Source organism: Leuciscus leuciscus (genome assembly GCF_965113295.1).
Source record: "Leuciscus leuciscus genome assembly, chromosome: 23".
Taxonomy (NCBI): Eukaryota; Metazoa; Chordata; class Actinopteri; order Cypriniformes; family Leuciscidae; genus Leuciscus; species Leuciscus leuciscus.
Genome location: NC_138747.1, coordinates 24110496 through 24232391, shown reverse-complemented (window position 1 = coordinate 24232391; position 121896 = coordinate 24110496). Strand labels below are relative to the sequence as shown.

General features: G+C 37.0%; 7 protein-coding genes and 2 long non-coding RNA genes across 13 annotated transcripts in view; 4 read left to right on the top strand and 5 right to left on the bottom strand.

The window, feature by feature from the left end:
* Positions 1–292: 292 nt before the first annotated feature.
* On the bottom strand, positions 293–4516 carry LOC309487781 (uncharacterized protein). Of its 3 annotated transcripts, none has more exons than XM_082155605.1 (3): positions 4270–4516; positions 3153–3692; positions 293–1270 (listed from the first exon to the last, which is right to left on the bottom strand). In XM_082155605.1, exons 1-3 carry the CDS (start codon positions 4442–4444, stop codon positions 840–842), a joined length of 1146 nt encoding a protein of 381 aa, XP_082011731.1. In that variant the 5' UTR covers positions 4445–4516; the 3' UTR covers positions 293–839. The 3 variants fall into 3 exon arrangements, with proteins under 3 accessions (XP_082011731.1, XP_082011732.1, XP_082011733.1); XM_082155606.1 differs by having other exon boundaries at positions 293–1267; XM_082155607.1 differs by lacking the exon at positions 293–1270 and having other exon boundaries at positions 2730–3692; positions 4270–4514.
* An 11452-nt stretch (positions 4517–15968) lies between these two features.
* On the bottom strand, positions 15969–30155 carry cdh27 (cadherin 27). Of its 2 annotated transcripts, none has more exons than XM_082155636.1 (17): positions 30005–30155; positions 25741–25857; positions 24281–24430; positions 24043–24187; positions 22747–22910; positions 22056–22187; positions 21612–21794; positions 20632–20927; positions 20057–20199; positions 19597–19824; positions 19226–19447; positions 18869–18990; positions 18637–18732; positions 18445–18531; positions 18262–18303; positions 18066–18152; positions 15969–17948 (listed from the first exon to the last, which is right to left on the bottom strand). In XM_082155636.1, the coding sequence occupies exons 1-17, from the start codon at positions 30035–30037 to the stop codon at positions 17730–17732; spliced, it is 2466 nt and encodes an 821-aa protein (XP_082011762.1). In that variant the 5' UTR covers positions 30038–30155; the 3' UTR covers positions 15969–17729. The 2 variants fall into 2 exon arrangements, with proteins under 2 accessions (XP_082011762.1, XP_082011763.1); XM_082155637.1 differs by having other exon boundaries at positions 18262–18297.
* A 6300-nt stretch (positions 30156–36455) lies between these two features.
* Positions 36456–62319, bottom strand: LOC309488448 (dysbindin). The gene is made up of 4 exons (XM_082156684.1): positions 62046–62319; positions 41318–41467; positions 40292–40435; positions 36456–37772 (listed from the first exon to the last, which is right to left on the bottom strand). The coding sequence occupies exons 1-4, from the start codon at positions 62086–62088 to the stop codon at positions 37510–37512; spliced, it is 600 nt and encodes a 199-aa protein (XP_082012810.1). The 5' UTR covers positions 62089–62319; the 3' UTR covers positions 36456–37509.
* A 7762-nt stretch (positions 62320–70081) lies between these two features.
* Positions 70082–75479, top strand: LOC309487797. Its single transcript, XR_014201932.1, has 3 exons — positions 70082–70265; positions 72377–73779; positions 73977–75479. It is a non-coding gene; the product is annotated as an uncharacterized lncRNA (long non-coding RNA).
* Positions 75480–78701: 3222 nt separating this feature from the next.
* bmp7a (bone morphogenetic protein 7a) lies at positions 78702–90891 on the bottom strand. Its single transcript, XM_082155604.1, has 7 exons — positions 90317–90891; positions 85452–85644; positions 82689–82831; positions 81765–81980; positions 81497–81573; positions 81298–81408; positions 78702–80198 (listed from the first exon to the last, which is right to left on the bottom strand). The coding sequence occupies exons 1-7, from the start codon at positions 90711–90713 to the stop codon at positions 80049–80051; spliced, it is 1287 nt and encodes a 428-aa protein (XP_082011730.1). The 5' UTR covers positions 90714–90891; the 3' UTR covers positions 78702–80048.
* A 4111-nt stretch (positions 90892–95002) lies between these two features.
* LOC309488459 lies at positions 95003–96842 on the top strand. The gene is made up of 6 exons (XR_014202130.1): positions 95003–95072; positions 95467–95518; positions 95717–95789; positions 95989–96050; positions 96263–96333; positions 96547–96842. It is a non-coding gene; the product is annotated as an uncharacterized lncRNA (long non-coding RNA).
* Positions 96843–97658: 816 nt separating this feature from the next.
* On the bottom strand, positions 97659–99099 carry smim7 (small integral membrane protein 7; the record flags this gene model as incomplete). Of its 2 annotated transcripts, XM_082156691.1 has the most annotated exons (5): positions 98993–99099; positions 98805–98846; positions 98666–98724; positions 98205–98295; positions 97659–98100 (listed from the first exon to the last, which is right to left on the bottom strand). In XM_082156691.1, the coding sequence occupies exons 1-5, from the start codon at positions 99016–99018 to the stop codon at positions 98085–98087; spliced, it is 234 nt and encodes a 77-aa protein (XP_082012817.1). In that variant the 5' UTR covers positions 99019–99099. The 2 variants fall into 2 exon arrangements, with proteins under 2 accessions (XP_082012817.1, XP_082012818.1); XM_082156692.1 differs by lacking the exon at positions 97659–98100 and having other exon boundaries at positions 98201–98295.
* A 1642-nt stretch (positions 99100–100741) lies between these two features.
* Positions 100742–113557, top strand: tmem38a (transmembrane protein 38A). Its single transcript, XM_082156681.1, has 6 exons — positions 100742–100955; positions 105761–105917; positions 106883–107067; positions 107195–107282; positions 107557–107674; positions 112862–113557. The coding sequence occupies exons 1-6, from the start codon at positions 100832–100834 to the stop codon at positions 113072–113074; spliced, it is 885 nt and encodes a 294-aa protein (XP_082012807.1). The 5' UTR covers positions 100742–100831; the 3' UTR covers positions 113075–113557.
* Positions 113558–115757: 2200 nt separating this feature from the next.
* The window catches only part of thop1 (thimet oligopeptidase 1), a 12109-nt gene continuing 5970 nt past the window's right edge, over positions 115758–121896 (top strand). The window contains exons 1-7 of the mRNA XM_082155282.1: positions 115758–115893; positions 116878–117084; positions 119206–119354; positions 119649–119756; positions 119852–119954; positions 120550–120710; positions 120836–120971. Of these exons, the coding sequence (XP_082011408.1) occupies positions 115881–115893; positions 116878–117084; positions 119206–119354; positions 119649–119756; positions 119852–119954; positions 120550–120710; positions 120836–120971 (877 nt within the window). The 5' untranslated portion in view covers positions 115758–115880. The remainder of the gene's footprint in view (positions 115894–116877; positions 117085–119205; positions 119355–119648; positions 119757–119851; positions 119955–120549; positions 120711–120835; positions 120972–121896) is intronic.

Here is a 121896-nt window from a genome sequence, read left to right as displayed (position 1 = left end):
TTGCATTTAAAGGGACAGACACAAAAACGGTGCATTTTTGCTCACCTTTAAAAAGTCTATGGGGTATTTTGAGCTAAAACTTCACATTCACACTCTGGGGACATCAAAGACTTATTTTACATCTGGTGAAAAGGGCATTATACCACCCCTTTAAAAATCTTTTTTAATAATAATTCTGTATAATTTATAAGCTTGTTCCCTCATGAGGACCTAAATTTGCCAAAACACTAGTCCCCATGAGTCAGTGTGTGTAACACAGTTCGTTGTTGTGGGAAGGAGGAGGCGGGAACCGTTGAGCATTCAAAGACTTTTAATAATAAATAAACAAATACAAAAACGAAAGTAAAGACGGCAGCCCCTTACGGTCGACTGCATTCACACACAATAAAACAAAACAACAAATAAAATAGTCCAGGCCTGGTCCTCTCTCGTCCTTCACGATCGTCGCTCCTCCTTTTATGCTTCCGCTCCTCCGTGAGAGATACGAGACCGGTGGGTCGCACAGGTGTCGCTCATCAGCAATCACGCCACCGGCCTCTCTCACGGCCCTCTGCCTCGTCCTGCTCGCCACAGTGTGCATTCAGATTGAAGTCCCCACGGGGATAGAAAAACAACCACAAGCGCAGGCGCAGACACACACACACGTATATGTAGTGCAGATGTTAGCAACTTTTTAAAAATCACTTTGAAATCTCCTTTAATGACAGAAATGATGTATGGAAACAGTATGTGAATTCCATTTCCTTTCCACAAATTAGATGAAAGTCTCAGTAGAACATAAAATATTACTAACAACAAAAATTATTCTAAATTCTTTTGAGGTGATGGCAAAACCGGTTTTACAAATTTAGGCTTTTTTTCTTTGATATCTGTGACATATCTCCTTCATGATGCTTAGTTATATGTGCCTTTACCTGATTCCATTGTACAAACCACTTTCCACATTTATTGCACCCAAATGGTTTTTCACCAGTGTGAATTCTTAAATGCTCTATGAGATGACATCTCTTATAGAAACTCCTGCCACAAAATGAACAGGGGTGTTTTCGATCACTTTGTGGCAAACGTAAGTAGTTTTTCATGCTCTGATGAAGCTTGATTGGCCTTTCACATTTCCTGTGAAATTTTCCAGGGCCCTGATCAGAAATACTTAATTTAGTAGAGTGCTGTGGGTTTGTGTCCACATTTACACTGTCTGGTTGTAGAATTATTTCCACATGGGAGAGCTGTGAGTCCAGTGGTTCTACTGACCGATCTTCTGCTTGTCCTTCTGTAGGAAAAGAAATGTGATTGTAATGAAGTCTACAAATATGATGACCAGTTAAAAACACAATGTTGGCAAATTACTTGTATTTTTTGGACTAAAGCTCTCATTCATGAAATACTTTTTATCTTTCATTCAATACCTCAGGGATTGATTACATTCTGCTGAATCTACCCTGACAGCGTGTCACCTTTGTAGAAGTTCTGTTTCTTTCACACAAGATGGAGACACCAATATTAGCATATTGCCGCCATCTAGTGGTTCACAGAGAGAGAACTGGAATTGATTGTTTCACCATGATATCTCCATGATAAAGATGCTCAAAGAATTGCTTGGAAATCCATCCATACTACACATATTTACATTTCAGGTAGGATGCTGCCTTAAATAACTACGGCAGCTTGCTAGGTTTTCAACAAAGCCAGTTTGCACTTCACCCATTGTGGTACAGAATGCAATTGACCATTAATCCGACAAAGAAGTGTTTAATTAATATAAATTGTGTGTTGAAATTAAGATTAAATTAAAATGAGGCAAACTTGTGTGATTTTTCAAGGTTTATGTGAACAAGTCATTAGACTAGTTAAGAACACAGATGTTTTAAAACAAAGTTGTTGTGTCTATTACATTGAAAGTACTGAAACTACCAGAACACCTAATATATTTTAGTTTTGGAATCAACTTATTTTCAGGACATTAGCATTTCCATGACAATAGTTCCTGTCCAGTCTTGTTGACATAGGCAGATCTGCTGTGGTAGATCATATAATATAGAGAGCTGCATTGGGATAGGGATCCCGCGAGTCCCAAGTCCCAACGCAAATCTGGTGGGAGAGGGCAGTTTTACCTTTGCTGCGGTGGGAGTGGACGGTCAAAAAATACAGCACGGGTCCCACAGTACCGTGTAACAAGAAAGGAGTCAACAAATGAAGTTCACCGTAGTCAATCATTAACATTCTCTTGCTCCATAGCAGGCTAGGCCAAATGATTCATTATTTAGTTCATTCGTAAAGTACGTTTAATGTTTTTTAGTATTTATTTACTTTTTGCTATATGTTAATTACATAGTCTACATAAACACCAGTGATATCATATATATATATATATATATATTTATAAGTGATTCAATTAAATAGTGTGCCTGTTACTGTTATTCTGAACGTTTAGCATAGCCCTAATTTTGGTGTAATTTTTTAACAATTTCTACAAGCTGTGACAGAATGTTTGCAGGTGCAGGCGGTAATGGTTCGAAATTCAGAAAGGAGCAGGATTAAGAAAACAGTCTGCGCAGGGCTCTAATATAATATAAACTGCCACTGGTTATAAGAGATTATGCACTAGAATCACTGCTATCATCAACTAAAACTACAAAATTCATATTATTATTGCTTTTTAAGTGATGTAGAATAAATAAAGGGATTGTTGACCTTTGTTTTGTTGGATAAGAAAAACTAGCAGCATCATGCCATGTGACCCACATTTGCTTTTTAATCTTTAAAAATGTGTAGAATATAATATACGCAAATAGCCAGACTGAGAACCTCGTATGGCTGGGACTGTACTAGGGCCTTAAATATGGACACATCAAAAGGGAATCTAAAAGTATATTACTTAAATTGTCTGGAGTTACAGCCGCTACATGAAGCAATCAAAATATTTTAAATAATATTTCATTTAATAACATTACATCATCAGAAGAAAAGCAGAGTTCTCTCTCAGATATTTGTTTTGATATTTTAATTTGCAATACAGTATATCTAATAAAACATTAAAATTTAAATTCATTTTTTTTAAGGCGTATCGCAGTAAGCTGCCTTAAGGTGCTTTCTGACATGATTTGATCGAGAAAAACCCCTTCCACATCTTGGGCAGCTGTAGCGATAATCACCTGCATGAAGTCTCTCATGTTCTTTCAAGCTGGATTTCGTTTTAAAACGTCTCACACATGAACCACAGCAGAAAGGTCTCTCTTTTTGGTGTACTAACATGTGTTTCCGCAAATGTCCATTGTTCCTGAAAGACTTGCTGCAAATCTTGCATAATGCACTCTGGTGTTTTCGCCTTGCTTTTTGTAACACCTCATCAAAGGTTTCAAGCTCAAGTTGTAGAGACGACGGTTCTTGTTCAGCTAGTTTAAGTTCAACATGACAATTGCTGCCAGACTGCACTGCAGATGAGTTCGATTCACTGGTCTGATTATCACACAGCTCTGACTTAACTGTGATTGATGACTGTGTATCTTCATTCTTCGGCATCACCTCTGGCAGAAGTGAGAGGCACTCATGGTGTTCCTGTCCTGTGACTGCTTCAGAAAGAGGAGCTTGACTCAAAGGCTCATGAGACATCACATTGGCAACCTCCAACTTTACTCGTATTTCTGACAGTTCTGAACCCATCTGACCTTGCAGACATCCATCTCTCTGAGTATCTGTGTGACATGAGGCATAAGATTAGTTTTCAACTGTAAAAACAGGGAAACAATAAACAGCAGTGTTCAAGTTATTGTGAAATGCAGATCACAACCCAGTTTACTTCAGTAATATTAGGCTATGTATTTTATTCTTAACAAGAGGTATTTGTATAGTTTTCGAAAAATCATAAATAAATGTACTTTAAAGAACATTAAAATGAGAAACTGATTAACGAGTCCGTCTTTTCTCACAATATTGATTTATTCACATTTACATTAAAAACAATTTAATAATAGCCAATTAAAAATGTTAGTGTTGATAAATATCTTTACAGCATATTTATGACCGTTATTTGGAAACCTTCGCGTAACTAACAGTTAAGGTTCTTCAAATAATGGCATTACCATTTTTCATGAACAAACATTGTAAAACCATGGTAATTTTTGTTCGTGTATAACGTTATTTTTTCTCTATAGGAATATGACTTCAATATTGTTAGCCTAATACATTGGATACCTCTCTTTAAGAAGGTAATTATAGAGGGAATACAGTTCTTGTTTATTATTGGTTTATAATAGTGAATGTGATACTGACCATGGCATGTTTCTGCACAGCTGCAGTTTCGGCTCCTCAGAGAACAGTTCTCCTGCTTTAGACGCTCTATCTCCTTCTCATATTCAATTATACTGTCTTTTACAGAATCGAATATTTCATCGGCTACTGCCATCATGCGCTTTATCATAAATGAATAAATAGACTCTAGTCCCATCGTGGACACTTTTGTTTTTCAAGCTATTACGTATTACTCTTCTTCCGTCTCGCAACTACTTCTGTGTGTAACGACGATTAACTAACACCGTTGGGAACATTAGCGCCACCTTTCGAAACGGAGCACTGAGTCGAGTAAGTAGTTTCTGCTTGTCTGTAGGGTTCTTGCTTTGCATGTAGGACTCGATGATGGTGAGATTGATCTCTGAGTGAAGCATACCAGGGGTGTGCAACAACGGAGCCAATGTGTGTAGGCTATCTATCAGATTTTTTGTTTGTTTGTTTTTTGTATGCTGTATTCGGATAAATCCAAAAGTGTGCGGGGCTTTAACAGGAAGTTCGTGAAATTATATGAGAAACTCGTTTAAAATGTAAGTCAGTTCCCTTCATTTAACAAATAGCCTTGGATAACTCATAAAATAATGAGTTTTTAAATTATAATTATAACATTTTATTGAAATATCTTCTAATCAAAATAATAATACTAAATGTTAAATGTAATTCCTGTACATTTAGCTGTAGCTGGGGCTATTCTAAAAGTCCAACAACACATCTGGTCAGTTGTGCTTATATAAAATCCAGTCTTTTTGATGCTGATTCATAACCTGCACATCTAGTCTAAATCTCATCTAACCCCTTAAGAAAAAGAAGTATACTTCAAGTTAATTTATGAAGTATACTTAAGTAATGTTCAAGTATATTTTTAAGTATAGGCCTACTTTATGTAGTAAGTATACTAATTTCAATATTGTAGTAAACCTGTAAGTGTACTATTTCAAAACTGCTTGGAATGAAATTGGCCCACTTTTAGTATATAAAAATATACGTTTAAGTGTACTATAAGTGTAACAGTAGCAAACTTTAAGTACACAACTAGGTTTCTCATTTGTAATGCATCTACTCTGTACTCTAAAAACTGCTGGGTTAAAAAATAACCCAACCTTAACCACACCGCTGGGTCACTATTGGAGAACACGCTGTTGGTTGTTGGTTTGACCCAAACATGTTGGTTTGACCCAAGGGCTGGGTTTTTCCATTTAACCCATATTTATGGGTCATTCATTTGACCCAACCAGTGGGTGGAATTAACCATCTTTGCTGGGTTAAGTCCTATGCTGGGTTATTTCGTGTCTCATTGCCTTAATAAAATTAGTAACAAATATTTGTTATATTACGAATGTAAAATAATTATTGTCTCTGTAAACCAGAGAGGCCACTGTAAATTTGATTTAAATCTCGTTTAATTGTTTTGTTTTTTTTACATTTTTAATACATGTCTTTAATATTTTTTTGTATACAATTATACAATGTATACTTCTAAGGTAATAAAAACTTAACGTTCATTAAGTAAGGTCTTTATACACCACTGAAAACATAGTTAGAATATGATATTGCATTTCTGTCAACAGATTCTCGTAAATATTACACAATGCACCTTTAAAAGTCATTAAGCAACTCATTTGAACTTATACGATTACAATTTCATTTATTAAGAAGTGTTAATTTATTAAGAACAGCAACAAACATTTAAAATGCGACTAAATATCACGTGGGCCTGAAACAACTGTTGTCCTGAAATTTTACAGAGGAGGACTGTAATTTTCCATTAATTTGATACAAGGCATGCTGGAGAAACTCCCAGGTGGGGAAACACTGCTTTGTGTATTTAACATAAAAAAATTAAATAAAAAACACTTTGAAACAAAGATGAACAGCCTTCAGCAGAGACTCGGTCTCGATGGTGTGGCTTGGAACAATGGCAAAGGTCTGATATGTACGGTGGCCGAGAAGGGTCACAACACAAACAAACGCCACAACAACTACATATGCAGAAAACACCTCCAAATTCAGAAAACACATACAAACGCCGCCACAACAACTACATATTCAGAAAACACCTCCAAATTCAGAAAACACATACAAACGCCACAACAACTATATATTCAGAAAACACCTCCAAATTCAGAAAACACATACAAACGCCACAACAACTACATATTCAGAAAACAACTTCGTCGATTTCACATCACGTACGCTGCAAATATTCACAGCACAAGCAAATAGGGAAACGAACTGCAAACTGCAAAGACACAACGGAAATGTTTCCAGGGGGGCCATAATCAGTGTCGGCTACAAGAGGTAAGTGTTTCTCTTTTATTATTACAGACTTGTCGATGTGCTCTGATACCGAAGTGGTTTTGTGTGTTTTCAACATATTAAGTTATTGTCCCCATAACGTATTAGTCCACGGCTCCACGCAGATAATTGTTAAACATTCTGCCAACGTTGTTAGCTGGAAACTAGCTGGCTAGCTCGCTTCTGGTCACTAAATAGATGCATTACCGGCGTTTTACATTGTTGTCCTGATATCTGAACTATTTATTTATTTTTTAGATTGAAATGTTCTGTCCGTTTTGTGCTGCAAACCACTTCGGTATCAGAGCACATCGACAAGTCTGTCATAATAAAAGAGAAACACCAGAGAATGTCTAATAAGGCCGTAGACAGGCTCTGGAAACACTTGTAGCCGTCACTGATTATGGCCCCCCTGGAAACATTTCCGTTGTGTCTTTGCAGTTTGCAGTTCGTTTCCCTATTTGCTCGTGCTGTGAATATTTGCAGCGTACGTGATGTGAAATCGACTTGTGAAAAAGTTGTTTTCTGAATATGTAGTTGTTGTGGCGTTTGTATGTGTTTTCTGAATTTGGAGGTGTTTTCTGAATATGTAGTTGTTGTGGCGTTTGTATGTGTTTTCTGAATTTGGAGGTGTTTTCTGAATATGTAGTTGTTGTGGCGTTTGTATGTGTTTTCTGAATATGTAGTTGTTGTGGCGTTTGCATGTGTTTTCTGAATTTGGAGGTGTTTTCTGAATATGTAGTTGTTGTGGTTTTTGTTTGTGTTGTGACCCTTCTCGGCCACCGTAGATGTGTCCCCCTCGTCTCATCCTTGAGCAGCAATGCTCCAGTCATCTCATTTTGTGAATATTCAACCATGTTGGTCCCCACCGGTTGATTACACACAATCACTAGAGTGTTGCAATATAACTAACATGCAAGTTAAGCTTTTTTTGTGGAAGTATATATAAAAAAAAAATTATTGCAAACATTACCAAAGATGACTAAATGTGGCAAACAAACAAAATGTCTATTTAAATTCAGTATTTGCAAACTGAATTCAAGTAATAAAAGAGTACTTTGGACTAATATTGTCAACATTTAGGCAATAAAAGTCAAAATATTACTGTAATGTTGATAGTGTCTTTAACATTAAAACTCACGCTGTTCGTTAATCTCCTGATGGCAGAAGTTCCAGTGTTGGGCCGAATTTCGACCCCCTGCCAAATTATTACCCCCCTCGTTGAAGTCAGTACCTGATTGCCTAATCCTAACCCCACCCCTAATCCTAACCCCTCCCCCACAACTAATCCTAAACCTACCAATACTAGGGGGGTAATAATTTGGCGGGGGTCGAAATTCGGCACAACACCGGCAGCGCTGATGATCGCCACGCTTAGATAATGTTACACAATAAAATGAAAGATGACATGCATGGTAGGGTCTCATGTAAGTCTACATTTTTAAAGTTTTAAATATTGACGATCATTCTTAATAATTTTATTCTCAAAACTGGCGCCTGTCCATTGACAATAATCCAGGCGGAAATTCCTTTACACTACTAACCAGATCACAATGTGACGGCGCGTATCGTGATGTTATTCCTCAATAATAAAAACAATTCTGACATTACAGAAGACACGCAGGAGGAGACTATGCTGGAACTTACCTCAGTCGCTTCTTCTGACGAGTATTTCTACAATATGCCAGCAGACTTTCACACACAACCCACTAGCTACATTAGCCTCGAGACTTTTGTAATTTCCCGCAGATTTTACGTGCGAGCCCTGTGACTCTGTGAGGGACTAAAAACACACTGCGCCGTATGGATTTCACTCAAAACGCTTTCCTCACGTTTAAAATACACAACGTCCACAATGAATACTTTAATTACGTGATGAATTTACAATTTAAACTGCATATTTCAAAAAGGCGGCTGATATAGGCCTAGCTGCTTTACAATTAATGTTAAGGATTTAACGATGCGGCATTTTGTCAAAAAATCTAACCGGCTAGCTGTGGCTATTTAGGTTTCACAGAATAAATACGTTACCCCTCACACTTCCATATCAAAGACTGTAGGCTACGTTGAACAGTGAAATGAGCTTGCTGTTACCACAACTTTTTTTTAAATATAGGTACATTATTAGGCTATTCGGTTGTTAAGTCGTGACGTAACCACTCTCCGATAATACTCTTTCCGGGTCCAAAGTCCAGGTCCTCTCTACCTACCTACCGCTTTCGCTAGTGTTTTGGTTATTATTGAGTGTTTTTACAATGCCGCAGTGCTGTGTCCCGTGTCCCGAGCTAACTCACTTCAACCTCGTAAATCTTCTTTTTCATTGATGCCTGGACTCTACCCTTAATTATGCCACCTGAGTGATGAGCTACACTAACCACTCTGTTGGTGTTAAAGGAATTTAAACCCTTTTTGACCGCCAAGGGTGCCTCACTAAGAAGGACGTGATCGTAAATAAATTTACAGGTTCCACCATTGTTATGGACGAGAGGAGCGCTTGGACCCAGAAAAGGCTAAACGTCACGCGTGACGTCAGACTTAACAATCGGATAGCTTAGGCTACCATAAAACACTGCCTGCTCCCATGTGGCGTGCTCCTCGAGTCTGAAGTGAAGATCCAGAAAGTTCCTCTAAGAATAAACCAGTTGCTGAGTCAAAATAACCCAACCAGCTGTTTATTTGTGAATAACCCCCTTACAACTCATTTGACCCAGCATGAGTAACCCAATAATGGGTTTACAGTACCCCAAACAACCCAGCATTTTGACCCAGCACAATCAACCCAACAATTTGCTTACAGAAACAATCCAGCATTTTTTTTGTGTATTTTTGCACTTGCAGTATATAGCCTACTACTGTTCAAAATATTTTTTATACTTGAAAAATACATTTACAGGTTAGCCTATATACAGGAATCATGGAGTTAAATGTAATACCTTTTAAGACCTTTTTTAAGACCCCTTCCATACATTTTAAGACCTCATCACCCCTTCAAGTTTTAACCGTTACATCGGTGACACCTTACATTTACTATATTGATTGTAAGATAGCACAACTAAACAGTCTTGTTTATACAATATAGCCTAACAGTTTGCGATAGCTCCTTATCAATGCAACAAAATTCAGAAAAGTGGGAATGAAGCACAAGAGAATTAATTGAGTGACTAACCCAAATGTAAGGTTTGTTAGAAAGAAAAACCAGAAACCAGATTAGACCAATAAACAAAACAATTGAAAAAAAAAAAAACTTATGGAAGTGGGAAAATAAACCTTGAGTTCACAGAGTATATTCAAAAGATGCATTTGTAACATCAACTCTTATAACTGTATGCAAACCATATCTCTTTTGTGGAACTTCTCATGACAAACACCTGACTGGCCATACAGTTGATTTGATGCACCAGAGCAAGTGTCAGTACTAGGGGTGTGCACGAATATTCGATCTTTAATTATTATTCGAAAATGAAAATACTTTTTGAATTTTACTACGTTGCTTTGCTGGCAGTAAATGCAGTGAATCCATGATAAATCCAAGGACTAATTTGCAGTTATATAAATGCACTGGGTGGCGCTGTGGAGCGTGTTGATTGTATTTGATCACATAATGGCGAAGTTTGGAATTACTTGGATGAAAATGACCTAACTAAATGATATTACAAAATGGAATTACTTTTAATCAAATTAATTAATGATACTGAGCTATCATAATATCATCACCACAATGAGAAATCACATGAAATCCAAACACCTGTCGAATGTGATGACAGCTGTCCACCACTGCATTCACGACAGGTAAGAGCAGCTGTAGCCTACCCCGAGTGAGCGAGATGATAACTTATCTGATAACAAAATGATGTTGAGACATACGCGTCCTTTAAGTTCCGTTAAAGGTTGTATCAGCGATTTCAGGCCCAAAAAAGACCGACAGGGGGTGGGTGTTGTGGGTGTTCGCAAAACCTCACAACACCCACCCCCTGTTGGTGATTGGTTGGAACACTATTTATTTTGGTTTTGAGTGGATGGTGAAACCAATTGTTTTTGTGTGCAGATCTCAGAGCCTAGGCTGTCTACAGAGACACGTTTTTTTGACGGCCTGCTAATGGAGCGGGCAGCTAGCGGATCGTTAGGAAAGATTAGATGAATGTGATCATTTTTGTTTGGGCCTGAAATTGCTGATACAACCTTTAAGGGAGACAGGTTTAATATTTTTAATACTTTTGTAAGACCCCGTGGACACTCTTAACTGTAGGCTACTTTAATTTTAAAAACATTTATTAGCTTCATGCATCCCTTTTTATCAACACTTGAATGTCGGTAAGTTTGATAAAGAAAGGCAGCATTTTAAACTAAAAAGTTGAGAAAATCACATTTTTGTCAAAGACTACGCCTTGATCAGATTCTGAACGATGATCAAAACACAGATGGAGTGGATCGAGTCCAATACCCCCAAAGCTTCACAGTCGTTTTCTCTTCATGGATTCGACATTTCATTTGGTAACATTAAACAGTTTTGATTTACATGCTGTTTGATGATCACGTTATTTTACATTTGCGTGAGCAATCTTCTATCACTTGTTTCAGCTCCTTCTCCAGTGTTTTTTGATCTGGAGATTCTGTACTAGATGTGTCATAGCGCCCCCTACCATATAACAGTGAAAACATAGATAGCTGAAACATTCAGTCAATGGTGGGGAAAGAGTAAAGTAGAATTAAAGTAAATTCCTATGTACACTGCCAGTGGACTAGCTTACACAAAAATTCAGATACGCGGAATTAAAACATATCTGTTTTATATCAATATTCTAATCAATATTTTCAAACAATGTAAGTTTCATACGACTGTATGTGAAAAACAATGTAAAAGAAGTATATTTAATAGCTACTCGATCAAAAGAGTTCACACAATTACAAGCCAAGTATACTTTGAATACTTAATTATACTTTTAAGTCTTAATCAAAAGATTGAGTACAAGTACAGGCCAATATATACTTGGACTTTTCTCAGTAGGCTACAAGTCAAGTACACTTAAGTGTAATTTTAAGTATATTTCTGAGAAGTACATAAAGTATATTTCTTAGAAGTATATAAAATGTAGACTGAAAGTATACTTTCTTGTTTTTAGTTTAAAAGAAGCATACTAATAGAACACTTGAATAAACTTATTTTTCATAAGGGACCGCACATACACTGTTTTACAGTTTTTTCCAATTGCTAACACACAATTTTGCAAACTAGGCTGGTTTTATCAAAATACTTAAAACAATTCACAAAACCACACACCCAAACTGCAAAGTACCTAATATATCCTGCAAAATGAAGTACTGCAACCAAAACTACATAGCATTATCAAAATCAGACTTTTGCACGAAATGGCACACAGTTCATTCATATTACCAGATTTTTGTCTAACCAACTACACACTGTTGGGCATAATGGAAAGCACTCTCATCTTTAGTGTGCTTTTCAATAATACTAAAATAGTTCAAATTGTAGAAATTTTTCAGAGTGTTCACATGCACAGAAATATTTGCAGATACACACACATGCTGTTGAAACATTTATTATTTTATTTTTCACCATACAAGTCAGTGCAACATATTCACAGCAGAAGATTGAAGTGTTAACAATTAACCATTGAGGTGTTTGGCCAGGTGGCACATGTATTGACCAATTAGCTCATGTAGTGTCATTTTGAATGGCAGTGTCTTGAAATGACAAACATGTGACTTTATGTTAGATTGTTGTGTCTTATGCAGAGAACTGTGTTCAGTGCGTTTAAAAAGTGGCATTTTGAATTGCAAAATGTGCGTAAAGCAGAAAATGTGTTTATGCTTTTGGAGAGTTGAGAAGAGGTTTTGCTCTCTGTATGTCAGTTTAAATAATTGTGCTATGCATGTCATTTTAGTGTGTTAGCAATTGGAAAAAACTGCAATGGAATTTCTGTCTACACCCTGCTACTCTATTCCTGTCAGGCAACATTACATGTGGCCCACGTAAAAAAAAAGTTTACTTAAAAACAGAACACCCATATTGTTCCCCCTACATTCCCATATAACTTTAAGTTCAGGTCATCTACCCTTTTTATTGTTAACAAAGAATCTGAATCCCCATTTCCAGGACCAACATTCAATTGACCTCTCGCCGGCCCCTCCCCCAAAACGGCCATTGTCCAATCACATCATAGCAACCGTTACTATGTGAGCAGGTCCGACAAACATTGACTCATTGAAACATTGATTGATACCCCGAGAGATTGTCTGGAGGAGTTGTGTTCTTTCCATTCCCAAAGCCGAAAACACAACGTGAGCGGTGCCTACAATGGATAAAACAGTGTGGACGGCCCCACTCCCAGTTAACCGATTGTTAAGTCTGACGTCACGCGTGACGTTTAGCCTTTTCCGGGTCCAAGCGCTCCTCTCGTCCAGAAATAACAATGGTGGAACCAGTCAATTTATTTACGATCACGTCCTTCTTAGTGAGGCACCCTTGGCGGTCAAAAAGGGTTTAAATTCCTTTAACACCAACAGAGTGGTTAGTGTAGCTCATCACTCAGGTGGCATAATTAAGGGTAGAGTCCAGGCATCAATGAAAAAGAAGATTTACGAGGTTGAAGTGAGTTAGCTCGGGACACGGGACACAGCACTGCGGCATTGTAAAAACACTCAATAATAACCAAAACACTAGCGAAAGCGGTAGGTAGGTAGAGAGGACCTGGACTTTGGACCCGGAAAGAGTATTATCGGAGAGTGGTTACGTCACGACTTAACAACCGAAAATGTGTCGAACATTACGAGGCATAAATACGTCTGCACAATATGAGAGCAAAACCCTGGTGAACTAAATTAAGAAGAATTACAGAAGTAGCATTAGTTATTAATGTTATTAGTTATGTTATTAGTATTAGCTGTTTTCAGAATCAGAATGTTTTATATCCATTGTTGAACAGAATTCACAAATAGGAAATAGCTTTGGCTTAGTTAAAGGTGCATAACAGATAATATAATAAAATAAAATGGATATCTGAATGCCTTATATTTTGTTTTATCTATTTCATTTTATTATATTATCTGTTATGCACCTTTTAAGCCAAAGCAATTTCCTATTTGTGAATTCTGTTCATCAACAATGGAAATAAAACATTCTGATTCTGTTAATCTCTTGTTGCTTGGGATGCGCCGCATACCTGGTAAACAGTAATTTCTAACAACATAGGGCTATTTAGATAAACAATCTGGCGAGCGTGTTGTTTTAGGCTAATACACCAACAGCAAATTTCTGTATAATAAAGGGCTACATTTTGCATCCAAGTCTATCATTTGCAATCTTTACATTGTATTGTAGCTCAGAATTCGAGTAGCCGTATATATCGAAACACCGATCAGTCCTTTGACCGATGAGATTGGCTAATCCTGTAACCCCTTTTGCCTCGATCTGGAGGATATCGCGGAGGTATTGCTCCAAAAAAAGTCACTGACACGCACGGGTATACCTCTTCCCGTCATGGAAATCTGTCGTGCTGGTCGTGTTTGACCATTTGTTTGTCGGACGTAGCAACAGTAACTAAGGGGGGCGGGGCTCGACGAAAGATCAATTGCATCCTGCATTTTTCCTAGTATTATGTAAAATGTAAAATAGTGTATATATATACTGTATGTATGTATATATATATATATATATATATATATATATATATATATATATATATATATATATATATGTATATATATGTATATATATATATATATATATATATATATATATATATATATATATATATAGTATATTATCCGTATGAGTTGAGTGCAGGTTTAGTCCAAATGTATTGTTTAGTAAAAACAGAGTCACGATCGCTTTATTTGATGAACAGATTTAGTTTAGGCTATTATGCACATACAATCATTGATCAGCAAACTTAAACAGAAGCTCAACCGAACCTTCTTGACACGTGAGAACAAACCTCATTGGTTCTTGCTGAAGCTCAAACGTGCTGCGTAACTCATTGGTTCTCGCACGTCAAGCAAACATGCTTGAGCTTCCGTTTATCATAATTTATGTGTGCATTGATGAATGTTTATAAGTGAATAAAAACCTAAATTAAATCTTGTCAGCTTATAAAGCGATCGAGTCTCTTCAGAATATTTGGACTAAACCACTCAATTCATATGGATTAGTTTTACAATCTCTATATAACCTTTTTTTAAGTGTCAGATTGGTAGTTGCGTAGCTGTCAATGAAGGCACAGCAATTGCTCAGATTTTATTACAAATATCTTCGTTTGTGTTCTGAAGATGAACGAAATGAAATAAAATGAACAACAGAATTAAAATTTTGGGGTGAACTATCCCTTTAAGTAAGAAAAGGTACAATTTGTTCCCCACTTAAGCACAAGGTCAAAGACAACAATAAAATGTTACAGGTAAGTCACTATTTTTGACAATTTCATGATTTCGTATATATTTTTGTAGATTTTTTGTCTTTCCACTTTTTGATGTGTACATATAAAAAAAGACATTTAAATAGTCCAATCATCTTACAAAACAGTACAGCTAGGAAAATATGCACTCAGCATTCTTTTATAAAATTGAAAACCCTAGGCAAGTGTCTGAATGCTTGCAGAATATTATATACTATTTCATTGTGGAAAATAATAATAATAATCCCAATCCCAATCAAATTGTCCAGTTTACCTATGAGGGACCCCATCTATTTATTTATTTTTGTTCCTTTTGAAACAAGTAGCCCTTCTGTTTAAAATAACCAGTCTTGTATAAGAATGTAAACCTCCTGAGGCTGGATTCACGAAAATCTTCTTAAGAAAGAACTTTAGAATTTTTTAAAAGTCACCATGAAATCAAAATAGACAATTCTTATTTTCCACTATTTTCTTATATTCCGCTATATTATTATCCGTGCACATCAACATTTTTTTAATATTCAAGTTCCCTCGTAATCTTTCATAGAAAAAAAATTCCCCTCTTTCAACGACATTTCTTCTCTATGACATGTTTACTGGCACGAGCACATGCCAACATGTCAATCACATAGGATCACAGCAATAGCAACAACAAAGGTCCAATCAATCTAATCAAGTCCCGCCCTACATTTGATCTTGTTTGAGAATCTGAGAAGATGTTTAACCTGGATATATGTCACAATAGGGAATGAAGGACTATCAAAACTTCCATTTTATGCCAACTTCAGGATAAATTCCATGAAGTTCATAAGAATATTCCTCAGGGCACTGCTTAAAAAGATCTTAAGAAGTTGTCAAATATTTTCTTAAAGGATTAATGTTTAAGAAAATATACATTATTTGTGAGTTCACGACAGCGCCACGACATATGCACGAGAACTGAGAAGAAGACGCTCACAATCATTTGATGGGAAAGTGTGAATTAAGCCATTCATTTTGCAGCATTGGTAAGGCACTTTTACGTTTTCTCGTTGGTTTCTCACGATTCAGACATCCAGGAAATGCACACTTTAGAACCATTTTAAACACTACATCGAGACCCATCTTCTCAGTTCTCGCGCATGCGTCGTGTCGCTCTTGTGAACTCAAGTCAGAGTTCTGAACATTGGAAAATTAATAGTTGAATAAAGTCGTTATTTTTGTTTGTTTTTTTGCGCTCTAAAAGTATTCTATCACTTGATAAACTTATGATTGAGCCACTAGTCACTTGGACTATTTTAACAATGTTTTTACTAACTTTTCTGGACCGGCAGAATGAAATTGCCTAGAAGCCTATGAAGGAGTCAGACAGCTCTCAGATTTCATCCAAAATATCAAAATTTGTGTTCTGAAGATGAACGAAAGTCTTACAGGGTTGGAACAACATGAGGGTGAGTAATTACTGACAGAATTTTCATTTTTGGGTGAACTAACCCTTTAAGAACTTCTTTTTCATGAGAAGAAAATTACAGACTTTGGTGTTATCATATTGAATGGCGGTTCTTGTTGAAGACTTGCTGATCAACTTGATGAAAATAAAAGGCCATGGTTTTTGCTGTTCTTGCAGATTACTGTAATAATCATAATAAAGTGCACAACAACTCGATAAGCACTCGATAAGTCACATTTTTAATGTGATGTGTATTTTAAATAGTAATTTTTTTAAAGAGCCTGTCTCAAGATGGATTGGTCTGTTGCATTCATGATTTGACCTTTTTGCGATCTCTATGCACCCTGTAGCCTATCTGTGTGTGTGTCTAGCGTTGTGATTGCGTATATGTATATGTATATGACCGCTCTAATGTATGCTGAATGCTGTCGAAAATGGTTCAAATTAATAACATTATTTGACTAATTTTTGTAACGTTGTTGTTACTGAATTGTGCCAAATTTCACATGCCAAAAAACACATTTTGAACACATGTGAAACTCATACTTTGCATATGTGAAACGTGGTTTTGGAACAGTTCCCATGTGAAATTTGTGATCCCATTGAAACGTGGCGGCGTGAAATTCATGTGGTTTTTCTGTAATCACGATTGATCATTGTTCATATTATCGATTATTGGTGTCACTTCAGAGAACTCATACACATCCCTGGTAATATGTATTATATTTCTCTTGTGTTATGTTTTAATGCTTAATTACAACAATTAATTTGAAACAACCCAATAAATTCATAATACATATTGCCTTTGGGGATTTAAGACAAGCTGGATGTTATTCTTATTTTAAATGGATAGTTCCCCCAAAAATTTAAATTGTGTGTTTATTTAGACATTTTAATGAATGTTGGTATCCACACAGTTGACGGGAGTCATTGACTTCCACAGTATTTTTTCCTACTATGGAAGTCAACAGGTACCATAAACTGTCTGGTTACCAAAATTCTTCAAAATATTTTCTTTGCTGTTCAACAGATAAAAGAAAGTCATACAGGTTTGGAACCACTTTCGGGTGAATAAATGAACACAACATTTTCGTTTTTGGGTGAACTATCACTTTAAGAAGTTATTTACAATGCTTTTAAAGAAGATTATTAAGAATTTAAAGTTTTGTCTTAAGAATCTCAAGAAGAAAGATTGGGAATTCAAAATATTCTTTTTACTTAAGAAAAGAAAATAACAAGAAAATAGCGATTACAAATAATTGTATTCTTAAAGAATGTTTTGTGAATCCAGCCCCTGATCTGTAGACTATCTAGTCCCATTCTTCATCACTGTTTATTCCTGTGTTACAGATAGAAGCCAGATGTTTAAATGCTGGTCCAAGATCAGAGAACTGCTCAGGATCAAACTCATTAATGGGCAGGTCTATGGGGTCAAGGTCTGCAACGTTCTCAGAGTTGTCCTCAAAGGCGTAAAGCTGAGGCTCGTAATCAAGCAACTCATTTTCTAGGGACTGTATTGTATGCAGCCTCTGAAAGTTGAGAAAGAAATTTGTTCAATGAATGAATGAATGAATCAGTGTTGAATTTATCTGTTCCTTGTCTGTGGAATACTGAAGCTGAATCGGCTACTTTGGAACTTACAGTACCTGAGAAAGCAAGCTTTGAAGAGTCGATCGCCTGGTGAAATAGGCACTCTGTCTTCTATGTGAGATCCTCCTGATAAGTGTTGAACCCTAAGGCGTGTAAGGAAAGCCCTGTATATTACTGACTTTAAGATTTCACAAGAGAACCATTTTACTGAACAATAACAAGTTTAGACGTGTTACAATGATTAAGATTTACCTGGTAGCGGTTTTCACTCTGTATTTGTTTCCACATCTGTTTCTTTGGTACAGAAGACAATACAGTAAATATTGAACTTCCACTTTTACTTTTGAAAGGATGTAAAACATTACATTAATTATTTTGAAATTAGTCATTTTTAAATGATTATGACAATTTCGTAAACGAACACTGCTGTATTACCTCAAAATAATACCGTGATCTCTCTCTCGACCAACACTCATCCACTTGAACTGGGAGACTTCGAGTGGGTATAACGTTGCTAGATTTCTGTGGCCAAGAAAAAAAAATTCTATGTAGTGTAAAGAAGGACAGTGGCCATATGAACTTAGTGTTTCCAAGACCTTATTATGCAACAAATAGAAATTTTTATACCGGCTGAATGTCAGATGTCTTTTGAACCCCATTATTGACAAGAGTTGCTTCCTTTGACTGACTAACAGATGGTTTCTTCAGTAGAATAGTCGGGACCTTTATGAATGTAAATAACAGATGAACAGTCATTAGTTATATTTAAACAATTGACTTGAAACCAAAATCCAAATCAAAAAAAGGAAAGGAAAGCTTAATTTAGCTTTTCATAAGAAATCTTAATGTCAGATATTACCATACAATCACTGCCAGGTTTCTCAATGTTAGAAGGCAGAAGGGCATCTTCAATGACATTGTCTACCTCGACTAGGGACTTCACAGTCCCACAAGAGCAAGTGAGGGACAGCAACAGGCATGCTAATAGGAAAAATGGCTTTTAGATTCAAGATTTAACTTTCTTACAAACAACATCAAATATTAGAAATCTTAGTGCACTCCCACAAGTACTACCAAATCCTCGTTGTGCCAGAGGCTAAAAGGCTGTTAAAAAGGTTTTCAATATGTCCTGCCCCAATAATAATAGGACAACACGGGATAAGAATTGTGTTTATTCATCACTTTTATGGGGAATTTAACAGAATCCAGTGCTTACCCAAAATCATCAGCGCGGCAAAGATGGTAATTCCCATCGCACCACTTCCTACTTTTTGCTGTGTATTGCGCTGCAGCAGACAGTTTGGTGAGACAGCACAATCACATGCAGCAACAGAGAGATTCTGGAGGACAAACTTGCCCTGCTTATCAGAGATTTTCACAATCAGTATGTACAGACTGGCATGAACGCTTTTATCCTTCACCAAATGCACTGTGATACCTAAAAGACAAAGTAAACACAAGACGAAAGGTGATGGATAAGGGTTTTGCATCAGAGCTTAGTAAAAGACTAACCAAATGTTGAGAACACTATATGATAATAATCATCACCTAGTGAGTTGACAGTGGAAATGGAAAGATTTTACTTACCATGGCTGGGGTCAAAGCTCCATTCACCCTTATGATCTCCTATTACTTCAAAATTGAATGGTCCGCTGTACGGATCTCCATCAGGGTCATAGGCTGTGATCTCTGTACTTGACACGTCATCAGACTGACAGACAGAAACCATGTTCTCCTTTAACAAGGGGATATTATCGTTCTTGTCTTCGATGTAGATCTGAATTGTTGCAGTGCTTGACATTGGAGGATGGTCATCTGGTGTGGAAAATCAGTAATTTGAAAGAGAAAAAAAAGAAATAATACTTATATAGAGTGGCTAACAGTTTTAGTAAACTATGAAGGTGTTGTCTGTGCATTCGGCCTAAGACACTATGATATGCTCCAGTGTAAAAAAGACCCTACATAGGACAAGCGGTGTGGAAAATAGATGGATGTAGGTTTTCACAGTTTTTTGCAAGCCAAATACAAAACAACCATATTGTATTACCCATCTCTGTCACAAGAACAGTGACTGTATAAGTCCCGTTGGTCACATGACTTGACTCTCTGTCCAATGTCTCTTTTACAAAGATTTCCCCGGATGTTTTGTCTACTCTGAACCAACCTGCAGGATCTTGTTCAATAGAATACCTGATGGGAGGAAACAATAATTTTAACAAGCATACAGTATATCTGGATCCCCCAGAGTGGCATCAAAAGGTTTTTGGACACTTTTAGACAGTTAAGTCACAGTCAAAATGTATATCTGTCATTATATTAGATAGAAAATAATGAACAGAATTTTTATTTTTAATGACTTATAAGCAACTGGTGTCAAGGTGATTTTTAAGAGAGGAACTGATTTCAGACACAAACATTTCAAACAGGTGTAGTTCATTACATTAATACTAATATCTATTGTTTTATCATTTCAGACCTAACAAACTTCTTTGTACTATTTTTCTTTTAAATAAATACCATATTGATACTTTGTAATAGACTGCAACAACATCCACACATTTTTAACTGTGGCTTTAGAGTCCAGATGGAGTTAAATGATTTTGATGAAATTGAGAAACATACTCTAGTTTGTGAGGACGTCCGGTGTCAGGATCGACTGCTGTCACTTTGTCCACAAAAGCTCCAATAACACAATTTTCTTCCATAACTATTTTTCTTTTTGGATCTGGGAAGTACGGAGGGTCATTTGCATCTTCCACTGTTATGGTAATATTAATAAAGGATGGTTTTGATGGATTTGTGATGACAGTCCAGAGGCCATCTATAGGTTTAGCCTTCACCTCACAAGAGAAATAAGGCTCTTCATTCTCTACAGAGATGGTGAGTTTATGTTCTTTTTGTTCTTCAAAGTCTAGGGGCTGCATGCAGAGAATTAAAATAAATAAGTAAATAATGTACATAATATCAATATAGCAGGTATGTGCTTGCTGCGTGCTAAGAAATAAACTTATCAAGACAACACCGCAACAAAATAATTTACAGTATTTTGATTTATGAATATTTCCATTTTCAAAATTAATACATCTCAAAAGCAAGACTAAAAGGCTTAACCCTAAACCTCTAAAATGAATAGTGTTATTAAGATAAATAATTTTACATTTATATTTTATACATTTATATATACACAAAATGAAATATGAATTCAAATATAACTTTTTCTTTCAATTAGCCTATAGATTAATGAATAGCGAAGATCTAAACACAAAAACTAAAAAAAAAAACACTGGTAACAGCATGCCACTTCTGCCCCAATTTATAATTTGTCATTTTATTTTTATACTTCAAAATAAAAACAATATTGTGTACTCCAAAAATCTAAAAACAGTAATGTGTCTACAAATCCCTCATTAACAAATAGACACAAAATGCAATGTCATAATCACAATTTTCCAGAGACACAAATCTTACAAATGTTGATCATCTTACCCTACTAATGACCTCTAAATGACTCAGTATCCCTGAATAATAATTTGTTTTTGTGATGATGAGATCGTGAACACTAGAATGACATTTACAGAATAACTAACAGTGTGTAAACATACCTTAATCACTGTGAGGATTCCATCATTGGTGTCTGGATCAGTGTGGATGGAGAAGTAACCACCTTTGTCCCCTTGTATGGAGTATCTGACTCTCCATGCAGCAGTGAGACGCGTGTCAGTATCAGTTGTGTGTATTTTGAGAGGGGAGGTACCTTTTGTCCCCTCCATTACATTCCCTGAACCCTGAATGAGTTTGAAAATAAATAAGTGAATAAATACATTTTTAAAAATCCCCAATTTGATTTGGCCCATATGAAAGTTGCTTGAGTCCAATGTTTACTGCCATTGTACAGACAACAAATATTTTTGTGTCCTGCAGCACTGGAACAGGGTGAGGGTTATTTTTTGACTGTACTATTTAAAAGTGACTTTCTTCTGAGTAACTATTTGTAATACCATATGCAATTATTTGAAATATTATATATTGGACAGATTAACACTAACCGTTTGCCCTGTAATAACTGGTATATGGTTGTTGCCATCCAGAAGATTGATAATTATTGTCGCTGTGCTTGACAACTTTACAGCTTCTCCACGGTCCTTTGCTTCAACTGTTATAGTGTATTTATTAGCCACCTGAAAAATAAAAGCATTTAGGCTTCACAATTTATTAAAGTTGTTCATCTGTGAAAATTATCTTGATGTATCATAAACTTTTATTGATCACAGAGCTTGTTTTTTAGCAATAATCCAAAATCTTATGGGAAAATCCTACTGGGTTTTTGTAGAGGGAACCAATGTGATGCTAACTGCCGGTTGGCCTACAAAGTGGCGTCATACCTGCACCACTCTATACTCTCATATACATACTCAAAAAGTTCACACGCTAACTTTAAATCACCTAGTAAATGTCAAGATATTTTAAAGACATGTTTTCACATGTTACTTTAAAACTGTGACTGGACTGTGATGCATGTTGGTTTGTCAGGCACTAACATGATGGCTCATGTCTTGTTACAGCAATATTCCAATGTTCAATGTTAGCCTGACACACAAGTTTTACAGGCCTGCATATGCCATAGGCCATAGTATGTTATGGCCTGAATGCACTGTGCAAGTAACAAGAAAGTAATAATATATGCAAGTAATCATCCCAGTACTTGCAAATTATGCTTTCTTTGTATGTGCTTTTTACCTCATAATCAAAGCATCCTTTAAACGATATTGCACCACTGTCGTGGATATAGAATTCAGTATTTTTAGTGGCTGGAGTGACGGAAATGATTTTGTAGTCAATGGTGGAATTCAGACTTCCCGGTGCATCCTTATCAACTGCTAATACACCTACAACAAAACTACCTGCAAACAGATAATATAAAGAAAATTTCATTCCTTCATTCCTTTGTTTATGGAATAGATCTCCCTGAAAATGAAAATGTTATTACAACTTGTTTCATCCAAACAATTACAATTAAAATGGACTGATTACGCTTTAAAAATGATGCAAAAGAACTTAGTGTTCATGTAGTTCAAACAGTAGAGAATGGTGCAACACATGGATTTGATTTGAATACAGTGAAATAAACATCTGCAAGTTTCACAAATGTAAGTTTACGGTGAAAAATATAAACGTATAAGCTGTAAATTGTTGTGACTAGATCATTGAATTAGTCATTGGAACTTGAGAACCGAAGTAGAATGTATTATGCAGAAATGTGGATCAAGCGATTCATTGAAAATATGTGACTCACAAGAAGCATTTGTTCACAAATTGGACCCCCTTACTTCTCTTAGGGTGGATGTCAAGATTTGTTAATGTTAGTTAATAAAAATGTTCATGTTCATGTTAGTTCACAGAGCATTGACTAAAGTTAACAGATATAACTTTTGACATTAAAAATGAATTAGTAAATGTTGAAATTAGCATTAACTAAGTTCATTGTTAGTTCATGTTAACTAATGTAGTTAATAAATGATATCTTATTGTAAAGTGTTTCCTTTTAAAATCTTTTAAGATAAATATTTTTAAGAGCTTATAAATAATAACTTTATGTGTTTCTTCAAAAAATGTGAGTAGGCTAATTCATTAAAGTTAGTATAATTACAATAAATTTTTTATATATATATATTTTTATCACTATACTAGTTTTCAAATTTCAAATGCCTTTTTGACCTTTTTGTCTCAGACATTCAGGCTTAAAATATGAAAATTAATACATTGTAATAAATGTATTTTCTTTTTTTAACAATTCTAACAATATAGAGTAAAATAAATATATTTCAAGAATCATTGTGTGAAATTTACATCAAACCTTCTAACTCATGTCACTCTTCTCTCTTAAGTATATCTTCTAAAAGTCAACAAGACCAAACATGTCTTTAGTTGAAAAAAACGCCATCTAGGATTTGCAAATTAAGGTGCAGTAAATCAAACCTAAAATACTCATGATTACAGTTGATGAAAATGCTACAGTTAAGCAATGATACTGACCTTGTTTTGCTGCTTCATTTATAGTGACATCATAAACTTTCCTCGGGAATATCGGCGGGTTGTCATTGATGTCCAGTATGTTGACCTCCATGCCTAGTTGTGTGTCTATGGCCAAGTTGGACATGTTTCTTGCTTGAAAGGTCAGCTTTGAAATGGTAATGAAATTAATTTTAAACCTTCTGTATGCCCTTCATATACCATCTGATAAAAAAAATTAAATAAATCTGACTCCTCTTACCATCAGAACACTGTACTGCTCAAAGTCGACTTTACGGTGGACTTTAATGAATCCTGTTTTCGAATCAATAGACAGGACACCCTTTGGGTCTTCATCCACACCTCTGCCTTTAAGCATGAACTCCACTATATAGGTACGGTCCAGTTTAATCTAGAATTTGAGTAAAGGAAATTTCTCAGGAAGGCAAGTTTTATAACATTATGTTTGTGGCAAAAGGGAAACTAATTATGTCATTTAACATAATTAAGTTGTCGATTAAGAATTTTAGTTTTCATTTTTCATTTTTATTTAATTTAGCAACTGAATATTTATTTCCAATTATATTCCTTCATTTTGTAATTGAATTTGAATTGAGGTAGCAAAGTAAAATAGAATAAAATTCAAATAAATTCATGTCGTTTTTAACAATACATGTAATGTTTCAGTGTGAATTACCCAACATCATACACAACAACACTGATTAGGCTAGATATTAATATTTAATGCCACTAATGTACAATGCCACCTATAAAACTTTGCCTTAAAAATTCTTTAATAATTTTTCTTTTGGTGGTATTTGATTGTATGGCGGTTCTTGCTGAAGACTCGCTGATCAACTCAAAAAAAAAAAAAAAAACATGCAGACAATGGGGGCTATGCGCACCAAACTTCTGTATTCTGTAAAACAGGTCACATAACTTCCGGTTAAGTTCTTTTATGTGCTTTATTGAATATTGTGCTATTTTATTCAAGATGGTTCATTCATTAACGCTCTGTCTTTTTTGCTCTCTCTCTCTCTAGTGTGAATGCGTTCTGTCGGCTATGTGAGTTTGTGCGCACTGCTAGAGTGAACTTGTCCTGTGTATGACCGCTCTCACATGTGCTTCATGCTGCCGAAAATTAGCCTATGTCGTAATTAAATAAAAATGGGGTCCCAATTTGACTCATTTGCAGGTTTGTTGAATTTCGAATTAAGCAAAAAGTCACGTCACACATAATCATGAGCAATCATTTTATATTATCGACCACTGGTGTCAAGAATTCGGATAACTTGTGTGTGCACATCCCTATTAGGCTAAATAATCATGTTGTAATAATTAACTACAACAATTAATTTGAAACAATCCAGTAAATTCATAAAATATCTTACCAATTTAAAACCTAAATTCAATTCAATTCACATTTATTTGTATAGACCTTTTCTAGCAGGTTTCAAAGCAACTTTACAGAAAATACATGCAAGAACCTATTTACGATGATTTCTTTTCAAGAATTTGAGTTTAAGTTTTGTCTTCAGATCAATCTTAAGAAATAACTTTCTTACTGAAGAAAACTTTTCTTCAGCATATGAAAATAAAAAATTAAATAGCAGTTTGTCTGGACTCTGCAACCAAAAGGCTATACCATCCCAAATCTAAATGTTTTGTATTATTTTATGATTTAAAACCCGCAGTACATTATTTGCGAGGATTGATGCTTACCTGCCCCAATTCATAAGGGAAAGGCCCCGGGTGTTCTTCCACAATGTCAAAGGAGTCTATAATCCATGATCTTTTATGGCGTCTGAGAGGCTCTGTGCTACACAGACAGATAATTCCCTTTCAACAGAAACAGTGTGTGTTATATACAGTATTGCTTTAAACAAGTTATATGCATTAGAAGCAGAAAAAAAAAAAAGAAAAAGATTGGTCAAGAGCAGATCATATGATCAAATCACAGACAAAATCTGTATGGGTAGCAATATTCAATTTGAAATCTAATATGCAAAAATGATAATGCAATATGTAAAATGGCAATACAATATGTAAAATGGCAATGCATTTCTGTATTTAAATTTACATTTTCCATTACATTTGTGCAACGTTTGGTGCAAATTGAAAATGATAATTCAATGATATAATTTACATTTGCCATTTCATACGTTTTAATATGTAAATTGAATACACACTTTAACGCTTTATAAGTCGCAAAATTAAAATGAAAATGTATTAAAGAAATGATTAGATCTGTTTAACATGTTCAAGCAAAAACTGTAGGAAAAAAAGCTAATTTAAATGTTATTTTTCTTAATTGCATTTACACTCACAGTTAAGACACTTGCAATTGCATTTTCATTAAATGTCCCGCAATGAATGTAGCTAAATTCAATGTGCAATTTGAAAATGCATTCTGAGCCGATCACGTCTCCGCCCCATCCCACTCTTGTCAATCACTGCGTGAAGTTTATTTTGTGCTGCTTTGGTTTCTTAGATATTAAAATAATAATATTTATTGGTCATTCTGAGGTCACTCAGCCCCCCACATGCTCCAAATCCACACAAAAATAGTCTTGTTTGTTTGTGCTTCGTTTGTGCTGTTTTGCTGCTTCGGTTTTTAAAATATTAGACATTGAATTATAGACAATGATGTCACCAGGCCCCGACCTGCTCCACATTCACCCAAAAAAGGCTAGTCTTCTATGAATTTGACCCGTCAGATTCCGTGACCCTATATATTTATTAATATCTGATCAATATGCTTTATAAAATAGAAAGGGGAGATGGTTACACATCAAATGAGTCACTTTCATTACATTCAGTTATGGTGAAATAAAGAGCGGTCACATTTTTCAGTATGAATTTGACCCGTCAGATTCCGTGACCCTACTCTAGCTACCAATAGATTTATCAATATCTGATCAATATGCTTAATAAAATATAAATGGGAGATGGTCATACATCACATGCGTCACTTTATTGAACATTACAGTCAGTTATGAAGAAATAAAGAACGGTCACATTTTTCGGTAGCTATGAATTTGACCAGTCATATTCTGTAATCTCAGAGTAGGCCTAATAGGCCTATGCATGTGTAAGGTAAAACTGTAGGATCTCCAACATTATTTAGTTAATAGTAATAAGAATAAAGATAAGCATATGTGTATCAGACAATGAAAATATTTTATTCAAAACGTAAAAAAAAATGTTGTTCAGACAACAACAGTGCAACATAGCACCGTGTCCTAACTACACGCGACGCGCGATAAAAGGTATATTTTACATATTACATGTAAAAACATATTATCTGTAAAAACAGAGTTTTTGTCCTAACCAGCCGCGACGGCGACTGTGCGACACGCATCGATTCTATTTTAGAAACGGTTTCTATTTTTCTTCGACGTCGCGCTGGAACAACAAACACAAAGTGTGGCAATGATCATCTCAGGTAATGTTTATGTGCTTTATTTAATGTTAAAAGCGTGTAATGTGACTTTGAATATCATTTAGTGCTCCAGCTTTGTAGCTGTAAAAGCAACAATAGATAGGCCTAATTCACTTCAGATCTTGAAATTAAACAAATGGAAACAAGAACGTTCAAACTGTGAACAAACAAGTGTATTATTTGACAAAGATTGTTTTAGCAACTCAGTAGCCTATGTATTTTCAATAATGTTTAAATGGTGTAATATTTATAAATTTGATTATGTAGCTACTTATCCATTTTCTTGCGAGTGCCGTCAAGATCATAGATATAATAGAGAATAGACGGCGCATCGACCGCTACTGCCTACTGGCGCTGACGAGCCATGGGGCCGCCATCTTGGATCGGTCACCCGCTCCACTCAGTGTAATCTGTTTGGCAGGTGCAATGAGCTGTCAGCGCATTTAATTAATCATACCTCACAGAATACCGAACTGATGTTTTATATAAATATATATATATACATATAAAAAAAAAAATATATATATATATATGGGATGTCAAAAGATTAATCGCGATTAATCGCATCCAAAATAAAAGTTTGTGTTTAAATAATATATGTGTGTGTACTGTGTATAATTAAATTTGTATATATAAATACACACACATGCTTGTATATATTTAAGAAAAATGTGTAATTTAAATTTAAATTTTATTTATTTATATATAATATAAATTATATATAAATATATACAGTATATGTATGCAAATATTTCTTAAATATATACATGCATGTGTGTGTATTTATATATACAAAATAATTATACACAGTACACACACATATATTATGTAAACACAAACTTTTATTTTGGATATTTTAATAAGTTGAAGAAACAATACATGATTATATTATTATTACTACAAATAGGGACATTTCCAGTTTGACTATCAATCTGATTGAAAAACCTAATGTTGTGTCTTCAAAAACAGTGCAGTATGTATGTATATAAAAATGCAGTATGTATGTATATATGTGTATATATATGTAATGTGTGTATATATATATATATATATATATATATATATATATATACATATAATATAATATAATTTTTTATCAAGCGTTTTTAATAAATAGTATATATGTATGCATATTATTATGATCAAATATATTGTATATTTTGTATAAAGTGTATATTGTGAGACTAACCAACCCCCCCCCCCCCCCGCCCAAAAAAATTTGTATGGTGAATTTGTACTGCTCTTTGAATACAGAGCCCCACCTTGATGCAGTGATTGACAGAGCGAGACGGGACGGGGACGTGATCGGCTTGAAATGCATTTTCAATTTGCACATTGAATTTTGCTACATTCATTGCGGGACATTTAATGAAAATGCAATCGCAAGTGTCTTAACTGTGAGTGTAAATGCAATTAAGAAAAATAACATTTAAATAATATTTTTGCTACAGTTTTAGCTTGAACATGTTAAAATATCTAATCATTTCTGTAATACATTTTAATTTAAATTTTGCAACTTATAAAGCGTTAAAATATGTATTCAATTTACATATTAAAACTAGTGTATGAAATGGCAAATGTAAAATATATAATTAATTTTTCATTTTCATTTTGCACCAACAAATGTAATGGAAAATGTAAATTCACATACAGAAATGCACTGCCATTTTACATATTGTATTGTCATTTTGCATATTACATTTCAAATTGAAGATTGTTACTCATATGCTTCCATAGTAAACATGGTATGCCATTATTTATTTATAAGATGGGGTAGTGTATGGGGTCATATCCCCAAAACAATTAATCTGCTAAACCAAAAGGTAAGATAATGAGTTTCTCAAAAGCAGTCCATTAGATGAAGTTATGATGCCACTGCTTTGTTTTACCATTCAAAATGCCTTTCAATCATTAACATTCGTATAATTTACGTACGATTTGAAACTCCTTGAGCTTGTGTATATGTTTACATGAGAATATTCAAAGTTGTGAAACAGGTTTGGGAAAGCGTATACTTGACTCTTCTTTGTTGCTGTTTTTCTCAACTGACCCCCAGAAAGAAAAAACCTTGATAGTGGCTCATGTTTCAGAAATACACATATAAGCACAGTCTTCCATAAGATGTCAAATAATAATCATTCCAATCACCTGAACAGATTATTCATTACAATCAAGACTAAAAATGTTCCAACAATCAGAATATCGGAACACATACTGAAGGAAAAACACAGATAGAAAAGTATTCATGAGGTAACATGAATCAATGGTTTTGATTACATTTAGTTACATTTAAATTTTATTTATTTATTTGGCAGTAGGTTAGACCAACATAAGTAATTTAAGGGTCAGTTGAGGTATAGAAATAACTCCTTATTGTAACAAAAGCACTTTAGCATTTACTATTTCTTTCCTTTGCAAAACAATGTAAAATAAAAATAAACTATTCCAAGCAAGCCATAGAATGAAACAGTTTTTGATTTAAAGATCTTTCTGAATCTTGAATTAACCTATTGTATAACTGACAGAAATACAAACTTTACTTACCACAAGCACCAAATAGCTGAACATTGTGGCCATCAGTTCATAATTTGAGGCAGAATGAAGTAACACTGCATCTCATGAACTGGAACGCTCAGACCTGCTTCTGCTTTGAACTGAGAGCACAAACATTCCTGCGTAGAGCAGAAGAGCGCAGGTAACTACACCCTAAGGCAGTGTTAGTTATATAGTATCAGTATGCAGTGTACACATGTAGACATTATAGAGAGACAGACATTACATAATGAATCTATAGGGGAGATAGAGAGAGATATAGAGAGAAACATTTTTTATAATTTGCATTGTAGTGAAGTCGAATCACATCCAAATCCAAATTATAGTGCATGATCTGCAGAAGCAGTCACTCAAGCCCAACCAGGTGTCAGTAAATCGCCCCTTCATAGGTCACACCTACGATCACACCTGCATTACCAGTCAATGCCTATAACCACGAGGAGACCACCGCCATTTTAGTGACCACACCCGTCAAGCTCCAGAAAGGGCTAAAACACAATCAATTACGAAAGTAGGCCATTTAACGTTTTAGCCTTTGTCCAAGTACTCTGAAGTCATGCAAACTTGCATGTTGTATTTACTGATGTCAAACCTGTTTAGTGGCCAATTTTTTTTTGTTGTAAAAATGTATGAAAAATGTGGGTGTTTTCACACCTAGTTCAGACCATGCACCTCAGGGGGTGATCTGAGTAAGGTTCGTTTGTGGGTCGATTTCTTTGTGGTATGTGAAAGCGATGAGGTCCCGGTCCACTTTGCATTTCGATTCGACATGTACTGCTTATGAAGAAATATCGTATCTGCTACGGTGCATTGCAGTTCTGGCGCCTCCGTCTCAACATACTGTACAAGGCGATGTACATTCACATCACATGTTAACGCCAGCGGTAGAGTTACACTCACACTGCAGTTATTCGCAGTCATTAACGTTTATAATTTGCGTGCGTAAATAAATGCATAACATAACATTGCATTAACATTTCATTTGCGTGCTGTTCTGAGCGCGTTATCTTTCGCGTTTTATTGGGCTTAAACTGTCAAATACACAACAAATATTACATAAATTCGGTTCTGTCTAAAGTGAAAGTAGACAGTTGGGATAAAATAGGATGCGTGTCTGTATCCGTTCTGCATGAGCTCTTAAATTGGCAGCAACCAAATAATACCCATGCTGCTGGTAGTCTTTAATTAAAACAACAAAAGAGAAAATCACTCCATTCTCTTCACTGCATTTTATTTTTTACATATTTTGTTTATTCAATTTTGTATTTGAATGGTGCTGTTATATAGCCTACACCTACTGTGGCTGAAAAAATAAAGCACTGTTTATTTCATTTTTGTATATTATGTTTTATATTTGTAATGTGCATCTTTGTTCTTATTTTTAATAACAAAGATAAAATAATGTAATAAAGATTTTTATCTTCGCCCACTATAGCCTACATGGTCTGTCTTTAATTTTTGTTATATTTTGTTGCATTGTAAGGCTCTGTTTTTAATTAAGTGAACTGCAGTAGTTCATTCAGTGTGTGCACCCCTGCCCGCGCTATTTAACAGGTGGGGACACACATGTTCTGAGTGTTGCATGTTTGGGTGAGGATCATGCACAGTCAGCGCTTGAGGGCTCTGGATGTGAGCACTGTGATGTGCTTCCCATGCGGACACTCCGATCCCGCCTGGCATTTGTGATGGATTTTTTAATTTATCATAACTAACATTTGTTTTTGTTGCAGGAACAACATTAATATGCTTTTGGCTAAATTTATGTTTCCCCTTTTACTTGGTTGTGTGAGGGTAAAAATAACAAATATGGGAAATGAAACTAGACAGATGTCTAAACTTGAAACCTTGTGGTTACCTAGTAACAAGAGGGCTTGTCTATGAAGAACCAATCAAATTGTAGGGAAATTATATAATGTTTCATGGCATTTTCACCCATTCTCCTTTTTTATAAAAACTGTTGTATTTGTGTTTGCTGTGGGATTCTCAATGAAATTTGTCTGAGATCCTCAGGCCACAATGAATTCTTCTTTTTGGGGGAGATTCTATGGAGAACTGCTCGGGATCTCCTTCGGCTGTGATTAAAACATTTACAGGACATTTGCTGAAGTCTGTTGGTTTATTATTGCTGCGCAGCAAGTCAGATAGAGGAGCAAGTTAGTTAGGTGAATCGTCCGACGTCAACTGTAGACACGCTAGAGTATAAATATTATTGAATGGGGACGTCGACTGTAGACGAGACCCAGAGAAACAAACGTTGACTGTAGACGTTAGGGGACGTCGATTGTAGACGAGACCCAGGTACGTAGTTAGGTTTAGGGAGAAAATCTACCACACGTTCTTTTGCGAGGCTCGGATCCCAAGGCTCGGGTCCCGCTGCTGCCGAGGCACAGCGGCAACTTCAGACTTGGGGTTGGCAAATTTGTCAGCGGGGTTAGAGATGGGCCCAGCCTTATCTCTGCCTTCGCCTGACAGATCCAGTGCCTTCTCTCAGGGTTTGGAAGCACGCACTGCAGTTACTTCTGCCCTGATTGTGACACCGACACTGCAGTTATCAAGTTCTGAGGAACTAGATGTTGTTAGTTTCGAAGCAGGAGATACTGAGGACTCACCACCTCAGTCTCATGCTTTTGAGGAGCTCATTGAGGTTGTAACGAGAGCGGTCAAAAGATTAAGCATCTATTGGCCGGCAGATAAGCAGGACGTTCGTTCGAAGAAGCAAACTAGACGAACGCTTCCTGCCCTCTCGTTCACAACCTCAACGCCGGGGCCTTCCATTTTTCCCCGATCTCCACACCGAGGTGTCGAGGTCATGGTATAAACCTGTTTCATAAAGAGTATATAGTCCACAAACATCACACTATTCCTCTATCACAAACTATAAAGAGCACGGTTATGAGGAGATACCAAAGGTGGAAGAGACGCTTGCGAGCTAGGGTTAGGGTTAGGGACGCTCACAACACGTCAGCTGGATCACTCGTCACTTAAGGTGTGGTTATGAGTACATCAGATGTAAAGTGGAGGGAGTTGGTCAGTTGATGTACTCATACCACACCTTAAGTGAAGAGTGATCCAAAAATCACAACACGTCAGCTGGATCACTCGTCGCTTAAGGTGTGGTTATGAGTACATCAGTTGACCACCTTCCCCCTCTCTTAGTTCAAGGCACCAGTCAAGGTCTTTTACCTTGGCAGTATGCATAGGCGTAATTTGCGGGTGGGACAGCTGGGACATGTCCCCACCACTTTTTGCCAGGGCTGATATTGTCCCCACCACTTTTTAAAACATCTCGCGGCACGAATGTACCAATTCTACAAATAAATAAAACATCTCCAGTTAACTGGCAGAGCATTCATTTCGTTCGTTTTTTAAATAAGAGACGATCTAGCGTTGAAATGTGTTTTTTAAATCAAGTGATCAAAGTGCTCGTTGCCGCTGCGATCAGTGGTGCGGATACAGTGTTTTCTCGTGTGGCTCGCGCACACGCCGCACTGTCTTCTCTCGGACGCGCGCTTCAATCCGTTGCGGATACTCTCTATTCGTTCTGGTGAAATCACAAAACATAATGCACACAAACGTATCCCTGCTTGATATACAACCACTGATGAACATAATCGGTCTTGATGAGAAAAAAAAACTATAGGAGACAAAAAAAAATATGTGAGTGCGGATTAGAACCTCTGTCACGCTTGGCAAAAGTTTTAACACTGGACCATTAAGATACACATTCATCAAATAGGCAGATCTATGTATTTGTTCACGAAAATTCTCGCCACTGACAACATGTATTAGGCTACATCTCATTAAACGACAAATTAAACCCCATGTAGCCTACTATTTAAATCGATTGCTGGACATCATAATGTTATATATCTGATTTAGCATTGTATTAGCAACCCCCACCCCACCTGTCAGATGTTCACTGGCAGTATGACAACACTCCCAACAGGAGGCTGTTCAATCATTTAGAATTAATGTAACGTGGAGGGAGTTGGTCAGCTGATTTATCTGAAAGATTGGTGAGATTGCTAACTTGTAGAGCCTCTTCTGTATTATCAGCACAAGGAAGACACAAGTGTAATAAAATAAATGTTATTAACAAAAGATGAACAAGAATAACTAACACAACAACTAAATTAATGCCATGAATGATAAAGGAATAAAGTGCATAAGACGCATAAAATACAAGTGATTAAGTTGAATGTGGCTATGGAAGAGTTACGTTATCTTATGGAAATATAAACTGTTGTTTATCTTCTCTGAAACTTGACATTTGCCTTTACCTTTCTTTGCCCTAATCTTTCTTTACCGTTCTTTACCTTTAAAGGGGTCATATAATGGTACATGCACTTTTACAAGTTGATTGTACTGAAATGTGTGTTGGCAGTGCCTGTACACAACCATCATAAAATGATAGAAATCCATCCAGTGTTTTTTTTTAAATCTTCTTATACGTTTCCCCCCATCTCAAATCAAGCTGTTCGATATTGTGACGTCACAAAATTGACGCCCCTCCCACAATTACTGATTGACAGGAGCGTTTCAACACAGACCCGCCCTTGCTCGTGAGCGAGCTGTCAATCATAGCCCGCGCGGACCGGCGCGGTCATTGTTGATAGCTGGAGCACTGTCTGTCTATGAGCAGAATGGTGGTGTTCTGTTCTTCGGTGCAATAATGAACACAGCAGTCATATTGATGTTCCTAAATCCGAACCGCTGAAGACGCAGTGGCTGATTTTTTTTCGAAGGGAATATTACTCACGATCAACGTCAATGCTTTCATGTTTGCGAGCGTGAATCATTTCACACACCAGACTGCTTTATAAACGAGGTCAGTATAAAGCTGGTTTTGCTAAGAAGCTGCTCCTGAAAAAAAGGATCGTTACCAACTATTCGTGTTCCTGCCGCACCTCCAGGAGAACTGAAGTGAGTGTAACGTTTTATTAACCTTTATATTAATATTTATATTAATCTTTGCAAATCGCTTGCACGCTTCACGAATGCGGCTATTTTTTACACTCAGGGTACATTATGGCATGTTTTCTATGTACGACGTTCTCAATATAATTCATAATCCCACGTTTATAATGGACAACGCGTTATGGTTATTGTGTTATTATTACAAACGGTGTCCGCACAGAACAGAGGGGCGGGGTGAGCAAAGCTCATTATCATTTAAAGACATATGCACTAAAACGGCGTGCTGAAAACAGAGCTGTTTTTGACCAGGTAAAATTAGTGTTTTCTTACAATACTAATGATAATTTTTAATTAAAGTATATTACAAACTTCTAATTTAGACCCTAAAGAATCATATTAGCTTGTACAAAAATGGCATTATATGACCCCTTTAAAGGTAAAGAACCTTATTATGCATTAAACAAAAAACGATAGATAATTTTTTATTAACTTGCATCAGCTATATTACCATAATGTAAATGTAAAATAGAAAACCTTATGCTGATAATATACAACAATGCCAAGATCTTTGGAAAGAGATTATTATGCATTAAACAAAAAACGATAGATTATTTGTTATTAACTTGCATCAGCTATATTACCATAATGTAAATGTAAAATAGAAAACCTTATGCTGATAATATACAACAATGCCAAGATCTCTGGAAAGAGGTTTGGTTAAGTGATATTAAAGTTCTAGTGGTCGAGTGAGCAGTCCGATGACGGTGACGTCTTCCATTGGTTGTGCTTGGTGACAATGCAGTGGGGAAATGAGCCGGAATCCATTTCAACTGCCTTGAACACGAAGCTCTGTGGGATGCTGATATCCTGGAGCACCAAAAGGGTCCTAAAATCTGGGACACGCAGATGAGGCCCTGAAGTAGGTGCAGAAGATCCTTAATCTGGAACACGCAGATGGAGGGACCTTGAAGTAAAGGTTTGCTCTCCTGTGCTTAACCTTGTTACAAATGAAGACCTCCAATTGCAAAAGCCTCTAAAAGCCACCTATGTCAAAAATTAGATAATAATATTGAGTGATTGCTCTCCACACATAGTATACATGTGGAAAGCACACGTATACATAGTATAGTATATGTTATTTAGCAATTTTGATTACTTTACTAATAGTCTAAAAGGTAGAACATAACAATAAGACATGAGTAAGTGCGTCCATATTATCCCTATACACTGATATGCTCTATCACTGATGGGCGTTCTGGCGTAGTATGGCTGCCGTCGCATCATCCACTTGGATGCTGCACATTGGTGGTGGCTGAGGAGATTCCCCCTTCCATATGTAAAGCGCTTTAAGTAGCCAGAAAAGCGCTATATAAATGTAATCAATTATTAGTATTATACTCTTGGCTGTGTTAAATATATCAAAGTGGGCTTAACCTCAGACCTGCATATTTTTCAATCAGTTTCTTCACTCATATTTGGAAATATGAGAAACAATTAAATAATAAATAATTAAATACCAATACTCTTTATCTGGCATTTGGCTTTATTTTGATAGCAAAGCATAAGGTGTTTTGGACATCAGACAGGAAGACATATTTATTGACATTCTTAACCTACACACCCAACAGGTTTAGGCCTCACAAAAACTGTCAAGAATGGGTCATATTTCACTCCCAATCAAAATGAATAAAAAATAATATTTTGCTCAAAGAAAATGAAGTCTATCAGTGCATGTTACATAATGGGTTGTGCATGACATGACTGTGAGTTCATAGTATCCAGGTTACATTTTGGGTGGTTATGGGTGGTTAAGAGAAAAGGAGAAAAAGTTGAGCATGACCTTGGTGCTAACAATGTCAAGATCATGGTTTGATTCCAAGGTAATGCATGAACTGATAAAATGCATATCTTCAATGCAATAGACACTTTGGATAAAAGTGTCTACCAAATGCATAAATGCAAAATAATGCCAAGATACAAAATACCTTATACGGATAGTTCTACCAAAAATGAAAATTATGAAATGCTTCCTTAAGAAATTATGAAACCAAAAATAAAAAATTGAACAATATGAATCATCTGCCACCCTGAACCCAGAAACTAAGCAATTCAAATTGTATAAATAAAATGCTTAATTTTCTCTCTGTTTTCTTTTCTTTTGATGTTTGAGGTGAAATGTTTGCGTGAGACTCACCTCAGCAGTTTTAGTCTCTCATTGTTTGCAATTTAGTTGCCCCTTTTTGCATTTAGTGTCGCTACAGATCAGCATCAATCTTTGTAAAAAAGAATTGCAAAATTTTTTGTGGTGTCAATAAACCTGCAGATATTTGTTTCCCCAAAAGAGCAAAAGATACAGTTAAATGATAAGACGCAAATGACAATACAAAAATGCAGGTCTGTCAAAGTGTGACACTCCCTGTGTGGCGTAATAGGGGCCTTGTATGTGTTACATTTCGCAACGTTCATGAAGGTCTTTGGTAGATTGATTGATGGCTAAAACCACGCAACCCAACCCTAAAACAGTCTCAACCTAGACATGTAACTTTTCCCAAACCGTCAGTAATAAATGGCAAGGCAGGTTATAATGAGAGGTCAGAGGGCAGGGGCTCTTCATTGTTGCCTGTGGGCACCCCTGTTTGCAACAGGCTATCTTCATGCACGTCTTCATCATCTGATTGGATGACAGGAGTGTTTGATCCGTCCTCATTGGAGGCCTGACTGTCACAGGTGGAGTTTGAAGAAGTGGACAACATACGTGTTTTGATCTCACAAGGGTCAGAAATTCTCAAGGACACGTCATTTCTCCGCAATCCATCCTCTTTTATGTCAGTGTGACCAAGTGCTGGAGAAGAAATTGATTATTTGTTATCTATGGAATTTTACAAGATTTTTGCTCAGATCTGAGCCACATAGCTTCAACATACAATGAGTGACTGTTTCTTTTGACACTTCCCTGTTAATTGGTTATCAATAAAAGGGTTTTAGAAAGCATTCCTTTTTGGTGCAGTAAGCGATCTTTTTTTAACAGCACATAGAAAATGTTCTTACCACTTGACAGACATCACACCTGCCCTGTTCACACTGACAATATTTAGATTGCTGGGATGGACAAACCCTGTGTAATTGCATTGATCATTGAAACTGTCTGTGGGACAGGGTTCGCACTTAACTGGTTTGACAAAAACAAATCACGTTTGCTAGTGGGTGTTTCAACTCAACTGCAGTATGCAGCTGTATGAGGCAAATCATTGTCTATGCTTCAGTACTCACTGCATTGCATCACTGTTTTTTGTTTGTTTGTTTGTTTGTTTTTTGCATATAGTTGATCTTATTTTATTGTTGGTCTCTATCACTCATTTTGCCAGAAATCATGCAGATCATTCGTATGTCCCCCAGATTCATATGGCACATAATAAACACATGAAAAAGGGTCCTATGTTCCCAGGGCCCTGTGTCCCCCAGTTTGTTTTATGGTAGATAAGAAATACAAATGAAAAGGTTCCTATTTTCTATATGCAGAGCTTGACATCAATACACGACAACCTGCCAAATTTGGGTGGATTTCAGCAGTGGTGTGTAACGCAGTCATTCCCACTAGCCATTTTGGTGGGTTAAATTTTATATATATATACTTTTTTTTAGTTGTAGTCTTTTAAAAAGGCATCTGAAATAATAAACAAAATGTAGTGTTGTCAGAAATATAGATTTCTCGATACAGAACAGATACACAATACCAGTTGCCCTTTCTTGCTCTCTCATCTCTCCGATAGCGATTTGACACACAAACCTGCCTCCCTTACTCACTTGTTTAATTTGCTCCGAATGAATATTGTTGGTGTAACAGGGCTTGCATTTCAGCATGAGATTGCGCATATTGTGCATAATTTTATTCATTACCGCAGATGTTGTGCTCACACCCAAAGTGCGCGTTCTTTTTCGCTGCTTATTGCGCTTAAACTGTTAAATACACACAAAATAATGTCAAAATGCAGGTCTTGGCGAGTATTCACGTAAACAGCTTGTGAAACAGTATAATGGGTCTATGTGTCAGGTCTTAAGGTGACATCAGCTTAATATACCTGCTTTGTTACCAAATTATGAATAAAAAGAATATATATATATATGGCAGTTTTTCCCCATTGTCTCTATGTCAAAATTGTGGCCAGCGTAAAGGCTAAGTGGCTACTAACTTTGGAAAACCACTAGCCACAGTGACTGGTGAGCAAAAAAAGTAAATGCCAAGCCCTGCCTATATGTAGTAACATTAAATCAGTTAATGAAATATACAATTTTCTGTTCCACAGCATTGCCAAATGGCTTTCAATATAATAGGCCTAGAGTTGAGGAAACTAAACAAATGGTTGGAGTAATGGAATCACAAAAGGTTATAGCCCTTATGTTAGGGATAGAAGTTTATTATTATGGCTCTGGGAAAATGAGTCCTGAACTTTTAAAAGGTTTACTTAATGTGTGTTAACAGACCATGGAACTGGGGAACAGGACCTAGGAACATATTATGTTCATTATGAGTCATATACATCTGTGGAACACAAGACCCCGTGAACATAGGTATGCTTCCAAAATCGTCAACTCTCATTGAAAATGAGGTTGCTTTGTTGCTGGCATGCTACTCTGAATATATCAAAAGTTGCTATATTTGTTGTGTCACAACCTGGGTACAAATTCTAACACACACTCACAGCAATTCCTAACTATTTTACGTTTTGAGGATTTGGTAGCTAATTCAGATGAATTTGTACTAATTCATTTGTACGTTTTCATACAATCTGCTTATGGTTTACAAGCTGTGTCGGTGTGGACCTTTATGCTTATTTTCTAACAATTGTATGTTTCCATGTGAATTACATCATACAAATCAATTTGAAATCACCACCTCCTTAAATTGTCAAGTTCTCCCATGAGAACAGGTTGGCAAATTGTATTAGTCCACAATGCCACTCCATATACTTTTACATTGGGGAAAAAATATCTTTTTGGTAGTAACTATCACTTCGAGCACTATTTAGCTTTCAGTAGATATAAAAAAAGACTACTTTGTGTAATACATGGAACTTTACACCTGGTTAGGAAACAATTACACTGCCGGCAATTTGCTGCAACAAAGCAACCAGAAGATGTCAATTTCAGGTGTCATGAGCAACAGAGACTGATGGCAATGCAGTGAAGTAGAGTTCTACTTTATGCAAACACCAAATGGCAATGCACACAGTGGAGCCCATGTCACCTGATACCTGATACAGTTGGATATTGTAGTCAAGCAGGAATACCACCTAGCAATACAGAAACTTGTGGACCCACAATCAGTGTGAACGGCCATTTAGACTGGTGTGGAGTTTATACCTGGAAGAGGAGATGTCAGTGCTCCTTCCTCTCCGCTGGCACTGAAGAAGACATCCAAGGTCTCCTGATCAGAGATGTCCATCAGGTCCATCTGTTCTAGCATATCGACGTTCACCTCCATTGATGAGATGCTTCCTAAGGGAGCTGCAATAGGAGGGTCAGACACAACATGTGAGATGAAAAGAAAATGATTAGATGTGAATATGGCATATATGGCTACTTATAATCTTCTTTAAAGTAGGTTTCATCTATATCATCATGTCTTAAATTAAAGATCGTGGGCTTTCAACCTTAAAGTGGATTTTGCTATACTGTGTGATGTTGATCTATTAATATTGTGTGTGTGTACCTGGTATTCCCTACGTTATGGGGACCAAATGTCCCCACAAGGATAGTAATACCAGTCATTTTTGACCTCCTGGGGAAATTGTTTTAGTCCCGGTGAGGAAACAGCGTATAGATCGTATAAAGTTTTTTGTAGATTTAACACTGTATAAAGTTTTCTGTGGTGTCTAGGTTTAGTTTAGGACGATAGAATATACAGTATAAAAATCATTATGTCTAAGGAAAGTCGCTTTTAAACATGGAAACCAGTGTGTGTGTGTGTGTGTGTGTGTGTGTGTGTGTGTGTGTGCGTGTGTGTGTGTGTGTGTGTGTGTGTGTGAGAGAGAGAGAGAGATAGAGAGAGATGATAATGACAGTTCTTACTGTTAGCTTGCAGTCAATTAACTTTGAACTTTGAAAAAACAGTTGGTCTACATGACTCCATATCTACTTTCTGATCATGGTGTAATAATCTTAAAATGTATGACATTTGTTGATCTTCAAGCTGTCACTCTGACAGAGATATTGTTTTTCCTTAAATAAGTTTGACAAAAAAAGTGTAAAGTGCAAATTTCCTAATTTTACCTGAAAACGTTGTATAGCCTAAATTTATCAGTTTTAAATTAACTTTTTTAAAGGCCCAAAATTATATAATAAAAAAAATGAAACGAGTCACCCATATATGTGTGTGTTCAAACTCACGTCTCTTATAATCTATCTGCAGGTGTGCAGAGGAGAGGTAGACATCCACATCGTGTTGAAACACCTCCTCAAAGAATCGTTGTCTCTCTCTCAGCCTCATTTGCTGGGCCGACTCTGTGTCCGGGACTCTCTGTGCATGTTCTGTCTCCGCTATCAGCAAAAACAGGGACAGTAACTTCAGTCACATGTTACATCAACACCCATTAACAGGATATCTGCTTAACACCACATTTTCTAAATTTTAAGCAACAGTTAGTTCTACAATTCTTTGAATGGACAAGCTGCACTCTAGAACCTTCTTTCAAAAACACAACAACAATCCACCAGCAGGGGGCATAAGTTACTTAATCTCTATACTCACTCTATCATTACATTGAGATCTAATTTGTTTTTGATCTTTTGTTCAGAGCAACAATTAGAGTTATGTGCATTCATTATGCATGTCCATTTAGTCATATCTCTTCCAATAAAATTCGGACCAGTGGTTCACAGTTTTTGTGTGCCTTGTTTACTTCAGCCAATTTTGTAGTAGCCTAAATTAAAGTAAAAAGGTTAGAAAGAGAACATGATGTGCTAAGACAAAATAAACATTTGTGGAATGTATGAGAGTGTTACAGATATAATATGAACATTGTGTATCAGTTTGTTCAGAATGACTGAAGAGTCAGAGCAGAGGACAGATAAACATTCCTTACTTAAGCCTTCTTTGACAAGCTGGAATGAATAGGTGGTGTGTATTAGGCTCTTAAGTAGATTATTCCTTTTAAATATAGGACATCATTTAAACATGTTCATTTGTGTGTCTGTTTTATAGAGACAAAATAGCTAACAAATAGTCTCCAGAGTACTTTTAAAACCTTCAAAGGGAAAAATGGTCGATAAAGACACTAAACAATCTCTGTTTACTTCAAAACAAGTTTTATTTAAAACGTCATGCTCTTGTCATGCTCTCTATATACCTTGGAGTGCGATGTAAACACATATACTTAACCATGGTACTGCCATAATACTTTCTCGAACAAGCAGTAATCAATGTCTTGTTTAGATAATTATGTAAAACATGTTTTACCATACACTAAAAACATGTATGAATGTGTTTTTGACAGTAATATTGGCAGGCAAAGAAAACTGACCTTTGACCACCGGTCTATATACGGAGTCCTCTCAATGTGTGTTAGCACATGCACAACCATCTCGAAATAGACAATATGAGTCATCTGCCACCCTGAACCCAGAAACTAAGCAATTCAAAATATAAACATCCAGTTCTGGGTAAAGCAACGCTGGAAAACTAGTATCAATATCAAGATGCAGTTTTATAAACATTTAAGAGATGTAGTATTTAGAGTGCATTCATTATGCATTTTTTTTATTGCATAAGAATATTTTTTACATTACACACAAGCAACAATTATGGGTTGTCAGTATGACATGTTCAGCCTGACATTTGTGTTTCACTGTCCTTGAAAAGTGACACGGGGCAAGTATCAGCTCAACTGAAATAACAGCCCTAAAGCTTGCACCAGAGCTCTAAAGTGTTAGAGAATGGCATTCTTTTTCCTTTCACAAGTCATTAATACATCCAGCCTCACAGAGACAGTGTCCCGCAACTCAGCCATAATTAGAAGGCACAGGCTGAGCCTGAAATAATTGGATCTGCCTTTTAAACCTGGTCTAAAATAGGAATAATGTAAAGATTATCTGGTTTGTGCTAGGAGAGCTGATCGCATTCGGCTGCTTCAAGACGTGCCGTAGAACAAGGACGTCAACAGAGGGGGATAACTGTGAACATTGTCACAGGCTCTGTATATATATATATATATATATATATATATATATATATATATATATAGTAGTCAACATTTGAAGTGGATCAAAAAAGTTAATCAAAGTTGTCGGGTATTGTTCAAAATTCATGTATAACTTGGATGAAAGGTTTTGATAATATATATATATATATATTATATAATATAATATACAGTAGTAATAATATACATAATGATTTTTTGTTATAAAAAATATATATGTGTGTGTGTGTGTGTGTGTGTGTGTGTGTGTGTGTGTGTGTGTGTGTGTGTGTGTGTGTACTAGGCCACATGTGGTGGTGCCATTATAAAATAAAATCAAACAGCTTTTTCTGGCCCATCATTCTACTTTCGATACGTGTTGTTTGTTGTCATATTTGATACATCAGACTTTTATGATGCATTTGATAAAGTATGATATAGGAGAATACGGACAGTTTTTGGGTCCCATTGACTTCCATAGTATATTTTTTTCCTACTATGGAAGTCAATGGGACCCAGAAACTGCCTGGTTACTGACATTCTTCTAAATATCTTCCTTTGTGTTCAGCAGAAGAAAGAAATTCATACAGGTTTGAAACAACATGAGGGTGAGTATATGATGACAGAATTTTCATTTTAAAGTGAACTATTCCTTTAAACTATCAGTGCACCTTTGAAACAGACCAGGCACCAAGTACAGCATTTATGAACCATATCTATAGGCAGAGTTCATTTAACACTGGGGGTTTTGCTGTGCAGTAACTTTCCAAAACCAACTGCCAACATGTGTTTACATTATAGAGACCATCCTCCACCACCAATGTTTGAGCAGATGTCTCATATATTTTCAAACCTTTATGCATTTCTTTCTATTGTGGAACACCTACAAACATATATATATATTTTTTTTTTATCCAGGTAAAGTCAATGGGGGACATTGGGGTGAGTAAATGATGACATAATTATTTTTTTTTGAATGAACAACCCCTTTTAGACACTCCCAAAAGAAAGATCACAAATATAAACTCTTTAATATCTCATTTGTTCTCTTAGGGTAGCAAAATACTTTTGCACCATGGAGAACCTGTAAGACTGTGATAATTTTATTTCCTTTTTATTTATGTTGAAGAATCCATGAGTCATCACATTTGACAGGCAAACTGCCAGAGTGGGCAGTTGTGTAAGACGGGGTCATTCTCTCTCGCCTGGTGGTGGCAGTGAGGACGACGGGAGGCATCCAGGGGCCACAGCGCTGTCACTCTGAATAACTAATCAGATCTGCTCTAGCTGACCATTGCAGCCAGAATGGGCAGAGTGGGAGTCCCATTTGTTTTTCCTTCTGACAGTACTGTGTGGCTCAGCACAAAGTGTGTGTAAACAGGTTGTCTTAGGACTGGGCAATAAATTGAATATTTAACAAATATTTGCGATGGTTTATCATCGCGTGGTTAATAAAATTGAGCAACATTATGAATAACCCAATGATTTTAAAGCTATTTTTAATGTACTTTCATTAAATCAGTTTTGTGATTGCGAGTATGAGAGCTTTAACAGAGATGTTGTAATCTCTCGTTTAAATTTTAGTAGTAAAAAGTTTGTGAACTTGATTCATTTCCATAAATAAGTTCATTCCATTTCCATTAATGGATTCAACATGCATAAATGTCAAACTATACAAAATATCACAAAATCAAAAATTGTCACAAAATAAAACTTCATGTGATTGTAACGAGGACGCTGAGGCCGAGTGGGGAAGTTTATTAAAGACAGTTACCACAAACAAATACGAGAAGGCAGGCAGAGGGCCAAAACCAAAGTAGCAGTCAGATCTGTCAACATACAAAGGGGAATTCCAAAAGGCAAGAGTGAGTAGGCAGGCAATAGGTCCAAGCAAAAACATCAGTCCGATCAGGCAACCAAAACAAAGGGGATAATCCAGATCATCGAAAAACAGAGAACCAGGCAGAATCATACACAGTAGACAGGCAGGATAAACAGGAAATAACGCTCAGTAAGGCAGGTAAACTGGCAATACTTCGCAATAAGTACAAGTATGGTCTCTGGTTAAATAGCAGTCAAACAGAAAATGAGTGCAGAGGAAGCAGAGGTAGTGGAGCACAGTCAGTACTCAGGTTAGGGCTCCCTCTGCTGGTTTGGCATTACAGAGGTGGTGGTTCTGGGGTCTCATGGCCAGGGTCAGCATTTGGGTGGACCGGTTTGAGGAGGAAGACATGGAAAGAGGGAGAGATACGGTAGTTAGCAGGAAGCTCCAATTGGTAAGTGACCTCATTAATTCTCTTAAGAATCTTAAATGGGCCAACATACCTTGGACTGAGCTTCCTGCTTGGCAGCCTTAACTTGATGTTCTTCATCGAGAGCCAGACCTGTTGTCCTGGTTGGTAGGGAGGATGTGGGCGACGTCGTCTGTTGGCCTGGAACTCCTGTGTTCTCACGGCCCGCTGGAGACGGACGTGTGCACTGTCCCACACGCTAACGTCGAATCCAGTCGCCCACCACTGGGACTGAGGAAGGTTCGCCAGACCACGGGAACAAAGTAAGTTGGAACCCCTGGACGCACTGAAAGGGGGTCAGGCCTGTGGATGTGTGTGTGAGAGAGTTCTGAGCATATTCTGCCCAGGGTAGAAACTCAGACCATCAATGTTGCTCTCGACTGCAATAGGTTCGTAGGTATCTGCCAATTTCTTGGTTGAGGCGTTCAACTTGGCCGTTGGCTTGAAGATGATATCCTGACGTGAGACTAACGTTGATATACAATTGTTTGCAGAAAGCTCTCCAGACTTGGGAAGTGAATTGTGTGCCCCGATCGCTGACAATATCTTCTGGGAGACCATATACTCTGAAGACATGGTGGAACAGGGCTTTGGCTGTTTCCATGGCAGTAGGTAGTCCCTTTAATGGGATTAAGCAACAGGATTTGGAGAAACGGTCTATAATGACTAAAATAGTGGTACAATTGCCGGAGGGAGGTAGATCAGTGACAAAGTCTATGGATAGGTGGGACCATGGGCGTTGTGGGATGGGTAGTGATTGTAGGAAACCGGAGGGTAATTCTTTAGGGGTTTTAGACTGGGCACAGACTTGACAAGACTTTACATAAGCAGTGACCTCTCTGGCCATTGCAGGCCACCAAAACAAATTTTGTAGCAGACGAATAGTGCGAGAAATGCCGGGGTGGCCTGCACTAATGGAAGTGTGGATCCAGTGCATGATACGTTGACGTAGACATAGGGGTACATACTGTTTGTCATGAGGGCAGTGAGCAGGTGGTGGTTCACGTTGTTGTTCTTGTTGTAATTCTTCCATGATGTCCCAGGAAACTGGAGCGAGGATGACAGAGTGAGGAAGGATGGGTTCCGGGGTGAGATGTTCGGTGGGAAGGTCATATCGTCTGCTTTACTCTTCTTACTGCCGGGCCGATAGGTTACTGTAAGCTGTAAGCGAGTGAAGAATAGAGCCCAACGAGCTTGACGTGGGTTAAAGCGTTTCGCACTTTTGATATACTCCAAATTTTTGTGATCTGTGATGATCTGAAATGGACCGCCCCCTCTAACCAATGTCGCCACTCCTCGATGGCTGCCTTCATGGATAGCAGTTCCTCGTTCCCCACATCATAATTTAGTTAAGCAGCGGTTTCCTTGAAAAGAATGCGCATGGATGCAGTTTGCCTGGTTTTGACAGTGTCTCTGTGAGAGTACTGCCCCTATTCCACAGTCGGAGGCATCAACTTCTACTAAAAAAGGTAAACTGGGGTCTAGGTGTTTCAGAATGGGGGCAGACGTGAATCTTTCTTTCAGGGTGATAAAGGCATTGGTGGCTTCTTTATTCCATCTTAGCTTTGTGGGTTTACCTTTTAGAAGTATGTTAGGGGGGACGCAATGGTGCTGTAGTTGCGGATGAAACGTCTGTAGAAGTTTGCAAAGCCTAAGAATCTTTGTAATTCCTTGACTGTTGTGGGTTGGGGCCATTCGGTGACTGCTTGAACCTTTAATTCATCCATCTTTACTCCATGGTGACTTATGTGGTAGCCTAGAAACGAGGTTTGATTAACATGGAATACACATTTTTCTGCTTTGACGTAGAGTTGATTTTCGAGTAATCGAGAGAGGACTATTTTAACATGGTTGATATGCTCTGCCTCAGACTTGGAGTAGATGAGAACGTCATCAATATAGGCTACCACAAACTGGTTGAGAAGGTCCTTGAAGATTTCATTGATGAATAATTGGAAGATGGCGGGTGAGTTGGCAAGCCCATACGGCATAACTTGGTACTCATAGTGCCCCCTGGTGGTGAGAAAAGCAGTTTTCCATTCATCGCCTTCTTTTATCCTGATTAAGTTGTAGGCACTTCTTAAGTCCAGTTTAGTGAAAATGGTGGCTTCTTGCAGCTGTTCTAGGGCCGAGGGTTCTAAAGGGGATAACGAAATTTGACAGTCACATTATTTAGTCCTCTGTAATCGATGCATGGCCTAAGTCCTCCATTTCAACTCCGTCCTCCTTTTCAACAAAGAAGAATCCTGCAGCGGCTGGAGATGTAGATGGACGAATAAAACCTGAGTTCAGAGCCTCTGCGATATACTCTTCCATTGCTTGACTTTCGGTTCGGGAGAGAGGGTAAACTTTGCTTTTGGGAGGCATGGCATTGGGAAGCAGATCGATAGCACAGTCCCAGGGTCGGTGTGGTGGTAGCTGCGTAGCCTTGGTTTTGCTAAAGACTTCAGAAAGATTGTAGTAATAGGCGGGGATGTTCACAGTCTTGAGGGTATCTGGACTTTCAGTGCTGGTTGTGAGACATGGTTGGGGCTTAGTGGGAAAGCAGTGATTTAGACAAAATGTGGACCAATAAGTCAGCTCACCGTGATACCAGGAAATGTCAGGGTCGTGAATAGATAGCCAGGGATGTCCCAGGATGATCTCGAGTTTGGGAGAGTCAACGATATACAGTGTGATAGATTCCTGATGCATCAAACCGACATTGAGTGTGAGAGTTTTTGTTTGATGAGTGATCCCCTCTCCAATGAGTACGTCATGGATGGCCTTGATTTTGATTGGTGGGGTGCATGGTTGAATGGGGATGTTATACTTTGTGACAATGTCCTTATTAATCAGATTCAGAGCGGCTCTAGAGTCAATCATCGCTGTCAATTCAAGAGACAATGTGTCAGTCCTGAGAGTAATAGGTAAGGTAAATGATTTGTTACTGAGTAAGGAGAAATGTTCAATATTTACCCTGGGAATGGCTTGGGATTTGTGTGGACATCCTAGACTACGATAGCCTGCTACACCGCAGTAAAAGCATAATTGATGTTGCCGACGCCTCTCCCTTTCCCCTTCAGAACGTTGGGAGACGTTGAGTTGCATAGGTTCATCATGAGGGCGTGCCTCGATAGTGACTGGAATCTGTGAACTGCTCTGATTTCCCCTGCTGCCCTTGCGTTTCGGAGCTTGTCTCATGAGGTTATCAATTTTAATGGCAAGAGTGAAAAATTCAGAAAAGGAGGAATCCTCTCCTTTACAAGCTAGTTCGATTTGCAGTTCAGTCTTGAGACTACGGTAAAAACATGGCTTTTAAAGCGATATCATTCCAGCCACTCTGTGCAGCAAGTGTTCTGAATTCAATAGCGTATTCAGCAGCGGTGCGGTTACCTTGTGTGATGTTAATGATTTGTGTTGACACATCTTTGCCTCCGGCGGGGTATTCAAACACTTCACGGAGTTGTTGGATGAAATAATCCATCTGAACCGTGAATCAGAGTCCCAAACTGCTGCAGCCCAGTCGATAGATCTCCCCGTTAACAGCGTCATTAAGAACGCAAATTTATTTCCCCCTGATTCGCATTTATCCCCTTGATGATCAAAGTACAGTCTGATTTGACGAACGAAGCCTTTACATTGTTCGGCAGTACCATCAAACTTCCCAGGAAAGGCAAAGCTTACCGTCTTCGGCGTGGGTTGTGGAAGTGATTGGATGTAGTGCGTTAGATGTCCGTTGACTGATTGGAGCTTGGTTAGTTGTTCCTGGTATCCCTTTAACATCTCGCTTCGATAAGCGAATGCTGCTTGCAGGTTCGAAACTTCCACTGGATTCATGGGAGGCGAAGTATTCTGAAACGAGGACGCTGAGGCCGAGTGAGAATCCATGTGTGGAAGTTTATTAAAGACAGTTACCACAAACAAATACGAGAAGGCAGGCAAAGGGTCAAAACCAAAGTAGCAGTCAGATCTGTCAACATACAAAGGGGAATTCCAAAAGGCAAGAGTGAGTAGCAATAGGTCCAAACAAAAACATCAGTCCGATCAGGCAACCAAAACAAAGGGGATAATCCAGATAATTGAAAAACAGAGAACAAGGCAGAATCATACACATTAGACAGGCAGGATAAACAGGAAATAATGCTCGGTAAGGCAGGTAAACTGGCAATACTTCACAATGAGTACAAGTATGGTCTCTGGTTAAATAGCAGTCAAACAGGAAATGAGTGCAGAGGAAGCAGAGGGAGTGGAGCACAGTCAGTACTCAGGTGAGGGCTCCCTCTGCTGGTTTGGCATTATAGTGATCTAACGCTTGACTTTCTTCAAATTCTCAAGACATTATTCAGATTCTTAAAAGTTGAGATGTGGTGCTCATATGATTGTGTTGTACCCTGATACTGCTCCTCTTCCATCCAGAGCTTATATTGGTTCTCACCTATACAAAAATAGTTATTTGAGTAGTAAAGTTGTCTAAATCATCCTTTTAACAGTGGTGGGTGGGGACCTTTTTTGTTTGTTTGTTTTTTGGTAATCAACAGAATGTCACAGATGCTACCAAAAGAGCTTAAAGTTACGATTAAATGAAAGTAGCAACAGTTTTTTTTTTTCTCATACATTTTGAGTGAAACAGGTTATCAAAAAAGAGAAAATGTAGAGCTGGACTTGATTCTTTAAAATGCGGATATGGACTTGCAGTCAATTGTATGATAAGGGCTGGGCTATTGGTGGACTAAATAATTAGAGAAGTCCAGCATATGTCACCACTGGGAAGATCCAGTTATGACATTTTGATAAAATATTATGAGATTAAAACACATTTTTAAAAATAAAACATATGTATTTTTCAGAATAAGATGAATAAAATGTATTTAGCAAACTTACACTTGAACGTAAATTAAACCCAGAACATTACTTCAATCCTGCAGGGACAGACTAGGCTTGTAGCAGGGATTCATCACAGTGGAACTGAAATAAAGTATTCTACAGTGGCATTCTAGTATCCAAATGGCAAACCATTCAACACATAAACTCGGCTCTTTGAACACTGCAGGGATCTCCTCTTGCATTTTTCCATGACCTTGTCCAAGTTTAATATTTAAAAACATATGCCTGTGTTTATATAAAAGGTTAAGAAAGGTTGAGGCACTTAAAACTCAACAGACATGCCATGAATGGATATTGCATAACCAGGGTGGTATGACTCGGTCCTTGACATCTGCCATGTGCATATTTGAGTGTGTGCATGTGTGTGAAAATAAAATGATGACTTGATGCTTCTGAAATAACGCAGGGTTAAGTGCTTTGCTCAGGGGTGCAGTTTGTTTATTCTCTGTCATTCCCTTCCAGTCAAATCACATTTTCTCTGATATGATCGAGAAAGGAGCAAGTCAGGGAAAATGTGATTTGACTGAGCTATTGTCCTTAAAAAACATTTGAAAATTTTGCTGGCCACTCTTGCACTTTGCAAAATGCCAGTGCAGTGGACATGGTGTTTATTCATGTCAGCTGGCAGATCTGGCAGAGCCTGTGAGTGTTCCTGGCGTCAGGGCCACATATCAGCTTGTAGGCAGCAATAGCTACATTCTATTCATTTACAATACAATACTTAATTTAATGTACAGCACTTCAATTCTTAATTCTCATAAGACTGAGTTGATGGGTCTTTTGACTTTTGGGCCATTTAAAAACACCCAGAACATCTAGTAATGTCCTAGAAACTATCCAGTACACCCTAGAACACAGGGGTACCAAACCATGCTTCTGGAGGGCTACCCTCTGCAGACTTCAATTCCAACCCTGCTCCAGCACACCTGCCTGTTATTTATAATAATTCTTGAACACCTTGATTAGCTGGTTCAGGTTTTATTAGGGTTGTAGTTGAACTTTTCAAGAAGTTAGCCCTCGGGACAAGGGCTGGCTTCCCTTTCCCTAGAAACCACCTGGCCATATTCTTAAAAAACACTCTGTAACCTTAGCAACTACATATAAACACCTTGGCTACCACAAAGAACAGGGTAGAAACCATGTAGGAAAGCTCCTAAAACCAACGACCCTGGCAACAACCAAGCAAGTCAAGTCACCTTTATTTATTTAGCGCTTCATACAATACATATTTCAAAGCAGCTTTACAGTGACAACAGGAAAATGATTCAATGCAAACAGAGTTCATTTCGGCTGTACAGCAGCTCTAAAATAAAATATTGTCATTGTTCAGCTGAAGTTAGTTCTGTGTTGATACAGTTCTGTTATAAAGATCATCACTTATTAAATTAGTTAATTTAATCTATAAAGCAGTTCTGCTGAATCTGCTCATTAAACAGCGTCAGTACAGTCAAATCAATAATATTGTTGGATATTAAGTGTCCCCAATTAAGCAAGCCAGAGGCAACAGTAGTAAGGAACCCAAACTCCATCAGGTGAGAGAATGGAGAAAAAAACTGGGAGAAACTAGGCTCAGTCGGGGGGGGGGGGGGGGAGGGGGGGGGGGAGGGGCAGTTCTCCTCTGGCAACGAACGAAAACGATGTCATTATGATTCAGGCAGCATCACAAGTGTATACCAACCACCGTCACCTTTCAACCACCCAAAAAACCTTAACAACCACATAGCTAATTTTGATTGTCAGTTGTTGGAGTTTACGTTAACAGTGCCGTAGTGGATGGAGTCAGATCTGCTGTGGAGTAGTATGTTCCACAATTGATCAGCCACTGTTTTCCAATCAGACTAAATCAGTGATTGATTTAAAGTGAATGACTTCATCACGAGGTTTTCTGACGCTGCCCCAAATCATCCAATAAGATCATTCATAAGGCAAGTAAACAACCGCATGAGGATGAGATCACTCTATTTTTCTCTTCCTCTCTTGGACTCATCTCTTTCTCACATTCATCCCCCTTTTTCAGACTGTGCTGTCCATTCACACAGTAGTAGGTTGGGAGGGGTGAGCAAGTCTTGTTAGATCAAAGCAGAAGAAAGGCGGATTGTCTGTAAAGACTGATTTGTCATTTTCTCCATACAAGGCAAAGCTCTGTTTCCACCCTGCCCTACCCCCAGCTTTCTTTGTCATAGTTGTTCACATACTAAAGCATTCTGGGGATTATGATCCAGCAGGGTACCGGAAATGGCACAGCATCCATACAGGCACTCTCAGAGACATGCCAACAGTCTTAACCTTTCCAGACACAAATAAACACGTCATGCAGCTCTTGATTTAAACAGATCTTTGACTCATCTACAGGAATGTATGCTGTCTATATAAATAGTCAGTCATAGGTTTGTGTAATTTCCACAAAAGGAATGCCTTAACCACGCATCAACCTCTTCCAGTCATCTCATCCAAGACACTTGACTTTCAGAAGCATTACAGCCCCACAACAACCTAAAACCAGTCCACCACATCCCTCTGAGGACAGTTTGAAAACAGGACATGGGAAATGAACTTTCCAGATGAATGAGTTAAAAGTTCATGTGTTAAACCTCAGGGACGGAGAGTAAAAGCCCTGACTTACTAAGAAACCATACCTTAAAATATAACTAAAAAGCAGATGCTAATTTCTCTCATTGAAAAATGACAAGAGAATGTTTCTCTAAAACAGATTTTAACCACTTTTGACAAATATGGTAACCTTAAACCAGAAATGGGGATTTTCAAACCCACAAACCAAAATTATTTGAAGACATCGGATGAAGGATGTGGTATTCAGCTATAAACACAAGCTCTTAAAGGATTAATTCACCCAAAAATGAATATTCTCTCATCGTGTACTCACCCTCATGACATTCCAAACCCATAACATTTTTGTTCATCTTCAATAAACAATTGAAGATGTTTTAAATTAAACCTGAGAGATTGCTGTCCTTCCATTGAAAAATCATTCCACCAAATATTTTTATGGGTTAAAAAAAGTTCATAACGAGATCGTAAAAGAAATCCATATGAATTAAGCAGTTTAATTAATGTCTTCTGAAGAGACTTGATTGCTCCTACATATAAACATTGATCAATGCACAAATAATAAACTACATCAAATATGGTAAAAGAAAGGTCAAAGTGCTTGCTTGACAATACACTGAAGCAACTTTAGTTCAGAAACTGGTTCACCATTTTCTTCAGCGGGTTTTAAAAACACTCCTTAGACATGGTAAACTCACTATAAAACACTCTCAGATTTCCCTTTAGCTTTTTGCTTTGTCAGCTAAGGAATAGAGGTGGCCGATGTGACCAAAATCTTATATCATGATATATCCAAATTTTATTTCATGATAACGATATTGTCACCAACGGTTGGGAGGAAACACGATGAAGATCAGGGTCAAAGTGGCTAAGTGGCGGGAAACTGAACAAAGGAAGACAAACTAACTAAAAAGTCCATGATAATGAAACTAAGAATGAGTGTGAACAGGAAATGAGGGAAGGAGGTGAGGGTGGGGATTTTGGAGGAGGACGAGGAGTTGGGAGAGGAGGGTTGGGCGGGATCACTGATAACAGATCACAGTTAATGCAGGGCGAGGATTCCTTCTCTGTGCTGGTTGCGCGATGTCTGTGAGTTTTATGATCACGTCTCTCAGGGGCAGTTTACACTACAACGTTTTCAACTAAAAACGGAAAACTTTAATGCGTTTTGGCCATTTTGTCCGGAAAACTTTAATGCGTTTTGGCCATTTTGTCCGGAAAACTTTTAGTGCATTTTGGCCCAAAAAACAAACTTTCAAAGTGCAAGTTTTTGAAAATGATACCGTTATTGTCTCTGTGTGAACTACAAAAACACAAATTTGTGAAAATGGCAACATTATGTGCATGTATATTAGGGCTGTCACTTTTGTGAAAAAATCCTGTTCGATTCTTGAGACATAAGTGTTCCTTGAATCGATTGTATAATCGATTATCCATGTCTAAAGACGTTTCCATTTTCAACGCCAAATATAGGCAAATCCACGGACAACTAATAGGCATTAGAACGAACGTAAAGAGGGCGCTTGAGACGCGCACAAGTCAGCAATATTTCTAATGATTTATTGGCGTGAAGTTTCGTGCACAATGACAAACAGGAGTGCAACATTCTCGAAAAACAATAAGCAGAGTGGACTGCCATAACATCAATGAAAAACATTACTGCAGGCTTCAACATGGCTGTGTTTATGATTAAAAATGTCAAACAAATTTCACCTACATAGGCGACTGTAGCCGGAATCTGTATCTGTATGCATGAGACTGTCTGAATTCTGACAGAATTCACAGTTTCGTTGTAAAAAGAGACACATTATGCAGAAGTATAATTTGCTGTTATGTGTGTTTGTCAGAGCCTGCAGTTGCTGTGTGACGCGTGTTCGCTGCGGGCATTTCGTGAGGAGCTGGACGCGCTCCGAGAAAAGACCATTAAAATTGATTCCCTATTTTCGTTTTCGAAATTTGTGTTGGTTGGTCCAATCGATTGTGCAGTCGATTTTCGAACATAAAGTGACAGCCCTAATGTGTATTACGTCACATGTTCAGTCTATAGGTGCATAGTTTTTCATTACAAAGTGATCCCGGCAACTACTGGCCTGGCATGAATAATAAAACATTTTTAATCGATTTCGCAGATCCTTGTGAACTTGGATCGTTTTGACAACATTGCCGTCTGTACCCCAAAAAAATGCAAAGGAAAAACGTTTCCATTTTTAGTACATCATTGTCGTGTACACGTGCCCTTCAGACAACACTCAGAAACCATCTCTCTGACAGCGTGCACATATGGCGAAATGAGTTGTCTTTCGCTGCCTACAGCGCTTCAACAGTTTAAAAACACTTGTTTTTACACTGCAATACTTAAAAACGCATGCAAATGATAAGCTTTCGTGACCACATAGCACAGCAACATCACATGAGCGTAACCGCGATAAAGACGATAGTCCAAGATCTCTACCGGTTGACAAATTTATACCGGTTAATCATGTCTACCAGTATATCGCCCACCCCTACTAAGGAATATGCAACCATGTTACCAAGATATTAGCCGCAAGGCTAACAAAGTTGCCACAAAACTCCAGTTTTGATTTCATGGGTTACTTAAATACATATCCAGGATTTATATACTAATAATGAATATATTTATTCATTAAAGTATTATAACTTATAAAATAAAAAACAACTTATTATATCTGTGTATCATACAAGAAAAACAGCTGATCTAAGGCATAACAACAGTCTATTATCATTTCCATTTGCTCCTAGGATCATTATGTAACACTCAGTTCTAAGCACAATGTGATGATGTCACAGGTCTGTTATAAAAGATGTCATGCCATACCAATGTCATGATTTGTCAGGTCATTTGGAACTGCTGCTGTTCATTAGTGTTTCCCTATTTTAATGATCTCCGCCATCCATCAAACAGCAGACAGAAACATGCCACACTGTATTCGGTTTAAATAGCAGTCATCACTTTGCAGTATGTTCACATGTGAAGGGTGATGTACCCAAAAATGCTACACACTAAACTTAGAGAAACAACATGCTTCTTTGGAGCTATGGACTAGTGGTTAGCACTGATGCATTGACACACTGAGCTGTGTGCATGAGGGTGATGATACTTTTGAGTCTGGTTTGCAAGAGTTTTTGAAAATCATCTCTAACATAAGTACATGAGGTGAGGTCATGTTTGTCATTTCATTACTGTTTATAGTTAGTTTTATTGTATCATGTATGAAGTACAACCCATCAGAAGAAAACAGCATGTATTTTTGGATTGTTATTTAAAGTGTGTGTGTGTGTGTGTGTGTGTGTGTGTGTGTGTGTGTGTGTGTGTGTGTGTGTGTGTGTGTGTGTGTGTGTGTGTGTGTGTGTGTGTGTGTGTGTGTGTGTGTGTGTGTGTGTGTGTGTGTGTGTGTGTGTGTGTGTGTGTTTGTGTTATGGTGTGTTGTTGCTGTTACAGAGAGCCAAGATATGCTGTTGTTGTAATGTTAGCTATAGAAACAGGACGGTTTTGAGTGACATTGTTTGTCTGGAGCGGGTGCCACTGGTGACTAAAAACAAACTCTTGCTTATACTCTTGTGTACTGTATGTTCATTTTTCGCTTTTTTTTTTATGAAGCATTATTTTGGTTTGCTTCAGCTATGATAAAGAGACATTCACTCTTGCATTGCAAATTCATTATTTTGGGGGCGGAGCAAGGAAGGGAGGGGCATGTTTGTTTGGGTTGATTTAACTATCAACAGTGTTTCTCAGAAATTGCTTACTGCACCTTTAAGTGTCTGAGAATTACCAGAGCATATTTCTGAAAGTCTGCTAAACCCTTTTATAGAAATAACAGAAGCATAAATAGTTACTGCATATCCCAGAAATCCAGGTTACACAACTGTGGTTTCCAAAACAAACTGAATTATTAATAGTGGGAGTATATGTGTGTGCGGAATGTGTGGGTATGAATGAACGTTTTGGAAATGAGGAAACCCAGAAACTAAATATCTTCAGTTATCTGACAAAGAAATGATTGTTAACAAGCTAAACTCCAAGATATTTAATTCAGCATCTTTTATAAGGCAGCAACCACCAACTCTATTAGTTCTATTTTCAGAGATACTGGGGTTCACAGAAAAGTCCCAGAGAACAATGTGAGTGAAACGGACTGAGAGGAATTTCTATAAGATTCCACAAGATGAATAACATGATAATGAGTCATAAGGAAAGTATATGAAGCATGGATTAAGGAACTAGAAAGCAAGTGCTGTCGACCAAAAGTACTTGAGTGTATCTCTTATCTTTTTCTCATTCATTTGCCCACACTATATACAAGCTCCTAAAGTGAGAAGATAAAAAGTAGTCCTTTTAGGTTCAGTGAAATTTCTCCCGACTTTTCATGCTATCATCTAAAGACTTGTAAGTGATACATATAGTGCTTTGAAAAAGTTTGTTGCGGTCTGATTTTCTGTATTTTTTTTAAATACATTATACACTAAATGGCATATCAGATCTTCAACAAAAAAGTTACCCTTCATGAACTAAAAAAAAAAAAATACAATTTACATCTTATGTCATGTATTTATTATAGAAAGTTATAGAACTGCCCACCTAAATAAAAAAATAAAAAAACACACATTTTGTATAGTTATGCATAATCTCAAAAAGACAAGGGGCAAATACTTGTTGACAGCATTTGTAGAGTCAGTTTGATTCACAGTCTTTATCAGAGTGGAGTGTCATTTGTTAAAAGTCTCTTCATTAGTGCAACTATGAACCCAGAATCAGCCACTATGCTTGAACACACACACAGTTACAAGGATAAAACCAAGTATATTTTAGGCCAAAATTAATACATTTTGATTTTGAATGCATCAGTAGGTAACAGAATCAAGTAGGCACTTCTCCTTTTTTGGAATTAATGGTCGCTAAAATGTGAAGTGTAATTTCCAGTAAAACATACCTCATCCATTTAGTCTATTTTTCTCTGTCTTTGTCATAAAATGTTTACCATATTGTCTTGGTAACACAAATTAAGACAATTTGCTCAATTTACTTGTGCCATTCAACAAGTGCCATTCCTGTAGTCATTCCACTGGACATTAATGACACCATCCTAAACATCTGGAGTGCAAATCTTTTTGACAGGCATGGACATTGTACTCATAATTTGAGCAAAATTGAAAAATGGTGTAACAAATACTCATGTGGCTAATCTAATTTCCAGTCTCAACCTCTAAGCATGTGTGTGTCTGAGACCAGAGAGTGTGGGAACTTGGATAGCATACAGTCCCATCTGCTAAAAATGGCAGAAAAACAATTTCATTTAGAGGGATTTCAGTCAGGTTACCCAAAAAATCTAGAATCCAGTAAGCTCTGACAGGTTCATCAAGTTATCAGGGGTCTCATTTATAAAACTGTGCGTAGGATCCTTACTAAAAGTGTGCGTGTCCCCGAAAGCTAAAAATGGCGTATGCCAAACAATATTCAGACTTATACAACCGTACGTACGCCAGAACCTGTGCAAAATTCCCTTTATAAATCCCATCATTTAGTAGCCTATCCTTGCCTTGTTTTTGAATAAATAAATCAAATATTGTAAAATACATTTCAGATGGTTTTTCTAAATCTTTTCCACTGGCCAAATAGTATTTTTAATTTATTTATATTTTTAATGGAAACAGAGAGGATTGTTGTGCATTATTTGCACGAAAATATTTCTCAGACAATCTGCTGTTATCATGATAAGCAATTATCTCTGTAGTTAAAACATTAAAACACAACATGCCACAGGAAAAGGGTTCAAAAGCATTGCATCCACTACAAATATTTATATTGAATATATATATATATATATTTTTGTAACTTCAGTGATTTCATGTAATTTAAGTGTTTAACTCCATTAATGAGAATGGCATATTTAATCTAAATGTTTATATCAGAAGTAAATCATAGTTTTATTCATTATTTTATTTATTTAAACTGTTATTGTGAACATGCATTGTATTTATGATTAGGACTCTTAATGAAGATTTACGTTTTTTCTTCATCTGCGTCAGTTTCACTAAACGGCCCAACGCGCTCGCTGGCGCGGACATTTAAGAATGGATGGATGTTTGCTTCGTGTGATAGGCTTGGTGAGTGAAATCATATTTGTATTATCTTTCTGTATATGTAATTTTCTTAAAATGTTCCGTCTAAAAGTGACAAAAAAGACATTTAACTCCAGCTCACAATCGGTGTCGCCAAACTGCTCCGTCTCCAAAATGTTCGTACGCATGGGTCAGAGTTTGCGTGCATGTGCGCAAATTTTCCCGTGAAGTTTGTTTTTTATAAATCACAACTTATGCGTTGGAAGTGGCATATGCCTCTTTCAGGGCCTGTTTTGTGCGTACGCAACGGTTATAAATGAGGCCCCAGCTCTTTAAATGTTTGGTCAAAACAACGGAAGCCCTTTAGAAATAGAAAATCTACATAACAGATTTTTCCCCCCTCATTCAGCCAAGGAAATGTCCAAATAAGGGAGGCATTTTTAATGTTGTTATTAGAGATTCTACAAGGAGAATAATATGAATGTTTTGTCACACATTCACATGAGAACGGGGTTAGTTGCCACATGAAGTTATATGCTTTTAGTCAAAAGTCCAAGTACCAACAACACATGTGCTGCAAATTGTTACCAGATAAAGATGACTAGGATGAAGGAGAGTTCAAAAAGGTTTCAATGAACAAAAGGGTCTTTTAATAAAATAATCCATGAAGAGGAAGGCAACATAACAGCGTGTGTAAGCACACATAAACAACAACTGACAAACACAGAGTGAAGGTGAGGAACTTAAAAGACATTGATAATGAGGAGATGACGAACAGGTGTGATGATCTGATGAGTTTGTTTAATTGTTTATCTGTTTATTTGAATCCCCATTAGCCACTACCTAGGTAGTGAGAGCCGATGGAGAAGAGTGACATCAGGAGGCCAAGGCGATGCCGTGGCAACGATCATCTGAGGAGGAGCCAGACTGCCAGAGGACTGAGTTGATGCCGGTGTGATGGAGGACCGACGAGGCGTGCCTGAAGGGAAAGAGGAGCCCGCTGCAGCCGTAGGGGTGGAGGAACGGAGCGTAGCAAGTCCATGGCGGAGGAGCAGTGACGACTGTCCGGTGGGATGAAGGAACCCGGTGAAGCCGCAAGGCTGAGGGTGTCTGGTGGAGCCAAAGGTGGGAGGAGCCAAAGTGGAGCCGACAGGTTGACAGGCCAAGACGGAGTGAGAAAATCTGAGGCAGGAGGTGGAGCCACTGGATCTATCAGCTCAGGCGCTAATGGTGGTTGCAGGACCTGAGGCTTGACGTGAGTGCTTGGCATTGCAGGAGATGACGAAAGGCTGACAACCTCCAGCAGAAATGGGGCTGGAGGACTGGCTGAGCTGGGCAGTGACGGAGGCAGAAGAAGACTAGACAGGGTCAAAGGTAACAATACATTGTCCATGCAGGTGTCTGTGCTGTCTAGAAACAGCGATGAAGGTTCAGAGGAAACAGGAAGAAAGTTCATACAGTCCATCAGGAACAGTGATGAAAAATCCAAAATGGGGTGGGATAGGGTGGGAGACAATACCTCAGCGCTGAATTAAATCACCCAGTCCTCAGTCTCAAAATCCACCCAAATAGCCTCGGCCACTGATGTCGTGGGCTCACACCCCTGGTCCGACTTACTGAGGGACTCCTCTTCCGGAGTGAGGGTCCGCAATGACCTCTTATCTTCGGGCAGGCTGATACAGTAACGCGCTGCAAATACTCACAATGCACATACGATCAGGATGTTAAAATAAATAAATCTTTCAGGTCATCAACAACACCACTGACGAGTAGACATTGAACAATAAGTATGTCCGAGTCAGGTTCGTCACTTGTTGTGAGGAATTGCAGCGTGTTTCTGTATTTGGTTGTATTGTATTTGCTGCACACGTGTTTTCAAACTGATGAGTTTTCATCAGTTGCAGAAAGCTTTGTGCTATTTGCAGCACGTTTCTGTATTTGGTTGCGTTGTGAGTATTTGCAGCGCGTTTCTGTATTTGGTTGCGTTGTGAGAATTTGCAGCGCATTTCTGTATTAGGCTGCAATGTGAGTATTTGAAGCATGTTTCTGTATTTGGTTGTGTTGTGAGTATTTGCAGCGCATTTCTGTATTAGGTTGCAATGTGAGTATTTGCAGCATGTTTCTGTATTTGGTTGTGTTGTGAGTATTTGCAGCATGTTTCTGTATTTGGCTGCGTTGTGAGTATTTGCAGCACATTTTTTGTATTTGGTTGCGTTGAGTATTTACAGTGTGTTTCTGTATTTGGTTACATTGTGGCAATGTGGGTATTTGCATTGCTTTTCTTTTTTAGGTTGCGTTGAGTATTTGCAGCGCGTTTCTGTATTTGGTTGTGTTGTGAGTATTTGCAGCACATGTGTTGGCAAACTGATGAAGATGTTAATTTTCTGGTGTTTTTTTTTTCAATTTGCTGGTGTTTTCTTTAGTTGCAGTGCCTTGAGCTCTCTTGGCCACCATAAATTACACTGTTTTCCCTGACAGTAGTTTTGTATGCTGGATTCAAACAGAATAGAATATTTTATAAAATCATTATGAATTCTTGAAACTAAAACTGAAACATAAGCATATATAAAAATATTTGCTGCAAACAAGTAAACAAAACCATACTGGCATACATCCGGTAAAAATTATAAGATGACTACATTTTTAATTGAAAAGATAAGTAGTGTTTTCAGGACAAGGATTTTTTACATAAATGTCAGGTTGGGGCAAGTTGTCATATGTTTTATATTTTGTTTTTTTACAGTATTTAATTATAAAAGTTGTATATTTTGCAAGTCTTTAACATTTAATCTTTTTCATTAATTGCTTTGTGTTTAATAACTATTTTACAATAACAGGTGGGCATGCTAAATGACAGTGAGGAATGCAGTCAGAAAAGTTAAACTTCTTGGGAAATAAAGGGAATTTTTAGGGTTTGTATCGATTTAGGAACTGATTATCAAAAATAATAACCCTAAACTGAGAAATATTCACTGGAGTAGTAAACAGTGTGACAACTAGCAATACATGTTATTTAATGACACAATGATTCTTCTTTTGATTAGTGACTGGTCATCTGTCATGCATGTTGTCAAGCAGAGTGTAAGAAGAGTCATATCTTTATGAGTAAAATAATTCAACAAAAGGTGAAATACTCACAGGGAAGACGTTTGTTGTGCAGGTTCGTCCCCTTTGAGCTCATGACTCCAGAGTGACAGAGATGCACAGCTGTGAAAACTGAGTGCTTTACCGGCAGTTTCAGTCAGTCTGCCGTCCCAGAGCAAGACTGGACTCTGACACAGCTCATCTCCCTCTCTGTCTCTGAGACTTTAGGCTGTAGATTCAGTCGTGCACTTCCTCTGCAGCAGCGCCAGTGGCCGCGTCTGTCTCTCTGCTCAGAGTCAGACCTCGGGTCTGGGGCAAGTGGATCATACCAAGTCCACCCTCACAGGAGGAGGAGAGTTGAATTTACAGATGGGATCAGACAGAGGAAGGAGGGAGGGGTTATGTAACGAGAGAGGAAGTGCTAAGAAAATTAAAGCTAGCTCTGTCTCTCAAACTCTCTTTGTCTTAGAGGTCATTCCATGAAAGGAGAAGGATGTTTCTTTAACATTTGATGAAATGCACTAAAAACAAATCGACCATTAATATATTCATTTGATATTAGATATAAACTTACTTAAAATTATATTTAAATTAAATTTAAACGTGTGTGTGTGTGTGTGTGTGTGTGTGTGTGTGTGTGTGTGTGTGTGTGTGTGTGTGTGTGTGTGTGTGTGTGTGTGTGTGTGTGTGTGTGTGTGTGTGTTTGTGCGTATACAAACACTCATCACATTCATCTTTCAATGTGTGTTTTTGGATAGTAACTCTAAAAGGCAGTCAATATATAATATACTCTATACAGTACATTACATTTCAGTGCTGTTTAAAAATCATACTGGGATGTACCTCATGGTTAAGAGTGTGCTAGATAATAATAATAATAATAATAATAATAATTTGAGGAGAAATTTGGATTTGGACCACTTTCAGCTGCAGTACAAGTTATCAAGTACAACATTTTTGTGTGCACTTAGTCTAGTTTTAAGATACATACAAAGCGCCATCTAGTGGCAATTAAACAAAACCAGTAAGATCAGGGTGCGTTTTGTTTATTTATACTTCATACTGACTTGAATATTAACTTTAGGTGTAAAGTGCTACTGTGCACAGTGTTACCGACGTACATTGAAAACTGCCACTTGTGTAAATGTTAGACTAAAGAACACCCACATTCAAACTATGAGTCTAAAAATATCTTTAAAAAAAATTCAATGGCATCACTCAAGTAACTACTGCAACATCTAAATTGCCAAATAAAAAAATAAAAAAAAAATAAAAAAAAATAAAACCACCTCCTATTTTATTACGGATCGAATAATGGTTGTTTTCTCAGTACATTCACTCACCACTGATGACAATATTGCGCATGAGTAGCTGAGAGGATCAGAATTGAGGTTAATGTTGCTCTCTGGTTTAGTACTGAAACTCTGCTTTAACTGTCCTCAGAAGATACACAGCCTCAAATGTGCAGCTGAGCTTCTGTTGCGTCTGAAGATTAGTTTACCACAGCTGTAAGAGTGTGTGGGATGTGTGGAAAACATGATTGTATCAGCATTAGTTCTCTCTAAATGTCACACACACATATCTTTACAATCCAGACTGACATTCATGCAGTGTATGTCTATGTGTTTGGAGGGGTGTGTGGTGTTAAAGATCTCTTATGTGACTCAGACAGAGAATCCTTGCGTCTGTGTGTGGGCTTCACTTCAGTGTTTGTGGTCGCAGCATGTCACTAACGTTTCAAGTGCAAACAGAATAAAGCAAAAGTGCAAATGGGTTACCCTGATAATATTGACACATCTGACTGATGTTTTGGTTCAATTTTGGTGAAGGAACAAACTATGTAAAAAGGAACCCCATTGGAAAATGAAATTAGAGTTTCCCATCACTCAAGAGAATTTCATTTCAAGAGATCTGCTGTGCACAAACTACAATCATATTTTAATGTAGAAAAAGGTTAAATTTTAAACGTGTGTGTGTGTGTGTGTGTGTGTGTGTGTGTGTGTGTGTGTGTGTGTGTGTGTGTGTGTGTACTACAAATAGTAGTTTCTGCACCACTAGTAGATCCATTTGGTGGACACTTACTCAAATTATTTATAGTGCATTCAATGTATAAATTTTTAGGTATAGGGTACAACGCGGCTAAGGGCACATCTTAAGAAAAAAATTGCTTTTCACTATTCCCATAGTGTATGATTGCAGAAAAATATATATATGTTTGAACATTTATGGAGCAACAGATTTTGTGTGAAAATAAATCATAAAAGTGGTATATTTTGTTTTAAAAATCTTATAAATGTATGAGGTGGCAAGGTGGGCCTTTTACCCCACACACAGGGCAAAAGGCTCACCAGCATGGGGGCAAAAGGCAAACAGTATTTATACAAATACTGTAGTTAAAATAATATATATATATATATATAGATATTTTTTTTATTTATTTTTTTATGATGTCTAAGCTCAAACCTGTGCAAAACAATCACTTTAACAAAGTTTGTACTGTTTTCTGTTTATTTTGATAAATAAAACAATTCATTTTTGTTCAATAATTATACTGCAAAATATGTTAATATAAAATATATATTTTTGATCTCATAATCATTTCATTTAGATTTACCATCATTCAATCATATTTTATTATGTGAAATTATTAATATCATATTTATAAATATGATGGTTTCATTATAAATAGGGTGATTATCTCTATAAAGTGGACACCCAACTTAATATATGATATTTACCATCTGAGTCTAACCATGTCATGTCAACAAATGGAAAAGTCAGCCAGCTGTTTATTATCATGTTGATTATTGTGCCTTTAGCCCTGACAGCAGGGGCGCCTTTTACCCCAAATACCATACTTGTCCATATTCTTCTGTTATTGAAAAACTGTTGCTTTAATTACCTTGAACAAAACTGAAAATCAGTAACAAGACTTTTGTCTCAAAATATATTCAATAATTTTAGCGATTCTCATTTGCTACTTAAATCTACAACATTAAAAAACAAAACAAAAAAACATTAGATCAAATTAGCACAAAATCAACTTTGTGCTGCTGCCCGCGATCGCGTCAAGGATCAGCCAAAAATCCACGTGCATCTTGAAAAGCGGATGTTTTGGAAAGTGCTGCTGCAAGTTTTTGTGCCATCTAGTGGTTTAGAGGAAAACAAAATCAAAGGAGTCTTTTACCCCTGGAGCCTTTAGCCCCGTTGTACCCTACATGTGTTTCCTGGGCTTTAAACCTTGACTGGGCAAGTAAGCAACTAGCGAACACCCTAACAACCACTGATTACCCCAAATCAACACAACTTGGCAACAACCAAGAACTTCCTGGCAATCACATTAGCAATTGCTCAAAACACCTGTCTAACCATATAGCAACATGCTAACAACTGCTGAGAACACCCTCACAATCACACAGCAACATCCTGGAAACAACCCAGAAACAGCATATCCACATAATAAACAAGCATTCACAACACCTTATCAAGTGCATAGCAACACCCTTGCACTGACACACAAAACCCTAGAAACCACAAAGCAAAGTGCTGACAATGATTCAAAACACCTTAGTGATTGTATAACAACAGGTTGGTCTCTGGCCTAGCAACTGCATTGCAATGTGTTAAAAACCTGTCACCTTATCAACTGCATTTAAACATACTAACAAGCAGACACAATATCGTATCAGTTGATTAGCAACACCATTGAACTCAAACACAAAACCCTAGAAACCACATACCACTAACACTAAAGGTGATGATACACAGGGCAACTTTTTGAGCAATGTTGCTGGGCAATGTTGCCATCAACGGGCAACCAGATGAGACACAGGGCCCACGACCAATCTAAATTATCCAGATAGAAATGTATTGCCCATTTTCAGTGGGAAAGTGCCCAAGCAACAATCGCTCGGCAAGATTGCCCAGCAACATTGCTCAAAAAGTTGCCCTGTGTATCATCACCTTAACAACAACTCAGAACACCTTAGAACCCATATAACAACATCTGGACATCTGCCTTCATAATCACACTTTAGTAACCACATAATAATATCCTTTCAACAGGCCAGAATACCTAGCAACTGTAAACAAATTCAGAATGCCTTAGCAGCCATTTAACAACACCCTGGCATCTACCCTAGAAAATGCATTGCAACGTACTAAAAAACAGTAAGAACACTTTATCTAATGCATAGCAACAACCCAGAACACCATATAATAAACTAACAAGCTCTCAAAAAAACTTATCAAATGTCACAAAACCCTAGCAACTGCATAGTCCTTAATGTCCACTGTGGTCTCAAAAGTCTGGCCAGTTGAAAATGCTCAAAGTAACAAAGTCTTCTGTGGTAGATAATTTTCCTAGTTAGCACCCAAACTCTTGAACAGTCTTCCTAGAGTTGTTCGGGAGGCAGACACACTCTGTCAAGTTAACCCTATATGGTTCATTCCTTCCCTTAATTAGTTCTCATCACTAGATTCTAACAGTGCTACTGATGCTCTTTGCTCCACTCTAACAGCTTGTGACAACTTTTGCCCCCTTTCATCTAGACAGCCCACGCCACCCCTTCTGCCCCCTGGCTATCTAATGTTCTTCACAAGCATCATTCTAAACTGAGATGAAGTGGCACAAATTGAAAGATCCCACTTTGCTTAGTTTGGCTCAGATTTAAGCAGGCTCAGATGCAGGCCCACTGCTTCTGAAACCACTCCAATCCAGCACTTTTAGAAAACTACAGACCGATATCCCTTTCCAATTCATTCCCAAGCGTGTCGTGTTAAACCAAGTCTCTACCTTTCTACACAGAACCTCCTGCTCAACAACCAGCCACTCAACTGAGACTCCCTTCTCTCAGTTATTGAAGCTCTGAGAGTGGCAAGAGCAGCTTCCAAATCTTGGATCTGTCTGCTGCTTTTGACATGGTTAACCAACAGATCCTCCTGTCAACCCTCATAACAATAGGCATCTCAGAAACCACACTTCAGTGCTTCAACTCCTTGTCCAAGCTCTTGTTCAATCAAGACTGGACTATGTTATGCTCTCTTGGCAGGCCTTCCACCATGTACTGTCAAACCTCTGCAACAGATCCAGAATGCAGCAGCGAGGGTGGTCTTTAACAAGCTAAAGGGAGCACACATCACAACTCTCCTTACCAGTTTGCACTGGTTGCCAATAGCCGCTGGCATCAAATTCAAGGCACTGCCTACAGAACAACCACTGGCTCTGCACCCCCATAAATAAACTCACTACTCACCACTCACTACAGATGTACGTGCCCTCCATAAGCTTGTATTCTGCAAGTGAACGGCTCCTTGTGGTGCCATCCCAAAGAGGCACAAAATCACTTTCACTGACCTTCACATGGACTGTTGCTGGTGGAATGACCTGCCTAATCTAACCCGGGCAGCTTTAGCCACTTTCACGAAACGGATAAAGACTCATATTTTTCGGCAACACTTGACATGTTAATATTACCACTTACTATTCTATTATATGTCTGTTCTATCTATTTATTTAAAAAAATAAAAACTTGCTACGTGTACTGTGCTAGACAAACTGGGACTTGTCACAGCATGTGCATAATGTTGCACTATTGTTGATTTGATTGCTTCTGTTGTTCTCCTTTTTTTTAAGTCACTTTGGATAAAAGCGTCTACTAAATGATTAAATGTCAAATGTAAATGCTAAAGGACTGTTTGACTGCATAAATTAGGTCAACTGGGAACACTTCCCATAAGATCCGATGTACTTGTTACATCGTAAGAGGAATTACATCTATGCTATTATTAGTCTGTTTCTCTCATTCTTAACCTAAGGTTACCGTAGTCAGCCGGATCTGCTCTGTATCCAGACCAAATGGTAGACCTGCACCAAGAGATGACCAAAACACCCTGGATGTCAATGGAGACCACAACAACTAGACAAGCCCTAGAGACCAGCCCCCTGTGAAGACCTCGTTGACAAGAGGTTGACTAGATTATAAACAATTTATAATGCTGTATAACAATGCTATATAAGCAGAGGTGACTTGACTTGGCTTGACTTGACATAGCAAAGCTCTTACAACCATTCAGAATTCAGAACTTAGCAACTGCATATATGCCCTAGCAACTGCCATCAACCCAGATACCACCCAGAAATCCTAGCAACTGTTTAGAAATGTATTGACATTACCTTAGAACAGGGGTTTTCAAACTGTAGGTCGCGACCCATTTGTGGGTCGCAGAGTGGGAAGAGGGCAGCTACATTTTAGTTTCATGAATGACACACACACACACACACACACACAAAGTTGCATGATGTACCAACATTAAATAGAAATCGCTATATTGCTTAGTCAATGCGATTTTCGAATCGCAAACTGGCTGTGATTTAATTAGCTACAGTAAATATGTCAGCAGTGTGTTTTATGAAGCGCGCGCGTGCGACTTGTGATAATAATTTTCGGCTGGACGGTTCATTAAGCGGTTCGGTGCGCATCATTAACGAGAAGAAACTTGTTTACTTCTGCATGAGATTGCATTACACCAGAGAATTCAAATGTCACGAAAGGCTGATTCAGGTCTAGGCTACGTTTCCCAAAAGCATCGTGAGCTAAGTTGATCGTAGAGACCATTGGTGGATATATGTTCTACGATCTACTAACAATGCTTTTGGGGAATGCATTCATCTCTTTCGTCTGTTCAACTCAGCGATGTTGTCTTTCAGAGATGTGGTCATCATAAGAGTGCGTTGTTTGCATTCCCTCACGTGCATTTGGCTACCTACCAACATTTATGTTAAAAGTATTTCATATGTATACACACACGAGTTTGAAAGCGTTTCTACGCTGAACAACGCGATGAGTTTCACAACACTCGCAGCATAAATATTAATAGCTATTTAAATTGTACAGCTCAGGGGCCTCATTTATAAACGTTGCGTACACACAAAAGAAGGCGTACGCCGCTCTCTACGCAATAATTGGTATTTATAAAAAGCAAACTTGACGGGAAAATGTGCGGTCCTTCACGCAAACTCTGACCCAGGCGTACGCACAAAAACGGGTGAAATGAGAAATGGCGACACCGTCGGCAGATGGAAGAAACACGTGAAAGCGTGTGAAACTGTAGACCGTTGTGTAAAAGAAATGGCAATACTGCCTCTCATAAATAACATGAAGACTTCACAAAGCAAGTCTTACAATTAACAGCCTACACGAACACCCGTTTGATTGATCTGCAGTGTAAAACAAACAAAATCAAACGAAGATTATAACAGAAATGCAAATGAACACATATTTGCAAAAAGAAAAGTGAAATATGTCTTGCAATAATATTGGCATGTTATGCAATTCATCCTCATAACACATCTGTAGCTTGTCAGATGCAATCAAATGGATGGTAATAAAATGCCATGAAGCCATCACAATGCGTAATGACGTAATGAAAGTTACGTTTCTTGGTTTTCCTCTCTGTGTTTGCCATGATTTCGCAATCGATGAATATTAACTTGTGGGCGTTTCACTGACTTTTTATGGGCAACTATGGGCGTGACATGAAGCCGCAAAAGTTGTGCTACATTTAGAATTGATTGTGATTTATTAAGGGAAAACTGCGTAGGATGTGCGTGCGCACGGTTTTATAAATCCGAATATTTCTGTGCGTACGCACGTCCTATGTTTCATCCGTGCGCCATTTCTGACGCAAATCCTACGCAAAGTTTTATAAATGAGGCCCCTGGTCCTAATGTGAAATGAAATTATTTGTCTATTGTTTTTTTTTGTTTGTTTTTTTGTTCTGATTTGTTGTCATATCAAACTTTTGGTTAAGATTAAGCTTACAGCTTTTTTTCATTTCTTTAAATTTGTTCTGCCATGTCTGTGTAAATCAGTTGAGGCAGCCGACTAATACTATTCGGTATTCTTCACATTATTTCAACAGCCATTGGGCTGCTATCTTAATCGTTATCAAAAAAAAATTTGATATGTACCATAAGTTCGTATATTGCAATTCAACCTGTTTGTCATTCATACTATGACAAGAAAAAAAAAAAACTGCTCTAAAGAGAACTAATGCCTCCCACCCCACATTCATGCCACATTTGAGAGAGAGAGAGAGAGAGAGAGAGAGCAAGCTTCAGCGTCAGACAGAGTTAAGAGGAGAGTGGGAGAGACTGAGAGAGAGTAGGAGGAATGAAAATAAGAGTTTATATGCAAGTCAGCATCACAACTGGATGCACAGCATTTCATCAGCACAGGCCCTTATGTTACGTAAAGCAAGGGGTGTCTAGAGGTAAGATACATCTTTAATAATGTGTTTTGGCTGCTGTAGTACTTCTTTATATTCGAGAAATCATTTTATACAGTCAGAAATTAGCACTGTAAAATGTTGTTTTGTAAACGTTAATTTTTATTTGCAGTAATATGAATATATTTAAGCACAAGTTTATTTAACAAGAATATTTATTTAAAATATAAAAATTTAGTGGTTTAATTTCATTTTTATTTCATTTCATAACACTTTTGCTTTAATAAGTCAGCCTACATTATTTAATTTGTATGTAATACACATTATGTAATGCACAGTTGCATTTTTAGCTTTAGAGGGAAGTATGATATTACCAGAGCCAGAACCTCCTCTTTAACAATATGCAAGGTATATTGTGGTTATGTGCTGTCCTTGCTATGTAGATGGAACACTTTAAAAAAACAAAAAAAAACTCTAGAATTTCTTTTTGAAGTCAGCATAGAATAGATAAATCATGCTCTGGATAAATTGCAGAACTGATAAGGATTATTTTAGATCATTCAGTGGTTTATGCAATTCTGATTATTATTTTTTGCACAAATTCCATGATAAATATTCACTTTTGCATGTAAAAATCAGCTGTTAGCTGTCCTACCGTAATGAGCAATTCTTGTATTTGCATATCCCTCATTCAAATAAGCCCTTTGGTGCTGATGTTTTGTATAGTATTGCCTGAGAGGGTGTTATTGAAAAATGGTCTCTTTATGTTCTAAAGTATATGTATAGATTGAGGGCTATAAATATTGAAAGACAGTATTAGGTCATTTCATTTGAATAAAGAGCTGGGGGATTTGAATAAGTAAATACCTCTTTCAACAGTTCATTCATTAGGTGATAATATGTGATAAGAATGTCTTTCTGACAGCGTGGGAATTGAAAACTTTCATAAGTTCAACATTTGAATTCATAATCAAAGGAAAAGGACCGATTGTATCCCATTCAGAAATTAGATCAAACAAATATTTAGTTGTTCTTGATTCATTTCATTCCAAAACAGTAAGTGTTTTTAAACCTTTCCTACTTGTCAGTTATTTCACTTTTAACCCTTGTAGCAGTCAAACATGCACTGTTATTATGGACAATTTGTAGCCATAGAAAAGCCCTGACGGGGGCAGACTGAAGTTTGTAGACTAAAAGCTGGTGTGAGGCAGATCGTCTGGTGCTGAATGCTGTTATTAGTGTACCATTAAGTTTTCAAATTGTTAGTGAAGAGGCACTTGTAAAGTATAGAGCACTGTTTCCACAGCGTTACACTTGGACAAAAAAAGAAATTATCTTGGCAGTTAAAGGAGATATATGGAAACATTAAGACAGAGCCATGCAATAAAGCAGTTTTTATTTTTATTTTATTTTTTATCAAAACAACTTACCATGAAGTAAGGAAATGCACTGTTTAAGTAATCTGATGTATTTCTGAGTTAAACAGGATATTCAGTGATAAAAAATGTAAGACAATGTTCTGAATTGATTAGATCATGAAAAATAGTTGGAATCCGGTGTTTGGAGGGAGGGATTACAAAATAAACTGTAGTTACTCAATCTTTTTTTCAGAGGAAGATCTTATTACATTTTAATAAAAGTTGAGAAAAGTTTTACAAGTCGTTTTTTAATTTGAAATAACATGGTCTGATAAATAATGAGACCATGCATTAAGACAGTAAATAGGGTCATATTTGATTTTATGTTGAAATTAAAGTCATTTTTGTTTGTTTTCATTTGCTGATACAACAGAGGTCTTAGACTTTATACTGACACATATTGGCGTGAATGCGGCATTACACAAAAGCTAAAATTGCCATTGTCATTGCTATTGTAGAAAATGTGCTAATTGCATGCATAATTGTCATCCAATATTTATTTATTTACTGCACGAATAAAGTGTCTATTTAGTAAATGTGTGGTGCCCAGTTGGTTATTTTAATGTTAAATGTAAACTTCAAAAAGAATGTGCCTCCTAAAAGTATAAATAGTAAACATCACAATATACTGCATATTTAAGTTTAAAAATGTTATTTACAGAGGTTTTTTTAAGACTTAATATTGTATATGTTGCCTAAAGGTGTTTTTTTTTCTTTTCTTTTTTCTTTTTTTTTCAGAAATTCTTAGCACTGGAAACCACCCAACAGTTCTCCAGTTAGTGTGATGACATAAGTCTCCTTTGATACCTAAATCAATTTACCCATCACAACAACTCAAAGAACTATCAAAGCCTTGAATGCTAAGAGTTGATGCGCTAAGATTCTGAAAGCATCTTAAATGATCTTCCCCATAAGAAAATTTACACCATAAACAATTCATAAACTAAGTTATTGACATATCTCCAAAACCACTAAGCAAGACGTTTAAAGAGAGAAAGAGGAGGACAACAGATAATTAATGTCAAATGTGATACTGTGCAGTCTTTGTTGTGCTCATGGCAAGAAATACAAGTTCCTCCTCAGAATTAGAAAAATGGAATTCTGTACCAAATTCCAATGAACAGTCATCTGAACACATTTTTAAAACCCCCTCACCCTTTTGGAATCAAGAATTAATATTCAGAAGACCTAGACATGTACGGGAATCCACACCTGACATTGTCACAGATGCATTTAACTTGTATAATTACAGGTGTGATTTAGGCTCTGTGACTCCTGACCTCTCTTGTGTTATTGGAGCGAATCAGATCCACTCTTCACTGAGTCAGAACTCTACTAACAGTAGATATCTGCCACCTTCATCAAAATTACTTGTGACTGACCCAAATACGCTGCATAGTATTGGAAGGGATACTTCATACTGGAGTTATTTAACTCCAGGAGTAGGACATGGACTTGTCCAAGGTTTCAGAAAGCTGCCTAATCCACAAGTCGACCCATTGTCAGCTTCATATTTCTATACAGGGGTTGTAAGGGACGTTCTAAGAAGAGATATTCCAAATGAGGAAGTCAAAATGTGCATGCAAAATGAGAGATCAAAGTATTCACATTGGTACCACGAACCACAAAGTCAAAGAATCTGCTCCAAAAGAGACAGTGAGAGACATTATGTGAAAAACAACCCACTTCTAGGTTCTCTACTTTATACAGATTCTAATAAAAAACATTTTAAACACAACACAAAGTACAACCATCATCAGCCGCTTGATTTGAACTGTTCTACTCATGTAGTTCCTGAAGGATCAAAGTGGCAAGGTGAAAATCAAACAAGAGAGGAGCTCCCCCTACTGGTCTGGAGAGGAGATGCAGAAAAACACAACCACCTATCGAACACCATCACACACTCTACATCCTCCTCTTCTGCCCTATGCATTCTCCGTCGCTTTATAGAAGGCTCTTTGGTGGAGCTTGAGGGTGGTCGACTGAAGCGGGTGGAGGATTTAAGGACAGAAGATTTGGAGCAGTGTGCTCAATTACATCCTGAGCTGATGCTGAAACGTTTCACTGTGTTAAAGATCACACCTTCACACACACCTGCGCTGTCTTGTTTGCACGTGGAGATTGAGCATGACCACTCGCAGGTAAGCACACACATAGACAGAAAATATTCCTGACATGCTGCATATTGAGGAATAATTAAGTCTTACTATTCCAACCATCTTCTCTGAAACACAAAATATGTGTCCTGCCAATGATCTCTTTTTTTAGAACAATAAATGAAGGGACATAGGGAATAAAAATTATATTAAATTATAATGTCATTTTCAATTTTCTGCAGTTGTCTCTGGAAGTGAATGAAGGGCTGCCTTTCTTCGTGTGTGGGCATGGCTGGTCCTCCTGTAACCCTCAACACACAAGTCAATCCTGCAGACTACATTGCCGCCAACTAAGGGTGGGTGACGTGTGCTTGGCACTGACGCATATGCCCGCTTCTTCATCACAACCTACCAATCAGGACGTAACTGAAGTGGCTGGACATAATTTGGTCCCGAAGTGTAATGCCGAAAAGAAGCCCACACCACAGATAAAAGATAAATCAAGAAAGAGACACTTCACAGCTCCTGAGTTCAGGGAAATTTCAAAAATCAAAGATTGACCAACTAAAGGCTGAATTATATATTGTTGAATTATAGCAAAAAGTTTATTTGCTTTTTAAAAGAATTACAGTCAAATATTACACATAATATAAGTAGGCCTATGTGTAAATTGTAACTGCCATCTTTTGCAAATATGTGTATAGTAACTGCAATGTTACCAAATCAAGTACGCTACCATTCAAAAGTTTGGCGTCAGTGAGATTTATGGTCACATTTACTATGGTTTACTATGTACTTACATAAAAAAAATTTTTTTTTTAAAAGATGGCACAATGTACTTATTGAGTTCATGCTGTATAGCAAAACGCTTTTACTGCTATTGCGGTAGGATACAGGTAAGGGAAGGGAAGGGTCAACAGTGTAATTATAGCAAGGCCGTAACCATGTCTTACATTTTTTTGCATTAAAATAGTAAAACATTTCTTGTCTCGTCACACTCAGTTAGGAATTATATGAATCACATAAATTTTCCATTCAAAACAGCCATATTTGTGAAGAAGTTTGCATCACTGGATGTTACTGTCAGTCGTTTAACATTTCAATCGTAAACCAGTTGACATGTATTAAATAATTTTATATTTACATCTTTTATTTACTCTCTTTTGAACTGAGGCTTCTTGCTGTAAACTCCACCTACTTTGATTTGATTGGCCATATCAATCATTCTGACATTGATGAACGCTGAGGCAGACCAAACTATAAATGTAACTTTTACACCTTTGTTATCCTAACAACATACAGAGTGCTGCGCAATGGAGTGCAAGAATTTCAAATATTGGATAATTAAAAGAAACGTTTTCTTGAGTCAAATCAGCATATTAGTATAATAAGAGTTATAGCTGATGAAAACTCATCACAGGAATGAATTACAATTTAAAATATATTATAGAACTTTTTTTTTTTTTTATGTAAAAATATTTCACAATATTTTGTGAGCATAGATACTTCTTTCAATAAAGATTTAAAAAAAAGAAAATCCCCAAAACCCCAATCAACCCCAAAAGTTTTGAACAGTAGTTTATTTAGTTAGGCTACAAGACGCATATCAGACCTTTTTACAACTACCACAGTACAACAACAAAGTAGGGTATTACAATAGTTATTTTTATGTTTTGCAGTGTATAATTGTTTGTAAGCTCACACATTGATATAAAGGGCATCTTACAAACCTTTGCGATATCTGATATTGGACTGATATTGGATATTGATATTGTTTTTTCTCTCTTTTTTTTACTTTTTTTTTTTTTTTTTACATTGGACTTAATGTATGTTAGCTTGGTGGTAATATGCTGGGGTACTCCTAAAAGCCAACCAAATAAACAGCATATTTAGTCCTACGCAAAAATATTTATGACATAATTTCCTTCTCAACAGTGTATACATTGTTTTGTTTTAAAGCATGTATACATATGCAACCCACAGATGTTTATAATACCTGGGGGAAAATATCTGTTATCATTTCCATTCAGACACACAACTTCATGAGATAACTGGATGCCACTAGCTGAATTAAACATGCAATATAATGAGGGCATGTAACAACAATAATGTAGCATACTGCTGTTTGAAATATTTGCATAATGTATTCTGTTTTACACACTATTTGTAAAAAGATATTGTAGGTAGTAAATAGGTGTATGGAATATACTTGTGTTCTTTTCTGAACAAGGGAGTCTATGTAATTTCTAATGCCGAGTTAATCATTAACATTCTCATGTCCATCCCATAAGTAGAAGCCCTCCGATAAAACAACACAAAACATCTAATTTTATAGAATATTTACATTTACATTGTTTGATTAATGTGGAGTGGTTACTTTGTGATTTTTTTGGTATTGCAATTTTCATGATAAAACATATTTCCTGGACAACATTAAAAATATATATATATATATATATATATATATATGGCATATAAAATGTTTTTCAGTTCACCAAACATCTGGTTTCGAAAATCATCTTTTCCATCACTGGAGCCTCTCTTTAACGAACCGCTACAATGTTGTATTGTATCGACGTTATTAAGAACAGCTGCACGGGTCACATTTTCATCTGCCAAAATCTATCACCTCCTCTTTAGACAGTTTTATTCATTTCATTTTATCATTTGATTTATTCCGAATGTTCAGATCATAACCAAATGCTCTCCCCTGATACCGCCCACCTGCTGGCTTGGCCACTCTTCACAGGAGAGGACGAGCTAAGTGATGACTCGGATACTGCAGGTGCACACATCCTGCAATACTGACACATGAGTCACATGAATTACCAGACACACACACACACACACACACACAAGTGCGCTATCTTTGGTGGGACTCTCCATACACATAATGGTTTTTATACTGCAAACTGTATATTCTGTCCCCTTACACTAACCCCTAAACCTACCCATCACACAAAACGTTTTGCATTTTTACATTTTCAAAAAAACTAATTCTGTATGATTTATAAGCATGTTTGAGACAAACACGAGTCTGTGTGGACTTACCATTTGCATAATGTTTTTTATACTGAGCTAATGATTCTTTCTATTATTAATCATTAGGTTGTCATGAGGTATTTATTGTGGTTCAACATGTTCCCTTATTTAGAATGATTTGGTGTTGTGCAAGATCTTATCAGAAATCTGTCCCCAATTAACCCAAAAACACTTCCATCCAACTTTTTATGTGTACTCTAGTGTCTGGTAGAAATGACATTTATCTTTTTATTCTTAATTAAGATATTTATGTTATTAATGTGTTTAAAATTACATATTGTATTACAGTTACTATAGTAATTACAGTAATGAAACATTTCGGTAACACTTTCTATGAAGCCCATGCTTATAATGAATTATAGCCCCATTTATACTTATTTAGAAGTATTACTATTCTATAAATATATTTATAAAGACTCATTAAGACCTATACTGCATTATAAGGACAGTTATAGTTACATTCATATTATTTTTATAATTATATGTCATGCATTTGCTTTTTCAATGTGCATGCTCATAATCCATTATACACTAATTTATAAATGATAGAATAAAAAATAGTTCCAGGGACTATCTTGTTTGCTGTACCAATTAGTTATCAATTATGTCTTTAATGGCTAATGTTTGCATTAGAGGTCATGAATGGTAATTCTAATTTGTTAAAATCTATATATCCTCAGCCATATGCATGGTATTGCTTATAGCAGTTTGGAATTACACTGTAAAAAATATATATTGTTGCAGTGTTTTGCTATTATGTAACATAAAAAAAATTTTGTATTAATGATTTCTGTGTTTTGTTTAGTTTTTTCTCCATTATTTTATTGCAGGAATTATTGTTCATTAGTTACATTTACAAGTAAGCAACTTAAAAATGTAAAATGAGCACATCTTTATAATTTCTTAACATTTGCTTTAGGAAAATTGCAGCCTATGTTTTCATTTTACTTAAAGCCATCAATTATGCATTTATAAACTCACAATAAGTATTTATAAGAACACAATATATTCACTTGACAGGAATAAATCTGAATTATTAAAAAGTCAATGTAACCATATACGACTGACCAATTAATACTTATAAATTAGTGTATAATGGATTATGAGCATGCGCATTGAAAAAGCAAATGCATGACTTATACGTAATTATAAAAATCATAGAAATGTACCTATAACTGTTCTTATAATGCATAGGTCTTAAAGGGAAACTCCACTTTTTTTGGAAATAGGCTCATTTTACAACTCCCCCAGAGTCAGTTGAGTCTTACCGTTTTCGAATCCATTCAGCTGAACTCCGGGTCTGGCTGTACCACTTTTAGCATAGCTTAGCATAGATCATTGAATCGGACAGGACCATTAGCATCTCTCTCAAAAAAATTACCAAAGAGTTATCAGCCTAGAAAATCGCAACTTTTAATTTTTTCCGTCAGTCTTAGTACACAATGTAACTACAGAAGAGTCAAGTTTTAAATAGGAAAAATATCGAAACTCTTTGGTCATTTTTTTGATAGAGATGCTAATGGTCCTGTCCGATTCAATTATCTATGCTAAGCTATGCTAAAAGTGGTACCGCCAGACCCGGAGATCGGCTGAATGGATTCGAAAACGGTAAAACTCAACTGTTTAACTCTGGGGGAGTTGTAAAATGAGCCTATTTCCAAAAAAAAAGTGGAGTATCCCTTTAATGAGTCTTTATGAATATATTTATAAAATAGTAATACTTATAAATAAGTATAAATACAGTAGAGCTATAATTCATTATAAGCATAATTCATATAAAGTGTTACCAACATTTCCTTTTCTTTGTGTTTCAGATAGCCTTTGTTTAGCAAGATACCCGCTTAGCCTAATGGCCTACTAACTTAGCATAGAGCGTTAACTGGTTAAGAAAAGCCCTGTTGTTTAGCCAATACAAGAGATTGTGATAATGTGCTATTGTTTTTATTCAGGTATATTGAGAGGATCTTGATTGACACTCTTGTTTGACACTGGATTTCTCAACAACAGAATGGGGGTCAGAACAACACAAATACACACATATTGAGACAGAAATGTAGCATGAGAACCTATTCTATGCTCGACATAAGTATGTACAATTATTAATGAATGAGATCCAAAGTAATTTAAATATATTCACTCGAAATCAATTGCCAGTGGAGTTGTAAACACGAAACTATGAGCTTGACTGAAGCCCCTAAAAGGCCAAATCCAGGTTTTTTTTATGACTGAGGAACTGATAACTGCTGAGAGAAAACATGTGTTCTTTCATGTATGCGATGAAACCAAAGTGACTCCAAGGCAAAATTGAATTTCATATTTTCTGCAGTCCTGTTTAAACGAATGCTGAACATATGTGAAAGGGTTTGTTGAGTGTCCTGAAATAGTGCAATTATGTGAAGAGTGAAAATATTGCTTTGACTCATTGTAACAGACACCCAGAACTTATATTTCTAACTCACATCTTGTGCTGAAATACAGTGGGGTCTAAAAGACTGCGACCACAAGGAATTTCTGTGATTTAACATATCATTTAAACCTGCAAATAAACAAATTTTGATGTAGAATTCAAAATAAATATTTAAGATTATAAATTCTCCCACCGAAGCACACATTTTCAAATCATGCTGAAAGAGGGACATACCAGGTTCTAAAACATTCTCAAATTCATATTTGTTTTTCATTCAACTTTTTACTCACATTGTTATGCTTATAATATAATTATTAAAGGAAAGGAAATATTAAAAAATAAAATAATTTTCATTTCACCAAAACACAAGCATTTTCACTAGTGGTCTCAGATCTTTTGATAAGGTTAGTCATGGCAGGATTTTCCCAGAAATTACTTAAGTGAATTATATACAGAAAACATGCCATAGTGTGTACAAGTGTTTTTTTGTAATTACAACTCTATAGAGCAATGTGCTTAAATCAATTGCATCTTCCCTGATCAGTCTGGTTAAATCTCTGAGGCTCTCTGTATCTGCTCATGTCTTCTTTGATACTCCAAACTTGGCTTTCTATACCGAAATGAAAGCCAGAAGGCCCCACACTTGACTCAGCTTTGGTCAACCTCAAACAATTCCAGGAGTTTTGAGTCTTACATGAAAATGAATGCTTTGAGGGTATTTTCTTCTAACAGAAAAGTCCAGTTTTGATCCAGTAATGAGTCTCTTTCCTCACTGGGCACCTGATAGTCACTAAAAAAATAAGTATTTGCATCCCGTATTTTTTCCATACTTTATGAATCCCTCCGGCAAGGGCAGAAGTAGTGATTAGTGGCATCCACAGGCTCTGACGACCATGTTGCGGTACTTTTTCAATATTACATTGGAACTGTCATCGAAGTACAAAACAGAAATTCCGTGCAGCTGAGTTGGAGCGCAGCAGGGCTTTGGGACTGTTTCTGGGTTTATGAAATGGACCTAGAAAGACCAGAGAAATCAATTATTTTAAGTGAAAAATTATGATTATAACAGCTGCAGAGCATAAGTATATAAATGTTTAAAACTTGAATACATTTTTTATTAATAATGTCCATCTCCTCTACAGAACTCCAAAGAGGGCTCTGCAAATGTAAGGGCTTAATTAAGGGCACTGCTCTTAACCCCAGGTTATTGTCGTTCTAAACCCCACTTTTAAACTCAGGTAAAGGAATGTTTCACACTTGTAATTTAGAAGAAGGGTTAACACCAAATGAAACATTGCTCCGGAGCAGGGTTGGCACCGCTTTTTGGGTTGGCCCAAACGTGCTCAGCCTGAAACAATGCTGTGTTAAAATGTTATGGTGCTACACAACAGACAACCAGTCAAGTACCTTATATTATTGTGTTTTGAACAGTCACAGAAACACTGCATGTTGTATAACATTTTTTATAGAAAAATGTCAAAAGGTGATGGAAGAGACTTTAATTTTTACATTTATAGTTCGAAAGCTCCATTCAGGAAAAACTTGATAGTACAGTCAGATATATATATAATATGGGGTGGCACAATGCTAGAGCCTTTATGTAAACAGGTTGTGTGCTATGTTCGTCCAATCAATGACACTGCCACATCAAATATGCAAATTGGAATGTTCACCCAAGGTTTAGGATTTTACAATGTGAAATGCCATTAAATGCATATCCAGGATTAATTATTAACCCTGGGTAAATTATGAGCAGTGTGGAACGTGAAGCAAGATATCCCAGGATTCTGTTTAACTGGGGTTTAGAATGGCCAGGGTTAACTATTTCAAGTGTGAAAAGCCCTTTAGAATACCTTGGCTCACAAATTTTCTACCAGTGCGGTTTGATGTTATTGACGTGTCACCATATTTTAGTTGAGCTTTATGTACTTGAGTTGATCAATAATTTGACCCTATTGATTTTCATTGTATGGACAAAAACAGCCGAAACATTCGAAAATCATCATGTAAGAAAGACAATAATATGAGACTGAAATGACATGTTGATCAGTAAATGATGACAACATTTTTGGGTTAACCATTCATTTAACGTAAAAAATGATTGTGGGACTTACCAGTGTCTGTACAATAGCATGGTTTGTGGCATTCATATAAGAGTTCAAAGGAAACACACATTCTCCTTCACAGTAGTACGCAGCATAACCCTCTGGAGCAATGATCCAGTCCTGGAAATGCAAGAAAGATGAGAAAGTTTAGATGAGATAAAGGCATACAATAAAAGAGCAGTCTGAAACACTTAGCTCATCACAGTACCTGCCATCCCAGATCTCTGAAGCTCACATAGAGTTCATGCTTCTTGCAGCCTTGTTTGGGATCTACGCTGGCACCGTCTGCATAGAACAGGAGGAAGGATAATTGAATGTAGCACATTTGTATGTTAATAAACTGTACATTTATTAGGGTTAGGTAGTATGATGGTATATACTGTATGTCGGTTGGTAGAATAAAAAAAAAATGCATAAGGCTGAAAATTACAACAATGAACAAACACAAGATAACATTTTATTGTAAAAAGTGTCACCTGTGGCCTCAGCTGTCTTTAAAGCCACCTGGCTGGGTGCAACACCAGGTTTGGGGTTTTTAGAACGGTGGTTACCCCTCTGTTTGTTTCCTGATGCTGAGCGTACACTACGGAGGTGGATTCCTGATGCTTTCAAAAACGCCACCATAAATGGCTGCTTATTCTGAGGTCCACTGCTGCCCACCAGACCTGCTCTCCTTGGGTTCATTCTCTCACCTACAGAGGGCGACATGAGTTGCATTATGACTTTAAGATAGATATTCTGCTTATGAGTTCTCATGTTACAATGTTTTGTTTTTGTTGTTCAGAACAACACTCAAGCCCCCTGATGTTTTGAGACATTTTTTTTTATATATATTTTTTTTTTATATCTTCTTTTGTCTTTCACAGGTGAAAGAAATGCGTACAGGTTTGGTTTGACATGATGGTTAATAAATGATGACATAATTTACATTTTTGCCTGAACTATCCATAAAGGTTTAGTTCACCCAAAAATGAAAATTCCAAACCTGTAAGACCTTCGTTCATCTTCGGAACACAAATGAGAAGCTTTCTGTCTCTCCATTGACAGCTTATGCAACTACCACTTTCAAGCCCCAGAAAGGTAGTAAAGACATTGGAGATTTAGACAAGAAATTGGAGATGAATATTTTGTAAATAAAGTGGTAAGTTTTGTTTTATTGTGCAAACAATGCACTCATGGAGTCAAATGGATTCCTTTTTTTGATGCCTTTATTACCTTTCTGGGGCTTGAAAGTGGTATTTGCGAAGGCTGTCAATGGAGGTTCAGAAAGCTCTCAGATTTCGTTACAAAGATCTTCATGTGTGTTCCGAAGATGAGCGAAAGTCTAAAACGACGAGTAATTAATGACAGAATTTTCAATTTTGGTTATGTTATAAAGATATCTTGATATTTGAAGTTACCATATGCGGTTTCCAGAGAAAGCTGCAGTCCCAAGTTCTGACCAGGTTTTATGACCCAGTGGTTACTGGTGACCGTGAGGTCAAATACCAGCCATCCTTCTTCTGCCGCCCATACGACTCGCGAGTCCAGCAGGTACAGCTCCCTAAGCAGGGTCAAAAGAGGTCATATATGGGTCAATAGCTCTATACTACGATAAAAAATAAATAAAAAAAAGCGTATAAACAATAAAAAACACATGTTGCTATGTTCTGGGCTTACTGGTCCAAGTCTTCAAGGCCGCACATGACATACAGAAAAAAAAGAAAAAAAAGATATTGTGGCTTTGAATTAAGAATTTGTTCCTATGATTTATTCATTTGTTTACTTGTTTTAGGTAAATTGTGGTTTCTAATTTGTGGCCACAATATCTTTTTTTGTCATGCAAGGGCGCTGTACAAGTCAGTAGTAGTAACCCACCCCAACATTATTATGACATTTTAGTCCAGAGATATGGCTTGAATCGGGCCCCCTGTTCAGTGTAAGTCTATGGGAGTTTTCGTCTGTTTGATTGTCTGCCAGGTGAAAATTAAAAGTCAGATTGTTTAGTAGTAGTAGTAGTAGTAGTAGTAGTAGTAGTAGTAAAGTAATTCCCAACAAGTCACATGAGTTTAAGGGAATCATTTATGATGCATTAAGTGTGAGGAACAAGATACAGGCTGAACTTTAATGTTTATGGGTGAGTTTGCTGAAATAACAAACTACAGACATAGAATAATTAGACCTTCTAATTTATGTAGTGGATTTACATTTTCTATATATTTATAGTAAAGGTGGGGTTACATTAGCGAAATTTCACAGGCAAAATAGGTCCATTCATCGTCTATTGTAAATAGTGTACCCTGCTGAAAAATACAGCATAAACCTGGCATAAATTCCATGTTGGAAGCTAGTTGGTAGCCATAGCTGGTCCACAGGTACTCCTGCTTCCTCTGCTGTTGACCAGCAAACCAGCAACCAGCAACCAGCATCGCATGCAGGTCCTAGCATGCAAAACATACCTGGTGACCAGAAATGCTGGATTTTTCAGTGAGGTAGAAATGTATGAAGCATAACCCACACATAGGTAACTTTCAAACCAAGCAGCTTCCTGGTCAACACAGAGCGAATCTGCGAGACCATAAAACTGTTACGAAATCTGCCAGAAATTTGCCAGACAATGGTAAATGTGGCCACACCTTAAATGTCTCAATGAGACTGTCACTTCGGTGTACAGTAGTTTAAATGTAAAGCATAATTCATAATGTAGTCGAATAGGAGCATCATTAGCATAAACATCGTGATTCCTTCATGAGGTTTTCTTTGCAGACAAGGAATGAGAAGCTAAAATGTCATCTCATGCCAGAACTTGTTATCCTTCTCAAATAAAGATAACACAAAATAAGCTCTATTCCAGATAAGAACTTGAGGTCTGGCTCATATGACCCATAAAATCAAAAACAACTGACGCTGCACAGGCAACAACATGTTTCCAAGACAGCTCAAAGTTCTCTCTTATTAAATGTGGCGTTACTTAAAAGACATCAGATTGTCCTCTGGTGATGAAAACAGGGGGCTTCTGGATGGTTTTCCTGAACAATGACTTGACTTACAGGTAGGATTTCAGACCTTGAGGGCATCAGGAGACTAGGTGTCTAGTCGCCTTGCTGTCTGTGCGCATCAACGGGGCGAACCGTCTCTGCATGACAATGGGTGAGGTGCAGGAAGGATGATTCACAATGGGTGGTCTTCACAGGGAATGTGTGCATCGGGGGTGGATAATGCTTTAGTGTGCATGTAATTTAGGACAAGCAATGGAGAACTTAAGAGAGAGAGTCTGTCTGAGCATGTCTCACCTGGAGGACTTCTTCAGGTTTGTTACTTTATGGACACAATCAGAACTTTCCAAAGAGGTGTGATCAAGGATGAGGGAATGAAGGGAAAATCATTTTGAGGAATGGGGTGTTTCTCCAGATGTCTGAGGCGAAGAACTTCCCTTCCACTGAGGACTTTGCATCTCAATAATTGACAGTAATAGCTTTGTAATGGCGGCGGCCCTCACTGCTTGTTAGTGGCCACACCGTAAATCAGATAGAGGAATTCTGTGGGAGCCCTGGCACTAGACAAATCAGTGTGTGTGCGTGTGTGTGTGTAGGCCCATTCCTCCCACATTTAGGCTTAACAAGTGTGAGTGGTGGCATATGTTTCATTTCAGACATTTCACTGTATTTTTTATTATGACTAGAGGCCATAAGACACTGCTCTATTAAAAACCCAACCAACTTGAACATACCATTAGCTTTCACATATCTGAAAAATTATATCCTTTACTCACAGCTGACACAATAAATAACAAAACCATTAAAGGCCCAGGGCAAACAGATGCACATCCAAATTAAAGTCAATGTGAAACACCATGCCCATTTTACTTCCAATATCTGACATATTTTACAATAGAACAGATTTTCAATGAAAGAACAAGACGTGATATCATACATTGATAATTGATTGGATCATGAAAGTGAGTGTTACATTCCACAATAGAACATAAAGTTGGAGGGGAGGAGTTGAGAAGGGATTTGTAAAGTCAGTCGAAAAAGAAAGTAGTTTGAAAGAAGTAGCAATATCATTGCAAACTTCATGCACTGTTGAATCATGCACAATTGAACAAGGAATGTTCTTGGCAATGTCATGGGCTGAATGGCCAAATACAATTATTTTTTCTAATGTATTTTATAATGACATACCTTTTGGGCTGCTGTCGAAGCACCTGGAACACACTGACACGGAATGTCTCATTTTCATAACGCTCGTGCACAAAGTCCTTGTAGATTCGGAACTCTGCAGCAGTCAAGGTTTCTCCCGCCGGGATGCGGGAGAGGTCAAAGCGGAACTCTCTACGGTGCTGATGATATAAATGGAGGTCTTCATCTGGGTCCACTTCAGAAAGAGGGAGATGATTGAGTAAATGAAAGTTAATTTGTATGAAATGTAATTTAACTGTCTTTCAAGAACAAAAAGCCAATTCTATTATACTTTTATTTCTATTATCATTTCATTTAGCTGCACATAAACATGCAATAATCTATTATTAATATTAGCTATTTTAAGACAATAATGTGAAAAATAGTCACAGTGTGACTGTCCTTATTATGTGGATAGAAATATATATATTTTTTTTAAATCATTATCTAATTGGTTAACTTCTATTTGTCCACATTCATTTCTTGTTGAGTGACTCCCCCAATGTAATGTTATTAACTGATATTTTGCATAGAAGTTATCTATGTAAAATGTCAGAATCTGTGCTGAGTTGGTTAAAAACTCAAGACGGGTTGGTCTCAATGCAAACTACAGGCTTTTGTCTCATTCAACTTCACAGTGCCGCTGCCCACTAATGAGTACACACACTCACACCACAGCATAAGTCACCATAACCAGACTTCATTCTGTCAGAAACACAGTCGAGTCACACTGAACGCTTACACTTGATTGCCTCACCCACATCACTGTGTCCAAAAAAGAAATGTTTGCTTCCATAAGCCAGTGATTGATCTGGGCGCTGGGTACCCTGGGGAGCAAAGCTGGGGGAGAAACCACATGCCCTGCACCCACCCACCATAGACTTCAATCACACACATGTGCCAACCACAAGAAAAGTTCTGTTAAGAGCCTGGCCCGGAAACCAACGGTGCCCCACATATACATATACATATACGTAATGGATACACATGCACATTCAGATGGTATATTGGTGGCTCAGATGGAGACTCCTTGGCATGCTAACCTGAGAGACCTGTTAACTGTGGTAAATTAATCTAATTCCGGATAAGGAAGAGGTCTTGTGTAGCATCTGGCTTGTTCCAAATATTCTAGACATGGTTGACCACATCTGGGAAAAGGTTGTTCCTATCCTGTTGAAAAGACCACCATATCACCAGCATATGTTGGGTTGTGGATGCTGGGATCAACTAGCTTCACCAAAGATGATTTCTGGTCACCATTCCAGCATAACCTTCTGAACCATCATCGAAATTAAAACAGTTCCAAGCTAATATTTTCAGGGGATAGGCCTTATTTCCTCTGTTGTTGGCAATTGGCATCTGAATCTGTTAATCCATACCCATGAACATCTCCATGAGTGCAGAGAAAAAAAAAAAAAAAATAATATGAATGAAGTCTTAGCCGTCACAGACGTGTTGTTTCGTCCCAGCCTTAACTCAGCTAAGGCCATCCTCAGAATTTCCAGTCTGATGGTGGCATGAGCAGAACATTTCCTGGAGGTATTGTGGTGTTTTTACAATGCTAACCAATCTGTCATCCTTGATTAACACCCCTCCACTTACTCCAAGGTTTTCAAGTGACATCCTGCAGGTATGCAGGGAATAAGTCATGATGATTCCTCATCTTTTCATGCACATCCTGTCTGTGAGTTTGCGAAGCATTTGAGTCTTTCCCTACATCTCACTGTCTTGCGAGAGCACAGTTACTGGTGAAGCACTCTGAGAGGAAGAACTCTGAGGTATGTGCATACTCAAAATAGCGAGTCATTTGTTTGACCGCAATTAAACAGTGGAAAGAAAAACATGGGTATTTTATGGAGGTAATAATTGCTTGTATAAGGTTTGGTGCATTTATGTGAAGTACCATATGATGCAATGATCTGACCTCAGATATGCATGCTGCACCATGTGATGTGTTCTAACACTTAAATTCTTGATCTGAGGACAGGAATGAGGGCCAATACACTTGGCAGAACAAACCATTTTAATTGTTATAATCTCTGTTGAGCTAAACCAATTACTCTTGCAGATGCAAGCCTTTTCAGTTGTGGGATATGTGCTATCAATCAGTTAAAGGTTTTAATCAAATTATATACATGACAATCAATCAATCGCATATATCAATATTTGCTTAGAAAAGCCCTCAAAAGACAATTAAAAGTTAATTAAATGATTGCATAAACTTTACAAATAGTGGCTTTAGAAGTTAACAAGAGAACATTCTATTGTCTCAATGCTAGGCTAAATGCTAAATATCAGACAATGACAAATGTGTTTTCTGAGATGGCTGAAAAACTAATTGGGGGTCTAATCGGCTTTTGATACCGAGGCAAGAAATCTGAGGTAAGATCTGCTTACTTTCTTCAAAATCAGCTTATGAACATAAACGGGTCGATTTGTATGCTGCTTGTTGTACGAGCTTCTACTTTGAGTTTAGAGTTGCAGGGAATTTGGATTAACAAATCACATAAAGGATCACTGTTCATTTTTGTTTGGTTATGATAATCTTGGTCGACTTTTTATCTTAAATGTAAACTGACTAGGTGTCTGCTGCAGCCTCATGTTCCATGTCAAACAATTCATTTAATGCCTTTTTGGCTTAAAAACATGCCAGTCTAAATGTACCAGGCCAAATAAGTGCGAAAGGTCTTGATTTTGATAAGAAAGGTTGGGGAGGATTTTTACATTTTCATGGAGCATCAGTGTCTGTGTCAAACTTCCAAGTGAAACACGTAAACATGGAAAATGGGAGTCATTTTAACCACAAGCTGCTCTATGAGGTCACAGCCAGGTTGCTGGAAAACCACAACCTCTTTGTAAATTAAAACTAGAAAAAGAAAGTTTGGAAAGCAAAATTTGATGTTAGCTTGACAACGCATTCAATTTTACTTGTTTTTTTACAATTAAACTTGTATTTTATTTTATTTAATTTTTATTAGGTCCATTCCAACCAGTTTTAATCTTAGTCTGTCAAAACAGACAAGAACAGGAGAATGTCAGAATTATTAACACATTAATATTTTAGATAGTTGGATAGAAAAACCTTGACAGGAAGTTTAAAACAGTTTGAAGGCTATATAAACATTGTGCAGTTTGAAGAGAGGTGTGAAGTTTGAAGGTTGTTATATAATCATTGTGTGCTTATACTCTTTGGTATTTCAGGTTTGAAGGGAAGCATGTCTACCTAGGAGGTTGTGGTTACTTGACAAGCTGGTTGCTTGGTAGTTGCTAGGGCCTTTAAATGTGTTTCCTCAGGTGATTTCTAGGTAGTTGCAAAGGTTCTAGCTGATTGCTACATGGTTGCTAAGGTGCTCTGTAGTTGCTAGGGTGTTCTGGGTGAGTTCCAGGGTGAAATTAGTCTGCCAGTCATCAGAAAGAAAACACCCTGTGCTACACCAGCCCGATCACCCCGTCCAACACTGATTCCAAACACATCATACACCTGCCCACTCATTAAATGTCTAAAACATTTGAAACAAAGACAGGAATTGGGTTTAAGAAACGTTCAAGGAAGTCCCTGACCGGATCTTGACCTTCTGGACTTAATAAATACACATTCTGGCAAAGACATTTGCATCATTAGTTTCAATTCACACAACTGCATTAATGCCCACATCTCGGAATAAAATTAAAGCCCCGCATTTCAAATATTCAGCATCTCTTTCGACCACACACATACACACTTTTCACACAAACTAAGAGGTCTAGTCTTGAAAGCAAGAGTGTTTGGATGATGTATGTGACCCTCCATGTCCACTGCCCTCAGCACTCTCCAAAAAATGCCTCCCTAAATCCTAGTCATGCGAAACAAAGCCCCATTAAACCCGATGTCTCAGAGCTTTGAGAAGATTCTGTGGAAATTGGATATGCGGTTGCTGCCGTACATTTAACTGTTGAATAAGTCAATTTAGGAAAGTAAAAAAAAAGGTTACTATATGTACTTACTATATTAATATCAGCACATTTTGCATAATTACAAGTAACTAACCAAACCAAACCCTAACCGTAACTCTATAGTAGGTACAGGTAGTTAATTAATTTTACTCAGTCCCTTTTTGAGTAAGAACAATGTAAATACCTTAAAATAAAGAGTAACCCCCCAAAAATTATCTCTCTGAAATAGAATTATTGCATAACACATTTTTTGTATGAAAAATTATAGCTGCTATCCCAGATTTGGGCATTCATTTGCTGAACACATTAAATAGTAAGAATATTTAAGATATTTAAGATTTGAGCTAATCACTAGGCTATATAATCTAATTTTTATCTAAATATAGTTTAGCATATGAAAATGTAGAATTAATTAAAGTGTTTTCACAACAAAATAATCCCAAATGATTGCTTTTACAAGTTTTACTATAAAACACTTCAGGTTCAAAGTAAAAGCAAATGGCTTTGGCAGCAAAGGATCATTCTCCAGTTAATACACCTTTTTATAATGTAAATAAACAAGAGCCAAAAATAACTTTTTGTCATCTCCAAAGAGTCATAGTTCTCAAGAACCCAATACAATCAAAACGGTTCTTGATATGAAAAGGGGTTCTTTGCTTGACCTAAAAACCATTCAAATAAATAAAAAAAATAGCCTAAATCTAAGAGTAGGCTAAATGATGGAATCACCAAGAATCAGAATCGAATCCTAATATCCTCTTTTCTAAACTGATTAAATTACAATATGATAACTGATCTGATATTTAATTTTACTCTTAAGTTACAGGATTCGTGTTTTGCTAAATTCCTTTAGCAATCCATAGACACTTTTTTTAAAAACATTTTTTTTTTTTATAAATGATGTGTTTTAAAGATGATATATCATAAATGCTTACCCAGATTGACAAAGCTCATCACCATGTCGGCATCGCTGAGAAAACGACTGTCTTGTTGGGTCATCATCGGGGGTCCCGGGGTCGTGTACGCCGGTTCATAAGAGAACGCAATCCCGCTGCGTCGATCTCCGTCCTCCAGGATGGCGTTATACAGATCCAGCATGTACATGGGAGCTGCGGTGTGTCTCTCGAGCAGGAGCGGACGGGGCCGGTGCGGCAGCCCGAGGATGGAGAGGATCTCCCGCTGCATCTCTCTGCGCTCCTGGCTCTTCAGCCGCCGCTGGATGAAGCTGGACTGAATGTCATTCTCCAGGGTGAAGTTAGCTTGCATTGCGTCCGCGAGCACACTGCAACCACACGCCACTATCAAAGTTGAGATCAGCTGCACTGGAATCATATTGAATAACTTATCCTTGAAAATAATAATGAAGAATAAGTCCTAGGCTGATTAGATAACTTGAAGTCTTGCTACTTCATTAGATTATATCATGAAGTTGAGTTGATTTTAATCCTGAATGTGTTGAATAATCCAGACCGGAGATAAATCCAGCATGATCTGTAATGTTGCACTGATGGTCTCGTTACTTCTGATGTGTCTACACGCTTTAAATAGCCCGCTGAAGCTCGTGGGTGGGGCGCGCGCACATGGGCTGTCTTTTAGTAAACAACATCATAAACATAAGCGTACTATACTTTGGTGAAAATAATGTTCTAATTAGTACAGGCACATTTCTATAGCCTATACGTTATTATAATTAGGGATCAGTTTTACTCTTTGGAATAGCTCGATGTCTACAATGCTGGCCCTCCTAAATAAGCAATCAAACAAAAATAAAAGTAAATACAATTAAAAAAATGCTTTTTCAAAGAAAAAGGCTCTGGTCATGTGACTATTTACCCAACCTAAAAAAAAATACAGTTAACTTTTTCAACTATAGTTGACAACTCTGTATAAAATATTGGGCTAAGACATTGGGCTGTCTTTTAGTAGGCTAAACAACAGTATTAAAGTGATAGTTCAACCACAATTCTATCATCATTTACTCTCAGTTTCTGGTCCCCACTTCCCCATTGACTTATATAAGAAAAATGTACATTTACTATTGCTCACTGATACAAACTGCTGGCCTTTAATTTGCTGTTGACAACTCTTTGTATTCAACCATTTTTCCTTGTAGACCCCAAAAACTAAATGTGGGTCACAAATGTGTCACAAGTTATGGGATTTAGTTCATATGGAGAACTCAGCAACCATTGATTTCTTCAAAATACCAGTACAGTTATTGTTACAATAAAATTGGGGTATCTTTAAGCCACCAAAGTTATAAAAAATAAAAAATAAAAAAATAAAGCAATAATGAGATCCCATATTCATGCATTATTATTTTACAGTGGTAACCATAGCTGTGGTATTTGGGTGGAAACTATCATCGTGATGCATTTTTGTACATTTAGCTATCGCTTGCTCGGTGCCATAACAGAATTCTGCTTTATTTATTTTCTCGAGGTTAATAATTGTAGCCTTATCCATCTGAGCACACAATCACCACCTGACCTGATCAATGAAAACACCCAGCACATCCTTGACCTGTAGCCTGCCACAGGGTACGATGTAACATTCCGTCTGCCTTAATCTCTGTCCGATTAGGGAACAAACATCAGGCAAGTCATGACAGGACCCTGTTGGGGATTCTGAAAGTCAGAATGACAGCTTCAGCATGGTGATCTGCCATGTTGACTGACCACCTGCTGTGGTTCGGGCTCCTTTTCCCTATGAGCAGCCCGGAGACACCAGTCTGGCAACCAGCACCACCCTCCTGCTGTGTTTCCAGTCTGCGTGCACCCGCCAGCCTGAGCCAAAAGGTCAAATGAGTCCCACACCCTGGTTAGCTCATACGTGCACTGCCCATGCTGAAAGGCACCAGTGATCTCACCAGCAACTCTCTTTGTCCTACGATTAGTCCTTCCCAGACATTTTTCCTCTGCAGACCTGGGCTTCGTTTGGGTGAGGGATGATGGTTGGGGGGGTTGACAACCCAGAAAGTTGTCCTGGGCCTTGTGATGAGGGCGGCCCCCTAAGGTTAGCCTACTCATTGGGCCCCAGAAAAGAACAGGCCAACCTATAAAAATTGCTGCAGACATCCATGATTGTTTCACTGTAAAAAACAAATCTGTCTCTCTTTGAAGCTGCCTCTCCTCTTTTTGCGATCATAATGTGTACTTAAATAAGTAGGATCTGCTGTGTGTTTTTTAAATGTAAACTGTCAGGAAATAATTACATTGCTCATTCGGATTCGTCATGAGAATAACAAGACATCGACTTCATTCAACATGATTTAACCCTGTAAATCCTGACATAATAGTCAGAAAATCTGACTTTTAGTTTTTTTATTGAATCTTTAGACCTTTGCGTATGTGTTGTTTGTTGAGGCTTTATATGACTCATATAGCATAATATAGGAGCATATGGAGTTTATACTCATTCATAAGTACATCCATAAGTAGAAAAAAAACCCTACACTTTTAGCCAGAGGCACAAACTGAGCAAAAATAGACAATTTGGTATTTACATGGCCAGGACAAGTTAAAATTGCTGATCAATGAGATCTTAACAGTCTAGCTGGCTACTTAAAATGGATATAGCCTATAGTTGCTACTCTCTATTTCACAATAATATGTCTTAAGATATGTACAAGTTCTTTGGTTTTTATTGCTGGGGGCGGAGACAGGGGGAGGGGGATAAACTTTGCTCAAAATCACATTTGATATACATTTTACCATGATTTTTCAAAAAACTATATGCAGCTAGCTATGGATCAAGTAAACCTATAAGTAAAAAACAGTAAAGATTTCACAGAAAAGAGACCTGTATCATGACCTGATGTCTTTACAATTAAAAGCCTTTTGCTAAAAAAGTATCATCAGATGACAGAAAGCAGGATAAATTGTAGGCTATAAAACAAGCTTTTCAGCAAAGTTTTTTTTTCATGTTAATTATTTAAAATATGATACACCTTGAGTTTTTGCAATATGGTTTTAGTGTTTAAAAGTTCAAATAAAGGAATTGAAGAAATCATATAGGCAAAACATGCATTTTCTTGTTATTTGGGTTATTTTATCATTTTGGTCAGTGTTTTTTTTTTCTTCTGATTCTACCAGTTAGCCCATGTGAGTTTAAGATCTTGATTCCCAAACAAGCTAATTAGTCAACATTAAGCTAATAACCCAAAAATGGGAACAAAGAAGCATCCTCAAACAAAACAATTGACAGGTAGGTTCTCTCAAACAAGATCATGTTGCAACTGCAAAAAGCCACTATTTAAACCATTTAAAACATATTTGGTAAAGCTATTCAACCTGTTGCACTATTCGATTGCTTAATTGAGCATGTTAAGGCCTACTTGTATTGTTTGATTAATCGCTTCTGCATGCTTAATTGCAAGTTTTACTTACACACATGCTTTATAGGCTATATATATATATATATATATATATATTCCTTAGCCTACATAAATGAAGATTTTTAGCAAGACTAAAAGCAGCACTTCACACGTTTTGAAGGGATGTTTTGCACCACAGACGCATGGGGGAAGGGGTCTTTTAATGTCAGAACTTTGTTGATGGGAGATAATCCTACGACTGGTAATTCACGACTTTAGATTCTTTGTGCTAAAACAAAGAGCTAGGAGCCGCTCTATGTATGTACTCGACTTACAAAACACAAGATATGTGCTAATGTAATAACACAAATAGGCGCTAATTGCCTACAGTGAACGTGCAAGTTTGTGCGTCTCAAGTGTGACCGCAATCTGCCCACCCTAGATAGGCTACCATGCATAACATGACGAAATAGGCTAAGAAGAAGAAGAAGAAGAAGAAGAAGAAGAAGAAGAAGAAGAAAAACAAAGATTAATATTATTTAAATATAGGTTTATTTAAAATAATAAGAAGAAGATGGGCGTGGACATATAAAGGCTCAAAATAATTTTGGGTGAATGTCACTTTTTGTCCGATGGAAATTGCAATTATAGCAATATAGCAATTTTTGAAGCTGACATTCTACAATGTAAATGAATATGTATTGTACAGATACTTGAGTAACCTCTAGTAACCTCATAAGACAAGTGGGCACTTTTAAAAGGAAAGCAAATTTCCAATTTAGCCTATACTGCCACCTTCCGGAGAAAATGTGGTAAAACAAGGAGATGAATCGTCAACTAGCAATTTTAAAGCCATTTTTTATTTTATCTAAAGTATGTTTCGAAATATTCCAGGTAGTTCAAAATCATTTTACGTTATGTTGCAATGGGGGGAAAAATGGAAAATTCATTTTGTTCTTAGGTACAGCGACACTTTGATTTTTATAGAAATTATTTTCAACCATCTAAATTAAAAAGGGATTTTTTAAAAACTCTTAAAACAAGAGTAGCCTGTTATTGCATATTGCAATTCATGATCATGGTCAATCTAGTGATAATCTTCAGGCATGTGCATTATTCTAAATAAATAACAACACAATAACATATAAAGAAGGAACCAAGCTGTTTTTGTTGTTGTTGTTGTTGTTGTTGTTGTTGCGTGTAACATCACATCCTGAATGGTTAAAATTATATAAAAATATAGCCTTTGGATTTATCGCTTTTGTCTTTGTAATCGCAACAATCTATCACTGCACAAGTGCGCATGCGCGCGGCCGCGGACTATATAACGCGTGGTCGCCTGCTTATTCTTCCCAGTTCCTCCTCCTTTCTGCAGGGTAAGCAGTTTACTTCTATTTATCTACGATACGTTTTTTATTTATTGTTTTAAATGCTAATGTATTGGAAGTTATTGACAAATACGCGTTGTGCTTAAATTGTATGGATTAAAAACCTAAAATGAAGGGGGTTTTGTATAGTTTAGGCTCTGACCACGTGGCTCGTTTCCGTTGGAAGCTGAAAGGTTTTTAGACCTTGGAAACTTGATTGATATTGTAACGTTTACTCGCATACAGCGTAAATAAATGTACAAAAACATGCTGTTAATGCGAGTGTTTCATCGTAGCTGCATACCGGCTGTTATTTCAGTTACTTTGTAGCAGATTATTTGTAACTGCTTAATTCTTTTTTCTTTCAATACATTTGACTCGCTTTATTTTGTTTGTCTTACAGTATGTGGACTGTTGGGAAATGGAGCTTTGCTCTAGCGCATACTCAGATCTTGGTGAGTTCAGATTCACCCTAGACTCCTCTTTAAAACATCTGGTAGCAATGATGACTAATCTTTTTTCCCCAGCAGATCGATCCTGTTGACTTAAATAAAAATAAAAAGCCAAATTAACTGAGCAACCTGACTGTTGTAACAACTAGAGATTCAAGTTTTTGTTAAGGTAATGGACCTTTACTACTCCCTCTCCCACAGACCATGCTAAAACCTAATGGATAACCTCCCGTTCCATCCGGCTTTGTTTCGAGTCCTACACCCTCTCAAACAGGTAAGGCTGAACTTGTTCTGTCTGTGTTTGTCATTTACCAGGTGCACATGATGACTTATCTTTTTTCCCCAGCAGATCGACTCTGTTGACTTCATTTTAAAAAAAATTAGCCAAGTGAACTGAGCAACCAGACAATTGCAAGAACAATATATTTAAGGTATATTAAGGCAATTCATGTTTACAACTCCCTTCCCCACAGATCATGCTAGGACCACCTGTTCATCTGGCTTCGTTTCATAAGTCCTACATGCTCTCAAACAGGTAACGTAAGGCTGAACATGTTGTTGGGAGAGTGCGTTTGTCATTTACCTGGTGCACATGATGACTGATCTTTTTTCCCCAGCAGATCGACTCTGTTGACTTCTTTTAAAAAAAATAAATAAGCCAAGTGAACTGAGCAACCAGACAGTTGCAAGAACAATACATTTAAGGTTTATTAAGGCAATTCACCTTTACTGCTCCCTTCCCCACAGATCATGCTAGGACCAAATGAATAACCTGTTCATCTGGCTTCGTTTCATAAGTCCTACACGCTCTCAAACAGGTAAGGCTGAACATGTTCTCGGGACACTGTCTGTGTTTGCCATTTACCTGGTGCACATGATGACTGATCTTTTTTCCCCAGCAGATCGATAGTGTTGACACTTGCTCTAATCTTTAAGCCAATTTATCTGAAGCGCCACCAGACTCGTTGGCATACAAAGTTAGAGGTGCATTTCTTGTTCTTTAACTTACTCTTTTGTGTCCCTTTCAAAAGATCAAATGAGGTAACTCAAGAGGACCTTTACATGAGTGACCTTTAATGGACGACAACATGAGGCGTTTTCCTAGTATTTGTGTATATAAAGAATGGAAAAGAAACTTTGAGAGATCTGTACCCCGATGGCCCTTCAGTGCCAAACCTACATGGAGGTGTGTGTGGGGGGGCTCTCTGCCAAGCAGCCAACATTTACCAGTGATGAGGGAGAAAAACCTATACTTTCAAGATTTTGTACTTCCTAATGTATATGTGTATATAAATATATATTTTTCAATAAACCTGAACTATTAAAACTTTGCTTTTTTTTTTAAAGACCTTCTCTCATGTTCTTATGAATGTGCCATATTATAACTGGCAGTTGAGTGAATTTAATGGTTGGTTTGTGACTTATGCCACGGTGTTTGTATGCCAGAATTATAATAAGAATAATAGCCATTATAAACTTTAATATATTAAATGTGTTGTAGTTTTACACCACTTTTACCTTATCTGTAATTTTGAGTTTTAAAAAACTCTAAATACTAAAGATATTGTTTGATAAGTGTGATCTTTGATTGTAGTCCTTAAAAAAAAAAAAAAAAGTCCTGTTTGAAAGTCCTGGAATTTCAATGCACATGTATATATTTTCTAATTGATCCAAGTGATTTTTTAACATGCAATTACATTATTTGACCTTGAAATGGTATGTAGGCTAAAAGTGTATAAAACGGGTTAGACTTTAATGAGTTTGGTAAGCTCCTCAAGACTGGTGCTTCTGCATGCTAATGGCACTCACACACTACAAGATAATGTTTGACCGTGAGATTTCCTGTGTTCACAGTCTGGAATCTGGTTCTTTGTGAATGGAATCGTGTGTTGTGCTGTCTTTGTCACACCGTGGAACTTCACACTATAGGAACAACTTTTTTTATTGTCATTTATAGTCTCCCATTTAAAAAATATTTTAGTGTGGGTCAGTCAATGTGGTGTATGATACTTCAGGTCAATATTTATTCCTAACCTGAAAGCAAAGTGCCTTGATGCATTCAACATTGACATGTTCATAGCAGAATTGAATTCTCTACTGTACACAATTTTTAAAAAGTGTTTAATATTAATCAAGCAGTAGCTTTTAAGAGGTGTAATTTATTGTTTCAATTCATGATCAGAAAGCTTTCATCTCCCATACAGAGATTTTACATTACTAGACTGCCATTAATTTAAACCTAACTCTTATCGGGTAAAATACCTAACATTAGTTATAGGGTACTGTGAGAAGGCTGTTCTAACTCTTCTCTGTAGAACACAGCAGTTTTAAACTGTACTTTTTATTTTAACAAAATCTAACTCCCATGTGCCCTGTCCTCATTTGATTAACAAAAAGTAAAAGCAATATTAATCATACACACTTTTGTACAAAATATACAGATGCCTGGTGAGTCTATGTATAAGACTTAAAGACGTTCTGCACCATTTACAATATAACCATTACATGAGATCCGCCCAATAATTAAATATTTTGTGTCTGTAGTCATCCTCACTGTAACAGCCATGTATTATGATCCAAATAACCTGAAAAAAAAAAATTACAAAGAACACGATTACATAGTAACAACTCTCCACAAAACAGCTTTTAATATTGCATAACAGAGTGAAAGTAGGATGTCAATACTTACACAATCATGCAAAACATGATGAAAATGTTCCAAAGGGATATGAATATGCGAAAGTAGCGCAGACTCAGCAAAAACTCTCTGACGTTGTCACCTAAATACAAATAATACATGATAAGAGTCAAATATGATACAGGGCTACTTGAAAAATAAAAATCCTGGAGGCAGAAATGCAGCATTTATCTAATATTTGATGTATATCATAATATATAAATAGTCTTTATATACTTTTTACAACATGGACCACTCAACACTTTTTGTTGTACGTGATGGACATTTTTCATAGATAGACAGATAGATGTTTATACTAAGGGAAATCAATAAAATAAATAAAATAAAAACTATAGCTGACACTGCATGATGACCAAAAAGGAAGTATTTTACCATCAGTGAATTAATATTCCAGCATTAAATGTTACTTCGCATTAAATTACTTCGTTACAACGTTAAAGATTTGCTGTTACCAGTACTGGATGATCCAGATTCATCACCAAACCCTTGAGACTGTGTTTCCCTCTTCTTTCTGCGCAAAGACACCGAACCGATTAGCAAGCAATCTCCTCGAAACTAAAACCGTCACATAACTTTTGTGTCTTTACTTACAGTTTAAAGTTGAGCACAGCGCCAGCGTTCATGAGCAGTGTGCTGAAAACGTAAGAAGATGTGTGACGTGGACAGGAAAACAAACAGCTGTTACACGGAGACATTAATATACTAGACATATGAACATCACAAATAACTTTCTATTTAATAAAAAACGTTTCCTGCAATAATAAAAACAGTGAATTTACCCCACAATTAAAAGATCTCCGATCATTTTGGCCGATTATATCCGCCTCGGTTCGTCCTCTTCTTCCTCGATCTTTGTGTAAGTAGAGTATAAGTCAGTAGATCATCATCGCCACCTGACGGCTGAAATAGAACACGACAATTCTGTTCCTGAGCACTCCGATATGCAAAAGCCGCATGCATCCTCTTCACCTCAGCCCTGGATGGATAGAAGGTAGATAGTTACAGGAACCCTGTCACATACATAACAGTGAGAGTTGCATTTTAAGCCTGGCCTACAGTAACATGCATATGGTAGGCTATTAGAAGCAAACATTCAATATATATATAGTAAAAAAACAACACCAAAAACAAAACTAATAGTAATAATAACATCTATTAGCCTATTTATTTACTTTTACAGTCAATTTTAATTTTACTAATACAATTTTAGGTTTTATGGTTAATAAATCAGCCTTTCAATCATGGCAACTCCTGAATAATTTTAGCATGTTAATGGATATGACAATGTTATTGGTAGTGATGTCAGCGGTTGGAACACTATTTATTTTGGTTTTGAGTAGTTGGTGAAACCAATTGTTTTTGTGTGCAGATCTCAGAGCCTAGGCTGCCTACAGAGACTTTTTTGGACGGCCTGCTTATGGGGCGGGCAGCTAGCGGATCGTTAGGAAAGATTAGAGGAATGTGATCATTTATGTTTGGGCCTTTTTTGGGCCTGAAATCGCTGATACAACCTTTAACAAGCGGCAAAATCTGACAACACTGAGAAGGGGGGTTTACACTTTCTTGATTTTACCACTTTAAACAACACCTTTAAAATAAACTGGATAAAGAACTTTAATAAGCCCACATCTATCTGGAATCTGATCCCTAATATAATTTTTTTTGCCAAACTAGGGGGTTTAAGAATCTTATTAACCTGTAATTACTATAACATGAAAATTCCTGTTCCCTTTTTAGGCAAATGTTATTAGCATGGTCCCTCATCATTAAACACAATTGTACACCTCACTCATATATAATTAAGAATTATAAGGACATAGGCCTACAATAAACATAAATATCTTTTCTTTGATAGTTGGTTTAAAAATTTAATTATTTTTGTATCTCAACTTTTCAATCAAAATGGTTCCACTATTCAGAATTTTTAGTAAAGCATGTAATTCCTGTCACTCCAAAAGACATTGCAATTGTGGCTGATGCAGTGGCACTTAAGGAGTTCTTGTGCTTTTAAAAGGATTTTCTATTTCGTATTTTTGTCACTCAGTGGATATGTGTTAAACAGTGCCTTTCTTCATCCAAATAAAAACAAAACAATAATAATATTCGAGTCTTGTTTCAGAAGGAATCTGTTTCTATGCCATATGTAATTACTTAATGGTTTTGTAAGTGACATTCCCTGGAAAAAAAGTTTGGACATTACCTCACAAATACCTGATAACTAACAAAATGAGAGAAATGACCTTTAAGTTAATTCATAGGTTTTACCCAGATAAGTGCTCATCTGTTCTGTTTAGAGAAACCTGAAACTACTTTACATTTATTTTGGAACTGCTCTCTTTATTTTGGAACAATGACTTTTATTTTATTTATTGATTTATTATTATTATTATTGATATTTTCGAAATGGCTTGATAATCGACTCGGCGCGCGCATGTCGCGGTCATCCAGTAAGTGGCAGTACCTCCTCCGCGCGAGCAGTGTCCGTGTGTGTTGATTTCACCTCAGTAGTGCGCCTGAGCTTGCTGTGTATTAATAGGCATCTGCATGTGAGTGAACCCTTTCACTCGTGCACACGGCGAGTCTCTTGAAGATCTGTTCATGCGGTAGAGTCGAACATCATGGATGTGCTAGATGTCCTTAATCTGGGCGAAATTGCCCAGTATTTCTCGAAAATGGCGATGTTTCCAGTTTTTGATCTCGCTTATTATATCGTGTCAATTCTCTACCTCAAATATGAACCAGGTAAGTGGAATTGTTGTTTAGAGATAACAACAGAATCTTGCTGTAGAGCTTTATTTTGGTTCAATTAAAATGACGATTTGTTTTATATTTAGGCATTTACATAATTTAGATCAATAGCATGGGCTAATAATTATAATAATTAACATATTTAATATGAAACAATTCATTCTCAATTCATAATTATTGTTTTCAACAAGTGTTATGTAATTTGTCTCAGGGTTCATTGTAACTCTGACATTGTTTTTGCAATAGAATGCAGAACAGTCCTGTTCGTCCGTAGGCTATTCAATATTTTATCCATGTCTCTACGTCTCAATCAGTATTTTCTCTATGGTGAAGAGTTGTCCCACTCTCGAAGAGCCTCCTCGAAACACGATAGAGTCCGTGCGCATTCCACTGCGAGTCTCACTGCAATAAATAGAAGCGCCCTAAATAGACAGCAGCAGAGGAGAGGACAAAACGAAGCCCAGTAAATTTGTTAAGCAAATTCATGTTTGCCAGGATCGTTTTACTACGACTTTGTAATTCCTATTATTCTCAATGATGATTCTCTACCTGGACTTTAAAAAAAAAAAAAAAAAAAAAAATTGAACGAGTAATAGCCTACCATTAGCCTATGTAGCCTGTTTTTTTTTTTTGTTTTTTGTTTTTTGCATTATTGTAATGAGAATGAGATTTTTTTTTTATGTGAATTGGGGGAAATGTGCTCAACTGTTATTCATTTTGGGGTGACATTTTGACTAGTGCAATTCACACATTAGTAATACACCAGTAGTAATAGTTTTAGGTGAGATTTATTTTTCCATGCTTTAATTTAATGAATAGTTAATAGTTGATCACCACAACTTGCCATCACTTAAAATGGTATCATATTTTCAGATATACCAGGGCACAGTTATAGAATATAAAACTCTCATACCATTTACAATTCACAAACTTGTTATATAGCACCATAGATGGTGAAGAATTTGATATGCTGTATATGCATATATACAGTATATCCACCACTTTGTCCAAACATTAGCCAGTTGCTAGCTGTAGCTCATCCTGTCAGCTGTTTGTGCATGTTGGATGTCGTGGTGTGAAACAGGTCTGCAGTTTGAGACGAACAAAAAGCTTTAGGCTTCTGTTTATTTTTAGGCCACATTTGAGAGGATCATTTTTCATTCAAAATGCCTGTTGGGTGTGTAACTACCCAAGCTACACCTGTTCTGTGAGATGTGTTCATCCCTAGAGATTTCAGAGGGGTGGTGTGGACCCCAAGATCTTGATATACAACATGTCTTAGTGGTGTCACAAATCATGTGGTAAACCCTACACTGCTTTAGAGAGTAATGTTTTTGATGGTATACACTGTAAAACAATTGTTGTCATTTGAATGGTAAAAGACTGTACAAATTCAATGGTATTTGAATCTATTACAGACTTTCACCGTATAAAATAAGATAACTTACTGTTAATTAATTAAAGGGATAGTTCACAAAATTTTTTAAATTCTGTCATCTATATACTCACCCTCAAGTTGTTCTAAAATGTCAGTAACCAAACAGTTGATGGGCCCCATTGAGTAATTTCCATAGTGTAATTTACAGTTAAATTCGTTTTTGGATGTGAAAAAGGACAAATCATCTTATATCATCCTTCTGTATATAATGAGTTACCTCAGCTTAAAGGTATAGTTCACCTAAAAATGAAAATTATTATTAATAAAAAAAATGTACTCACCCTAAAGCAGGTGTATGTGACATTCTTCTTTCAGACGAATACAATCGGAGTTATATATAAAAAAAAAAGTCCTGGCTCTTTATAATGGCAGTGAATGACCGTTTCTGTTTTGAAGTGCATCCATCCATGATAAAAGTGCTCCACACATCTCCAGGGGTTAATAAAGGCCTTCTGAAGTGAAGCGATGTGTTAGTGTAAGAAAAATATCCATATTTAAAACTTTATTGACTAAAATTATAACCATCGTGTTAATCGTGTTAACCATTATAAAGCTTGGACAGTTTTGATTCTCTGATTGTATTCGTTTGAAAGAAGAATGTCATATACACCTAGGATGGCTTGAGGGTGAGTAAATCATGGGCTAATTTTCATTTTTGGGTGAACTATCCCTTTAAGAAAAGCTACTTTTGATGAACTTTTATTTATTATGTGGTTCTCTTTATCACCTGTTTTAAGGTGGTTGTCAGTATATTAAAATATTAAAAACAAATTTTATAAATAATTTTTTAATAAAGTTATAGCTGAAAAACTTAAAATGTTGCGACTGTATTTTTTATGGTCAAGTTTTGGCAACCACAGTTGCAAATATGTTACCATAAATTTCACAAAAGTACAATGGGCTCCCAAAGTCTGAGAGTGTTACAAGATGAAAAAGAAGATGAAGACGGACGACAGGATTATAAAACATAAACAAGGTTTTATTAAACTAGAAGGTAGCAGGCATAACATTGTGCACTAACACAAATAACAACTGATAACTGAAGAACAAGGAGGAATAGGAATTGAACTACCTTTTAAATTGAGCTAAATGATAAGCAGCTGAGATGAATGGTTATTGTCCATGGAAACAGATGAGTGGCGGGAAACAAAGACAAAGAACACATGTGACTGATGAATACAAACTAAAAGTCCATGAAAGTGAAACTAATAATGAACGGGTCCAGATATCCCTGACGACCGACGGAGGCGGAGCCGATGGATCCCAGGGTGCAGACAGAGAGCCTGCTCCTTCACTGGCACAGGAGGCCTAGGTGATGCCACGGCGACGAGCGTCTGAGGTGAAGCCAGAGTGCCTGAGGACTGAGATGATGCCGGTGTGATGTAGGACAGAGGCTTATCTGAAGGTAAGGAGGAGCCCGCTGCAGCTACAGGGGTGGAGGAACGGAGCTTAGCGGAAGATCCGCAAATCTGTGGCAAAGGTGGAGTGACGACTGACTGAGGGGGAGCCGGTGGAACGAGGGAACCCAGTGGAGTTGAAAGGCTGAGGGTGTCTGGTGGAGCCAAATGTGGGAGGAGCCAAGGCAGAGCCGACAGGTCGACGGAGCGAGCTGATCACAGGCCGGAGGCGGAGCCACAAGATCCACTCGCTCAGGCATTGATGGTGGTTGCTTGACCTGAGGCTCGACGTTACAGCATGGCATTCCAGGATATAGCGAATGGCTACAAACCCCCAGCAGAGGTTGGGCTGGAGGATTGCCTGAGAAGGGCAGTGACGGAGGCAGATGGAGACTTGAAGGTAATGAGCTTGAAGGTAATATAAAGTCCAAGCAGGTCCTTGTGTTGTCTAGAAACAGCAATGAAGGTTCTGAACAAACAGACAAATCAGAGTTCAAAGAGTCCATTGTGATGTCTAGAAACAGTGATGAATGTTCTGAAAAAAACAAACAAATTACTGTCCAAACAATTCATAGTACTGTCTAGTAAGAGTGATGAGGAACATGAAACGGGATGGGGTGGGAGACGATACCTTGATAAGTCCATAAGACGATAAGTCCATCAGCCAGTCCTCAGTCTCTGTTTCCGCCATTATACCCTAGAACAGATGTTGCAGGCTCACGCCCCTGGTCAGAGTCACTGGGGGGCTCCTCTTGCGGGCCGAGGGTCAAAGCTGTCCACTTATCCTCGCGCTCTGGCTGATGCGTCGTGGCGGGCGGCAGCTCTCTGTTAGTGAGGGGGCTCACACTATTCCTCCGTGGTCGCAGGTGGTGAAACGGCCTCTGGGTCCGGTGAGTTGATGGCATCCCTCCTGTTTCCAGAGGTATCTGGGAGGTCTATAGGATGGTGATAGTTAGCCCCGATCCAGAACAAAGACTTCAGGGTCTCGTCGTTGAAGGGGCTGGTGATGGCAAGACGACAGAAGTTTTCAGTAAAACTCAAAAGATCCAGGCTCTCATGAGTGATCGCAGCGAATTTTCGGTAAGTTGTTCTGACGAGATGAAGAAGAAGATAAAGATGAACGACAGGATTATAAAACATAAACAAGGTTTTATTAAACTAGAAGGCAGCAGGTGTAACAGTGTGCACTAACACAAATAACAACTGACAACTGAAGCATGAACAAGGAGGAACTTAAATACACAGTGGTGATGAACTAAATGATTAGCAGCTGAGATGGTTAGTGTCCGAATGGGTCCAGATATCCCTGACAGAGACCATTGAAACACTACTATTTAGCATTTTTCTCATTTCTTATCAAAACCATATGTTGTTAATGTACGTTATTAGCTACTATACACAATTTGAATTAAGCAATTTAAAAATTTGGAAGTATGTTGATGGATTTCTGCAGCTATTTGGTGAGTCTGTGTGTGAACTTCACAAGTTTATTCAAATCCTGATCCATGTTATCCAAAATGTATTGACTTTTTGTATAAAGGAGTTAAGTGATTAGTTTACCCCCAAATAAAAATGTTCTCTTTATTTACTCTTTATAACCCTCATGTTGTTCCAAAACCTTTTTTGGAGTATAGTGAACTTTTCGGTGCAATTATAGTACAGTGAACAGGGTCTGAGACTTTCAGGCTCTAATAAGGACAAAGTACCCTAGAAAATATCATAAAAGTAATTTTTTTTTTATGAATCAGTTAATGCAGTTTTTTGACTCAACTGATCCATGAATCCAGTTCACTGCAAGGGAATATTTTCACTGAATAACTATATCTTGAAGTTTCTCTTTTGTGTTGGAAGAACAGAATTGAACTTTTTAAATTAAAGTCAATGGAGTTTTAGACTTTTTTGTAAATGTTAAGTGTTGAAAAGTGAAAGTGTTATTGTCATATGTAATGGTCTGTGTTGATCAGGTGCTGTGGAAGTGTCCCGTAGAAGCCCAGTGGCCTCATGGCTCTGTGCAATGCTCTACTGTTTTGGGAGCTACATACTAGCAGACATCATGCTTGGTGTGTCTCCCATCGACTATTTCCATAACAACAGTCACATCCTCCTGGCCTCAGCTGTGTGGTGAGGATCTTTGAAATGGTTCAATGCATGTCCACTTTGAAGTTACCTCGAAGATAATTTCAAGAACTTTAAGACAGACCTTGATTTAAAATGAAAATTGTGCTTTTGCATCCTTAACCAGTTTATAACATGATAATAACTTAATTATAATGTCAAAACTCATTGCAATAAGTTATCTTTCAGAATATTACATCACAGTATGCATATTTTTGAATTTGTAGTAATGTAATATATCACAAAATAGTTAATTTCGCTGGAAATGTAACAAAAATAGTAATAAAAAAGAAGTTACAATTAAGACTGAAATTATATTTAAAAATAAATAATTTCCAGCAAAAATAATAATTATTGATAGTTTTTTTTACCATGTCTATTTTTGATAACCCAATGAAATATCTGATTTGATATTAACTTTTAACTTTTCAAAGTGCTATAAGTGCAGTAAAACAATATTACTAAGAGAAAAAAATTTTTTATCAAACAAATAATCCTCACTGTACATTCTGATTGAATTAGACACATCTGAAGCCATTATAAATAGCTGATATATGACTTGTTAGCACACAGTTACACTCTATATTAATGTGGTAAGTTGCCAAGAATCTGTAAACAACTAAACTACTTTGTTTTACATCCCTTAATAACAGCACTCTCCACATCTTGACTTATTTGTGATATGTCCCACTCTGTATTTCCACATTTACTCCATGTTTCTTCATTGATTACATGTGCAAATAACGTAAAGCAGTTCTGCAGACTAATAGCTGCAAAATATATAGCAAAACATTGACCAGCTAACACATTTCTTCCATGGAAAGGTTTATACCATCATACCGCCTAACCCTATTCACTACCTAGTTCACTACCTTTATGAAATCCTCTTGCCAACATGATAAACTGTAGACAACAGGGTTGTTGCGTGACTATCTATTTATCAGAATGTGTTTTTTCTCTCTTTTTTTCAGGTACTTGATTTTCTTCTGCCCTCTTAACCTGTTCTACAAATGCGTGGCGTTTCTGCCTGTGAAACTCGTGCTAGTGGCGTTGAAAGAAGTGGTCCGGACTCGTAAAATCGCTGCTGGAGTCCATCACGCTCACCATGCGTATCACCATGGCTGGCTGATCATGGTCATTACTGGTTATGTCAAGGGTAAGTATCTTATATCTCCAGAGGGATTTATTTTTGGGGGTCATGTAACACTTCCATAAGACCCGTTAAAAACTCTTGCTTGGGAGATCTGTGCCGCTCTGCTGATTGTTTCTGTTAATACTCACAGGGTCAGGGGTCGCTCTCATGTCCAATTTCGAGCAGCTGTTGCGAGGAGTCTGGAAGCCAGAGACCAATGAAGTTCTCAACATGTCATTGTGAGTGGTCTGTTCACTGGTGAAAACCTTTGGTGGTACACAAATAGAATGTTTGTAAAGTCATCTCTTTCTACTGACATGTTATAGTGAGCATATCTGTTTAAATTATTATTGTTATTATTTTTAAACACTATAAAGTAGCAAAAAGATAGTTCATATGACTCATGCCTTTTTAATCCATCATTCCAAGTGAATGAAATTATGAGAAAGAGCTGTTTATGTTTTAAATGAATGAATGATATAAAAGTGTAGAATGTGATTCTTGTATTTTCAGCCCTACCAAGGCCAGTCTTTATGGAGCCATTCTGTTCACACTTCAGGAGGCTAACTTGCTCCCTGTGTCAAAGAGCATGCTCATCTGCCTCTTCACACTCTTCATGGCCACATCCAAGGTAATTCAGCCTCTTTTAGAGAAATTCAGTCAATGAGACAGAACTTTGTCAATACCTGCACAGCCAAAGACTGATATACAAAGACGGTGCACTCCTATTACTTATGAATGGGAGGAACTGCAACATGCAATATGGCAGAATGCATCCTGCCTTCTAAATGAAAGAACCAATCGCTGATTAGTGAAGTCATTGCGTCACTGCAGCTGCTGTGCCGTTAGAAACTCTGGTTCCCATAGAAGCCGGAGACTCACGCAATGCACATGCGCATTAGCTGGTCTAGTTTTATTTATTTTTTTAAATTTTTTTGCAATTTGAGCTTAATAAACAACATCGCTTGGACAGTTCATGTCAGATTTTGCTGCTGATTTAAAATATGTTATTTAATTGGGAGTTCAGCAAGCAGTTTTTGAGATTTAAGGGTTCCACCATTCAAATAGACCTTGGATTGGTCTTGGATGCCTGAAATAGCTGCCCAGAGGCATTGCAAATATGGCCGCTGAGTGAACAGACTTTCCTTGAAAGGGACTTTGGCACAGCTCATTCAATATGGTTAAATAGATACAGTATATATGGGTATGCTATTGAAATCCATCTTCTTAAAAAGGAATAAAGAAAAGCAACGCTTTTTTAGTTCTCTGAACAACTATATCCTAAGCTACACTACTTTCTGAATTTGAATCTAAATTCCTTTATTCACCAAAAGCCAATAGATTGTCAAGGCAAATACAGATGTCTTGTTCAGCAGTTTAATCTGTCATTATCGCTTTTTTATATATCATACTGTTATATTATGAAGTGAACTCTGCTTTGCAAAATAGTCTCTCACATAGATGGGAAGTCTGTTGTTCCAAACTATATGTTGATATTTTTAAAATGGAACATAAAAAGAAACAATTTGAAGAATGTTGTTGCAACTCTTTGCCATAAAATGAGGAGAATAGTTTTTTTTTTATTTAGTTTTTTTTTTAATATATTGATTTTCATTTATTACACACAAACATATACCAGAACCCCCTCGAGCTTAAAGAGATACTTCACCTCTGGAAAGATTAATGTGTATTTAAAATGGGTCATTTATGTAGAAGAAATGTGAAATTATTTTTGAATTTTGAGCTTTCTAGACTGAGAAAAGCCAGAAAATGTATTTTTGGCTTATGTGGATGAAAGACAACAACTCCCAGAATGCACTTGCTTCACTGCCCTTGGAGGCCACTCCCAAGCCACGCCTACCGGTAAGAGAGCGCGCAGTTAAACAACAACAAGGCTAGGCTACTAGTGAGTCTCCGTGGACCGTGACGAGTCTGCACGGGATTTCGAGATCGCCCAAAATGTCCGGTATTCGGCTTTTGCGTTCTACAGTTGCCATTCATTATGTTTACTGTGGCGAGCAGGACGAGGCTGAGGGCCGTGAGAGAACGGCGAGACGACGATGGCGTGATTACTGATGAGCGTGTGAGACGCACTGGTCTCGTATCTCTCACGGAGGAGCGGGAATTTTCTTAGCAATGTTAAAGGGATAGTTCACTTTGAAATTAATTTTTGGTATATTTTAGCTTACCTCAAGGGCATCCAAGATGTAGGTGTCTTTTTTTCCGCAGTAGTTTCAATTTGAATATTTTTAGGTCAAACCGTTCTTGTCTGTCAGTCATATAATGCAGGTCTATGGTCACCGCCTCAAGGCCTCATTATACTTCTGCGTCGGACCTACGCCGGAGCCTATACGCTGTAGGCAACGTGTTGGTTTTAATTTATACTTCTGCGTTGTTGTCCGCGTTGACGCGCACCTAGGGAGCATGTGAAACCCCGAGGGAGGGGTTCTGGCAGACCAATCACAGCGCTTGCGTCCGCGTAGAATTGACGCGTTGTTACATTTTTGGAGAGGTGCGCATCAGGGTACGCCGAAGGGTACGCGCGCTACACACAGCCTACGACGTAGCTACGCCGGTAGTTCGACGCAGAAGTATAAATAGGCCTTCAAAGAGCATGCACAGAGTCCAAATTAAAACAATTCCCCGTCGTCCAAATTAAACAATTCCCCATCGTAAGTACACATTGATGGCCTAAGACACGAAACGAGTGGTTTGTGTGAGAAAACGAACAGTATTTATATAGTTTTTACCTCTTATACACAGCCATGTCCGAGTGATCTGATCTGACGTGTGCGCAGACTGGTGCATAGATATATACACACTAGATGTCGCCTTGTCTACGGCAGTTCATTGGAACGAATGTCTTTAAGGCGACATCTAGTGTATATATCTATGCACCAGTCTGCGTACACGTCAGATCAGATCACTTCGACATGGCTGTGTATAAGATTAATTTCAAAGTGAACTATCCCTTTAAAACGCACATCAACCAATCACTTGTTTAGCGTTCATGTAAACACTACATTCAGATTCACCAATCGGAATGAATTCAGTTAGACTGAAACAATCTAGGTGTGCATGTAAACAATGAATGGCGATTACTTTAATGAATTTAGATTACTTTATACAATTTCTGTACCTGAAAACTATTATTAAACCATCTTGAAAAACTTGAAAAGCACTTTTTATTTCATTTATGTTTGTTCTTTTGTATTTATTTGTTCTTATTTTATTCTGACTTATCTTAAAGAATATTTGAAATAAGTTAGGCTAGTAGTTCTTGGTGTCACCTTATTTATAAAGATTATGGGCCAAAAACACCAGAAATAAATAAATAACTTTTTTATTTTATTTTATTTTATTTTATTTTATTTTATTTTATTTTATTTTATTTTATTTTATTTTATTTTATTTTATTTTATTTTATTTTATTTTATTTTATTTTATTTTATTTTATTTTATTTTATTTTATTTTATTTTATTTAGTACTTTTTTTGTGGTGGGGCCACTGGCCCAGTAGAACAAATCCTTAGTATTGAGTCCTCTATATATATATATATCCCAGGTAGCCAAAACAGTTCGGACCGATAATGGCCCATATCCGGCAGGCCGGAAGAAATAACTCGGCCCGGTTGCATTTGCCAGACTCGGGATAGACGCAGGATGAATGATGCCCCAGAATCCTCCCAATACACTGGCCCGAGTCCGGGTGCCAAAACTGTAAGCATCAGGCCGACAAGAATTGAATACTTCCTCTGTACTGGCTGGAGTCTGGGTACTAAACTGAGCCGACACTGCCGGCATTGGGCCACAATCACGTCTGCAAAAATGGCACACTAAGCCGGTACTGGTCCGAGACTGGGTATTGAAACTGAGCCGACACTGGGCCACAATCATGCCAGCAAAAAATGGTACTATTAGCCGGTACTGGTCTGAGTATTGTTTGCTAAATAAAAAAATACACTTGCACTTAATCTTATACAGAATTAAAAATAATTTTTGTGTGCTCAGTACAACTTCTAAAATATGTGCACCTTTGGAACGTACCTTAGGAAGAATTTGTTTGCTTTTGGGCCCACTCTTTTCTCCCCCATTTCTGTCCGAAGCGAGCTACAGCCATCTTTTGATTACCTTTTCAAACACTCCATCTGATGCACTGTCAGTACTTGCAGTACTTGCAAAAAAAAAAAAAAAAAAAAAAGATCAGGTAAAGTCAAGTCAGATTGTTTCAAATCAGCTTTAAAGTGATAATAGGAAATTAATGCAAAAAAGATTGTTTTGGCTGTAGAGATCAATCGCAATACTATAGACTGTTACTGATCCAGTTTTTTCTTTCTACATCAACAAAAGCCATCTTTACACTGACAATTTGGAACAGAAGTAGCATCTGACATGGCATTTATTCTTATTTACAAAGACTATTTAATGCTGTTCATGTACATGTATTTACAAAAAAAAAAAAAAAACGTAATGCAAATAAATAAATAAAACAACTCATTCGAGGGTGAAGCTGCAATATCATCACAAACTCATTATTGTAGATTGTCGCTCCTGATATTGTAATAGTGATCATTACTGTCGATTAATAGAATGCTTCTGTGGTGGAAAAAAAAAGCATGTCATATTCTGGCTACAGACTAAGCAATAAGTCTGATAAAATTTTTTTTATATATTTTTAAATCATTAATTTACTCATTTAGTTAGTTAAGAAAAATAATAATATGGGGGGAAAAAAGGAAAAAAATATTAATGGGAATTTAAAAAAGAAAAACACTAATAAATAACATAACGTTGTCAGGGAAAGGATATTACATTTAAGGGTCACTGCTACATATAATTTACCACATTGTAAAAGGAGACCGACCCCCAGCACTCACCCTAAACTGGTCCGGGTCTGTATGGCCATATCTCACCCAAAATCAGACCAGCCTTTATGGTCCATTATCGGGCCGAATGTGGCCGAATGTGGCTAAATGTGCCGTGTCTCAGCGCAAATCGGACCAAATTTGCATATCCAAAGCCTAGGCAAATCTGGCAACCATTACTGGGCCAGAGCTGGCTCACTTTTAATGCCGCTGCAAGAACACGGCCGAGTGAGCTGGCTACCTATATATATATTTACATATATAAATATATATAAATATATATATATATATATATATATATATACACTTATATATATAATTAAAGCAAAATGAAAGTAAAATCCAATAATAATAAAACAGTAATATTAAATAAAACAGCCCTGAGCCAAATCCCCTAAAGAGGCACATTAGACTGAGGCTGAGGAGAATATTTTCAGCAAATGAACTTCATTTACATGTAATTTCTTCCTCACCCATCATATACAAGCTCAAAATGACATAATCATGAGCAAATAAGGACAGCATTTCCATTAAGCCTTTGGTGTATGCTTTTTTTTATTTATAAACATCATATACAAAAATGTTGTACCAACTTCCAACCCTATGTATTAAAATTCTTCTCTTCCAAACTTGAACTTTGGAATGCAGCAAATTTCGCATTAGCTTGTATTTCCGGTCTTCGCATGCATATGAATTGAAGTCAGCGGAACAAAAAGTGTAGTGTGACCGTCCTTTAACATGTACTGTACACATATCATAGTGTACACATACAAAAAGAAGTATACTTTGTGCTCTAGCAACCGAATAGCAATGCCCTGGCAACCACCCCCAACATCCATTAGGTCTTTGACTTTTTGCTCAGGCATGCACCACTCACATTTTATTGAGAAAATGTAATAAATCTCTAATTTCATTACTCAAGAACATTTCCTATTGTTTTATTAATTATACAGGTGTTTATGACAGCCCGACACTCTCACGGATCTCCGTTCGCCCTCATTGAATCCTGGGTGTGCCACTTGCTATTCGGCTCCCCCCTTGGTATTGAAGATGCCCATGATCACCACCACCCCGCACCAGCCGCTGCTGCGCCCCTGTCCCCCGCCAAAACCAAGGAGGAACTGAGTGAAGGAACCCGCAAGAGGAAGTCGAAGAAAGCCGAGTAAAGTTAGAACACAAAATCATCAACCCAACCTGTGATATGACAGAGCTGCCCAGCTCTGCTTGAGAAAGGAGGGAATTTGATATTAAACCAATGCAATTTTCTCTTTTAATGGTGCTTTTAAATGACAGACATGCCACATAGGGACTCTGTATATAGCTTCCCCCTCTTTGCCAACATCTGTGTCTTTATTTATTTTCGTAATGTTTTCCATCATTGAAGCCCCATTTACCCCATGCATCTGATAATGTGCAGTATGTCAAGAACAGATGAATGAATGAAAGGCAGTGAGATGAGAGCTTGAGTTCAGGCTTCACTGAAGGGTCTGTCCAAATAACTTGAGACTCAGTTCACCGCTGGTTGACCCCATTTCCACAGCACACTGCTGCTTTTTACATCTAGTGGCACTGCAAAAATATATTTTCAAGAAATAAATTAAAATAAAATATTTTTCAGCCAAAAGCACAAGTTGTTTCAAATTCTTCCAATTGTTTCTGCTGCTGCATTTGGACAATGTTTGGGTTCGCATGACTTAAATCCTGGTCAAATCACTGCCTTATGAGAATGCAGGTTTGAGGATGCAGACAAATAAAATGAGCATCTTTTTGTTGATCATTTCAGAATTGAAATAGTTTTTACACACATCACACATAATGAATCATTTTACTACCTTGTCAAGTTTATTTTAATGATGAAATTATTTTAATGATTTTCATGACATTTAATGGGTACAGTTGAATAGGTTTTTTTTTTCTCTCTCCATATCCTCAAACTGTTTTTTAATTATAGGTTAATTATGTCAACCTATCTATAATCAAGATAACCATCACTTTCATGAGAGAGTATTTTTGGTCATTACTCATTACCACAACAAAACTATTTTAGAAAAAGTGAATAGACTATTAATACTATTAATAGAAAAAGTGTTAAGGTGTGTAGATGGAAAATCAGTAAAAAAAAAAAAAAAAAAAAAAAAACACTCCTAAAATTACAGTTGAAAAAATCAACCATTTGTTCACAAATTTGAAGCTATATGCACTAGTAATAATGACTTTTATTGTCATAGTTCTTAATTTTTTTTATAAATGAATAGACTTACCGTGCACTAAATATATATATATATATATTTGTATTTTTATTTTTTAAACAGAAATTAAGTTGACAATGTATTTTTTATAAATCCCGTATCCCTTTAAACTCTATGCATCAGTCAAGGTCACACTGACCTTGCTTGCTGTTGTTACATGTCTCACATACAAAACCTGTAAAATAATGTGATCCATCTATGGCTTTAACAGAGTATGCCCGTTGTCCTGACATCTGATCTGACAGGCTGTTAAATGGTTTAACCAGTAAATTCTCACCTCGCCAGCAGATGGCCACAGACCCGCAGAGATTATAGTCAGTGTCAGGTCAAATCATGTTTATTTATAGAGCTTTGCACAATATAATTTCAAAGCTCACAGAGATGTTTCAATACGATGGATTCTCTTTAGACCCTATGAACATCTAGGCATTTGTGTAGCTACTCTGTTCCTATCAAGGCTTTTATGGAAGTCTGCAACGTTTTCATGAATTTTATAGTTTTAGATTAGGGCTGTGGATAGTGACTTTGATAATCTGTTGAGTAATTCTTTAATTAATTGACTATTTCACATCTATATCATTCAAATAATGGACTGGACTGATCTGGCATATTCAGTTTTCATTCAGTTTGATCTTCATTTAGCCTATATAAAAAAATAAAATAAAATAAAAATCTTTGAAATCTGCTAGGCATAGCCAAAAAAAAAAAAAAAAAGACAACCCCTGGGGTTAGATTAGAACATGGTAAAGAGCATTGATTAAGTATGAATTGTTTTTTAAATAGGCTATTTAATATTTCATATCAGTTGAGCTGCAGGACAGTAGTTTTGTAGTAGAATTGTATGCTACATCTAGTGTTATTGAGTTATAGATAGATGTTGAAATTGTGAAATTTGTGTCGAGCAATAATAGAAACAGTTGCATACCAGTCATTGTATGTAAACATTGTGTTGTCACTAAACTCATACAATTCTGTTTAGTTAAATGTTTTGACAATCCCAATACACTTATTGTGATGTTTTTTTGTTTTTTTTTACACCCCCCAATCCCAATCCACCCATTTTATGTTATGTTACATTTTCACTGTTTACAAAGAAAGGGTCTGCCATTTTGGCTTTTTTGGCTTGTTGTTTCTGATTACACTTTAACCCCAAGGGGGAAATCCAGATCAAATCCCAGAAGGGAAAATCAAAACAAAATAAAGTTCAAACTTGTTTTGAACCATTTCTTTTTCATCTGCAGATTGATTTTAAGTAGGGGGGGAATCAATTTAAATCGTAAATCGGAATTGTTGTGAAAAAATCGGGGATTTTATTTTGGCCATATCGCCCAGCCCCAGCCCTGACATATCTCTGGTTGTTATAAGGTTGCAGAAGTAAAAACTGGCTTCTTTTATAAACAATCTTATAGCATAACTGCCCTTTTGATTCATTTTCTTTTGAATATGTAAATGCCATTTTTGTCATTTATAAAGTGCTCCATGTTCTTCTGTTCTTTAATGTATTTATTTTCTAAGATGTGCACTGTAGGTTTGTATGAAGATTTTTATATTGTACCTGATTTGTTTGTATCTGCTTCGTAAATAAAAAATAAAAAAAAAGGTTGCAGAAGTCTCCGACCAATCCATGGAGAGTCATGTGACCGGAGCAGGAAGAGTGACTGAGCGGCTATTATAGGTTCTTTGAATCGTCGCTGATACACGCGGTGTTCTGACTGAGTGGAAAATGGCACCTACAGGTAAGTTAGCTACGTTACGCTAATCTTCTAGACCACATATATACCGCTAGAATATAAGAACCTGAACATATTTGTCTGCTGTTTAAATGAAGCTTAAGTAGAACCGACGTGGTGATTGTAGCGCGTTAGCGCCGTGAGCTAGTATTCGGTGGGTCAGCTGTGAAGTTCGGTCAGCTGGTGCCGCTCGCCATCCGGTTCCGACAAGTGAAAACACGCCATTCGTCCCACAATGACAGGGCTCACATTTCATATTGCTGGAGACTCATTTATCGCCATTATTTCTCCTTTTACAAAAAACATATCCTCAATATTCTTCTGAAGCTGTTACTCTAACGTTATGTATATAATGCTGGCTCAATTTAATTAGATATGTCATGTTCAAGTAGAGCAAGATTAGCTGGTTAACCTTTAAGCTCTTAAGATGTAATAGCAAACTCATCACACACCCTTAACAATATGATTCACAATAACTGTAAAGAGCAGATATCAGTATTTATTTAACGCTAAATCGGAACTTATCTAACGTTACTTATTTAAAGATTTTTGTAAATCCACTGTGTCATTGCCAGGTGATAGAACAATCATAGTCCTAACCTTAAAATCATTGACCTTTTTCACGATTTGTTGATGGATATTTTGTTTCAGGAACAATACATTGTGACTTATTAACAGAACACCTTTTTGGATCCACATTTAAGTTCAATGTGATAACTCGTACAGTTACACTTTATTTTAAGGTGTCATTGTTACAGTGTAATTATATATTTAAGTACTGAGTAATATTAAGCAGCTACATGTACTTACTATAGGGTTAGGGTAGGATTAGGATTTGTTTGAGGGTTAGTTGCATGTAATTATTCATAATTGACTGTTATTACTATGGTAAGTACATGTAACATATGTAACAAGGACACTGTAAAATAAAGTGTTACCACTCATACTTTTGTATTATTCAATCTAAGCATTGTCATCTTCATTGTTCAGGTGAAGTTGTGTTTGGCTCTGGGGATCTGGTCTGTGATGACAACCGTTTGCGCTGGGACCTCACTCCTGACCTGATCCACCAGCTTACTGAAGAACTTATTGCCAAAACCAAAAAGGTGTACGATACAGTCGGGGTCCTGGACATGGCCAGTGTCAGCTATGAGAACACCCTGAAGGCCCTCGCTGATGTGGAAGTAGAGTACACAGGTAGAAATCAATTGAAATGTTACCTTTTATTATAAAATAAATATTGTTTTGCCTAAAGAAAATAAAGCCTGGGACCATTAAAATTTAAGGGTAAGGCAAATGTGTTGTACACAAAATGATGTAAATATGATGTAACTCTTATTTTACACAACATTTACTGATATTTCACTAATAAATAAAACATTTATTGACACAACACTTCTGTTATTTGGTTATTCGGTTGTTGTTTGTTTCAGATGACTTTTGCCTTAATAGTTCAGCCCAGAGGTGACATGTACAAAGTAATATATACCAGGTTTTTCTATCTATCTACATTTGTAAGCTCCATAGAAAAAAAGTCTGAGTGTGCAGAAAGCTGTGTTCAGTGGTATACACCATTCAGCACTTTTTGCATAATGACACTGACCATTCTGTGCGCTTCCCGCTGCGGTTTACCATTGTTAAGGTGTTGAATTAGCTGAATTTGAATTTCATTTAAACAAATTATAAATGGCCCCTTTCCTTTCCTTTCATTTCTTCTTCTTTCCTTTTTCTTCACATTGTTTATAGATAGATATAATGTTGAATTTTGAAGACTATGGATATAATCTAAAATGAGTATGATGTATCGGCCAATAACCGGGATCGGTCGATAAAACCGATTTTCACTATGAATCACCCCTAATTCAAACCAGGGTTGCCAGGTCCGTGTTTTTTCCCCGCACCAAACATTTGTAGCTCACCTCCCATCCAATAATTGCAAAGAGCTTTGTGCTTTGTTACTTCTGATAAGAAACAAAGTCTCCGCTTTCAAATTCTCTCCATTTTGTCATGAAGTTCAAACAATAAATGGCTTTCCTTCCAATTTAATTCAAGTTATAATAACATGAAAAATGTCACTTAACCTTGTATTTACCTCAGGAAAGTTAACCAATGTTCACAATTTAGTTAGCTATAAAAAAACACTAGAGAAGAGCTTACTTATTGTTAATTATATATGTATGCTTGAATATATTTGTCGTGAATACAAGCGTTTATATAAACTACCTTATGTGCAACTGAGTTGTATACAAACATTTCAGTTTTTAGTTGTGTAATTATTATATATGAAAAAATAATGAATAGCCTTATTATATATGATTAAAAAAAAACCTCTAATATTATAGAACTGTACCAAATGAGTGTTGTCTGTATAGTTTGAGCATTAGTTGGTAGAGATTTTTTTCCTTTCGAAAATCAACTATCAGTATCAGTGAAGAAATGTAGTATTGGTGTTATTTGGCGATTTGTCCAAAATTTCACTAACTTTTGTCTATATATATGTGTGTATGTGTATCATATATATATATATATATATATATATATATATATATATATATATATATATATATATAGAATATATTATAATATAATATATATCCACATTTTTTATACCATTGAAATTTCATAAATCTTATCGTCAATATCACAAAAAAATTAATACTAGCCTAACTAACATAAGTAAAAACTGTAAAGCTCACTCAAGACAAGTAAACAGTCAGAGATAAATTAGTAAAATATGAACAAAGAAACAAATTATAAGCAATAGGGCAAACAACTACATTAGAACAAAGATACAAATGAAATAGACCTACCTGAAAAACCTCAAGCACAAGATAGGCCTATATAGAAATACTACATAACTGTATAAAGTAACCCAATGTACAAAAACACTGCATAGCATTCACCATGTAACTTAAATATACATTATACTTATTAAAGTTACAAAAGTGATTGAGTCAAGAGCAATGATATTCTCTGATTGAAATTAAATGACAGACAGCAGCAGGTTTATTAGGCCGATAGGATACTCGCAAAGACAGGCATTTTGACACATACGAGTGTGTATTTGACTGTTCAAGCCCGAAAAGGTGCCAAAAACAACTCTGTTCAAAAACCACGCGTTCTGTCAGACAGCGCACATATACCGAAATGAGTCCTCTGCTTCCTGCGCTTGAACGATTAAAAATCACTTGTTTTTAAACTGCAAGGCTTAACGCATTCAAATAATAAGCTTTCATGATGGCGCTGCACGGGAATAGATAGAGACGATAGTCCAAAATTATGTAAATTGACTTTCTTTTTTTTCTTTTTTTTTTGCAGTCCAGCGGAACATGCTGGATTTCCCTCAGCATGTGTCCCCCTGTAAGGACGTCCGCACGGCCAGCACCGAAGCCGATAAGAAGCTGTCAGAGTTTGATGTGGAGATGAGTATGAGGGAGGATGTTTATCAGAGAATCGTGGCTCTAGAGGTGAGCAGGGACTGAGCGCTAGCACATCTCTCTCAGGAACTAAACGCTAGTATCTCTCAGGGACTGAACTGAGCTCTGAGGAAACCTGTTAACTGACTTTACCAAATAAGTCACATATTAGTGTGTTGCTCCACCAGCATGTGCATAATTTTATTAGCCATGAATGATATAAAAACAGGTAAAGGTGATGTAAGTTTGAAACACCTTCTCTAAACATGTAATCATCCCCTAGATTTTATTTTACATTTTTATAGTTTTATTTTTGTTATCTTGTCTTTTTGTTTGTTTTAACAGGAGAAGCTATCGGATGAGAGTTTGACACCCGAGGCTAAGCGTTATATGGAGAGACTCATAAAGCTTGGGAAGAGAAATGGCCTCCATCTTCCCAAAGAGACACAGGAGGTCAGATACTAAGATCTAACTTTCAGTTTGCTGTGTAACAGTAGCGCAAACACACTCTTCTAGCCTGTAACTGAGTTTTGTCTTCCCTGTAACAGGAGATCAAAAAGATCAAGAAAAAAATGAGCAATCTGTGTATCGATTTCAACAAACACCTGAATGAAGATACGACTTGCCTGTATTACTCTCGAGAGGAGCTTGGTGGGTGGGCAGAGTACTTTCCTTTCAGAGAGACACTGAAGATCAGATTTAGTGCCTCCATAAGGCAGTTATGGTCATTGTAATATTATAATAAAGTGTAATGCAACTCTGGGTGTAAATAATTGTTAATAACATAGTTTACCCTTAATCCAAAACACTGCATTTGCAATGTGCAACTTCAAAGATAGTCATTTTAATTTAGTTAAACGTTAAAAGTTACTATGCCAACACTTAGAGAAATGTATTCAGTATTTTTTATTGAATTTTAGTCTATTTGATATTCATTTTCTCACTTTAGTACAGCATTAGTAAAGGGCATTCAAAGTAATTTTCCATGTCAGAAAGACTATTGATTTCTAGTGACCGGAGTGACCGAGACTATTGGCGATGTGACAAAATTGAACAGAGCTGAATTTTACATGCTTATTAGGTGACGACTAAAATAAATAACTACACTGAAGGTATTTTAAGGATGCATTAGCTGCATCATTACTGTTTCTACAAAACAGTTGAAAAAAAGAAAATAAATGATCCACAGGGACTCAAATGAATCTGTGTGAACCATTTATTTACATAGATTATTTTTATTTTTTAGGTGGGCTCCCTGAGGATTTCCTTAACTCTCTGGAGAAAGATGAGTCTGGAAAACTGAAGCTCACTCTGAAGTATCCTCATTATTTTCCCACCATGAAGAAGTGCTTTGTACCAGAGACACGGAAGAAGTTAGAGGAGGCTTTCAACTCACGCTGCAAAGAGGTCAGACATCCCAGAAATCAAATGTAACCGTAATTAGAATGCTACCTGAAAACTCTTTAGGTGATGCTATAAATTAATGCTAATGTATCATTTTAATAATGTTATTATAATGATTCCCCTGATAGGAGAACTCTGCTATTCTGAAGGAGCTTGTAGAGTTGCGCTCCAAGAAGAGCAGCCTGCTGGGCTTCAGCACTCATGCTGACTTTGTGCTTGAGATGAACATGGCCAAAGCCTCCAAGAAGGTTGCAACTTTCCTCGGTAATGACTGCTGTCTTTACATAGAAATGTACCAGATGTAAAAATAAATAAATATATAATAGAGCTGAGATAAGAGCTGAAACTTTTTTTAAATGATGTTATACTGAGTTAAAGCAAACATTTGAGAAAATCTATTTATTTATTTATTGTAGTATAAATGGTAAAACAATAAAAAAATAAATACTTTTATTTAGCAAGGATGGTTAAAATTGATCTAAGGTGAGAGTAAAGTTATGTACAATATTTCTATAAAAAAAAATTAGAGTGAAGGATCATGTGACACTTGAAGATTCAACTTTACCATCACAGGAATGCATTTTTCATTTTCAAATATATTAAAAACAGACAAATAGTTCTTTTAAATTTATTGCAAAAATTATCTTTTTTTGAACAATAGTGTATTTGGTAACACTTTACAATAAAGTTCCATTAGTTAAAGTTGGTTAATGCACTAACTAACAATGAGCAATTAAAGGGATAGTTCACCCAAAAATGAAAATTCTGTCATCATTTGCTCACCCTCAAGTTGTTCCAAACCTGTATGACTTTCTTTCTTCTCCTGAACACAAAAGAAGATATTTTGAAGAAAGTCGGTAACCAAACGACTGATGGACCCCATTGACTTCCATAGTAGGAAAAAAAAATACTATGGAAGTCAATGGGGACCAGCAACTGTTTAATTACCAACCTTCTTTAAAATATCTTCTTTTGTGTTCAGGAGAAGAAAGAAAGTCATACAGGTTTGGAACAACTTTAGGATGAGTAAATGATGACAGAATTTTCGTTTTTGGGTGAACTATCCCTTTAATTTATAGCAGTTCTTATTAACTAAAGTTAACAAAGATTAATAAATAAACAACTGTTAAGTGTTAGTCTGTTCGCTCAGGTCTATTAAATAATATAAAAAATCTTAAAATCTTACATT

Bases quoted from the DNA above. Each gene is read 5' to 3' on its own strand.
- LOC309487781 (XM_082155605.1), bottom strand. From the start codon at position 4,444: ATGGGACTAGAGTCTATTTATTCATTTATGATAAAGCGCATGATGGCA. The intron at 3,693-4,269 runs GTCAGTATCACA...CATGTCACACAG, and splicing joins CTGTGCAGAAACATGCCATG to ATACTCAGAGAGATGGATGT. The intron at 1,271-3,152 runs GTGATTATCGCT...CTTTTCCTACAG, and splicing joins ACATGAGAGACTTCATGCAG to AAGGACAAGCAGAAGATCGG.
- cdh27 (XM_082155636.1), bottom strand. From the start codon at position 30,037: ATGGCCACAATGTTCAGCTATTTGGTGCTTGTG. The intron at 20,928-21,611 runs GTATGTTTACAC...CTCTGCATGCAG, and splicing joins GAATCCTCACAGTGATTAAG to CCCCTAGACTTTGAAGAACA. The intron at 18,733-18,868 runs GTAATATCTGAC...ACATTCATAAAG, and splicing joins AACCTGGCAGTGATTGTATG to GTCCCGACTATTCTACTGAA.
- LOC309488448 (XM_082156684.1), bottom strand. From the start codon at position 62,088: ATGAGCTCAAAGGGGACGAACCTGCACAACAAACGTCTTCCCT. The intron at 40,436-41,317 runs GTGAGTTTGAAC...CTCCTATTGCAG, and splicing joins GCAGATAGATTATAAGAGAC to CTCCCTTAGGAAGCATCTCA. The intron at 37,773-40,291 runs GTATAAACTCCA...TTTCTTCTCCAG, and splicing joins ACTGACATCTCCTCTTCCAG to CACTTGGTCACACTGACATA.
- bmp7a (XM_082155604.1), bottom strand. From the start codon at position 90,713: ATGATTCCAGTGCAGCTGATCTCAACTTTGATAGTGGCGTGTGGTTGC. The intron at 82,832-85,451 runs GTATGTCATTAT...GACCCTGCTTAG, and splicing joins CTTCGACAGCAGCCCAAAAG to GGAGCTGTACCTGCTGGACT. The intron at 81,574-81,764 runs GTGACACTTTTT...TGTTCTATGCAG, and splicing joins AAAGACAGCTGAGGCCACAG to ACGGTGCCAGCGTAGATCCC.
- tmem38a (XM_082156681.1), top strand. From the start codon at position 100,832: ATGGATGTGCTAGATGTCCTTAATCTGGGCGAAATTGCCCAGTATTTC. The intron at 100,956-105,760 runs GTAAGTGGAATT...TGTGTTGATCAG, and splicing joins CTACCTCAAATATGAACCAG to GTGCTGTGGAAGTGTCCCGT. The intron at 105,918-106,882 runs GTGAGGATCTTT...TCTTTTTTTCAG, and splicing joins CTCCTGGCCTCAGCTGTGTG to GTACTTGATTTTCTTCTGCC.